Source organism: Acanthopagrus latus, chromosome 2 (genome assembly GCF_904848185.1).
Source record: "Acanthopagrus latus isolate v.2019 chromosome 2, fAcaLat1.1, whole genome shotgun sequence".
Taxonomy (NCBI): domain Eukaryota; kingdom Metazoa; phylum Chordata; class Actinopteri; order Spariformes; family Sparidae; genus Acanthopagrus; species Acanthopagrus latus.
Window position 1 is genome coordinate 26,687,854 of NC_051040.1, and position 116,669 is coordinate 26,804,522.

Below are 116,669 nucleotides of genomic sequence, written 5' to 3' on the forward strand. Positions count from 1 at the left end.
CTAATCCTGCCCCGCTCGTAGCTTGTAGGACTTTTTTTTGCAGCTATCATGAACTATTTACTGTAAGAATGCTGTGATGATACTGTGAACACATTCCATTAAAGAGACAAAACATGGAATTGAGCTTACTAACATGTTTCTTCTCCAAAACCCAGCATGCCCACACATAGACTTCACTTTGGTGACCGCTCAGCTATATTTGGCGCAGATATATTTAGCAACATACCACTGATTGTGATGCAGCCTCTCCTATTTACAGTGAAACTCTCACCAAAATGCAACTGAGGCTTTTTTTTGTCAGTATGAGACAAACCTTCATTTAAAAGCATGATTACAAAGAAAGAGGCACTTTTATGATTTACTGTAGTTAGCGATAGCATCAAAATCACTATTTTTAAAACACTAAGAAGGCTCGACACAACATGAAACTTTGCTTGTAGTATCACCAGGGTCTCTACACATGAACATGAGCATTGAGAACATTGTTTGTGTACATAGTTTACCAAAAATAAAGTTTTGTTTTTTTTTTTTATTGTAAAAGTGCCCCAAGCACACCCACTGAAAATAAGTTTGACCTGAAAACAAAAATACGGTAAATCTTAAAAGTGCCTCTTTTGTCGTAATTATGCTTTTATACGAAGGTTTGACTCATATACATTCACAAAAAAAGCCTAGGTTGCATTTAGAGTTTCACTTTAATATAGGCCTCCTATGCTGTGCTTTGTAGTAATTCTTAAGTGTACCTGGCTGTTGATATGTCCTTCAGCGCATGTTTTTCATGTTTTGTTTATGTTTTTAAGCGGTTACATAATTAACGACAAGCTTGAAGCTTGAAGGCCGACTTTATAAAACATACTGCTATCTACTGGAAGCAGATAACGTTGCTGGTAGAGAGAAAAACAGAGAGGTGAGGCAAGCCGGTGTGCACATACTCAGGTGGACAGTTAAAGCAACAGCATGTAATGTAGGCAAACTCTTCAAATGGAAACATTGCAAAACATGTTTAAAACACAGCACTGCACCACTTTTCTGCACTGGGTAACATGTTGCTTCACTACCATGAACACAACCACCAGTTGTAATATAGAACATGTTTCTGTGAATTCTTAGTAGAGTACCGAATGTGTAATGATCTACAGCTATTCTACAAATAGTCTGTTACTGTTTGCATACCAAAATTACAAAAAGGTATGCACCCCACCTGCTACTACAACATCCCCTACAGCCCTCCACCTCAAAACGGATGTGATTCGAATTATTGCTGCTCAACATCTATCCTGACTGGCCATAGTGTTTCAGATCCAAATACCTGACAAGACATATTATTCTCTTATTTTATGCAGTTAAACTAGCAAAGTTGTCAGAATTTGTATGGAACGCTATTCAAATAACTGAGATTGTTTGCGTTGATCTGGGTTGATCTCATCTATGGTCCAGGGTACTGAGCTGTCACTCAAACAACTGTGGGGAGGATACACGCCTGAATAAAAAAACAGCAACATGAGAGGTTTGTGCCAGAATTGCAAACAAAAAGTCAAGAGTGCAAAGCAGAAATCTGGCAGCGCAACCACAACACTGCATAATGAGAGCACAAGTCTGATCATCGAGAAAGAGCAATAGTTAGGATATAACTTTTTTTAGTTCTGTGAGATTTGTTTTTTCTCAAATTGTTATTTTTATTTAATATAGAATACGTTTAATTTGATTCTTACTGGCACATCCAATTCCATATGTCAGCCGTCATCTCCACTTCCCTGACGGTCACCTCTCCTCCTAACTTTCATTTTCCCCCCCAAACTGCACTGGCTCACTCCTCTGACCTTGAAGACGCAGGCTGTCTTAGCGTTGAGCTGGTTCCTGTTGTCATTTACCATTAGCTTCACATTAGTCCTGGGAGATTTGTGGGCTGACCCCTCATCAAACCATTTACTGCAATGAATCAATTTACCCTGACACACGCAGTATATTAATCAGCTGGCTTGGCTGGCTTAATGGCTCAATCAGAGGTAGCGGAAGGAGGGAGAGATTCAGAGACTTATGGAGGGTCACGACGGGAAAAAGTACTATCCTTAAGTAACCTGCCGCCTGTGCAGATCGCACACTTCTACCACTCTTGAATGACAGCCTGATATGAGAGTGAGTCAGAGACGGCGGGGAACTTGCTCTCATTTCACCTTTCAGTATATGAAGTAGATCAGTACCTCTCTGCATATATGACAAGGTTTTGATAGTTTTGTGATGTTGTATGCAGTATGAGTTCAGAGGGAGCATCAGCACTTTACATTCTGTCTGTTACTGCACAGGTACTGATATTAACATCTATTTAAAGGGTAAGTTCACCTAAGTTACAATCTCTCTCCCTGTCTGTCTCTCTGTCTCTCTCTCTCTCTGTCTCTCTCTCTCTGTCTCTCTCTCTGTCTCTCTCTCTCTCTCTCTCTCTCTCTCTCTCACAAAGCATTCAATATTCAAAGTGTTTAATGCCATATGCACAGGAAGGAAACAGGTTTCACTGTGCAATTAAATTCTTCCTTTGCTGTCCACAGCATGCCAACAGTGTAAGAAAGAAATATATACAGCAAAACTACACAAAATAAAGCAATTTCACAAGGCAGCACATGATATAATAATAATAATCTGGAAATCTGTGCTGTGCAATCATGCATGTGCAAAGTCAGAGTCCTCGGATCTAAAGCTACAAAAACACATCATGCCTCCAGTCAAACTGATCTTCAAGTCATGTTGGTCGTCCTACAGCTTATCTCTGTGCTCTGTTGTTTTAGTTTCTCATCCCCCCCTCTGTCTTCTCATCAGTGTCCACTCCTCGACACAAACAAACATGGCTGAGTTGATTGCTGGCAGTGGCAACAAAGTCCTGTGTTAACACACTGCCTTGTGCACTGGCTCATCACAGGCTGTTAATTTGTTGACTGATGGCGTCGTTTAGCGCCGTCCATCCATCCACCAGCCATCCTTCATTTCCCCCTCCATCTGCTCCCACATTCCCTTCATCCTCGCTTTCTTCCCTTTGGTGTCCGTCTTCTGATATGGAGTGGAATCAGGGATCCGACTGTGGCGGCATTCAGTATTTGTCTCAACTGCAACCTCGAACCTCCTCCACTCACCCTGCTATTATTACTCCCGTCTTCATTCTCTTGGATTTCTTTATCCTCCTCTGCGCTCACAGTGGATCACTCTTTCTTTTTTCTGTTTTTTGCTACTCTTCCCTGCTGTTGGCATTTCCTAGACGTGTGGAAAGCCACTCTGTCTGGTGTCTGGCTGGGCTGCTGTCTTTGTGTACAACAAGCCTTCACCATGTTAATCTTTGGCTCGCACTCCATAGGGGCCTGTTAACAACACATGCCTGCTTGCATGCAACACCACTGTGAATAGAGGAGATTACACTCACATTAACACTGCGAGCTAAGACACTGGCTGGCTGGCTGTCAGCGCTTAGCCAACACAGCCAGCTTCTATCCCACAGCCACAATATTGAGAAATGCTTTGTCCCAAAAAGTGCTTACCGTAGGTGAGAAAAATGACAAGTGTTAAAAATGCTGAACATTGCCTTGTTGGCATTAATGTGTGAATAGGTTTGAGTGGTGTTTTTCAGTCTTTTTTTTCCTCACTGTTGAGGAACTGAATGGAATAAAGATGCTTGATCACTGCCGAGGAGGTTGTTTACTGTCTAGTATGTTTGTTTGCTGGTTACCAAGAGGTCTCAGAAGTGTTGTGGTAAAAGACTCCTGTCTCATCAAGTGCCAACACTTTGGGATTTTAAAGGTCCCATATTATACTGTTTTTCATAAATTTCACACGGCTGTCAGAGGTCCAATAACACTGTACAGAAAATGCATTGCCCCAAACCCATCCATGGTCCTGCATTTTAGCTATATATATATATATATATATATATATATATATATATCCGATATCCGCTTTGGTCCACTATGCAATGGCGTTTGAAGCGAGTTTAATGTTAATAATGTTACGAGGGAGCTTGGTTGTCACCATACTTGTAGGGAACTATAAATACTATCAAACCGCAGTGACACTTGCCTGTGGCTCTATAGGAGCCCCGTTTTACCAGTGGGTGGGCTGCAGAGACCATGCAGGAATCACTTGTTTTCCTCATTCTGGGAGTTGGCAGGCTCAGGGAGGACCAGCTTATATATGTAGAGACCAGAGAAAACATGTTTTTCATAATATGGGACCTTCAAGTTGGGTTGGCTGCCATCCCAAAGTGGGAAGGGGATGAGAATCAAAAATCACCTGTCTTACAGACTGGACTTTTGACCATAGCCCTGTCACATCATAAAACAGATGTTCAACAGTATTGGAAGACACAGACATACAAGTCACTCCCAAGATAGAGTCATCAGATTAGAAAATCCTGAAATGAGTCAGTTAAAGGGCAGTTGCAAAAAACATCTTAAGGGTTCAACTTGGAGAACTTGTTGTAGTCAGCATCTCTTTTTTCACTGTAGGAAAACAAAAATGGAGCTCGAAAAGGAATCACACAAAAAGATTCATTATTGAAGAGCAAATTACTAAACATTTCAAACTCCATAGCGACAGATCCCTGTGGTCTCTTCAGAGCCATGGTAACACAGCTGAGATACATCCCTTCATCCCATCTTTATCCTCCCTGGCACTTTTCATAATGGTTTAAATGTTTATGTTGTTCGGCGGAGGACAGCCTCACTAACTTTGTTACGGTTGGACCATCCATTATGGGCCAGAGCTGGGCGTGATTATTTATGCACACTTAAGCCAGAGTGCGTTAGTGTGTAATTCACTGTAAGCAGGCTTCATTGGAATTGCAAATCAATGCTCCAGCACGCTTTACCTCAACTCCCTTTGGAACTATCCCTCCGCCTCTGAACCACCGTCTCCCTCCCTTTTTTTTTTTTTTCCTTTACCCGCTTCCCCTCCTGCAGTGCATCCACCACTCTGTCTCTATCTGCTCCCAGCCTGTATTGGGTAGTTTGTCTTCCAACTGGACTGCAAAGCCAGACAGCACTAGTTCCTGGGCACTGGGCCAAGGCCAGTCTGGACAGGATGAGGAGGAAGGGTAGCAGAAGAGGGGTGAGGAGGGGGGCTAGAGCAGACGTAAGGGGAGAGCAGGGGGGCCACCACCCTAGGAGCTGATTCTGATCTTTGGGTTCGTTTCTGCAACAGGTAGCTGCCTCCCTGATCTCTGCAGATGATGCCTGTTAGCGTCAGTGCTCGTGACAGGAGAGGGTGGTGTGATATGACAACTGGAGGTTCCTTTAAGTGCTCTACTGGCATGTGATTCCCTTGTGGTTTTGAATTGATGCAACATGGTTTACCGTTAAAATGTCTGGACCTGAGTCACTCTTTCTCCTCTCTTTGATCATCCTGTTTTATTGAAAAGACATTTTGCTTTCAAGGTCTCTTTTTTCCCCCCCATTTCAGTAAGTGCGCAGACTGCAGCAGCAAAGCAACACGCCCCAAAATACGGAGAAAGGGGAGTGGGGAAGGATTTGTGGAAAGGGGGAATATGCTAAAAAAAAAGAGGGGGAAAGAAAAGAGAAATAGAAAGGGAAGATTTGGCATGTCTCAAACAAGAGAGGGGTAGGAGGAGATGTGAAAAAGGGGACCGGAGGAAAACTGTCTTCCATCACTTTTTCAACTCTGGATCCCTGTCACCCGACTCCCTTCCTCTCATCCTCTCTCCCTTCTCCTAACAGAGTGTATCCTTCAGGCTTCTTCGCTTCGATCTCTCCTCACCACCCGCCGTATTAGTGGAACCTTTTACTGCTGCCTCGGCTGAATCAGTCACACCCGCTTCCCTCGCTGTCTGCTTCTCACACGCGTTTTCTTCCTTCCGTCTCTCTCTCTCTCTCTCTCTCTCTCTCTCTCTCTCACACACATACACACACTCGCCCGCAGATTCTCCTCAGTCTTCCTCTCTTTTCTCAAACGTTTTCTTCAAACCCATTCTCCACTTCCCATCTCTTTCTTCACACCGCATTCTCTCCGATCTTTTCCACATCATTCCTTTCCCCTCCTCTTCTCTGTGAAATGCCACACTTTCTGTCTACCTCGCGATGTCCCACATCTCTCTGTCTTTCCGTCCTCAGAACAAGCCGCTATCATTCACGTTATCCCTCCTTAACCTCTATTTACTCTTTCAATCCATCCTGGCCTGAAGATATATCCCCAGCAGTCCCTCTCTTGTTATCACTTTCTTGCCTCCTCGCTTTGTCTCTTCCACCTTCATACCTTCCTCCTGTACCCTCCTCCCCCCCGCGATTTCTTCTGCAATTTCCTGCCATTTCCTCCCTTTCGTTCTCTCTCTCCTCGCTGGCTGAGCCCCACCATATCCCTGACACTCTCTTACTGCGTTTTCGTTTCCATGTTCACCTCCACCGTCTCGTCTCTCTCCCCTCCTCTCTGCTGTTATTCACTTTTTTTTTTTTTTCCTATCAGTGAGTCAGGCCTCAGGTCCCGGAGCCAAATGAGATTTGGAGGCCAAGGCCTGCGCGCTCTTCCCCCTCTTCAGATTGAAGTCAGTTACTGTAGGCTGCATGCAGGTATAAACCATTTACGCTTCCCAACACCTCTTAACCAGGCAGCCACACACTGAAAGGAGGGAGGGAGGACTGACTCTGTGTCATACTTTTTACCACTCAGGTTTTTTCATCTCGCACTCTTTCTTTTTTTTTGCATCTGCTTCGTGATGTCTGCATTTTGCTTCCAAAGACAAGATGTGTGGGGTGTTTGACTCACAAATATTGACAAAAATCTATTAAAATGTCCATTTTGAGTCAACATCTCAGGACACGATGTATCCGGACATTCCCAATTGAAGGTCGTTTTGCCTCAGCAAATGTTTCTTCTGAATTCCTCAACCAAATACGAGATGTTGGCAGTGATTCTGTTCCATCAACTACAGGTTAAAGTGAAACTCTAGCCAAAAAACAACCTAGGCTTTTTTTTTTTGTATGAATAATTTTTTGTATAATTACGACGAAAATGGCACTTTTAAGATTTACCATAGTTTTGTTTTCGGGGCAAGCTAATTTTTAATGGAGTGCTCTTATGCCAACATCAAAATCTCTATTTTTAAAACACTAAGAAGGCTCGACACAACATGAAACTTTGCTCGTAGTATCACCAGGGTCTCTACAAAAAAGAAGGTTGGAAAAGAAGGCTATCCACTCTTACTCACCTTCCTGTTAGGTCACAGATAGAGCTGCTAACTTGAGTTGTTCAAAAACCTTCTTTTTAGTACACAAACAATACTCGCACTACTCGTGTTCATGTGCAGAGAAAACGAAACTATGGTAAATCTTAAAAGTGACTCTTTTGACTTAATTATGCTTTTACTCGAAGGTTTGACTCATAAAGCCTCTGTTGCTTTTTGATGAGATTTTCACTTTAAATGTTTGTCAATTTAAAAGACTTTTTTTTTTTTACTTGAGGAAGTCGCAGTTTGTCTTTTGTGAGTGCAGTGCTTTTTTCCAGTGCTGCCACAATTGAGTGTGAATGCAGAAAAATAGTCGAATTTACTAGAACAGCAACTGTAAACATATAGGGAAAGGAGAACGGGTTTTCTTACTGCCAACTCGTTGTAAAGGGATACATCCCAGCCGAAGCTGAGATATTAATTTCACGAACAACAGTCTCAGTGGACCAGAATTCAAAGCAGCCACAGCTTGCATCTTAGTGTCATAATGATAGCGAAATTACATGGTTATTGTGTTCTGACATCAAAGCACATGATGCCGTTTTCTTGAATGGAAATGACAAATTTAACACAGTACCAATTTCTTCGCTAATACTGAAGTAGCATCAGTGGAGTGAAATGAGTCCACACACTATGATGAATTTAATCTCTGGTCCTTTGTCAGTGCTACTCAGATGAGAACCAGCTCTGCTGCTATAGCTACATAACAATGATATTTTGTATCACAGACAATGCTGATGATCTGATGTTTGGTCATGCCAGCCTTTGTTTGGTGACCTTGGTGAACAGTTTATAAAATGTTCAGTGCCCTACAATCTCGGTGTGGTGGAGAAGAATATCATTGTTGGCAGAGAGGGGTTACAACTCTTGTTAATGCTTTTGTACAGTGTGAGAGCTGTACAAAACCCAGGGAGAGTGCCGGTTCGCAGAGCCAGGTTTTTTCGAGCCCATGCATCTGTAAAAGAAAAGGTATTTAAGCAACCTGAGAACATTTAAACACAACAAAATCTATGTAAAATGCTGTTCAGTCTGAGGTACAGATTGAATTGTATTATTAAACTAATGATCTCCATCTTTATCAGCCGGTTTGTTTGTGTGTGTGAGTGTGTGTATGTGTTTGTGTGTTTTGGTTGTAAGGGTTGCTCCATGAATTTCTCCGTAACCGTTGCCTTAGATCAGTGTTGGTGGCGCCAGTTGAATGGTAGCTCTGGGTTGAGTGGACACTAAATTGCGGAGGGGAAATGGCAGTTAGCTCCCGCCTAGCTCCATCCAGCAGGATCCTGCCTTGAGTCAATCGAGGGCTAACTGTGCGTGACAGGCCATGGCAGAGGGGTGTTCGATGGAGAAAAATGGAGTGGGTATCCATATTGGCCTATTTAGGTCAGAAGGAATTCTGGGACAAGAAAGGCTTTTTGCTCCACTGGATATTTATCCCCATGTTAAAAAAAAACAAAAAAAAAAAAAACAAGACTTGCTGTGTGCACCTGCACTGGTAACAGCAAGAGGTGCATCAACAGCTATTTTTTGTGGCAAAACAACATACAAGCAGGAATGTGTACATATGGACAGTGAGTTATGTATTTAAATAGTTCTTTGGAAGATTAAAGACTAATATAAAGGTCCACTATGTGGGATTTAGTGGCATCTAGTGCTGAGGTTGCAGATTCCAACCAACAAAACACGCTGCTAAAGTGTGACACAACCTCTCTACAGTCAGTGTTTGGTTTGTCCCTTCTAGGCTATGGTAGAAACAAGGCGGTGCAACATGCTGGAAAAGGACCTGCTTCCTCTGCAGATGTGAGAGGCTCATTCTAAGCTAGCAAAGACATGGTGATTTTTAGTTTAAAGTAATTATGGCACGCCTCGTCCTATCCGCTGTTTGCCTCTTTGCACTGCATGTGTGTATGTGTGTCTGTACCTCAGCCCCATCTTCAGTCAAATTGACACACATACCTTCAGCTCTTTATGACTGCTAGGGAGCAGAGGAGAGCTATTGGGAAAGTTATGTAATCTGGTTGTCACATTAGTATGGAATCCTGAGCCCACACCCTGTATGCTGTTATCGGCCCAGAACCATCCGCAACACAGTAAAATAAGAAAATACAAACCGGGGCCACAGTTTCAGTAACATGTTTGTGAGTCATTCTTCCTTCAGGAAATTCCGTATTGTAAACTTGACTAGGACTCGACAAGGTGGTTAAGGTTAGGGATGACTTCATGGCAGTCTATGCTATCACCACAACCTAAAAACTGTTACTTTTCACATCAATATTTATAGGGCACAGGATTTATATCATGAACTTGATTTATGGGCATAATTTGCGCTGACATGTCATGTCTTCCAAATATTGCTTTATAAAAAATGAGCAAGACCATTTTTAACACTAACATTTGCATCAAGTAATAAACCAAACATTTTGGGGGGACAATGTTTAACTTAATAGAATATATTCTGTTCAATTTTAACTGTTTTACATATTATTTTAAACCACTTGATTAATCCACGTTTTAGCTTCCATTTAAACATCAGGGGATTAAGCTGTCCACATCTGACAAAATCTACTGATTTCTTTGTGAGCTCACAGACCACAAAAGTGTATAAATAATGCCATATGTGAGCAAGTCGAGTGCTTAATTATTAGGTAATGGCATGTGAAACTTTGTTTTGACTTTTCCCTGCATGAAGAGGTAAAGGGTTGACAGCTGACAGATCCCCATTGTCCATTATAATGAATGTATTTTTCAGGTCAGGAAGTGTTTTGTTTTAAATCAGTCAGCTGGAACCCTAAAAAGACGAGATGAGAAAAGAAAGCACTGCCCTGGAAAAAGAAAACAAGCAGTAATTTTAGTTGCCGTAACTTGCTGCCAGAAGGTGTTGTTGCTGATATCATTTGGTGGACTATTTTATACATTCCCCGTGGATGGAAGGTGTGACAGCACCCAGTATTTTCATGGGTGCTCTCAGTCCCTGTGTGGCCCGAGCAACCAAAATATGGACAAGAATGTATCTCGCCGACAGGGAAGCAACAATATAAACTAGGTATTAAAGTTAAAAATATGACCTTTCCCCAAGAGTCACTGGAGTTGTGACTGCCATGTCAACCTGTCAGAGCCCAGTACAGGGTGTATTAGTGCGGTAAACTCTTAAATGCAATCAGATGTTCTTTTTGTGCCACCAATGATGTGAACACATTTTCTTTTTGTGAACCTGCACTCTCTTCCCTCTTACTTTTTATTCTATGTGGCGTTACTCTTCCTGTCTTCAAAGAGTAGAGAGTAATCTGTAACACAAGACCAGGGTCTAGTGATTTATCACGTGGGTCAAACTGCAAAATCTTGTCAGTTAGATTTCATATTCAGTACAGCAGGTTAAGGCCTACTGATGATAACAGATATTAGGTGAAGGATATATATCTCAGTATACATTCTCCCAGTAGCTCTTTCTCTATCCGTTCGTCTCTCTGTAGCCCGCTGTCTCCACCTCCCCTGACTTGGCCTCATGCTGTCTCCATTTCCCACATCTCTGTTGCTCCAGAGGGGGCTGATGCACTGAGCCGGACGCAGCAGGATGCCAGCTTCACCTATTGCCAACATAACTCGTGGCACAGCAGGCCGGCCCTGTGCCACCTCATGCCAAGAGAGCAGATTAGAGCCACTTCACCTCATCCTGCTGGTACGCCAGCTTTACTCCACCTCAGTCCTCTGCCTGCGGGTGACGAGGTGCCAATCCAGCTGTGCCCAGCCCGCTTAAACACTTGGCTGGCCTGTGTGCGTGTGTGTGTGTGTGTGTGTGTGTGTGTGTGTGCAAGCCTGACATACAGACCAAGGGTTAAGACCCACAGATTCTTCAGATTCTTAATCTCTTTTAAGAAAGTTCATATTAGACTCCAGTTTTGTTTTTTGTTTGTTTTGTTTTTTTTGTTCATTCTATGCTGATGTTTACTATTATACAGTAAGTAATATTTAAAATTAAATTGCTCAAAACTACAGAGACTTTCCAGGATCAGCCATAAAGGTCCGTGTATCATCCATGCATTCAATTATTCAGTTTCAGTCTGCCAAACAAAATATGAAAATAAGTGAGAATTTATTTTATTCGTTAATCTTTTCTGTAACTACCAAAAAACAACAAAATAATAAGTCAAAATTACATTGTTCTTTACTTTTATTTATTGGCTCTACACAGAGCCGACGCTGTAACCCACACAAGTGGCATATACTGTAGTGAGCATTTGTGCGCTGGTGCTGGTGTGTCTGCATGACTGGCGGCATGAGCAGATTGCAAGGCAAGGCAAGCTTATTTGTATAGCACAATTAGACACAAAGCAACTCAAAGTGGTTTACAGGTGCATGCAAATAATATTAATAGACATTAAATATTGCATATAAAAACATTTAAAAACAAATAAGAATACATCAAGAAATAAAACATTAAAACAATTTAAAGCAAAACTGTTGCCAAAATGCAACCTAGGCTCTGTTTGTGAATGTACCCGAGTCAACCCTTCGTTTAAAAACATAATTACGACAAAAGGGGCATTTTTAAGATGGACCGTATTTTTGTTTTCGGGTCAAACTCATTTTCAATGGGAGTGCTTGCGGCACTTTTAGGATAGCATCAATACGAAATTTTTAAAACCCTAAGAGGACTCGACACAACATGAAACTTTGCTCGTAGTATCACCAGGGTCTCTACAGATGAACACGATCATTGAGAACATTGTTTGTGTACACAGTTTACTAAAAAGAAGGTTTTTGAATAACTCACGTTAGCTTAGTCACAAAAAAAGCCTAGGTTGTATTTTGGAAAGAGTGTCTGCAGAGAGGCGGCCCCCCCTTCAAACACTATGCCTGTCCGCTCTCTCACCCAGAGACACTGCTGTTAGCCGGAGGGGGTCGTGTGTTTAAAGGGGTAGTACTGCTGGCAATCCACTCACCAGTGCCAGCAACGCAGACACGCACAGGTATACATGCTCATTATGGCGTCAGCTCTGCATAGAGCCAACAACATTAAATAAAGAACATTAGAACCTAATTTGATTGATTATTTTGTTTTTTGGATTTCCCTTTCAAGTGGAAGATGGGAAACAAACATCTTTTTTCCATCTTTGGTGGATACAGAAACATTAATATCGCCAGATTTAACTGAATAATTGAATGAACAGATGATACATGGACCCATTTACCACACATGCATGCATTTTTTTATGACAACTCACCCAGCTTTCAGTGCAAAATTATTATAATTCCTCAGCTTTTTGAACATCAGTGCAAAATGAATCACTGTCAAACCTGAAATATCTACACTGGTTCAACCCTCTTCTCACTTTTTGTGGAAAATGTGAGAGTGGATAATTACAACATGGAAAAACAGGCACTTGAGCGACCACTTCTCCTAGATGTTATTTTTAGCACATGTCATATAATACTTTTAGAGAGAGAGAAAAATATTTTACTTTAAATTACTAATTTTATTCAGAAGCTTTTTGGGCAACTCACTTCAAAACCAATTTATTGCTATTTATAGAGCAATCACATCATTATTTAGAGTTAGCTTAACTTTAAATTATTACTAAGCAGGTAAGAACATACAACATGTAAATGAGTGGATTTTGAACTTGGAGTTCTATTTCTCTCCTTTGCTGGAGGGGAGAGCCTCCCCACACCTCCAGCCCCTGCCACAAGCTAATATGTCCGAGATTAGTCCTCACACAAACTGAAATCAACCCTTAGTCAAACCTCCATAAAGACAGCAAACAAATCAATCTCAATTCACAGTAACACAACAGTAACAGAATTCCAAATTGTAATTCTGAAAATTTACGGTTCTTATAATTAGCACATTACTGAAGTAGTTTAATTTATGGAATAATTGTTTTGACACATCTCTTTTGAGTATCCAGTATTCATCGCCTGCAAGCTTGAAAGGTGGCCTTGTAAAGTTTCTGGCTTGCTTCTCTGCTGAGGGAGGCAGCTGTTCTCAGATGATTGAGTCTGCAATGACAAAGGATTTCAATGGCGACAAAAAACTCTCAGAACATGCCGAAATGTATCAAAATACCCACAAAAACTCCAACCAATCCAAAAGTGAATTTACTTTTTGTCATTGATCTATTTTTCGTGAGTTCCAAACTCTCTTTCTCTACAAACACACTACGTCTCAGTGTTGCTTTCTGAATTTCCCTGATGTATAGGTGAATTACTGATTATTTGGAGCATACTCAACACACAAATCAACATCAGAGATTTATTATGCAGCAGCAGTTTAAAAAGTTTCCGTTACAACTTTCACACTGGACAAAAACCAGCCAACACCCACTCACATCTGGCTTTTGTTGTGTGCAATCTACATTCATTCCTGTCACATCATTTGAAAAAATAAATAAATTCAGACTAAACTTGACTGACTCCAACATGCATTATTGTTGGCTTTTCTTTTTTTTTTAATTTTAGAAACTCTGTGTCTGCTGTTCTATGCATGTAGACTGTCTAACAGAAAGGTCATGAATAAAGAGAATCAACCCCTGGATCAAGCTGGAATTTGTACATTTGTACACTATTCTGAGAAAAAAAACAGTCCCCTTTAATTTATCCACCTGTATCTATGAATGGATTTTGCCATGTCATGCTATTCAACATATTATATAAGTTATTTTTTCATAATCACACCACCAGGGATTTTGGGCCCCATAAAAAAAAACAATGTATTGGGCCCCATGACCACAGGCCAAGCAAACTCTGTGAAACTGCCATAACCACATCTCCAGGACCACACCGACCGATTCTAAGCTTTACATAACTCAACCTTTGCAACTGTCTTGTCTGCTGTAGTCCTATTCTAAAATTAAGTGCATGCACAGTGGAAAGAATGAATGAACAGCACTGAAGCCTACAAAATATTGACCCAATCTCACTGCAGTTCTGTATCACCACCGCTAGATTTGATATTCTATTGTATTCATCAAGTTTATTTACTTTTTAAGATTTTGATTCATTTTTTCCTCGTTGAGCGGTCTTTGGGTACGCAAATTCACAGCTCAATCACAATACTCTCCAGCTAAAAATGGTCTCTCCAACTCACTGAATACAGACAGTCCAGAAATCCACAGCCACATGTTCACGTTCACAAAGAAATATCGGCAACCATCTTCAAGAAGAGAAGAGTGAGGTCTGCCCAAAGTGATGCTCAATTTGTCACCAAGCTCTATTTTGAAAAAACAAACTGCTCTCATTGAGCACACAGTTGTTGTTCTTCCTGGAGAAACTGGTGAAAGGTTCGGTTCCTGGAGGGAAGCTGTGAAACAATAGGAAATTTAATGCTTAGCATTTTCCCATCCACTGGCATATTACTTAATCACACTGGGACATTGGCTGGCCAGACGAACAACATTATTAACAGTCGCCACACACCCTTAGTTTATTAGGTTATCCCCTTCTGAATACATTTCTGTCTCTTTATTTAGTTTCCCCCCTCTACCTTTGTATTTTATGAGCTGTAGAGAGCAATAAAAGCGATGGACAGAGGGAGATGGCGGCAGTGTGAGGAGGGGGACGGAGATAGCACAAGTGAATAGAGGTGAGGAGGTAAACAAATGGGGGGATTCATCGAGAAAGACAGATGCAGGGAGGAACAAGCAAAGGCGACAGCAAAGCGGGGATGGTGAGGATAAAAAGTGGAGATGGGCAGACAAAGAGAGACTTACCCAGACTTTTGCCTTCTGTTCATTGTGCCGCTGCCATCCGACTGGAAAGAGCGGCAATGTAAAAACTAGAGGAGAAAATGAGAAAACAAAAAGAGAGCAAGTGAAAGCTCAGATTCAGAAACGAAAGACACTGGCTGACAGAATACCAGAAAAAGAGGAGACACCAGGTGAGGAGTGAATGAGTGGTCGGATGCAGAGGTGGTAGTTGAGGAAGGAGAGAGTGATAAAGGAGCTGAGAGGTGTGAGGTTTATCAGAGCAGAGGGGAGGAAATAGTCTTCACTAACGAGCAACAAGAGTTTCAAAAAAGGCTGGAGAGGGTACGGAGGGTCACGTCTACAAGATCATGATTTATAGAGACAAAGGGGGATTTTAAAATTTGAGCCCCCTTGACCTTTAGATTGGCACAAAATTAAGTAGAGTTTCAAGTAGATCCTCTGTTTGGGGCACATGATTCTTTTTGTCCTTGTGCAGGTTTGAATCTTTAACTCGGGTACGGCATTTGGCCAAACCGACGCCTTTAGAACAGCAGAAGTATGCAAACCATTTATGAAGCGAAAAAGGTTTATGTCCCCTAATGAGACACCTCTGTGTATCAAATGCTCAGTTCTACACATGTTCTCAGGCTGAGTCCTTCACAAAGAAATATCAGTCCAGCAGCATTAAACTAGAGAGAGAGAGAGAGAGAGAGAGAGAGAGAGAGAGAGAGAGAGAGAGAGAGAAGGTGTAATATTTCACATCACATTGAAATCTGTTCATGTATGGGCACTAAAAAAGGGAATAGTACATATTAATTGCTAACTCTCGTTATATAGTTTGAAGCTTCAACTATGATGCTTAACTACTCCCCAAGCACCATCTTTGCATTTGAAGGGCTCCATAGTCAAATTGGCAATGATATGTCATGCAACAATAAAAATGACATGTAAACTGTTTATTACCAAGCTTTATGACATATTATGACTTTTGGTCTGTTATTAATGTTGTCAAACAGTTTGATTAATTTCAGGTGCAATTACGTAGTTAAGTTTACGTAACGTAAGTGATGTAAGTACGTCCTAAGTAATGGAAGTGTAGTCATTTAGAAATGTTTCTTATGTCACGTAACTTCAAAACAAATCACTGTTGATGCTGGTCACAAATGGGATGCAAACGTCCAGGGTGTTAAATATTTGAGTTAACTTAATCAGGGTTGGGTGGTTTGTTAAAAATCTTCTTTTAAGTTTTCTTTTTGTCTTGGAGCACAATTTATAGTTAATTTAAGAATACATGTTCAACAAAATTTAGACATTAATTTAAGTTGAATCCACAATCCACAACTGTTGACTGACGATCATTACAAATAAATGTGACATCTTTTTACATTTGAGGAGTCAGTTCTTCATTTCACACAGAGTGTAGCAGCAGTAGCTCATTTTGAAGTTGACTGTCACAGGATCAGCATCACATTACAACTTGCAGCAGTTTGATCAGAAATGTAAAGGTTTGATGAGCTAAAGACTGAATTCAGTAATAATTTCTATCATGGTTAAAAAAATGTTTTGTTATTGTTAAAATAAGCAGCCATGTTTTCATCCATGACTTCTCTTAACACACAGCAAGTTTCCATAGCAGATTCTTCAAACTCAGCTTTTCCTCTCAAGTCTGCCAGCATACTGATCATGTCTCTTTAGAAACCTATTTCTATTGGTTGAATGAACTCTGTACATTACATTCATCCAACCCCTCATTTAAAGTTAAAATAATTCTTGTTTATAAGTTTGGAAGTGAATCTTAAAATAAAAACTATAAACTCTGAGTTTGATCAATTTGAAACAAATAAAACTGCATATTTCCGTTAAATTAATTACAAAACATAAGTTGATTCCCCTTCATTCTGAAATTCTTAATGACTCTTTACAGTGTAGATGTGTAGGCCCACTGACCAGGCTGCTGTATTTGAAGCATTTGGAGTGAGTACGGATTGCCATTTTATGTAACCTGAGAGAAAAATCATAATCATACACTATTTTCAGTCACTGCTCTTTATGCTTTTTATTACCTGACAGCTATTGGATGAACTGTCATTAAATTTGGTACAAACATGGTCCCCAAAGGATGCATACTATAACTTGATGAACCCCTAATCTTTCATCTAGCACCATCATCAGAACCACCATTTTGCTTTTATGACCAAATGCCTGCAAACAACTGACATTCCATCATCCTCATGTGCACTTTTGGTTTATTGATGATTAGCAGATTTTAGCATGCTAAACTAGGATGGTGAAGATCATACCTGATAAACATCAGTCTGTCAGCTTTGTCACTGTGAACAAGGAAGAATGGTGGCTTTATCATTTCACTCAAAGCAGCACCGTGCCAAAGTACAGCCTCAAAGCTGCTGGCATGGCCGTAGACTCTTGTTTGAAATTTACTGCTGTGGGGCGCTGATGTTTGGATAGATGTTGGAGAGGATAGTTGCAGCCAAATTGACAGAAAGGCAAAACATCTTCCTCCAGATTATTGATGATCTGCTGAGTGTTTTATGATCATTTTTCTTGCCAACAAATACATTTGACTTTTGTTTCACTCTCTTACTCTACAACTGACTGGCATATGCATCCAATATGTGTACATCCAAGGGGTCTCAGGAGAGTTTTACCTTTTTTTTTGTAAAGCTTAAGTTTATTTATTGATTTATTTATTCTTTTTTTATATGAAAACCTTCTGTCTCTGTGTGTGTGTGTGTGTGTGTGTGTGTGTGTGTGTGTGTGTGTGTGTGTGTGTGTGTGTGTGTGTGTGTGCGTGCGTGTGTGTCTGTTTGAGAGAGAGAGTCAGAGAGAACTGACAATGTAAATAGTTTGTTTGTGACTTTGAGATCTTAAGTCCACTTGCTTCAACATTCTCATTTCATATTCATTGAACATATTCATTTGGAAATGAACACTGATTACCCAAATTTCCCTGATATTGATTTTGCAGGTCTTTATTGTAAGAGAGGCTGATTTGGGCGCATATGTGCATATACACATTGACAATGTGTACAAAGTGGAAACTAGGAATATAGTTTTCTTGATACACAACTTGTCACTATGATGCATGTGACAAATGATGTTCACAAATTCATGTTTTATTGTTTGTGCAGACTACTACTACTACTACAACTATCATCAGCATTATCAGGAATGTGTTGTGGAATTCACTTTCGTGACAACTTGAAATGTCACTGCTGCCATCTTTTATCCAGTGTCCCTCAGCTCCAGTCTAATTTCATATATCATCTTAATGTTAAACATCAGAAGGCAACCAGTTAAGCTCAACTGTTGTTCTGAGAAATGAAAATGTGTTGTGTTGCAGTTGTCCTGATGGACTGTAGTGCTGCCACAGTTTCATTCATGGGCTCTCACTAACTTTGTCTTGGTAGCAGCTGAGTTGATATTACCGGTCCAGTCTTAGGCCTTGTACAAAACTGGTTTGAATATCCTTTTATATCGACCCAACCGTGTATCCACCAACAGAAGATGGTGAGGTATGAATATACTTATATGTCTGCTTTCACTGTGTTTGTGCACATCATCACTGTCTATGTATGTGCACACATTTCAGTGTTTTCACCCTGATCTGCTTCCAACAATACTGTGCGCTGATCCTGACACACCTGCAACAGTCAGGAGGATGAATGAATTCTCTGACACATCAGATTGTTTTTATTCAGTCTCTCTCAGTCTCTCAGTGTAATCTGTTCGCAGTCATGCGTGCATCCTCTCATTGTCTTTAAGCATACCGGGGGGCCAAATGACACCCCTGAAACTTCATGGCCAGTTGGCAGGGAGTCGATTCCCACTCCAGCAGCGAACACAGCAGAATGCTCCCTGTGTGTTTTCACTTTTTCTTTATCTCTCCCCCCTCTCTCCACCCTCGCTCCCCCCTCCCACTCCAATTCATCTCATTTCCACGCCACTCTCTCTCTTTGACTTCTCTGTGAACCGTGAGGAAAACACTCGCTTCCTCGTTTCACGCTGCTGCCGCTTTTTCCGTGCATTAGCAGGGACCCACTGCTGCTTTTACCAGGCCCGAGGTGTTGCGCAGCACGCGCACAACTTGCGCTTGCGCATATAGATTTGCACACACAGGCACACAAACATGAGCACATACAAATATTCGTGCACACGGATGTGGTTGAGTGCGCTCATTCAGACTCATTTGAATTGAAATCATTGAATCTTATTTGAATAAGTACACAATTTGCTCTTTTAAATGAATTTGTTTTCATATTTTGGAGAGACAGCATATGAAATGAATATCAAAGCATGTGCGCAGTCATGACACACGCCAGATCTGTTTTCTCCCCTAAGTCAGTCCTGTTTACGGAGAAACTGGTGTAATTATCGAGTTTTACGGCTGTGATTACTACAGGCAAGACCTTGAGGCAGTGATATTAGTACATCTATTCCCCTCCTCTCCTCTTTTCTCGCTCTACAGGCCTCCTCTATTGTCCTCTATCGATCTTGTTTTCGGCCACAGTGAGGACCGAGGCTGGCTGTGAAGCTATATCAACTAAATGACTGGCCGTTCTTACTTCTTACATTAGCCGTGGTATCACAGGCAGCTCCCCACTGTGTAAATGGGGTAGACACACATAGGCATCCTCACACACACACGCACACAAACACGAGTTTTAGAGAGCGGTCCAAACAGGACTTAACACTGTGGCAGTTACTATGCCGACCCACTGGGCGAGAGATGCTGGAGTTGAATGGGCATAACAGGGCACGCGCCATTCCCTCAACAGCTCTGTGTGTGTGAGTGTTTTCTGATGGGTGTCCATTCTGCACAAGTGTTTTGTTTTTGAAAGATTGTCAATTTGTGGGAATTTATATGGCCAATATGTGTCAGAGCTGTGGTGCACACACCTACACGACTCTGTGTTTGTCTATGGTCTCTGGCCAGTATGTGAGTGTGTGTGTGTGTGTGTGTGTGTGTGTGACAGGTGGGGTGCAGCGAGTGCCATTTTAATTTTAATGATGAAGTCAGTGGAGTAGAGATAGTTCTAATTTGCTGTGGCTTCCCCAGTGGCCCGGCATAATGGACTGAAAATGGGCTGCAAATTAAAGTTAGGGCCTACGAAACATAGCCAGGTGGACTGGTCTGTCAGAGCCTCACACAACACACACAGTCACACAAACACCACACACACCACACTCTAACCTGAACAAATCTGCTGAATCACACTGCAAGCAGGGATAGATGAGATACAGTTTTTGATACTGTGTATTAGTTATGGTTATAATCTTAGACCAGAAGTTAAAACTATCTGGAGATTTAGCACAGGTATGAATTAGTAAAGTCTGTAAATCAGCATCATTAATTTTATTGCTATTTATTATACATATCATATATGTAAAAGTATTGGATTTTTAGCGATACCATAGAACCTGAACACTGTTTTTGTGTATGTTGTAGTGCCATTTTTAGAGTTGAGGTGATTATTGGGATAATTCCCTGAATATCATGTCACTATTACTTTGGCCAGATATTCAGGATATCCAGCATCTCTTAAAAAAAAAAGGTACCACAACATACACAAGAAACAACTATTGCCTTTTGCTAGACAGACAAACAAAGCATTTAGCAAACAGAGCTGGATGGTAGTCACAGAGAGGGGAGTGCAAACTGATGGTGCTGGTCCTCTGGTAGATTCTGTAGGTCACCTTCTCTAGTTTGTATTCCATGTTATTTCCACTCAAATATTATTTTCCTTGTCATAACTGTGTACAGTGTTATTCCATGGTTAAGGGAAATCAATTCAAGTAAAGTACTTGTAACGAGACAAGGCAGTTGTAAAAGCTGGTTATTTAAAGTCTTTGAATAATGCCAAGAATATATGAAAAATATGGAATATTTCAGGTTGTTGAAAAAGCTGGTGGCTTCAAAATATTGGAAGTTGCATCCCTCATTCTGAATCGGTCCCTGACTCATAATAACTAAGTAACCTCATCCCATCAGACTGCCAGCCAGAAACTGTGGACTGTTTTAGACCCTATCGTGTTTTCTTGGTTGCCCCATGTCTTTCTAGTAAGGGACACTGTGTTCATTCTTGAACTCCTTGAAACCAAAGACCCATTCACACCAACATTTGATTTCACTGGGGCTTCAGCACATTTCAGCTTGATTATTCCCTGAAGAGACATTTTTTGATCATCCGTGAAGAGGCATTTGTACCTGACACTGGGCATACTCTCTAGATTAACGTGTTTTGTTTCTATTTTTATGCAGGTTGGAGCTGGCTTGTAAAGCATTTTACTGCCAGTACCGTCACACTTTAAGCTGTGAGCGAAACTGCTATGCTGACTTGAATTTGTGTCGAGAAGCAGCTGATGGAGTATGAAGAGAATGAGTCAAATATTATGAATTTGACTGAAAGATTAAATAAATCTCAATGTATCAGTGCTTCGGAGCATTTAAATGCTGGAAAAAGTGGTTAAAGTATATACTGTTTATACTGTGTGTATGTTTGTACTTATGTGTGCATGTCTTATGTTTATGCATGTGTATCCATCTGCACTCATTGGCGGATCTGTCTCAGCATCCCAGCTGGAAAAGGATGCCATGGTGATGGTGACGAGGTTGGTAGTAGCACAGGATTTGTGAAAAAGTAAACATGCATTTTAGGGGTTTTTTAATGCTAATGGGTGATGAAGCGTTCAAAACCAAAAATAATGAGCCCACCCACGTATCTCTCCATTGCCTCGAAGAGGCTGTGTGCTGCATAATGTACTGCAATTCATGGCCCGAACTTCCTGCGCAGTGCTGCGGACGTGACGTCAGACGACGATGAATGCGTGTCCTTGGCGGCTTTTGACTCAGATACGGAAAGAAGACAAGTGTGGTGGACCTTTGGGTACTAATTTATTCTGCTATGGCCAGAAAACAGACCACCACCACACAAAGTCCACTAAAAAGTCAGAAAACGAAGGTTTTATCAGCAGCATGTCGTGAGTCAAAATGAAATTACCACCCAAATAAACATCAGATACGCGTTCAACTCATAGAGGCAGCTTCAACTTGAACTGGGACAGAAAACAGATGCTGACATGGCTCCTGACATTTCCTACTAACCAGGTTAGAAAACATTACAGGTCATAAGAGCTTGATTTGAAAATCTCATGAGTGGAGCAGTTGAGAAAAGTGAATGTGTTTGCCCGGTTTTTTCCCTCTCATGGTTGCAACCAGCAAACATTTCCCGACAACTTCTTTCAAACTTTGAATGGAGTTTCTCTGTGTAAGTATGAAGGACTGGGAGGAGCTTGTAAATAAGTGGTTTTGAAAGGATTTCTAATTGACCTCCATTATAATTAAGCAACAAAAACATTTTGAAAAGTTTTAATGGAATTTGAAAGATAGTCAATACCTTTTTTAATGTAGTCACGAAGTGGAATATTCAAATTTGAGTTTGAATGAACAGTTAAGATTATATAATGGTTGAAAAAAATGTTAAGTACTCAAGAACAGCATCTTTTGAAAACCGGAACAAAGGCGTTAAGGGCTAAGCGTTCTCACAGTGGTGCAGATATCCAACTGCTGAGCTTGTTGTAATTAGTGTGCATGTACACAGCATCTAATACACCGAAGCTTTGAAATGTTACTTTCACTTCAGGATTTGAATATATTTCTGCATCACAAACAACAAATTCACCTTTCTCAATGAGAAGCGAGGAAGGTGTAGATTCTCCCAACTCCCCTGCGCTACTGGCGTTTGGGTGGTAAACAGCAGGATTTTTCTTTTGTTCCTCTCATCGTGGTGTGTTTGTTTGCATAATTTGGCCACATTTGCAGGTTCAAACCCAAAATCACTGCAGACATGATAGATATTTAGTGTGAGTGTATACTTGTGTGTAACAGCTCTCCCTGATTCTTCTGTCGCTCACCTGCTCGCTCACAACACTCACACTCAGTCACGTATCTGTATTTTGCTCATTTTGCTGGGGATATTTCCCAGAGCAGTTCATTTACTCAAGGATGTGTGATCTCATACTTCAGAGGTCAGATCTTGACCAAACCTGAGTCAATCCTAGTTCTGGCTTTTGAGATTAGCAAAATTAGATTTACGAGTTTAAATGAGGGACAGGTTACAGTTACTTACAGGTTGTAGCAACAAATTTGCACCTGATTGGCCCAGAGAGGGATTATATCATTAGGAGAGATGGAATTAGTTTATAACAGGGCCCGTGACCTAATTGACTGCATTTAGAGGACAAGAACATGAGTCTGAACTAATAGTTTCGGTCTATTTGGTCCAACATGCCCACATTTTTTGCCAGGAAATCTAGTTTGAATCCTTAAAATAGCAGCGTTTCACCACACTTTAAAGTTTCATGAATTGACTCAACCGATATCCTCCAGCTTTTTGTTTGCTTCACCACACGCTGAAAAACATCTAAAAAGGCCCTGCATCTGAAGGCAAATAAGCTTCATCTCAATCCCAGTTAAGAGAGAGAAAAAGAGGCGGCAAACACACTAGCCCCTTTTACACAGCAACATTATCGCTGCAGAGGCGCCAACTCTCCGCCGTTGGTTGTTCATACAGAGCCGAGCAGCTCTGGCATAAAAGACGAACCAGAGTGTCAGTCACACAGAAAGCCAGAGCTGCGGCTCCAAAAGAGGCGTGACCAGTGACGCTACGGGCATGACGTGTTACACAACCCGGCATCAACTTCCAAACAACAATGGCCATACTCAGTCTTGTGATATTGCTGGCTGTGCAACTTCTGCATACGCAAGCAAAGTTGCTCTTTTTTATACAACATGATGCAGGCAACGGACCTTAGACGCTGCAAACAAAGACGCTGGGTTCATCTGAATCGATTGAAAAGTTACATTTTCACCCCATTGCTTTCATAGATTGATATCATTAAGCAATGAAACATTTGGGTACAATGTCAGGTACTGAAAATCCTGACTATCATTACAGAGAGGCTGTAAGGCATGTGTGTCCAGACACATAGCATTTGTCCATAGAGCCTGTGTTCAAATTGAATGATTGTTCATGGTGAGCAGCTTGCTCATGTGTGTCCTCAGTACCTGGATAAATGTGCATTGTCATGTATAGTGCTCTGATGGATGTATTACACAATAAAAGAAACTGAATCAAGTGTGAGTGTTTAAAGTGACATGCAGATAATGTGGGGGGAGGGCAATAACAGCTCTATGTGCGGCATGTAAATAAAAACAAAAGTGCAACATGAGTGTCCATCTGCTGCTGTAGGAAGGACAAGGAAGTGTCCAGGTGAAAAGAGTCGTGTGGTGCTGGTATTGCAGTGTGGGGAACTGAAAGGTCTCTGGGGGGACGGAGGGGAGTGCACCTATGTTCCCCAGTCCTATGAACCCCTAACCCAAACCCTAACCCTCATTATACAGCAGATCCAGACCGCACAGATAATCTCACAAAAAACGAACGTGATGCACTCCAAGAATTACTAGACAATAAACACATCATTATAAAACTGGCTGATAAAGGCTCAAAAATAGTCATGATGGATAAACAACAATACGCCTTTGAAGCACACTGACAACTTAATAATATTCGTTATTATAGAAAAATCAATTCCACAATTCACACAAAAAAAAAATCTATGATATTATTCTACTCTTATATCTCAATAAATTCATCACCTCAAAACAACGAAATTTCCTATGTGACCCGGACGAACCACACCCCCAATTATTCTACTTTCTACCGAAAATCCATAAAGAAAGGGAAATGTGGACGCTTCCTGGGAGGATACCGCCCGGCCGACCAATCGTCTTGGATTGTGATAGCACCGCATACAATATTGCCAAATATAGTGATCATTTCCTGGGCCCACTCACCTCACTGCACCCGAGTTTCATAAAAGACACGTACCATTTCCTGGAAATCATCCGCCCCATCACTGTACCCTCTGCATCGCTTCTCTTTACAATCGCCATAGACAGCCTATACACCAGTATCAGTACTAACATGGGCCTCTGTGATGTCCGTGAGGTATTCATGCCCAACCCAGACCCTAAAAGACCCGACTCTGCCCTTTTGCAATTTCTGGAAATTTGCCTCACATATAACGATTTTACGTTTAACAGCCAGTGGTATCTGCAAACAGAAGGGATTGTAATGGGTCACTGTTATGCACCGTCGTATGCCAACATCTACATGAGCGAGTGGGAACGAGAGGCTCTGGCCAAATGCCCCTTTCAGCCCTCCCTCTACCTACACTTCTTGGATGACATCATCGGTGTCTGGCCCCACAGTGAGAATGATTTCAAAATATTCATTAAAATTCTTAATGATCATCACCCCTCTCTAAACATTAAACATACACTTGATCCTCACTTGATACATTTTCTGGACACCACTATTCAACTTATTCCCATCTCCATGTCTCAAAATAAACGTATAAACGTATAAACTATCATCCATGACGCACTTTCAAAGGCATCATCAATCACAAGTTCTGCATTTTCACCACATTTGCAGCCGTGAATCTGACCTCCAGGACGCCGTTTCAATTCTATTTCAAAGTCTTCGATCCAGAAACTACTCAGCCAGATTTCTCCGTCATATTAAACGGACGACCTTGGCCTTACTAGCTCCCACTCGCTCATCCACCACGTCCTCCCCCACCATACAGAAAACCCCGCAGCGGAGATATCACTGGGAAAATCTCCCACAACAGGAGTCCCCTCCTACTTATACTGCAACAGTCCAACTTGCTCCGCTCATCACTACGTTTTCTGTCGCACAGACACGCCTTCATGGACTATTTAAACAAAACTTTACCCAGGCAAAAGCAAACCATATACCGTTTCAAAACTACTCCGTCATCTCCGCTCTCAGAATAAACCCCAGTCTCAGGGGTCACTTTAGTCAAAGCCTCCTTTAGCCTGGAGAAAACGGTTCAAACAAAACACCAAGACAGACTATACTGTCAGAAATATATTTTAAACCCCCACAGCAAACGTGGCACCCCTATATATATATATATATATATATATATATATATATATATATATATATATATATATATATATATATATATATATATATATATATATATATATATATATATATATCCATCCATCCATTATCTGTACATTATCTGTACATTATATGTACGCCGCTTAATCCTCTGCAGGGTCGCAGCCATGGGGTCACAGGGTGTTGCTGCTGGAGCCAATCCCAGCCTTGTCTCAGGGCGAAGTCGCCAGCTCATCGCAGGGCCCTCACTGATGAGCAATGGGGGGTTGAGTATCTTGCTCAAAGACACTTCGACATGCAGCTCAGCCTTGCCGTGAGCCGGGATTTGAACTAGCGTCCTTTTGATCACTAGTCGATAAACATATATACATATACATATATACATATACATATATACATATATATATATATATATATATATATATATATATATATATATATATATATATATATATGAGTAAAAGATTCTAACAGTAACAGCTGAAATGAACAGTGAAATAAAGTTTGCTAAAATTTGTGAGACAGAACAAGGCATTGCAGTAATAGAATTATTCATATTTGAATAACACTGCCTAGTTTGACAGCTCAACTGAGTTTCATAAGCCAACGGACGTGCCAACTGGATGCTATTGGATTATGAAATAATAATGACTTTATTTATTACCACTATGAAAAAGTTACATTTACTCTGTTACATGTACTTGAGTATCTTTAAATCACTCTAACTGCTAATATTTCTAGATTTATTATAAGCACACAGTGAGGCAGGCTGCAGTTGCATGAAGTTGGTAGAAAAGTAGAAGGCTTATCGCTTATCACAGGCTAATGGTGTGTGAGCACCGGGTCATGCATGCATTTAACTGGTCATACTGGTGTTTCCTGAAGAAAATAGACTGAAAAGTAAAGACCAAATTATTTACAGAAATGTGGTCATCACAGGCACAGCACTATCTCTAGATTCACCTAAATAATTCATCTAACCACTTTTGTAGTCTTATTGTCTTCATGTTATTGGACCAATCTGGATTTGGGGCCCTCACACCTGATTGTAAGGGGAACATCTGTACTGGAATGGTTGGGCTTTAAGGACACTCTGACATGTGGACACTTTATGTTTGAGATACAGATTGGGAATATTGTCATGGTGGCAGATCCACTTCGAAAAGACCAAAGTGTGCCAGTTTTTTTCTTTTTCTTTTTTTTACTCACTACTCAAGTAACTACTTGAGTAACAATACAAAAAGTACTAATTAAAGCAGTTATTTTTGATTACTACGTCTACCTCTGCTCGTGCAACAGTTGAAAAATGAAAAGTAAGAGTACTTTTACTTGAGTACAGTTTTTGTTCCTTCATCCACCTCTGTATAGCACATTTAGTATTTAGTGACAGACAAAGCAAAAGCAGGTATCTCAGCGTGTCATGTGAATAAAATAAACAAGGGGAAAAAATGGTCAAAAGTGATAAATGAGGCAAAATCGTATAAGTGCAATACAAATCATACATCACAACATTCCGTAACAGGAATTTAACAGATTAAAAATGTCTCCAGGACCGTGAATGTGGGCCAAGGGCATGAATGGGGGTACAGTGTGGAGGAGTGCCCCTCTTCCCCAACCCACCTCGGTCAAACTACACCCATTTTCAAACTCTGCTTCCATTTTTCATCTCAACTACACACCTGTAAAGTTTCAGATCAGTTTATCCTGCATAAGTGTGCAAGAATCTGTCAACAGACAGACACTAGGGAGGGTGACGTGAGAATTATTCAGTTGGTTCCAATCTGCATTCTCACCACTAGAATCCACAAACTGCTACACACTTGTTCTTTCACTCACTCTTGCTCCCTTTTTAAGGGTTGGGGTAGCACAGAGTTTGCATGTTCTCCTGGGGCTGTCGCGAGTAGGTATGGTAGTACATTAGCAAGCTATCATTAGCTGATTTCGTTACTTATGCAAGAGTTAAACCAGGCAGTTAAAAGGAGTCAATTTTTAGTTACAACTTACCCCTACAGAAAAACAAGCTTTGGGGGTACAACCTATAAAAAAGATGTAGAAACCTACAGTAATGAAACACGATTTTGAATTTTGATGCAATTTTGATGAAATTACTAAAAGTTATGATTCCCTCAGTGACAATGGTGATGTGGTATAGTTGGTTTAGTTTGATGACTCTACCAGTTGTGTCTCTACCAGTTTCAAGTATTCTAGTTTTGATAATTTGTCCCAGCATTAAACTGTTTTTGTGGCCACAAAAATAATTGAATTTAGCTGGAAGAATAATTTGTTCCAACCTTTTTAACCCTAACTTCCCACGTCTCGCTGAGACAAACAAACACAATTTTCACGATTAATAAAATATATCCCTATACTGAATACTGGAATAATAATCATCTGGCTTCAGAACAAGGCTTTTTTAGCCTCTGTAGATGAAATGCTGGGTGAGTTGCCCAAAGCACTGTCCTCCATCACTAAACAGTTGTGTTTGTGTGTGAGCGAGGAGGAGCAGTTGTTGTGAGACTTCACTGTCTGGTCTCAGTTCCAAAACAGACTGTGTGCCAAGGCGCCTGTAAGCCAGAAATTTCAGCCTGTGGCCAAGTAATCATTGAGCCATTTGTATTGATCATCAGTCCTATCAGCCCCTGCTGATATGTCGACTTCCTGTTATGGATAGGAAAAAAAACTCTGGCTTGAAAGAAAGTGATGAAAGAATGATAACATTGCTAAGCCACACTTACTTCATCTTGGTTGTTTCTCCACTAACTCTAATTCAGGTTGTCAGTTTGACATTCAGGACAGGAAACACACAGATAGAGGTAGACGTGGACAGACAAACACACCACGATAGAAAGCATCATGGGGCGAGTGTAGCAACATGAAGACTTGTCCAAACTAATGCAACCCTACAGCCCTGCAACAAATACAATCTTTGTTAATGTTAAAGGGGAAGTCCAGTGATTTAGGACTGCATCTTTTTGTAAAAGATTTGTGAGAGACAGATTCCAAAAGTAATGTCCTAAATCAATACAAAACAGAAGTAGAGATATTCTGAATTGTATTCCCTAGTATAAATCACTAGATACAAGGGCTGGGATAATATGCTTATCTCCTGATTTAATACTACCGCTACAGTTCAGAACTGATGTGTTGCGATTTTAAAACAATGCGATTGGGTATTATAATGAATTGTGATTTTTACCTCCTTTTTTAAACTAGACCATGAGTAAAAGTTGAATCTTACAGTTCTAGAGACTTTATATGTCAATCAGTCCTTTTGACTATTTATTTAAACTGGCCTTAGACAGCTTTCGTGCTTCAAAATTTCAAATGTTGATTGCGCAATGCAATGGATATAGAATACTGAAACAACGCTACAGTTTTGTTCGAAACCACGCTACGGTACATCTGGGAAGACGCTGTCAACAGGAAGGTTATCTGGCGATCCATTTCTGTTAAAGTCTAATGACTGGATAAACTGTCCTGTGGGGAACAGTGATTGAACTAAATTCAAACACACAGACACAAACCCTCAGTGAGTGCTTTTTCTGGTTAGCTTATGGCAAACAGTAAAGTAATCTGGCTGTTTGTGCTAGAAAAAAAACACTCAGCACTCGGCACAAGCAAGTCAAGACAAATGATCATGTGGTCAAATGTGTTGGTAGTGAACACACCATTGAACAATCTGAGGTGACTCAGGCACAAATGCTCTTGGATGACGTAATGTTTTAAAGTTTTATTCATGTTCCTTCCTTTGCCAACTACCTCCCTCTCTCTCTTTCTGATGCAAAGTTACTTTTGGCCAACATGGTTTTCTCTGTGTTTGGACACTTGTTGAAATATTTTGGATAATGTAAGCACGCACCTTAAAATATATAACAAATGCCTTGCATTTTAAACATTTGAATTAATATTTCTTAGATACTGCATCTTTAACAAGCCGATCCAACCTGCCCAGCTAACCCCGAGCCTCAGAACCTGAGTGAAGTTGAGGGAAAATGGGCAGTCTAGTCGCTCAGAAGTGATACATACGGCATGTGAAAATGTTTCATTTGAGAACAGAAAAAAGATAGAACCAAAGGTCTGAGAGTACGCAATAAAGTCTTCAGCTCCTCTACAGTCTGTTTCACTCTGTTATGTGCTGGATCAGCACTTTTCAGTCTTCAGTCTGCCACTGTGTCCCAATAAAGTAGAGTGGCTGCCTCGCCTGCACTGATCTGACAACACATGGACAGAATCAATCAACACTACCAATCAAGCCTAATGGAAAACAGTGCTCAGTGTAAACACAACACAGGGGTGTGTGTGTGTGTGTGTGTGTGTGTGTGTGTGTGTGTGTGTGTGTGTGACAGAGACAGCATTTTATACTTGCCTTACTATGGACACACATCTGACTCTTCTACCAGAAGCAATGTGACACATCTAAATAAATGAGGTAAATTTCCACTGTATGGTTGGTATGGCGTGCAACTGTTTCTCTTAATGTATCTGCTATTTGGAGAAGCCAGAATCAAGAGGCACAGATTGAGTTGGTAAAACAAACAACTACAGCCGTACCAAAAGGAAACTTGTGGGCCTTGGCGGAGTAACAAGGCCTAACAGTCAGGGAATTCAAAGCTCTCAGCTCTGAAGCTAGAAATGTCAATAAAGCAAATATTGAATACAGTGCTGGCCTAATAGTAGACACTGAAGCCAACACAGCCAGTGACGAAGAAGCAAAGCTCGAACACAACAGGAGGCTCAAGAATACAATTGACTATCCTGCAACATAGGATGAAATCAGTAAAATAGTTCAAACCAAGCCATGTTTCAAGTGTGGGCATGAGGAGCTAAAAACTTCAATCCAGGAAGCAGTGTTGTGATGTTGCTTGAATACTTGTCTCTGTTGTGAATGGGGATGACTGTGAGATGCCGCTGACAGCCTGTTGCATAGAAGCTATGGATTCCAGAAACCCAAAAAGTCCATCTAAAAGAAAGAAACAGACAAACAAACAAACATTTCCATCAGGAAACTGTCAAACAATGCAGGTGATTGCCTTCCCAAATAATGTTCTGCTCTGTAAGAAAAGGTCATGAGATGGCCGATAACTCCAATGATATTTCATCACGAGCTTTATTTTCATGTAAGGAACCATTTTTGTCACCCACAGAAAGGTTCCAATTTTTACAAATAGTAGACATCTCTTTTTGAACAAAACTGTTCATGTTTTTAATATCACCAGTTTAAGGACTTGCAGTATATTTCAGATAATTTGGCAACACTATTTTTTGCATGTAGCTACTGCAGCTGCGTATTTTCACTGCAATAATTTTTCGCTGTTCTCTTTTTGTGTTCATATTGCATTGCAATAGCCTGTTTAAGTGATCATATCCCAGACATCTAATAATACTGTTTGCTAATGATAAAGCAGTGATGCTAACGCTGAGAATTACTACCTTCAGAGACTTAAGACTTGACTTGGACTTGTGACCAAAGGCTAGAGATTTGACTTGGACTCGCAAGAAATGACTTGTGACCATCTCTGGTTAGTTGTCCTGCTTCCTGTAGAGGAGCAAAATAACACTGGGACTACTGATGGTGAAGTTGATGGACAAACAGGAGAACAATCTACAACTCTAGATCCATCAGAAGAGGATTCATCTCAGCCCTTCAAACACCAGGACATGGACTGAGGTGGTGTGACTTCCTTGGGTTCAAGAACCAGGAGCTCAAGTAGGAGGTGGTGTTGAATTGAAACTTATTAACAAACGTCATGTTCAAACACCAAGTGTTATTCATATGTGTCCATGGTACCAAGCCACCTTAGGCTAAAGGTCGATGATGGACTTTGTGGACCTATCATCAGCCCCACGGCTGTATGTCTTGGACACTGAAAGAGGAGCAGAACTGTCAACTGATCACACAGTGGGGGGTGAGTTGGATCCGATTGAAAGGGAGGCTTTTGTACAGACCTGGGAGTATTTAAAGGCTAACTGGGAACACCTGGAGGCCCCAGTTTGTCAGGTCTTCAACTCCCACCTCTGGAAGAACTTCTCGCTCACCCCTGGGGAGGATAGGGACATGTAATCCTAATAGTCCTGGCTGAAAGCTTCCATTGTAGAGGTGGCTGCTAGGAGCTGTGGTCAGAAGGTCATTAGTGCCCGTCATGGCAGAAACCCAAGAATTCGCTGGTGGACACCAGTGGTGTTGAACTGAAGAAGGAGTTCCTTGGGGGAATGGTTGGCTCTAGGTTCTTCTGAAGCAGCAGACAGGTACCGAATGGCCAGAAGGGCTATATTTTAGACAACTTATTTCTATAACTATATTTCAGTGCCTGCACTGAAGCCTCCATTGTTTAGTGTTGATCCAACAACACAATGTAATTTATAATCTGACAGACACTATAGTTTAAGCTACCTTAAGTTAAGGTTTTGTCCTGTTAATAAATAGACTTCATAGGCTGCAGTGCTACAGTCAAGTAGTGATGACTGCTTACTTTCATTCAGACACTGTATAGACTTTGTTATTTTTATCTCTTTCCCCTGACCTTATTGATGCTAAACATTGTTAATCAAGTGACTCAAAGTTTTGACTTAACCAACACAAAGACCAGACACTGACATTTAACAGCGTCAGAAATAAATTCAGTACAACTCTGTGCAGTGAGGGTGTGCTGCCTGAATGGTGAAAAAGTCTGTCTCATCTCAGGTTACCTAATGAGTCCTGGCAAAAAAATAAAAATAAAAAAATGCAACAAGATTTTCTACAGGTGCCTCACCTGGCAACATAAAGAGTGGAAACACGTGTTTTGGAAACACCAAGCGTACGAGTGAATAGCAGACACATAGTTAGTCCAGACAGCGCTTTTCACCCTGTATGTGTTTGCCACAACTTCTACCCTCCTCAGTTACATACTTTACTGTATATTTTCAGTCAGACATCTGCACTGTGACCAAAACCAGCTCCAATAAACAAACAGCAGCTGTAAAACAATAACAGCAGATTATACCCCAAAATGCAATTATGTTGATTCCATAGCCCTGTTGGCTACAGATCACATATGTGTGCTGTGGAAATTAATTTAATTCTTGTTTCCTTTAATATTACTGCAGTGCTCAGTATTCATTCTCCACACGTAAAAGTTTAGATGCTGCCCCCCAAACTGCAATCGACTGAACCATTATACTAATGTTAAAGCTGCTGTAACCAATATTTTTCTTATCAAAATGCAGTAAGTCTCAAAGAGCTTTAAATTCAGTGACCCATATCTCTTCTCCTGCTGCTAAAGTGAAAGAGAAAATACATTTTCTGGTATCCCTGTCAACTTTATCCAATCAGAACAGAGAACTCGATATAGAGGCTGTACTGTCTGCTCGTGAATGTGAAAAAAGCAGGTTCCTCCTGTTTACCTTCAATAGAGTTGTGTAGCAATGACTTATTCTTTTAAGCTAACCCAGAAGTTAGCAGTGCCAGGCTTCCCTCAAAAAAATGAGATTTTTGAATTGGAGTTTGCAATATTGTCAAAATTTATGATAGTTGCACATTTTGTTCCGTAAGGTAATCTTCACAGATGAACACCGCTTTTGTGGTTTTCCAAGTGTAATTAAATGAAGTAAAAAAATATAGTTAGGCTGTAAACGCACTACATTGCTTTTGCATGATTTAAACCTCACCACCACTAGGCATCTTACTAAACAATTACTAAACACGTTCCCTGATAAATCTCCAAGTTGTAAAGAGTTGGAATATTTTGTAACTGAAGTCCACTTGTAACGATGGACTAGTGAGATAATGATGATTCTTGTTCGGTGTGATGATGTTTAATGTCACGTATGTGCTTGATAATAAAATTGTGGGAAATGTAATTATGCATTTTATGCCATAGAGTTGTATGTTTCCCATATGCGCCATGGTCTCATATTGATCCAGACATAAAGATCTTCAGCGCTCTCATGAGAGGTGAAAGCTAACGTTGTGTGACCTAAAGCATCTTTCACTCCCTTTCAGTTCACGTTCCTTCTGTCTCTCTCAAACGGTGCACACACTCTGGTCCAAGGCCCACGAAATTACACTGCCTCTCCATCTTATCAAAGTTGTGTCAACAACTTCGTTGAGGTGGAACTAGCTTTATCTTCTGGTCAGGGAAAGAAAGAAACATAATCAAGACTTACAGGAACAGCTGTCAGGTAAACTTGTGTTCTCCAACAATAATATTAGCTTGGTGTGCTAGCTTGTACTCAGTCTCTCTCCAGTCTGTTTGTCTGTCTTGTTAACCCGGCCGGGCAGTACATAGCCTCTCTCTTTTTTGTTTTTTCCAATCAACTCAGAACAATGTTCTGTAACTCTGTGCCAAGATCTAAACATGAGCGTCAAAGTTAGAATTACTTTTTCAACCAGCATTGTGCGTGGCTGAATTCAGTACTGTATATGAAGCCTCTCTTTTTCACCCTGAAGTCAGCCAGGTTCTCTGTATTAACGTCTCCACAAATCAACACCTTTCCCTGGGCATAGAAGTACTTTGTCTTCAGTCTGGCTTTTTTATGGATGAAATAATGTTTTCATGACAGCCTGAGGGACAGTGACTGACTGGATCTGATCCGTGGCAGGTTTTTTTTCTCTGAGAATGATTAAAGGAACTTTTTAATGAATTGTTGGATTTTATGAATTCTTACTTAAAGAAATAGAAGGATGTGTTAATAATGCTGCTGGAGGTTTGATGAATTGTAAGCACTAAACAACTTGGGGGGGAAAGCTCTCTTCATATATTTTCCTCCAGTATCAGTATCACACTAATTGCCTCTTTTTCTTTCTACATCTCTTTTGGTCTTTGGTTCTTTGTCACCCTCTCGCTCACGGTGATGCTGCTGAAACAGACAATGTAGGCGTTCTCTGCAGTTGTTTGGTTCAGGTCTGCGTTATTTGTCAGAGCGTGAGCTATCTTTACCGTTAGTCTCAAAGATACAACCGGCTGCTATGTTTGCTCAGGTTTCGACGATGATGTCACGCTCTGGCCACGGTTCCAGCAAGGTAACTCTGCCAGGACTGTAAAGATGTCTGGGAAGGACGTGTCTGTGCATCCTCTGCCAGAGGAGACGTCAAGAAGTTTCTTTTCCCTCCTCCACTCTTTGGAGAGCTTACAGCACAGTGACACCGACATTAATATCCTGATCGCAGGAAAGGGGGAGTGGATTCTGCAGTTTTGGTGTCCACGCTAGCTCCAATGGTCCAAGTTAATGTCAAGATATACTAAAGGCCAAGTAAGACTGCGGAGGAGCAAGCTGAGGAAAAATCTTTTCTCAATCTCTGAAAGGATATTAAACTTATTTAATATTTATTACCTATACCTGCCTATGAAGCACATACTGTATGATATTACACAGTGTGGTACTTGGTAATCCAGTCTGCTGTTCTTACTGTGTCACATGTTTTATAGCCTTTATTTATTTGTTTTATTTTTCTATTGTATTGTGTTGTATTGTATTTTTGTGCTTCTTGATGCAGGTCAGTCTTCCCTCAGGGACAGTAAAGCCTTGAATCTAGAAAACCTGTTTTGATGCTGTGTTAGCAGGGCGCCGAGGCAGCAACTCATGCCTCATATTAGCTAAGACACTGTGCTCCCATGTCCTCTTAAAAAAATAGCTCTAATTTTGTCCAGATCTGCAAAGGTGATATCCATCCATCCATCCATCATCTGTACACATTATATGTACGCCGCTTAATCCTCTGCAGGGTCGCGGGGGGGCTGGAGCCTATCCCAGCTGACTTAGGGCGAAGGCAGGGGACACCCTGGACAGGTCGCCAGTCTATCGCAGGGCTACACATAGAGACAAACAACCACACTCTCATTCACACCTACGGACAATTTAGAATGATCAATTAACCTCAGTATGTTTTTGGACTGTGGGAGGAAGCCGGAGTACCCGGTGAAAACCCACGCTTGCACAGGGAGAACATACAAACTCCACACAGAAAGATCCCAGGCGTCCCAACCGGGACGCGAACCGGCGATCTTCTAGCTGTGAGGCAGCAGTGCTAGCCACTGGGCCACTGTGCAGCCCAAAGGTGATATCATAAGTGGTAAATCATTTACAGACATCGCATGCAAAGAACAAGAAGAGCATCACAGCTAACACAAACATGCTACAGGCATCAACTGAATGTGCCCAACAAAGGTTCCACAATCAAAAAGCTGGTTTCAGTTTAATGTTAGAAATATGCAGTGATGGAAAGTAAAGTGAGTATGTTTACTCAAACACTATACTCAGATACAAACATAACATTCCTATAAAATACAAGGCATAGTTGGACCAGGAGATGCTAACTCATATGCATCTGAAATGTTGATGCTTTTTACATAAAGTCATCAAGACAAAATGTGAGCAGTTAACGTTTTCTAAGAATTTAACCTAATGAAATGTAAAGTTGGAACATGAAAAATTGAAGAAAAAAATTACAAGAAAAGGGAGGATTCTTTTTGTTTTAATGTTTTTGTTATTAAAAGAAAAGGTACGATTTATATATATGGTCTGCAGAAACAAAAAATGCCAACATTTATTCTGGTGATTGGGTTCATCACTTCCATCAAAGAAACCATTAGAAGTCTGAAATGGCAAAAGTATCCAATAGAAAACAGAAGAAATGTCAAGAAGAGGAATCAACATTTGCGACACAGAACATGCAGTTGTTTGTCTGCTTTCCTTCCATTCAACTATCTTGTGATCTTATTTTGGGATCCTAATGGCTAGACCATGTGACCAGGAGACAGAGGATAAAGTACAGGCCTCTATATGAAGTACTTAAAAGTAGCTCCATTACCACAACTGTAAAATGCTGCTTAACATGTGCACATTAATATTAGTTTAATGATGTAATGGATGACATACTCATTGCTTTCATACTTTAAGTATATTTTGATGAGAATATCTTTGTACTTTTAATGTACTTAGTTACAATCCTTAAGATTTTCATGAAATCAAAGTGCTTTATTATTATTTATTATCAGCTGCTATTCGCAATAGGTATTCAATATAATTACCATATCGAGATTAAGTCTTTATTTATTAGAGCGGAGTCCGCCATCCCTACACAGAATTTACATGAACAATGGATTTACAGGAAAGAACAGGACAGAAGTTGTATGGATTATAACTTGATACAGGACTTTGAATTATAACAGGCTGTTTATTTATCGTGCCACATCTTCTTTGAATTACAGATCTCATCTCATGCTGCATCAGCCGCACCAGAGTCGCAGCAGGGCAGAAAATATGAAAACATCTTCAAGACAAACAGAAAAAGCCATATTTTCCTCAGCTCTTTTTATTTCAAGGAGGGTTTTCCCCCGATGAATTGGGCTGAGCTGTTCACACTCATCCAAAAGGTGAATCGGGGAAAGTTACAGCACAGTTCCTGGATTAGTTGTGCTGTGTTTTTCGTTTTTTTTTTTTAGAAACACAAATTCAAAGGTAAAATATTTGAAACATCTATAGGTGAAAACCAGTGGGAAATGACACAAACATGAGTGCACAACATGTAAAACACTTATCCTTCCTGCATCGTTTCTCATTCCAGCATCTCACAGCGATGAGATGCACAGCGAGAGTAAATACCCCCACACACATGCAACATTCATTTTACCCTCAGATGGAAACACACACATAGAGTTGGCAGCAACAGATTCACATGTATACACACTCAAGCGTCATTTTACTCTCAAATGTAAGCCCCCGCATGCCACCAGGAGTGCTCGGCATTGAAAAATCAATGCATAGTCAAACACGCACACCAGCACGTACGTTTACTCTGGGCAGCTGTTGAGTCTGTGGGTTCGCTGGTCCGTGTAAATAACAGTAGGTCTGATGGCTAGGCAACTGAATGTTTAGTGGCAAGAGCAGAGGGCTATCCCAGCATGGCCTCTGCTGCCAGCAGCCCTCCACACACACACACACACACACCCACACACACACACACACACACACACACACACACGATCTGCCACCCTTTCAGCCAACCGCCCCAGTCCTCCACTCCTCCCAGTCTGCAGCGACAGGGACATGATTGTCCATTCCAATCATGGAGGGGGAGAAGGGGGGGAGGATACGATCAGGGGAGACAACAGCTTGGTATTCCCCCAGATGGATCTGAGATGGATGAATGTGAGAGAATTGAAGACATTGCTGGGAGAAAAATATGATCCAGTATGAGCCTTTGTTCATCCATCTGAAATTAAATGTCTACTCAGGAAATTCATTCAGAGTTCACAAACTATAGAGCAGAGGTTCTCAACGTTTTGATGACTTAGTGCCAGTTTAGATAGTGAGCATATGATTGATCTCATGAGTTTGTTGTATGATTCATGATTGGTCTCATAAAGGTGCTCAAAATGTTATTCCTTGACCACCAAATTCACAAAAGAGCAACTCTGTGGTCTGGTGGTGCAGCTGCACATGCTAGCAGGATCAACAGACTGAAGCTTTTTTTATGTTATTATTATTATTATTATTATCCTTTGGGCTTAGTGTAGCCATCTCACTTCACCGATGTTCTGTAAATGAGTGCCAGCGGTGTTCTGGACAGTTTGAATCATCCGCTGTAGATGCTTAGGATGCTTACTATCACTGCTCTGTAAAAGCTAAGAAGACCTTAACACAGGAAGTTAGCCTTTTTACATCAACAGCTATACCTAAAGTAAATCCCTCCCTAAACCTAACCAAGTCCTTTTTGGGCTTCAGCCTAACTAAAGGTTAACCAAACTGTTTAACCTGAACTGGCAAATCACATTTCATTCTAAGGGGCAGTTACAAACATAATGATCTTTCGTTTTTATTTAGAGGTTTTTACACCTGACACAGCAGCACATTTGACCTCCTCTCACGGCTTGTTCAAGCAGACAATTGGCCTATTTTGCCAAACACTTCAATAACTATACCCACATCTGTTAGAAAGTAACAGTACTATGTGACAACAGTAATCAGATGGGCAGAAACGTAACATGCTGGCACGTGGTATGGATCAGTGCTGGCTCAATGATGCCCTGACAAGTCCACATCAAATGCATTGTGATGAATGGTTAAATGAATAAGCAGAAAAGTTACAAATGTTAAACACAACGCTAGCCTAGTTTGCATTCATCCCGTTGCAGCTGGGTGTTAGGGATTTGAATAAATGAATAACTTCTTCTTCTTCTTCACTGTCAGAAAACTGATAGAAAATGAACTCGAGCCCAGATGGAGAAGGACGCTCTCAACAGACAAATTATATCACTTGTTGTTTGTTCGAAACTATCAAAGAGTTAGCGAGGAGAAGTCAGTGTCAACGGTGACAGTTGTTAGTCTATCACTCCTACCAACTTTGTGGGCCTTTTTTAGCCATAAAGGCAACATTCCTTAACCTAAGACAAGCAAGTCTAATTTCATATTTTTAGCAGACCTTAATGAAGAGATGAATGACTTGTTTTGTCATTTAAGTAGGAGGACTTGTTGGATTACCCAATCTGTGTGTGTGTGTATATATATATATATATATATATATATATATATATATATATATATATATATATATATATATATATATATATATATATATGTATATATATATATATATATACAGTGAGTCAATTCCTGACAGTGCTGATCAGCCATGCAGCTTCGCAAAAAAACTTAATCTTGTGCTCAAACTTTAATTGTTAAAAGACAGTTATTGTTATTGCTAAAATGGGACAGATAGCTATCCATAAATTCCCTGGAGAAGTTAGTCGCGTGATGGTTGCGGTGCTTCATCAAACTAGTGTGGGCTTAGCGATGATAATGACATTGGTAGTATTCACTTGATGAGGTCGCTGATCTAGCTCTGCATACAAAAGTTTTAAGAAAGAGGATTAAAAACAGGAAGTAACACTGACTAGAGTGGGGAGCCTTTTACAGACATTTTGTTTGTTTGATACTTTTCTTAAAATATTTTTTTCGTAAAATGTTCCTCTACTTCTTAATAGCATGACCCTCACTTGAGTAGCATATTTCAATACCGCAGATTTGCAGGGTTGTGTTTTCTCACATGTATTTATAAATACATAACACAGCTTGTATGAGTAGCCTTTTTTCTGGCCTGAGCCTGAAGATGGAATTGATGAAAATGTTTTACCGTCACATGTACCTGATTCAAAAGGTCAGCCAGGTCATTACATAAACCAGTGCAGTCAAGTCAAATCAATCGAGTGTTTATCCAGAGAGCTTCAGACTAATAAAGGCTGAATGGAGCAGTGAGCAGACTGTGGAAAGCCAGGGCAGTGTGGATTAGGCATTAAGTCCAAAAGATGAAAACGCAGAAGAAGAGAGACGGGAATGTGGAATGTTTTCTCCTGTCGAAATTGAGGGTAACCGTGTGTTCTGGTGCATGTGTGCCGATGTGCCGACATGAGCGTGTGTTGCATGTGTGTGTGCACGGAGGCGGGCGAGTAATGAATCACCATGCAACATCAACTGCATCCTTCAGACGAAAGCTGTATTGACAGGTGTCGTCAGCAGGGGGCCTAATCTTGTTTGGAGTTTTGCCAGTGGCATTTGTACTTCGTATATGTGTCGCCGTGTTTGTGTGTGTGTGTTTGTTGTTGAAGGGTGGACATCTGAGTTTATGGCTGAATTTGTGTACATTTTTCTCATCTGTGGCTGTGCAGATGTTTGCGTGACTATGTGTGTGTGTGTGTGTGTGTGTGTGTGTGTGTGTGTGTGTGTTAGCGAGTGTGTGATGCCTGTGGCGTTTCTTGCTGGCTGTGATGGCCCACAGAGAGCTGTATCTGGATGTGTTTGCATGCAGCAGCAGAGCACTGGACTTCAGATAACTCTCTGTCTCGCCTCCAAAATAACAGGCTGGCGTCAACGGCAAAAAACACTCTTTTCAACATTTCTTTTCAACTTTTACCCATCCTAAAAATTTTCCAGCCAATTACTCACCAGGCACAAACAATACCTGATCTGAATAATTGATCATATGACAAATAAAAGCCCACAGGGGAGCAATGATATCAATTATTGGTATTTTGGCATTAATTAGCCTTTGAGGGAGATTTTGATCATTAGCTCTGACAGTTTAGTGCTGCAAATTCCCACCTACTGATGCCTGGTATGAAGTCACAGAGGATTGACTACAGCTGCCCACAGCTTTGATCGCTTCATTTCCTTTGATCGCTCTGAACTGATCTGATAAAAATGACAGACACAGAAGAGTTTGGAACAGAGGAAAACACTGTGATTGATGCAACACACATTTTAATTAGATGGGAATTTGCATAGTTACAGTATAATTGGTTTGTATTAGGTTGAGGAACTTAACACCAACTACATCCACTTCATCAGGATTTGAGAAATTTAGGGGTTCGGCCATTGGAAACTAGGACTGGCTACCAAATCATTTGTGTGGCTGCAGTAACTGCAGCTCTGTCTGGTGTACTAATGTGCGATGCTTAAAACAAAGTGCTTGTCAGATAGTTAAAAATAGTCATCTGTTCCCACAGTTTTATAAACTTTTGCATGCCAACATCATGAAATAACCAACCAGGTTGTGGACGTGACGCAGGGTTTGACCTTCTTTCTCAAGTTGTCATTCTTGATAATTGCATTTTGCCCTCATGTTCAAGTATGGCCATTTTAACAGACACAAACTTACTCGCTTCATAGAGAGGGTCAGACTTTCATGAGCATTAGCTCAAGAAATTGTACATAAATCAATACTCAATGTAATCTCCTTTTATAATAAATAAATGAGACATATTGTGCTCTTTTTCAAGTTCATCATTTTGTTTTGGGTTTTTCCTAGAATATGCGTACATGCTTTAATGCTCAAAAAAACACATCAGTTTTTCATACAGTGCAGCGCAGCAGGACTGTATTTCCTCTCAGTCTGAAACCCTTTTTTTTTAAGGCCCCCCTTTGGCTGTTCTAATTGGTCTAAGCCAGTGCCCCTTAACAACAGGGCAGCTGTGCCCTCATTCATTTCCATGTCCCAGATGCCACCAAGCAGCTAGATGCAAATCATGCAAATATGTGACATGGTGACGAAATGAAAGGCAGGACTATCATTGTAGTATTTCAGGCGCTTCAGATGCAGTGTTTTCTGTGGGAGAGACATTTACCTTTTTTAACTTAAGACATTTAACATGCACAAAAACCTTTATATCAGAGTTTAAAAAAGGACAAAAAATGTAGAAGCATAATACTAATTTAATGTCCTTCAAAAAGTACTCTGTGGATTTAGCTTGTCACTCTTATTTAACATTGCAGGACTAATGACAGGCAGTTTAAATAAAAGAAAACGATCAAAACTGATGTTGCAGACTCAAATTAAATATTTTTTGTGATAAATTAAGACTTCACTAACAGTATCAACATCCCTACAGGAATTTAAAGTACTCGTGTGAGTGATTTACAGCCATGTGTAGTGAGTGTGTGAATGGGACTAATGAAATACCCCTCGTCTCACTCTGCAGTGGCTGATAAAGTCTAGACATGCAAAAAAAAAAAACAATTTCATGAGCCAGTCTTTAGTTTGCCCATATTTGGGCAACTGTGGAAATATAGCGATGCAACATGGAAAACTACTTGGAAGAGGAACCACACTGGCCCTTTCAGGAAATTAAGGGTAGACAGTGCGCTGTATACACACAGTAGCCAGCCCAGTATGTCACACCTTCAGATTTGCATTTTGAACACAGTAGTGTGCTCATTGTGTGGCAAAGTATCCTAACCTTTAACAAATACTAATTCATAGCAAATTTACCTGTATTAGTCACTTTTTAATGACCATTCTTCATAACATGAAGAATGAGACCTCCTCCGTCTCTCTCAGTTGGCTGTACAAGCCTTTGGACGATTAGTTTAAGTCGTTGCAATGCTGCTTGACATTGTCGTGAACTGACTGTGAAAGGATCTGGTCAGATTTTCAGCACCAGTCCAAAGGATGTGACTTCACACATGTTCTGGAGTGCCTCGTTTCAGTGCTTCGCTCCCTAACTGGAGAGCAAGAGTAGCTAACGTTAGTTTAGAAGTGGAGTCCACAAACTATATCTAACACTTGTCTTCCAGCATAACACAGAAGTTCCACAGAGCATCTTTAACTCTAACAATACCTCGAACAAGAAGGTTAAAAACATTGAAATTGGGATAAGCTTTTCATAGATACCCATCCATCACTTCCCCTCGCTTAAATGTCTTATTGATAAAATCTTTTTGAAAAAATATTACATCCACAGAGCCGTGCAAAGGTGCAAAATGAATCAATTAACTTACTGTATCCCTTGATTGTATTAATAATGTTGCTTCATTCTTGAAACACTTCCACAAAAAGTAACATAAATCTATTGCTAATGAACAGTACATGAATTAATTATTCTAGCATGAAAGATTCATCAGTTGACCTAACTGGGTCTGATTGTTGTTCCACTCGACAGTGAAATATGCAGATAACTTGGTGCTACAAACTGGCAACCTTTCGAAGGGGCAGATGATTCAAACAGTCACGCTGTTGGCAACATGAATGCGGTGAAAAGGAGGGAGATGGAACGCCACATTTTGTGGTTGGATGTTATCAATGACACCTTTAATTTTCACCATTTCTGTGTCAGGTTGCTGCTCTTCGGTCACACTCTTCAGTATATACATTTCATGTTGTCTTCATAGAACCAAAGAATAACCAGAATGGGCTATCATTTGAGATTGCCTCTGCATGTGTACATTGAGTGCATTCATGCATGCTCTTGAAAGTAAATACATGGTGCTGGAGTCCCTGTCCCAACTCTGTCATGCTGGCAGGGGGAGGTGTTACGGCAGGTGATGGGGAATTAGAGAAGCGAGAAAATTGAATTTCGAGGTGGCTCCCCATTATCGAAAAGGCAATTCCAATCCAACATAATTAAGGCACAACAATGCAATAACTGTCAGCTCATTACGGAGAATAATAAAACTCACATCACAGTGTCACTCTCACAAATGCCAACTTCAGGCGCCAACTGCGATCAAGCAGCCAATCCTTTCCTCTTTAACGGAGAAATTACTGGGAGCTTTGGGTGGAGGCCCATCTGCTTTTATTTCTCATCTCCCAGTCCTGTCTGTCCCAGTGTGAGGATTGGGTTAAATCAGAGGATGAAGGGATCCTGACTGTGTCCAAAGCATCAAAATAAATATGAATACAGGTGAAACACTGATATGTAAACACAGAATGTGTTTGTCTCCTATCTTCATGAGACTTTAGTGTTATGCTGAATTTATTTTTTTCTTCTCATAATGTTTTTAATCAAGCTCTCTATTTCAGGGGAAATGGGGACAATTAAAACATATAGTTTTTTTCTTTTTTCCCAATTCACTCAGTCAAAAGGCTAGATTGGATTAAAGAATCAAGAAGAAAGATCAATTCAATTATATTCAAAGTACTTTATTTGTCCCCAGTGGCTAGACAAGGCATGTGGTGTAGTTGTAAACAGAGACAAGTCAGCACGTAAAGTACACGTGTCAGCATGTTAGTTACAAAGACACAAAACAAGTCAGATAACTTGTAAAAAATAGACTAAACTAAATAAGATATTTGCAGTATTTACACGAGATGCAGCATTGAGGTAGGTTGCATTGGGCACAAAGGGACAGCAGCAGCTTAGCACAAATGTAAGGATTAATGCAGAGCTAGCGGGGAATGTTCCCACAACACTGGCTAACATTCCCCAGAGGTTCTGATCATGTTTTAACAGAAACGTTTTCATCTAATGTGCAAAGAACTTTTGAAGGATGTTTTTCAAATAATGTCTCTAAAACATTAAACGTTAACAAAGATAGAATGTTTTCTGAAGATGAATGAATTCTGAAGATGTTTCGGTGATGTTTTTGAGGTAACGGATTAGAGAATGTCCTTCTGTAAAACATTCCCACAATGTTACATGATAACAAAGGAAGAACATTCTAGGTAACATTCTCAGAGTGTGTTTAAAACAAAAAATTGCTCACTGGGTGGATGTGTTTGAAGCTTCATATGCCTTATTCCTCTGTCACAGCGCTCCATCGTTGGCCAGAAACTACTGAAACTAAAAACACATGAGGTTCCCTCATTATCATGAAAACACACAGAGTGGGAAGGATTTTTCCTTGTTCTAAAAGTACTCACAAGAGCATTAACTGTGCTAATAACCCTCTTTTATCTCTAATGTGAATGTGTTTTTGTTATTTTTTCCACCTCTGATCAGCTCTGATGTAAACACAATAACTGGGTTGACACAGTAATTCAGTTAATGCTGTGATGTGTGTTCTGTCAAGGCTGCTGGCTTGTTACTACTCTCTCATCCGGGCAATACGAGCAACACTGAGACGAGTTTGATGGACAGAAAGAAGTAACAGATATTTAAAAAGTAAGCACCGCTGCCTTCATCACTGGCACCATGTCACTACACAAACCTTACCAGCTGCCTCAGCGGTACCCCACCGCTCAGCAGAGATGAGAGAAGTCAGACGTCTCACTCCTTAGCAACTTCCATCATCAGCAAAAAAAACATTGCCTTTAATCCAAAATGTTACTGATTAAGACTTTTTCAATTGTAATGTCTTCTGATTGTAGTCTGATCTGCTGCTTTCTACAGTGTCCTGTTCATCTGGAATGATGAGGGAAAAAAAGAATGGGAATGGGAAAGCAGACAATAAAAAACCTGCGTTCACTGTTCACACTAATTTTGGTGTAATAGCTGGAATAGAGTAGAATGGAATAGAATAGAACAGATGTAGCATTTGGAACCTGCTTTTTAAGACTGACATCTTCAGCAGGAATAAGTTGTCTGAAAGCTGAGAGCCACAGCTGGAGCAGGGAAGTCGAGTGAGAAGGGAAGTGTTGGGAGACAGACAAACACATTATTAGCTCTGATAGGAACATAATATAATTGCCATTCTATTCTTTGATTTTATTGATTTCGAAAACGTCCTCCCTCTCACACCTCCAAAAGAAGCTCCCCTCGCAGTGAGCACAGCACAACAGAAAGTGAGTCCCACAGAGTGATTAGAGAATCAATAAATGGTTAATGAGTATTAAGAAATTGATTGTTTATTCTACGGAACTGCATTTTTGTGTTGTGGATTTTCTGTCTCACTGTTCTTTATTTCCCCTTTTTTTCAATTAAAACAGAAATAATGAGCTAAGTACTGTTTGAGTGTCATACTGTATTATTGTAGCACCACTAGACGCTACAGTATCGTTCAGATGATCCTGTGGGGCAAAAATGAAGCCGAAATCTGTGCAACACGACCATTTTCTACTGACCGTAAAAGAGAGAGAGAGAGACAGAATGAGGGCCACGGGAGGGGGAGAACGAGACATGATCTCTGGGAGCACATACAATTTAATTATAGCTGCAATCAATCTGATTTACAGGCACACACACACACACACACACATACACAGAGTGAAACCAAGTCTCTCTTGTCTTTAGCTCACGAATAGCCTTACTTTGTCTCTTTAATTTCTATACACACAACAAGACAAAGAGTGTTTTCCTGTGGTTTCACATCATAAAAGACAGAAGATTCCCACACACACAACACTCACACACGCACACACACCCACACACACGTCTCTCACAAGGGAGCAAAAGAAAATAATAAAATTTGATGGATTGATTGACACACACACACACACATAAGTATTGTTCTCAGCAGTAATGTAATCTCGCCTCAGATGCTGGCTTCATCAGACTGATGTAATAGGAAACTGGTATTTATGTTTTTCAGAGAGGATGGATTGAGTCCAATGAGAGAGGATGTTATAGCCCTGAACTTACTCCTCTCAGCCGTTCAGGCCTGAGGAGGGAGGAGGGGGATGACAGAAAGAGAGAGAGAGGGACAGGAGGGGGAGACTGGATCAGAAGTGGACGTTGAATAAAGAGATTGCATGAGTGAAAGTGGACGATGAAAAAGAGATTGGTGGAGGTGTAGATTACACAGATAAGGGAGCAAAGGATTGTTTTTTTTTTCTTTCCATTTAATGTTGGTTTTACTTGGTGTGTGTGTGTGTGGGTGGGTGGGGGGGGGGGGGGGGGGGGGGGTGTGTGGGTGTGTGTGTGTAGCATCGCAGTGTAGTGTGATACAGAGCGAGGCTATTACATGCAGGAAATCCCCCCTGGATGGAATTGTAATGTGGAAAAGGATATGTAATACTAAGTCAATAGGAGGGACTGTTTGTGTAACACAGACCTAATAATGATAATTAATGCACTCTGCCATAATCGGCGGGCTGTGTGCTTCCATATGTGTGTTTGAGTCAGCTCATGCTTGTCAGGGGGGTCCTTTGCTTTAGGTAGCTGGCCAGTGTACAGAAGATCTCGTTAATTTGTCCAAATAGAATAAACTGGCAAAGCATGATAATCAAATGAGTGTGGTTCTTCAGAATGAATTTTATCACTGCTGCTTCGAACAACATGATCCTGCACTAAATGGCAATTATAACGATGTAAAACAACCCAAGGGTTCTTCATTGCATTACAGGATAGGCTTGGATTACGTCTATCTTAATACACAGAGGCGGGTAGTAGGGGTTATACTTACTCTGTTGCATGTACTTTAGTAATTGTTTTGGGTAAATTGTACTTTTTGAGCAGTTATAATGCTGCATACTTTTGCTCTTACGTGAGTAGATTTTTTTTTTTGAACAGTGGCACTACTAATGGTACTACTTTTATTTGTTATTTGTTACTTAATAATTTTATTAAGAGGCACGTGGTCAGCTGGTCCCAGGTCTGTTGGTCCTCTGTTACTGATCCTACCACAGCCATGGCGCCGCATGACTCTGTACAGCGCAGCATGAGGATGGCTTTCAAATCACGCTAACTGTTAAAATTTACGGATAAATTAACAGTGCACAGTGCAGCGGGCTACAGTTGTATGAAGTTTTCTGCCCTCTGCCCTAATGTGAATATCAAAGCTAATGGCGTGAGAGCGCCAGTTATCACGCATTTAACTAGTCACGCTTATTGGTGTAACCTGATGAAAAGTACAAACAGAAAAACATAAAGACCAAATTTGGCAACCATGATAGAATGATTTCACCACAGGTGGTCTTCTTCATGTCTAAGTAAAGACGTATTTCCTTTTTGACATAACAAACATGGTGTATCATACACAAGATGTGTTGATTTGTTTTAACAAATTATGATGTAAAATAAGAGATAACAACCAAGAACATAACAAGAAACTTCATTTATAACAGTTTATATTGTGATCATACTTGAGATACAGACTGGGAATACCATCCTGGTGTAAATGTGGCAGATTATCTAATCAGGACATGATGATTTGTTACTGTGATAAATACAGATGTCTGTTCACTTCTTTACCCGATGAAGGCCATCTGTGATTGAAATAAAATGAGATCCACTTCAAATGAAACTTGGGGAAAACACAAGTGTTTTTTAAGTTGCTCACTACTCAAGTTTCTTCTCAGTAAGTAACTCAGAGACATCTGTACCTTTACTGCTGGAGCAGTGTGTGTTATTTGTTCGCCTGTTGCCTTTAAAGCCCTGTAGAGCGTCTTTGAGTGAGGATTGAAGTCAGAGAGTGTGTAAACATAACATGAGTTAACATTTCAAACAGTACACTGTCCAAGAACATTTGTGCCCGAGTCATGTGAGACAGGTTTTCATCATTAGTGGTGGTGGTTTATGGTTTGTTCACCACAACCTTCCATCAAAGCTCTCAATCGTTCATTGTAACTGCCTTTCGATGATCTCTGTGCAAAAAGAAAATGTGTCTTTTGCTGGACTGGATGAAATCAACATCCGAGTGACTGTTCCTTTTCCTTTTTCTGCACTTGGCACAACACGTTAGTTCAATATAATGTAACTTCAAGGACACATGGTGGAGTGGAGGATGAGAAATATCAAACTTTTCTTTCAAACAGGTTCTGCTGTGCTGTCACTCAGGTCACACGATCTTCTTCCCAATGGCATCCACATTCATTCAGTTTCCTTTTCTTCAGTGCCCCCCCCCCTTAAATGAATCAAAGTAATGCTGAGCGGAGGCAGTTGGGATAATTTGCTCTTCTTTCTCATCGTTGCCTTCTGAACAGCTGGGCTCCAGGGCCATTTCTGCTTTAAATAGTTGTATCTTTGTTCAACACAGTCAGCATTTTCTCCTTTCATGCTCTTATCTTTAGAGTGGCGTCGCCCCTGGCCTTCTTTCATATAGTCTGTTCATTACACCATGTACTGCTATCGACTGGCTTCCTAACACGCCACTGGCAGGAGGAAACCCATTCAGCAAAGCGTGGCAGCAAAAGCCAGGTAGGTTGCCATGGACACTGCAACATCCACAGTTAGCTGCACTTGTGCTAAACCAGTGACAGCAATATTTCCAGCCACTTTTTAGTTGGGGGGGGGGGGGGGCAATCTGTTTTTTGAGATAAAGAGTCTTTTGGGTTTTTACAAACGCATTATCTCCTTTTCACCATTTGTTGTTTGACCAGCTTCACTCACTCTCCCACATTTCTCTCTCCGCTACAGTCACGGGACACAAAAATGACATGTTGAATCCATGATTTACAACACTGAGGGCTTGAAATGCTTTAGTGTGCCTATAAAGTATATTTTGTACTGATGTTTCGATTGAAAACACACAAAACTGCAATGTGGTGTATGGCTATGTTGAAGCAGGTTTCAAATAAATGATGCAGCCATGTTAACACAGTAAAAACTTTATGCGGTAAAAGACAGAACCTCAGGAGAAACTAAGTGTGTTTCCATCCTGTACTTAATACAGAAATAGAAATAGGATAGAATGGAAACTAGATAGAAAGTAAGAAAAAAGGGAAATATTATTTTTCTTTTGTCATGGGGTCACAGAGATTGCATACAGTAAATCATTCTCACAGAAAGCATTTCTCTTGTCAGGAGGAGAAGGAGGGGTACCTAATAACATTTGTGATTCCATTTCATCATTGCAGTGAGCCAGGAATGCGCGCGAAAGGAACCCTAAGTCACATATTTCTGATGTTATTACTTACACCTGCGTTTAACAAGCCAAACTGTCTGCAGTGTGAAAGGTGAAAAACATTAAAAGGCTGAGGGAAATAACTGCCACAGTGTGACGTGACCAAAATTAAAAGCAAAAATGCCATATTAGGTGGGAGGCAGCAACAAAATGCTGTGACACTCTTTTTAATCTTGCAATCTTGTCACACAATCATAAGAATCATTGCTTAAGAGTATTTGTGAGTGTGTTAATGAAAAGTGCAACAGAAAAGTCATCCAAGTTGCAAACCCGGCACCTGATCCAGCCTGACTTCCCCGACATAAACACACAAGAAATCACAGCAGCACTGCAGCACACGCAGCGAGCAATTATTTCTAACCTCTTTATCACTTTTTACTTCATGTAGTGTTTGTTTTGAGAATCATGCAGTAAATAAAACTCAGGCAACTACAGTCTTTGAGAGTTTGCTTTTTTGCAGTTTGTTTTCTGCCTTTTTTTTCATTCGCACACTTGCCAAACAAACGCCAGCTTCAGCAGGCGTCCATGTTTTTCTAAACAGATCCACCGGGACCCTCTTAGATTATAAGTCAGAAAATACCAACTTCACTAACAAGACCACGCCAAGTTCAACTGTTTGAAAAGTGTATTTAAATGTTGGGAAGGTTTGGAGAGGATAGAAAAAGGGGGGGGTCGAGACTCAGGGTGGGGGTATGTCTCGATGGGCGCACGTCCTGACGGGTGTGGCTTCATCTTCCCCCAAAAGGTGCTACTGAGTTATGCGAACGTGGGCTTGACAGATATCGCTGAGGTGGCTGTGGATGTAGTTGTTGTAGGCCTGGGAGAACCAGCGGCCAAGGATTTTGACGGTGTGTTCGGTAATTCATTGTCGTGAGGCGGTGGTTGCGGCTCCTATGTGTAAGGAGTGGCCAAGGTAAGAGTTTAGTCAGAAGGAGAAGATGAGATGGGATGGGAGATGCCAAACTGATCGGTCTTGCTTCATTTGAGGTTGAACCGGAGGGTGTTGTGGAAATGGAAGGAGATATCTGAGAGGGTTGCGTGTCGAGAGGAGTCGTGGGTAGAAGTGGTGGAGGTGAATTCTGAGCATCTTAGGAAGCCAAAAAATTCCAGGAGGAACATCGACTCAAGGGTTGAGATGGTGGATGGTGGATGTTGTCGATAGAAGGAAAAGGGAGGTTGTGGAATGACTTGAAGCTACACCAACCACTGTAGTATGATGAAAGGGTGTTCGGTGACAGGCTGTTCAAGATGGCATGCTGGGATGAGGCGATGAGGTGGAGGAGATGGGGGTTTACGGGTAGATGGTTGCTGAAAATAGTGGGACTGGTGTTGGATGGGTGTTCCAAGCCTGGGGCTAAGGCCTTGAATTTCTGAAAAGAGAACCGGGATAAGGAATCAGCAACGCAGTTCAGATGGCCGAGAATGTGAGCTGTGCAGATGATGAAGTGATGCTGAACCGAGATTAAGGTGAGGCGTCAGATGAATTTCATGATGTCTAGTTAGTGCGTTTGTTGTTACCTTTGTTGATGATGTCGACGGCTGTGAGGTTGTCTGAGTGTATGAGGATTACTTTTCTTGACCATTCGTGCCCCCAAAGAAGTGCTGCAATTATGACCAGGTAGAGTTTGGACAGTGCAGAGGAAGGGGAGAGTGAAGAAAGCTCTGGGTGCCAAGCAGAGGCGAACCATCTGCTGCCATAATAGCCTCCAAAGCTCCAAAACCAAAACTGATGGTGCAGTGTCGATGTAGAGCTAGATGTCTTCCGGTTGGGTGATGTGGTCGTCGTAGAAGAAAGAAATGCCATTCCAGGACAAAAGAAAATCTCGCCACATCCTCAACTCCATTTTGCAATTTCTGGATGGATTGGCAGGACTTTGAAGGCGCCGGTGATGTCTGCCTTTGCCAGCCAGGAGCCTCGGCCAGCAAGACGGATGAGGTTTATGGCATGGGTGATAGTGGAGTAGTTCATGGAGAAATCTGGGCTGGGAATGAGGCTGTTGATGCTTGGGGTGGTGGTGCCGTGGGGTGAAGAGAGGTCAATCATGAGCCTCTTCTTGCTGGAATATTTTCTCATGGTGATTCCGATGGGGCTGATTCGATAGATGGGGAAGGGGGGGCTGGAAAATGGTCTGATCATGAAGCCATCCTTGAGCTCTTTTCAGAGTATTGTGTCCACTGTGTCGGGTTCGGTGAGTGCAGATTATAAGTTGTGGCAGGTAAATGAGCAATCGGTGGCGGTGATGAAGCCTGGATGAAAGGGGGGCGTGTGGTCGGGGCAAGAGGACGTGCCCTAGTTGAACTGGTGGAGGTGGCCTGCGGCTTGGGAGGAGAACAGGACGTGATAGGCGTAGAACCCTGTGCCGCCAAACCGCAGGGCCAAGTCCAGGATGGTGGATAGGTAGTCGTCCTTTTCAGCACTGCGGTCGGGGAAGGCTGAACAGAGTGTGTCTCGGTAGAGGGAGAAAGCGAAAGCGAACTCAACTTGGGTGAGGGATAGAAAAGGAGGATGTTCGGACAGGCCTGCGGTGGGCACGCCTCAATGAGCGGTCGCAGCATTTGCAAAGGCATTGTGTGCGGTGGTTCTCTGGGCTGGGTTGCTGGATGTGGCTGCTGGAGTGAGGTTGGTGAGGTTGAAGGAAGGGAAGAAGGGATGTTGGGATGGAGGGATGCATGTGCGTGGGACGATTGCGCAGTCTGTGGGTGCATAGAAGACAAAAAAAGAGGAAAAGTGTTGGGTTAGGTGAGATGTGGAGGGAAGAGGTGCAGGGGGTGATACAACCTGGCCTTCTGCTGGGGCTGGAAGAGGTGGCTGGTCTGCTGCGGCAGGCTGCGTTGTGAGGTCATTGGTGTGCCGGGAGTGTGCGACAGCAGGAGCCAAAGTTGCGGTGGTCAGCAGCACCAGAGTGGAAGCTGCCATGGATGGGGGAGTCTCGGAGATGACGGATCCATCAGTGAAGAGGTCATCGTCCAAGAAATAGCTCTTGCTCCATTGTGATGGTGGTAAGAAGTACGTTTTAAGTTTAAGTTGTTTTCGATTTTTCTTAAAACATTTTGGTTTTGTTTAACTAGTTTGATGGTGTCAGAGAGATGGTTTGGCTTACCTCATGTAGGCTTCATGGGTGATGAGATCGGGTGGTGGAGGTGGTTGAGTTGATTGGGTGCAGGCGGTTAGATTGATGAGATGCAGGTGGTTAGGTTGATGATGTGGGTGGTTTGATTGGCTGGACCTGGGTGGCAGGTCAGCGAGGGGATTGGCATGGTCCTGTTCCTGAACCTTAGTTATTATAACTCCATTTCAAGAGTACAGCATAAGCGAGCACTAGTTATTTTTCCACATCTGAAATTTGCAAACTCAGCCTCAACCAAAGGGGAATACAAATGTTAGTAAACAAAGGTCAGACTAGAAAAGTTTATTTTTTAGGTTAACTGAATGTTGTATCAAAACTTTAAACTAGTTCTCAGGTTTTGCTGACAAGGCCCATATTGTCGAACAGAAACAAAATACTTGCCCCACATTTGGTTTGTTGGGATCTGATCACCCTACTGCACTGCAATGAGTGAAGTATCCATCCCTTTTTTTAAGGGTTAGGGTTAGCAACAAAGCTATCAAGATATTCAAGAGGTTGCCATCTCAAGTCTAAATCCTGCATATATAATATAATATGATACATATATAATACAAAGCTTGGCCAACTGTTTCTTTAGCCCAGTGAATCTGTCACTGTCACTCATTGTATTGCTGAACAAGTCAAAGAGGTGGATGGCTCCAGCTGCCCCCAGAGGAACCAAAAAAACAAATTAGGGCACCTTTAAAGTTTGGGATTAAAGTAAGGGATTGCTCTCCGCATTGTGTTCTAGATCAAGTTTTATTCACAGTTGTGCTGACTGCGCGCTGTATGTTAACTTCTTATGAACACAACTTTTGCCAGTTATGGCCACTTTCTGTTCTATTTGTAACTGTGGTGCACAGTGGAGTTGGTGTTGTGGGGAGCAGTTCAGGTTAAGCCCTCGCTCTGGTTTCCTCTACTTGTCCCACCAGACTCTTTAAGAAGCTCAGGGCTTACACAGCCACAAGTCACAGTCAGAGAGGGAAACACACACACACACACACACATACACACACACTCACACTCTCACACACGTACACACACACACACTCATGGCGGTGATAAGGAGCTACTTAAGGGTACTTGAGCTTTTCCACTTAACCACTTGTTTATAAGCTATAAGCACACCTAGTCCTGCAGCCGAGCTCTCAGTGTGTTCTTCACAGCAAACAGCACAGGAGGAAACAGAGACGTGTGAACAAATACACACTGCTGGCTCTTATACACACATATGCTAACACAGGTTTTCAGAGATAGAGAAATTCCGTCCCTGGCAGCGGTTTTACCTCTTCCTTGTCTTGGTCCCCTAATGAGGCTGTGAGTAGCGATCTGGTTGGGCTTTTGTCAGCGGGTGGCTGGAGCTCCACAGACAAATTAAAACCCAATTATGTTTTCATTTCACGCTCTTTTATTGGGCCTGATAATAAAAAATTTGGAATAGCAACTCAGGAGGGATGAGGGAAAGACGAGGAGGGAGGACAGATAGAGGAGGCTGAAGGGAGAAGAATACAGAGGGGACTGTAACTGTTAACTCCTCCCTTATGATTTTCTTCCATATTAAACTCTCTCTTTCTATTTCTATATTGTGTGTGTGTGTGTGTGTGTGTGTGTGTGTGTGTGTATGATGCGGGTCATTCTCAGCAGAAAAATAGCCATAAAGCCTGTAAGATCATTAAAGTGAAATATTGAGCCCATACCGATCTATACGCCTATAATGAAAACGAATGTACAGTTGTTCTTTTACAGAGCCTCCATTGAATTCCATCATTTATATACTGTATACTGTGTCCATGCTCCACAACATTTCCTGTCCAAAATACCTTCACAGCCCAGTGTAATTAACTCAAGCATGTTCACCAGCATCGTTTATTAAAATGTGTTCATTTGCAATGATTTTAAGCTGACTGATGTTGATTATCAAAAATGGATTTTGGTCCTGTATGTTTTATGCAATTAATATATCAGTTTTTTGTCAGTCTAGTTAAGTTTCCATTCATACTACTATGTCTTTCAACTGCTTTTAAAGGAGACATATTATGCTCGCTTCCAGGTTCATCATTTTATGGGGATGGGGGGTTACTACCAGAATAGCTTTACATAATTCTATACTCAAAAAACATATCAGTTTTCTCATACTGTCCATACTGCAGCACTGTGTTCCTCCTCTGTCTAAAATGCTCTGTTTCATCGCATGTCTCTTTAAGACCCTCCCTCCCGAATACCCAGTTTGCTCTAATTGTTCAGCTTCCATACGCCTCAGCCAGCAACGATCATGTCAAAAGAACAGATGTGCCAAATGAATTGCTGTGTCCCAAACTAGCCGCTAGCAAATATGTGACATAATGACACAGTGTTACGTCACAAAGGCACAGACTTAAAGGCGGGACCGCAGACGAGGAGGAGCAGTGTGCTCAGTGGGAAGGAGGAGCCTCTGCTGGTGCAGACTCTGACCTTTTTTAACTTTCAAGATCGTTGACATTCACAAGAACCTACAACTGACATGAGGCAACTGGAGCCAATCCCAGCCTTGTCTCAGGGCGAGGGCAGGGTACTCCCTGGATGGGTCGCCAGCTCATCACAGGGCCCTCACTAGTGAGCAATGTGGGGTTCAGTGTCTCGCTCAAGGACACTTCGACATGCAGCTCAGCCCTGCCCGGAGCTGGGACCTTCTGATCACTAGTCGACCTGCTCTACCCGCTGAGCTACAGCCGCCCCATGGCATAATAGGTGTCCTTTGATAATTTATCCTGTAAAATTATGTGTCCTACCTATCCCACCACACTGAAACCACTGACACCGGGGAAAAAAACCCTAACACCCAATCACATCTGGCTTTTGTCTTCATGGTAAAGGGCTCAATCAGCATTGAGTCCTGCATCAAATGACTCAGCAGTAATCATGGATATTTACTGACTCCAGCTCCAGTTGGTGGTGATGGTGGACACACTTATGTTCACCCCCTTTTCGAACAGTTGCTATGATGCAGGTTAAATTTTATCGTCAATTCCACCCATGTCCATTCAAGAAGCACTAAAACATTGTTCGCAGTAAAAGGGAAAAATAAAACAGTGTAAAAAGTATTCACTGTAACATTGGCACAGGCCTCCGTGCAAGCCTACAGGGAGTGCATCTGGTTTTAACGCAAATTTGACATAGTGATTATCTTTTATCTGACAACTTCTCCTTGTAGTTTGAAAGCAGACAGGGCCAACACATTACCAAAGCGATTGGCAATCACATCACATTCAAATCTGTTTTCATCAGCTCACGTGACAGTACTGTATATGTTCACTGTTTGTTGCTTAATACACTGTACGCTGTACTAACTATCTCAGGTTGAAGTCAGTTGAAACAAAGTGGAACAAACTGTAACTGTACCATTGTAAGCTGGAAATAAATGAAAAGAAACACACGTTCATGCATTTGGGATTTTTTTGTTGTTTGTTTTCTGTTCATGGCCCTAAAAGCCAGGTACATGCCAAACTGTGATTTCTACTTACTGTTACACCCCTAAAAGCTTGTGTTGTTAGAGAAACATCTGAAAACCTGTGTGAACATGCTCCTGCTGACCTGCACTACACTATCTGTAGTAACTGATTGATTGTACAAGAGAACACAACAGACACAATTAGTTCACCCCGGTCATCTCATTAGTAATTCCCTGGGGACCCTGTTGATAGGTTAGACTCCCCCTCATTCACACCAGCCACATGCACACACACACAAACACACACACACAATTTATTTCCTCTACCATCCCCCGTTTTTACTCTTTCTCCACACGCCGCTTTCCAATCAAAATCAAGGCTCTGACTTTTGCCCTTTCCCCTTGCTTTTCGTCACATATCTCCTCAGCCCCCGCTGCCCCCTTGCCCCACGCCACCTTCGCCCCCTTTCCATCAGTCAATCACCCCACAGCTCATCACCCAACACCTACCAATCCTTACCTCCCTCCCACTTCTGTTGCTGTATCACTTTTAATTACGGCAAGTTAAAAATTACGAGCCCGGAACACCGAGTCACTGGCAGGTTGGCTTTAACTGCCTTGTGTTGTAATTCCCGACAGGGGAAGGAGGGGACGGGGGGGGTTGGGGGTGAGAGAGAGAGATTGACTTTCACATGACCTCCTTAATCAATCGACAGCCAATAGTGAAGCGGAGCACAGCGACTGTTTCCTCCCTCTCATTCAGTCCACCCCACTAATATTCCCCAGCACACAAACCGGATATTGGCATTGCAATACAGGCCGCGTAGTGGATTTTTTTCTCCCGCTGATGTAGATGACTGTCGAAGATTTCCCAAAGTAAGCCCCTCTGTTTTGTTGCCTCGCAGCTTGAAGCTGGTGTTATTATTAAAAAATCTTCTCAGTGTATGATTACTAGCTCCTCTCTTGGTGGTCCGCTCGGTAATTAAAATGAAATCTTGATGGCGGTCGCCGATGGCCACCTCCGCTTCTTGATTCAAAACACAGAGAAGCAGCACGCACTCCCCAGCCTCTACTCCCAACCAGGAATTCATAATGATTTGAGATGATTTATGGCTCCACCCTCCCTCACGTGGACACACTCCACTGGAACCACTCTGATATATTAAAATGGAAGGCGCCACTGCACCACGGCCCTAAGTGGCATGGTTAGCCAACCTAAATAAACCATAAGGCTCTTCTAGCTTCAGTAGATCCCAGACCATCTGCAGCTGGATGACCACTCGACTCTGCCCTGTCCTCCATTGACTCCACCCATCAAATGATACAGATATATTTGTGTCCTGTGCGGTAAATGTGCATTAAGATGTAGGTCACAGCAGGGCTAAGTGAATGTGTGTGCGCAGAATGGGACAGTGACAGAGATGTAAGCTGTGGTGGCATCTGACCAAAGGATCCATATAGGGGTGACATCATCTTCAGAAAAAAAAAAGAGGAGGAGGAGAAGAAGGAGGGGTTTTTAGCTAACTATGAGCTCAGAATATCAATGTGGGAAGAAGACAGCTCTAAGCACTCCTGGCACTGAAGCTCCAACCCTCTCCTCCCTCCCCCCTTCCACCCCTCAGTGCCTATAACTCCTCTGTTCCCGGCCTTTTTATCATGGGGCCCTGACACCTGTCCTTTTCCCACCCCACCTCATGTTCACGCATATTTCTCTCAGAAACTCAGGTTGCTGGCTGCTGCTCTGGTCCGTGCCTGTCCCTGTCACAGTGGTGCCACTCTCCCCTCTGCACCGCTCCTTGTTTTCCTGTTTTGTTTGTTGCCTTAATTATGTCCTTTAGGCTAACAGAGAGGACACCTGGTCTATTTGAGACACCTAGTCCAAACTACCCAACAGTGTTGACCTTGTTACACAAGTTCATTAGTTAATTCAAATATACCACTTTTACTCACTCCTGCCATGGTGAAGTAACATAGACCTGTCCTATGCTCAGAACCCAGTAACCTCACCAATGATGTAAGGATGATGTAAGTCAAATTGAATGTGTACCCCCAATGTTCTTGTCACCTTGTGTTCAGTGAAATCAAAGTAGGAAAAAAGCTTCCATGAAGATAAACTTCACTTTTTGATCGTGTGACTTTTCCCATCTTATGCTGGTTCAGCATGAGAGGACGATGAATAAGAGCAGTTTGAAGTTGTTAGCTGTGCTGGTAGCATGGCTGGGTGGAAAAGATTTCCCCTTTGTCCAGCACCTTGGAGTGATGAAGCTTTAATCTGGGTGTCAACACTTGCAGCGTGTAGCACAGACCTCTTCCACCGTGAGTGAAAGTGGACTGACTCTGATAAAGGAGTCGATCTACCGAAGCAGGAAAGTGTATTTCCAAACTTAATAGCAGTTGGAATGAGAATACGAATATGTTTGTAGATGTGGTATCACAGATATAAACCTTTTAACTTTCTACAAAGGAAATATATCAGACTTATCAATTATTAACTTATCATATAATAATGAAGAATAAAGGACTCTGATGTTTCCATGTTTCCTTTTGGGCAGCTGTTTAACACTTGTTCACTTCTCATTATCTAATTGATTATTGCAGACTGCACTGATGCCATACTCTCACATCTACGCTCATGTGACTGGCTGAGATGGAATCAGACGAGCGGTATTGAGCTGCTTTGGTAGAGAGGGAGCTGAGCCGAACGCTTTCTATGTACCAATCGATCTACTATCCAACCTTTACCTGTGGTCGTGAGCTTTGGGTAGTGACGGAAAGAATGAGATTGCAGATACGATTATCCAAAATGACTTTCTTCCGCTGCGCTCCTTTACACCAAAAAGAGCCAGTTGAGGTGGCTCGGGCATTTGATTAGGATGTCTCTCGGAGACACTTTTCTTAGGTTTGCCAGGCACGTCCAACCAGTAGGAGACCCAGAACTCCCTTGAGGGATTACATATCTAATCTTGCTGAGGAATGCCTCTGGAAGATATGCTGCAAAGAGGGAATACCCTTTTTCAGCCTGCTGCCACCGTGACCCGGCCCCGGGTGGCTGGATGGATGGATGGACTTGTAACCTCCTTTTTTGTGGGTTTTTATAGAACATGACTTATCTGTTGTGCAGTGGAAAACATTTCTGTGGAGTCATGTTTATATAAATCACAAAACACATCTGTGAATCTGTCCGCATGCATTGATTCAAATCGAGACCTCACTGATTCAGTGTCTTCTGGGAGGAGGAGACAACACACACCTGAGTGACATCATTCTTAACCTTGGAAATAGCAGTTTGAAAAATATTCACTCAAGCTCCATTTACATTTTAATTTCATTAAAGGAATGTTTTTGCTGTCGGTTTGTTCCATTATCGTTCGCTGCTCTTCCAGCTACTCCTGCTCTCTGTCTTAAATTAAGCCCTTCTGCTTTCCTGGCCAGTTTTTTTTTTTTTTCTTTTTTTTGAAGATGGCATGCTTTTAAAAACAATTAAAATATCATTATCAAATGTATTATGATACCTTTGTATAATTACTAGTAAACAAATTAGACCGTGATGGGGAGCTTCTATTACTTTAAACATTACAGGGCGACAGCACAGAAGAGTGAAAGATGGCGCCTTCTTTTTTTTTGTATAAAGCCGCCAAGCAATCAGTGGCGTTGACTGTGGAAGTGTAGAGACTGGTGCAGGCTGCCAATCATCTGAAAATGGTCTCATTTGTTTATAGTAATTACAGCAACGTCTCCGTTTTTAATGTGCTGCTGATTTACCGCGGTGACGGTGCTACATGTGCACCTTAAAGTCACTTTCTTCACAGTTTGTTGTGTGGCTTATTTGTTCATGCCGCATCCTCCGCGCTCTCATCCACCGCTTCATCTCTCCTTCACTCCGCCATCTCTCTCTGAAGCCTCTTTCCATCCATTTCCTTCCTTCCAAGCATATCTCGCCCCTTCCATGCCTCCCCCCCTTCCTGTCTGTTTGAAGGAGAGCTCTTTGAGGGTCCACTGACTTAATTACTGTAATGGGGTCTCTGACACTTGAGACTAAAGAACTAAAAAAAAAACTGGAGGAGAGGGACTGGGGAGGGAGCAAACGAAGGGACATTATTATTAGTTTTATATAAAGGCCTTGGTCTGTACTCCAAGCTCCACAGAGAGACGTTCTTTTGCAGCACTTTGTTGCGCTTTTCATCAGTCCTTCATTATTGTGAAAGTTTAATTGCACATTCGTGCATGTGCTCGCGATTGTGTATGTGTGTGTGTGTGTGTGCGTGCGTGCGTGAAAAGAATGCACAGCTGTGTGTGTGTGGCTTTATTTATTTATTTTGCGCATTTGCATAGCAGTGCACCACGTTCAGAAGTGTTCAGAAGAGTCTCTCAGAAAACTTGTTAATTACGCAATTATTGAACATTGCAGCTGTGACTCGTGGGAGACGTTCCGCAGTGTTATTTGAGGTTCTTGTTTTTTGCAGGTTGTTTTATGGCAGCAGTTCTTAAACCACAGTTCAAGGATTTCCAGAGATCCTTGAGAGGACCAACTGGGATTTTCGGCAGTGAGTTTTTAACTAATTTAGTTACTTTGACAAAAGTTAGTTTGAAATTTTAAGGGTTATCTGAGGGGAAACGCGCTCAGACACCCACCGCTTGGTTAAAGATTTAGCTTGTGTCCTTTGCGTACAGAAGTGTGAGACACCTCTTCTTGATTGAATTAATTAAAGACACCAACATCCCCCCCAAAATCCAGTTTCCTGTATTTGAAAGGAAAATAGAAGTGACCTATGTTGTCACCAGCTACACAAGCTGAAGCCTGGGCTCAAATGAGGAGGAGAAAAGGAAGATGAGGAGAAAGAAAAGGATTTGCACAAGTAAAAAAAAAGAGGATGGGAAGAAGAAAGCTGGTGTGGAGGAGCAGGAGGAGGAGGAGGAGGAAATGAGAGCCAAGTTCTTGTCCATCGTCATTATGGTTCATTTCAATTTTTATCAGTCACAGAGAGATCTCAGACGTCTGGCTGGATATATTGGCACGCACACAAATATGGACGTGCACGTGGATATTTAGATGTGGTTCAGTTCACTTTCAATTCAATTACATCACTAAGTGGATTTCACTCAGGGTTTTGAAGATGTCCAAAAATGTTTTTTAGCCCAAAAAGCTCATTGTAATCTAAAATTACAGAAATAAGAATGAAACTGCTGCCAGTATTAGTGAATGACAAACTCTTTCGAACTGTCCTAGAAATTGTTTGTACATTAAAATTCAGTTATACTGTTTATGAATATGCAGATACATAAGCACTTTAAAATGTATTCCCTGCTTTTTAAAATCATCTTGGGAGCACGAAAGCAGAGCTCATGGTAATTTGCCTAATGGTATGTTGTGTGAAAAAAGTTGACATTTGTATAAATCATTAACGTTGAGTCTTTAGGGGAACATAAATATAATCAGTAATTTAATGGCAGTCTGGCTGTAGGGTTTCCTTGTCTATTTGTGTTGATTTAGTCTCCAGAGGAACCAGAAGAGATGAATCCTCATTAAAATCCAACCATATGTTTTTAAGATATATCATGGAGCAAAGCAAGGACACTTTTTTTTTACAGTGGCCCTATATGAAGATAATGCTGTCTTTAGAAATTCTCTAGAGGGCATAGATCGTCACATTTTCAGACCTAAAAGGCCGAATATGTCAATTGCCAGTGACTCCCAAAACAACATGTTGCAGTATACAAGTGACAGCGAGGGCGGGGGCTAAAATAACTACATTACTAATGAAACTTCAGTTACATAATTCACATGACATAGTTTAACTACGTCAGTGAATTAAAATAACCTTTGACTTTGAAATTCACACTGGACACAGCAGGCTCATGGACTAACATCCTGTGCGTGTTGGGTCCATCTGTCTGACTTCCTCCATCACCTAACAGGAAACACGAATATGAGTCATATCATGCTACGTTCACAGTCAACCTATATGGTCATTTTTCTAGTGGCCTGTATCATACTCTGGACCAACACATCAAGTGAACATATTAATAGTGAGCTGTGCAGCACTGTCATTCAGTATAGATATTTTTATCAATTAAACTTTTTTTTTTTATTTTTGTTTTGTTTGTTTTGCGCTGAGCACAACCGCAGAAGACAAGGAACTCAACCTTAAAAGAAAAAGTGTATTTGCAATATAAATGTCCCTTCTGAACGCTTAACGTGAAGGGTCTGGGTTATCAATCATTTAACAGACTATTCCCACGTGTGCTCCTTCCCTCGCTCGTTTAAACAACCTATCATATCCATAGGTGCACCATCACCATGTGACTGACAACAGTAGACCATGGATGAAGTAGTATTTAGGAACCCACGTCAGTTCTAACAAGACCAGTCTTTGCAGAGACTGTTCACCCACACAGTAGCTCTGGTGAGAGTGAGTCACTCTTTGCTGTTGTAGTGTCTCCAGGCATGTCAGCTCGTGTGGAAAGATCCACTGTACCTACGAGCCCAAAGACACTGCAGTTGCAACAGCCAGGGTGGTCGTTTTTTACTGGGGCAACCACGGCTCACAATCTGTGGTGCTGGCCCCCCAGCTGGCTGGTTGTTCAACGAACCAACAGCGAGAAGAACACGAGCACAACCCATTCAGACAGAGTGAGAGAATGGAGAAAGAATATTGTGAATTAAAAAAGGACATGTGGTTGCAAATGTTATCGATAACATGAAGCAGAAGCTATATTTATGATAACTGTACTAATTACAGAAAATGACTCAATGTTAAATGATGCATTGATGGAATAACAACATACATAAGGTCCTTCCCTGAATGAAGACAAACCTGGTTCTCATTAGAACTGAGGTACAACAAAACACACACACAACCACACACACACATACACACACACCTATTTGATATGTGTGTGGGGGGACTATCAGACAGCTGAGGTAGGGTGCCAGTGGGGGGGCAAGGAATATAAATGGTGCTCCAGGTTCCCCATTACTCTGTCTGAGTGGAAGATGGAAGGGGGTGGATGCATGGGGTGGGGTCGGGCTCAGATGCTGAGCAGGCAGGACAAAAAACATCCCTTCGACCTCCTCCCCTCTGCTCTTATCTAAGTTGTTGCACCTTTCAGACAAGCCCCCACCATCCATCTTCAGTTGGGCTACACCTGAGTGCTACCTGGAGGCCACCTCTGTAATTCCATTAAACCCATCATCAAGGAATCTGCTGCGTGCCCTGGTCTCACTGGCTAATATGTTCTAGTGAAATCAGCACACCTTCCGTTGTCTGTCACTGAAGTGTTACCATCTGTGTCTCTGACTGAACTTCCTTTGTGAGATGTCTGCTTCTTTGGGGACCTTGATGAATCAAGTGAACCAGGACAAAAAGGATATTTTTAGACGCTCTGAAATAGACTCTGCAGCTCATATAGACTTTTCGATTATTGTCAAGAGGAAGTGTTGGGGGGAGTTAGCGCGGATGTGCGAGTTTGCAGTGTTATTGTTTGCATCTGTGTGTGCATGGGAGCCAGACAAAGATGGAGAGGGAGCTTCCTCGCCTGTCCCCATGGCAGCAGGTGTGTAAATAACACCCTAATAAAAATGAGGATAAATCAAAGTGCTGAGGGAGCAGAACGCCACTCACCCAAACCATCCCTCCCCCTGTCTTTGTCACACCCTGACATTGATCCCAGCCTGTCTGCTCATCATCAGCATCCCCCCGGCTGCTCGGCGCACTCTCCCTCCTCTCTGGTCTGCCGGGGCGCTCGTTAAAATTCTGGGTCTGTAGGCCGCAACTGTTCTGGCATAATTTCGCCAAGTGTCCTGTTTCTGTGCGGGCTGACAGCTGAACCCCAAATCCACTGCTTCACTGAGCCGGATTATAGACCAGTGTGCCTGGTTTGTCTCGTACGCCACGCTGTTGTTACCTGTTAGTAAAATGAGCCAGGGAACTGCCAGGGAAAGTGGGATAAAATGGCCCCGGAGCTAAAGGCAAATTAACTGAGGGAGTCACATCCACGGGAGGAAGAAAATGAAACAGTAGTAAGTCGTTTGTGGTGGAGGTAGATCAAATGGAGGGCAAACAGTCAGCGATCATCACGGAGTAATCTGTAATGTGGGAAGGCTGAAACAACTAACTTAGTTTGATCATAAATGTGTGTGATAGAACATACTGATGTGAATCTTCAAAACGTATCTGTAAATCAAGGGGGTAAACTGATTTCACTGTGTATTAAAGTCTTCCTTCCAATTGTGAATTGAACCAGGACTAAAAGAGTGCAATTTCTGTGTAACTCACCGGACTACGCAAGGTTAATCATTATAACCCATCCTGAGTTTGCGGCCTCTAATTAAATATGAATGTCCCACTAGACTGTCTGAATCACATAAAAATATCTGATAACCTCACAATAGTTTAAAGAGGCATTAAATTAGTGTTTAACTACTTTAGGGCAAAACAGCACTCTGTGAACTTATATAAAGGTTTGTCAGAGCTTTTAACTGGAAACAGCTGCCCGAGATAGATAAGAGCTGTGAGATTGAACCAACACCAAACCATACTGGTAAAGTTTCAGCCTGTAAACCCAAAACAATGAGCTGAAAGAGGCTAAAACCCTCAAGCAGAGCTGAGGGGAATTGTGTACTATGACTGACCATTGATGATCTTGGGTCCTGTAACTGCTTTGAAATGGCTCCAGGTGACTCTCCTGACTTGATCAAATCAATAATCAGTCTTTTAGATCAACGCTGAGCGCCTTACACTTTTCCACTGTAGTGTTTGTGGCTGAGTCTACTGGGTTTATCAAACAAGCCCTGTTAAAATGGGCCCCGAAAAGTTACAGCTGCTATCAATCAGAATCACTGATTTAAGACTGAAGATGCTAAGAGGCCATGCTACAAAGACGATGTAGTTCTTTTTATTTTATATTCCATTGAAGAACGTTCCATTCATGAATGTTTTTGGTGACAAAGTGGTGTGATTTCTACTCATTCCATCACAGAAAAATGAAAGCTGTAGAACTGTACCATGATAAACATTTTCTTACAAGTGTAAGTAAACTTTTTAGGCCAACTATATGTGCCTTTACCTTAATGCTTTTGATGCCTGAACCTAACACAGACTGGATGTAACCCTGTATTCTGGTGCGACACTCCTGGATTTTAGTCGCTCACCATCCATGCCAGGACTCCCCAAAAACATGGTGTTTTGCCTGGATGGGTGAGATCTTGCAGGACATAGCAGTGCTTCAGCAAGCTCCTTGACCATCTGTCTCCATTATACTGTGTCTTGTAAGACTGTTAAGATGGTTTTATGACAGGTTTTCTCATGGGAAACCTTTTGGAAACCTTTTTAGGTGATATAGTATGAAGATGGTCAATTAGTGGTGTATTAGTATGATGAGCCGGCTGAGTGGATGGTGCAAATGAATTTTGTGTGGAAAATCAGAGATTGCATCGTACGTGAAATTTTATATTATTTTTTCTTTTTGTTTTTGTTTTTTACCATTTTGACATTTACAATAGTATGTCCTCTCTTCTGTCACAGTTCGGTTAGGTTTAGGTAGAACTACGAGATTTAATTCATTTCATAAGTATACTCGGTTGAGTTTTAGAAAAGGTCACGGTTTAGATTCAGATCAATAGGCCTGCATTCACTTTGGGTGTCACACAAGCAGGTGCAGTGATGTGATTACCAAAAATAATCATCCACGTTTTGGCGTAACAAGTAATGAGACGCTCAGTGAAAGCCAATTAGAATGCACGTTAGACACACAACACCCCTGCGTGACACAGGACACAAGGACAGCCACCTCTCAGCCGCTGCAGCCTCCATTCAGTCAAAAACACATTGTCACGGCACAAAAAACAGTCGTGCTAACACTTACAAAGAAAATTGAAGATCTGTGTCAGTGTACATGAATCCTCTACATTATACTTTATTTCATGAGAGTTTCATAAACCGCAGTGACATGTTGCCCTCTACCTGCTCGTTACTGGACCTTTCCTGACCTCTTCCTTCTACACCTGTTCATCTGCTCCCATCTTTGTTTCCTACCTTTGGCAATGCTGATCTTCCTGTTCCTGTACACTGGTCCCTCATTACCCATGAGCCCCCACAATATGTTGAAGGCAATTACATCCTATTTTTAGTCTCAGCTCCGTGGACGTGCCTGTTGCCTCCTGCCCGTGTTTCCCGACCTGCTGCCTGTCTGTTACCTGCCTGGCTGCCTGAGCCTGCTGGATTTGCGAAACCTGTTTGGACTCACTTTTGTGTCGCCGCCCGTAAGCCTGTTCATTTAACACCAATTTCCACAAAGTGCCTCAAAACCGAGTTACAAAAAAACTGCTCAGCTCCGGTGTCTGCATTTGGGTCCTCTTTCTCGCACACTGTTCCTGAACCATATCACAAGTCAATTTTGAAAACTGGCACCTTCCGTTGAGCAATTACTTTTCTTCTTTTGATACAAAAGGTAAAAAAAAAAAAAAAAAAGAGAGAGAGAGAGAGAGATCGTACCTGTTGTTTACTCTCTCTGAACACTCAGGGTAATGACATAGCCGGTTAGTTACTCGGGCTGATCTGCATAATAATATTAGTCAACCTTGGTTTGATTAGTTTGGTTGGAGTGATTTTCAGGCCACACAGAGATTAATGTTTCCATAGCAAGCATTCTGCGGTTGTTTAGGCCAGGCGATTTATTAAAATTGACTCTGTGATTTGGTTGTAGGCCTGCCATTAAAGGTTGCAGCCCAATAATATCAATCAGTGGAATAGACTCATTTATTTACGAGTGGGTTGATGTTCTCTCTCTGAGCTGGTGGGATTGTATATATTCAAATCCTGATTAATACCATGGTATATACTGTGTTTTTGTTTTGGTTTGGTTTTGTTTTTTTTTCATTTAGAGGTTTATGGTAATATTTGTCTGCTTTTCATGTGAATGGAAATGTCTGATGAGTGTGCAGGAGTTAGCGGTGGCATCTGTTCTCATGAGCCCAGGATGTTCTGACGCCGGATTGAGCACCAGCGGTCTCAATTGCATCCCAGTCTTCTGCCATAAATAATAAAGACTAACAACAATAACCCGAATTATTAAGAAATAAATATATAATGTGTATTTGGCTTCACAATCACTCACACAAATCAATTATTTAAAAGCGCAGCCAAAGAGAGACACATAAAAAAAAAAGCCCAGCCAGTGGACACAAGGATTAACGTCTTTCTGCGTGTGTGTGCGCGCGTGCGTGCATGCGGGTGTGTGAGTGCGCGCGCGCGTGTGTGTTACCTTGTTAATGAAGGACCACTCCTCTCGCTCCCTCTCTCTCTCTCTCTCTCCCCTCTCCCTCCATACATCGGAGGCTGTGCGGCTGCAGCGGCGGCAGAGCGCGGTGCGGAGCCTCTGGAGGGGGACCAGATAATCCAGGCGGACTGTCAGCGGAGTGGATCTGCCTCTGTCAGCGCACTCAGAGCAGTTCCCTCCGGCAGCTTTGATTGAGACACCACAGGTAAGGTGTTTCTGGCACAAGTTTTCCTTCGCTCCGGGGCAGTCCACACGCACTGACGCTAGTCCTCCAACCAGGCAGCCTATGATCAGAGTGACGGCAGGATAAGGGCTCTTTTAAATTCACATATTATCATGTTGCTGTTTTTTGTTTATATATAATTATGGAGAGGAAGTGTGAAGGAAAAGTACCACAGCTTAACTTGGAAGTCACGTCTCGGCAGTCGACACGTTAATGAGAGGTGCCCACTCATTTTTACGCGCGTTATCTCCGCTGTTAGTCTTTTCTTCACGGTGTCAATGAGCGGGCGGACAAGTTTTTGATGGTCAGTGAACCTCGAGGATCCGGTCGGTTAGTTGACAAAAGACTAGAAACATTATCCAAGTGTATGTGAGGATGCTGAGTCGGTCTGCCTAACACTTTTGCTGACTGACTGACTGCATTTGTATGGAGAGGTGCACATCTGTACTAACTGTGCAGATGTGTGTTATTTGTGTTATAACACTTCTGTACTAACTGTTCATCATATCATGAGTTTATTTCTATTCTACTCTCTTTTTTTATTTTCTTTTTTACCCTTTCCATGCAGTTTGTTTGCGTCTTTGGCGATGGTTCTCCAGGTAAAACTTAATAAATGCCATTAGACTTCATCATAAGCGGAAGCTGAATGGGCTTTAAACATGACTAAAAGTAGGAGTGACTGATACCTCCGCTCACTCACGGGTCTCCTTTTCTTTTTTGCGCACCAGCAGCAGCCTGCTCTGCGTATTTACGCACCGCGAGTTTTTGCACTGGTCCCAAAAGTTTGCAATCATAATAGTCGCTTTCTGTGTCAACCGCTATATTCACCGCTGAGCTACTCACTCAAGTGAATTCATGCGCTGCTCAAAGCTACAGACGCATTTCTCCTATGTACAGAATCCCGTTCAGAATCGGTGCGACTGAATTCTTCTTCGCTTTGTTGTGAAACTAATAGAAGATACATTAAGCCCAGACGCACATGTATACAGTTATGTTTTATTCGGCATATAGCAGCCCACAAAGGATAAGATAGTGCCGCGCCCAGATATGAAGACAGGTACAGTGTAAAAAAAAAAAGAAAAAGAAAAACCTTGTTCAATCTTTTTTGTGGAGTCATTAAGGTGGAGTTACAGCTTGTGAGCAATTCCTTCTTGCTAGTTGCTCTTTGTGTGTGTGTGTGTGTGTGTGTGTGTGTGTGTGTGTGTGTGTGTGTGTGTGTGTGTGTGTGTGTGTGTGTGTGTGTGTGTGTAACCTTGTTAATGAAGGACCACTCCTCTCTCTCCCTCCCTCTGTGTGTGAGAGAGGAGGGAGGACTTCTTCAAGGGTTCTTCACTTCAAGTGTTTCATAGAATGACTGTCTTAATCACAGGGTACAAATAAAGCTCCCAATGTGCTTTTTTTTTTTTTTTTTTAAAGTATTTTTATGTTGCTCACGTGGGATTTCATACATACACACAACACTTGAACGGTTATAAGTAGCAGCACAAAGGAGGTTCTGCTCTGGTACAAGCTGAAGTAGCGTCTCCTGGTTCTATATGGGACCGCTGAGCTGTGTGTCCAAATCTGTAGTCCATACAAACACGCAACAGCGCTCTACTGCAGCCTCTGGCGACCGGTGATAAGGCTCGAGGGGGCTGACTCCCATGCTGAACCCACTGAGTGCCATGAAGCTTTCGGGGCAGGCTCTGTGACCACTTTGATTAGGGGATAATAAACCCATTTATAGAGGGCTTTCAGGTGACGTAACTCGTCTGAGAGGAGATAAAGGCAGAGAGTTTCCCGCTAAGCCCTTATTTCTGGCGAACCAAATATCATCACAAACTGCAGAGGAGAAGAGTTTCCTCTCAGTGAATTTATGGCGATGGTTAAGTTGTAAGTTTGCCTGTGTAGAAAGTGATGCTGACATTCAGAGCGTAGTATGCATTGTTGTGAGTAGTTTTAAGGAAGAGATGAGCGGCTAAAGGCAAATAAATTTAAGTTTGTGTGTAGTTAAACTGCAGAAGATGCATGGTGATGGTTTAGCAGGTTACAGATAGGAAGGTGGAGGAGGTTTTTTTTTAGTATTGATTCCACAGTAATTTATACCAACAGAGTTAGTATAACGGCCATATTTTATGGTCTTCTTAATGTGCCCTCCAGCATTGTTGGCAACTATGCAACTAGACGGTGTTGACCCGGGCAACAAATCTGACTCCTCCCTCAGACCACGGGGAACAATTTGAAGGTGCCGATGCGTTAGCTCCTAAAGCAATGAAAGTCTATGGCGACACATCGTTTTCACTTGTAATGAGGATTTCATGTAACTTTTAGGGGATTTTTTTTTTCCTTTCCTCGAAAAAGGCTTTCACTCAAATGTTACCGAATCGATCAGCTCACACCATTACTACCTCCGTGTCTGAAGCGCAGTTATATATTGAGCCATTTGCGCACAGATCATTTTCCACTGGACCTTCTACATTTGCGCTTCGAGAAGTGTGATCCATTCGCAGTCTCCGTAACAGCTCCATGATCCTGCCCCATCCCCAGAGACCTATACCGATTGATCATCATTCATCTTTCCCGAAGATGTATTATAAGTGGGCAGAGAAGCAAGAGGTTGCATTTAAAATTCCTCAAGCATACATTAAATGTTAAAACTTCAACCTGTAACAATATGATGTATGGGGAGTTAGGAAGACACCCATTGTATATTAGTATCAAAGAGAGTTAATGGTTGCAGGGCGAAGGAAACAAAACTCAGCGAGGCAATGTATACATGTTTATGTCACTTGTATATCACAGGAGCACCAGTGGTGATGTCACATATGGGTGTTGGGCATATATAACTTAAATGTGTTATTTTTTTCATACATTTGGTTGAATCAGAAATGTTTGATGGTTGAAGCGTGCAGTTGAGCCCTAGTCCTGCCTGCTGTGTGCTCCTCTCCCGCCCATTTCCCGCGATGTGTGTGTCCACTCCCGCCTGCATACATCCATAACACACACTCCCGCACAATACAGTTCGATTGATTTTGTGCCATCGCTCATCCTGCAAGGAAAACACAGTGCTTGTCATAAATAAAGAAATGCATACCTCTCACAAATAACAAAGCGACACTTAGCTGTTTGTCAGTGCGTTGGCACACTTTTCTCAACAAGGTCCAGTTCTTTTTCATTGGATTTGTTGTCAAAGGAAAAAAAAAACAGCTATTCTGCAAAATTTCAGATTTGAACTCAATGCTGATACATAACCTGAGAACGTTAATGAGGAAAAGGGCGTCGGCCACCTTTCTAAGGTGTGCAGCCTGTCACCTGCAGCTCTTCATCTAACAACTTCTTCTTGTTCAATCACTCTCACAGACTGAGTAAAACCATTCCCTGACTATTTTTAACTGATTTCCTGTCAAAGATGCAGAAAATGACTGTTGTTTTGCCCTGTGTCATTAATGATGAAGGGGTGCTACACTAACCTGATAATGTATTTCCTCTCACTTGCAAACTTCAAAATAAAAGTGAACTGCATTTCGCCAGGAAAATGCTTTTCATGTGAAGCTGCAGCAGTAGGTTTGTACTAGCAGTAAATGAACGCAGTGGCCTACAGATGAGGAGTGTGTTCTCTTGTAATAAGCTAAGTGATGGGCAATCTTCGACAGCGCAGCAACCCTAGTTAGCTTGCAATCACAGGATCCCATCTTTACCTTTGTCGGCCCACTCTCACCTCCAGCAAAGTTGAAACCACCCACTCCCATGAGATTTGCACTGGGTCCAACCGGACCTACAGGATCCCTTTCACAATGCAAGGCTCTGCTCCAGAGTATGTCATTATGTGATCTATATAGTCAATTTAAGGGGGACTTAGGTTCAAAAAGTATCTCATTTGTAAAACAGGAGGTTTTTTTCTACTAACATAATCCCAAAGTAACATAAAGATAAAGAAAGGTGAAGGAATTAAAAGAAAAATTCTGTTTAAACTTGTACTTTATGTTAGTATGTATTTTTGGTAAATTTATGAGTACCGTTCTGCACTTTCTTTAAAAAACTTAGCTTGTGCTGAGGACCTGTGCTGGTCGTTTACCACAGTACTATCAGACTGTTTTTTGTTTTTACCCCAGTCCACGATGAGTGTGGTCTATTTGAATTTAAATCAGAGAAAGTTCCACCCAGATTTCAAAGTGAGCAAATAAACACCTTACTTGAACTTGAATGTGGCCCCTCAAAAATTCAGAACAACCTATTATACTATGATATTCTAACTCCTTACAGTGCTGTCAGACCGGAAGCAACTAAATCAAAAAAATCAGATGGTGCGGCACAACACTGCAGGTTTTTATGTGGGTGTGTGGGAGTGTCACTCCATGGTCTGTGTGTGTGACATGTTGGGACCCACACTGATCAGTTTGCCAAAAGGCAAAGCTGTTATGTTGTTGTGCTACTAGCCTACAGTGTGTTTTAAAGCAGGGCACAAGACCAAGCTGCGTGATCACAAGTGGAAGAGCACACTACAAAGAAAGATGTCTGCCAAATAACATGCCCAGCTACTGACCTGTTCTACCCTGCCTCTCCGGTCATGCATCTGCCACAGAGGGTTGAACATGCCAGTTGATGAGTGATCATCAACATCCACAGATGAAAAGAAAAATGTTTTAAACTGCTGCACAGTGCCAAACTGAGTGAATACACATGACACTCCACTGTGACTCTACAGCAACATGATGCCAGGTTGTGACCTTTTTTTTTTTTTTTTCAGAACCCCCTGCAGCCCCACGGCTGCAGCCAAAACTTACTTAGTTACTAACTAACTAACTAACTAACTAACTAACTAAATAACTAGATAACTGAATAAAATGAATGGGAAGACCGGATTTGATCTAACCCTAATCCTAGCCTTAATGTGGACCAGGGTAACCTCTCTCACAGATATTTTGGGATCTAGCAGACAGAATTATTAGACTGTCTTTGGAAAAAAGAAAATGACCTCGAATGAACCAGTTATGAACAATGCAAAGGAGTGACTGTACATGTAACTTCCTTTAACTTTATCGTTTACTCAAAAAAAGTAGATTTAGTGTCAAGTTACTTTCGTAGATATTGTGGTTTACTTGAATGAGTGATTTTCTGGTGCTGGAAAGATGAATGGGAAATGCTTTACAACTGACACAGCACTATGTATCACCAGGTGTCCATGCATGTGCTCTTAGTGTCTGTGTGTGTGCGTGTGTGTGTGTGCAGCAGTATTAGTATAACTCTCAGATATTAGGCCCTGTCATGTTCAGTAAATAGCCATTCATCACACATGCCTTTCTCTGTGATGGTGCCCACAAGATCCAATCCATTAGCCATACACTGTGTCCACTCAGAATGTGTGTGTGTGTGTGTGTGTGTGTGTGTGTGTGTGTGTGTGTGTGTGTGTGTGTGTGTGTGTGTGTGTGTGTGTGTGTGTGTTTGTGCGTGTATCATAATTTATTATGATGCTTAAGGAGTTGTGACATGTGATCAAATGCATGTGCGTTTGAAAGACAAGAGGGAGTCTTCACATTTTGGGCAGCAATTCATAATATTTACATCATTATATCACATGTATATATCATCATCATATTCATATAAGACAAGATGAGAAAAGATACGACTTTTTTAATGCCTCAGTGGAGAAATTCAGCTTAAGAGTCATAAGCAGAGAGAAAACAATAAAAATAGAATAATATAAAGATGCTGTGAAACAAAAAGTAATGGTTATAATAATACTAAGACTATATGCATTATATCCGTTTTACTTACAGATACGACCAAGGAGGGCAGAATAATTGCTCCCATAGCTGTAATACACACATGGTTTGTAGCCATGTACTTTAGAAAAGTATATGAAAATACATAAACATTGCCTGGAGACAATCTGATTGCATAGGTTACAAGCATAGATATATGGAAGCAATTGATATGTGCTCATGCTTGAAGAGCATGAGGTGCTCAGAGTGACTCTTTCATAGAATCAGAATGTCTGTAATGTGTGTGTGTGTGTGTGTGTGTGTGTGTGTGTGTGTGTGCGTGCATGCGATTGTGTGTGTGTAACAAGGCAGGGGATTGATGGATGATATGTTGAATTGACCGTGACACCGCACAGAGACACATGATTCACTTTGGAAAGCCCAGTCCTCTCTGCAATGCACTTGTCATCACTGCAACTGTTAGCATGGGGAGAATGTAAGCAGACATGTGCTACATGTCGTCACCAGTCCCTTTCATAGATAATGTGTCATGATTCCCAAACAGTGATTGAAACTTCATTGGCAAAAAGGTGCCGTGAGACCTAAGTTGCTCTGCTGAGCAACTGAGCACGATTAGGAAAGTACAAGTTGGTAATTGGTTACAAAATGTCCAACACTCAGCCTTTTTTGGCTTCGCACTTTGGCTACGATTACAAATATCTATTCAGTCCGGTCAACTTACAGAACTGCCTCATCATGTTCAAGATGTTCGATTATTGCAAAATAATTGTTGCAATGTTTCCTAATTCTTTATTCCATACAAGGAGTTACTATTCTGCTGGATTTGAAAGCTTCATCATTCCAGTGACACTCTTTACCCCAAACTTAAGACACTATGATTGCATTCTAACTGGGTTCTCTTAATTAGAACAACCTTTACCCAAAAACATATATCTGTGTCAATGCTATGAAGTGTGCAGCTGCCAGCACATTTTAAAGATTGCATTTGAACCTACCTATGATCCAACAGGAGCCAGACAACATCCAGATGTGGGGTAGTCGGGGTCTTACAGGGCACACTGACTGCATAAGCAGCGTGTGTGTGCTTGGAGGGATATCTTGCTTTTTTTGCTTTTTCCATGTTATTTTTTATTTATTTATTTATGTATTTATTTATTGGCCTTCATGGCTTTATTGATAGTACAGCTCGAAGACAGTGACAGTGAGCTCAAAATTCCACGTCTCACCCATTCGTGCACGTTTTCTGGCAAAAACGCACCTAATAAAATGACATTAAAAAGGAAAACGCGTTCAATATCATAAAAGCTCCTTTTGCCTGGGGCAGCTGGACGGGTGTCGTTGTGTGTGTGCTTGATTGACAGCAGTTGGCAGGCTGAGCTCCAGCAGGGGAAGGAGAGAAGAAGACGTCAAACTTGCTCTGCAGCCTACACGTGTTGTTAGTAGTAATGAAAAGCAAGGCTCATATAAGCATCTAAAACGACTCAAGTGACATTTGCAGGAACCTTTACATGCTGTTTAATGTGCTGCATCTGAGCAGCTAATTAGCTATCTTGCCTCCAGTTCGCACGCTGGACACCAGAATTGCCTCCCGTAACCTCTCTCTTGAACCTGCAAGAGTTTTTATTGCCCAAACAATGTTTGCATTCAGTGTATGATTATGATGTGGGAACAAATTAATGTATCTTTCCCAGATACAGATCCTCTTTATACCATGTGTGAATGTGGTTAAGGGAGACAAGGAGTTGGATCACACAAACATTGCTTGAATCCCAGAACTCTGCAGTGGTAGACAAAGATTTAATCTCGTACCACCAATAGACCCTTTAGTCTGCATTCTTTCTGTCATGCCTTAACCCACTCACCGCTCATCAAACAGTCCCTCGTGATCTGTATAACAATCTCGCACAGTCCGAGATTTCTACTACACATCTCTGTGTTTACCTGTAAACACTACATGTATTATTTCTGTCTTTAGTTTTTCTTTTTCTCTTCCCTTCTTCTTTTTTTTCTTATTCCTCTATTCTTATCTACATGAAGCACTCCCATAAGGCAAGGGAAAGCTTATTAAAGACATCAGTGCTGAAGTTCGCTATTCTCAGTGGAGATAACAGAGATCAATTTTCACAGATCGCCTTCACAGCTTTCAGCAAGTTCACTGCGCCTAGCCACTGAAAACACACACACACACACATGCACACACACACACACACACACACACACACACACACAAGCAAGGGCTTGCATACTCACACTGGGACAGGATCCAAAAACACAATTTATTACTCAGGCTCTCCGTCTAAAGGCCTGTGATATCGCCTACAGGTTACATGTAGTCAGCAGAAGTAAAGGAGAATGCAAACAGCTAAAATATGTTGTGTGTGTCTCTGTCAGTGTTTTTGCCTTATGGCAGGAACTCCTGTGTATGCTGTGAGTCCACATTGTTGAACATGTACAAATAATGATATACCTTCACGAAATATACATCAAAAATACCACATATGTATGAAATAAGTATAGAAGTATAAGTGTAAAAGAAAAGACCTTGGGATTTATTATTTATATTTGGCAGCTGCTGGTAATGTGATAGCGTGTTATTCCTTTAAAATTGCAGAGAGGATCAGCTGATCCCCTCTGTGCTGTAAGTGTGTGTGTGTGTGTGTGTGTGTGTGTGTGTGTGTGTTTCCTCAGTTTGACGAGACAGAGGACATAAATTCTGTCCGTCCCTCTGTAATAGTATAAAGTTATACATCCATTTGGACTGACACAAGCTAAGTTATGGTGATTGCCACACCTCTCCATGCCCAACTGATGCTCAGCTCTCTGCTCCTGTCTGCATTGAGCCATCCAAAGCCATGAGTCACCCGGGGACATCGTCTCCCCCGAGGGATGACTACCACCAATCAATCCTACAACTTTAGCCGACAAACAACTCAAGACATAGTGGGGGGAAATGTGCCCAGAGAGACCCCATTTCGTCTTTCTCTGCTGTTGTAATCGCGGATTCAATTTCCTATCTCTCTCTGACTTACAGCCCTCCCCTATCTTATTTCTATTTTTATCGACAGGTGACCTGTAACTGGTTGGAGAGAGGGAGGAGAGGAGAACAAATGGAAAGGGAGCAGAGAGGAAGACGATGAGAGAGAGAGCAGTACCCAGGAGATCCCTCGTGCACAATGGGAGGCCCTCCCTCTGCCGGCTTTTGATTTAAAAAGAATAAAGGGTACTCGGCCTAAAGAGGGCTAACAGGAATTTAACATCACTGCAGTGTTTTGCCCTGTAGTGGCACTTCACCCTTTTGTCTCAGAAGAAGTAGTCATGACTTTACATTAAACCTATAAATAACTCCTCTTTTATCCCACTCGCTACATCCTACTGCTACTTCATACCAAGTGACAGACCATTGCCATGGAGAAGACGTATTCACTTACTGCCCACTATGATGAATTCCAGGAAGTAAAATATGGCGGACGCTACAGCAGTGATATCCTTAGCAATGGTATGACTCTTCACCTAGGGGGCAGTCTGGACCGTCACATGGGGCGCACAAGGGGAGGGACCTGGTCCAATGGTCGAAACCGAGATCTAAGTAGCACCAGCAGCAGTGGAGGGCTTCCTCGATGGAGCCGGAGGGAGATCTGCCTCCTGTCAGCGCTGGTCTTCGCGGCAGGTATGTGTGTCATCTTGGGCAGCATGCTGGCACTCAAGTACATTTCCCTGGATGCCCAGCAGGACCCGCAGTGCCGACAGGACTGCCAACGAAAGCGCTCCCTGTTGCGGGCGGCGCGCTTCGTCCAGGCCAACATTGACCCAACCATCCAGCCCTGCCAGGACTTTTACTCCTTTGCTTGTGGCGGATGGCTAAGGCGCCACGGCATCCCCGAGGACAAGCTCAGCTACGGCATCATCACGGCCATAGGGGAGCACAATGAGGAGAAACTGCAGCGCCTCCTGCTGGAGCCCATAAGAAGGCGCGGGCCCAACTCAGCAGAGCGCAAGGTCAAGGAGTTCTATCGATCCTGCGTCAATATCCAGGAGATCGACAAGCTGGGTTCTGACCCCATGACGGAGGTGATAGACAGCTGTGGCGGGTGGGACCTAGTGGGTGCTCCTCCCGCTGCTGCCGGGTGGGAGAGAGAGGATGCACCGCAGAGGCCGGACTTCAATGAGCTATTGTATAGGACCCAGGGGGTGTACAGCACTGCAGTCTTCTTCTCTCTCACTGTCAATGTGGATGACAAAAACTCCTCCAGGAACGCAATCAGGGTGAGTAAAAGGATGTTGGGGATTTGAGTGTGTGTTTGTGAAAGCATCGCTTGTGTTCTGTTTCCTCCGAAACAGCGCAGTCACAGGACACTGGCACACTAAAGTTACTAAGGTGCCTTATCAAATCTGGGTGAATGAACTTGAACATGGAGATTCATTCTTAACCGTGAGAACACACTGGTGACCAAAGATTCTGAATTCAAGCTCCTAGAGCTGCAGGTAGTGATAGATGATAAATCAATTAGTCAATTCAAATAAAATTTAAAGGCGTAATTTGAAGATTCAAGTCACTTCGGGCTTGAATTGACATTTGTTGCAATTTTTTCCACTGCATCTCACAAACCTTCTTCAGCAGTTGGATTTTTTTCCTCCACATGTACAACCACCTGAATCATCACGATTGAAATTCTGTATGTATGTGATGACCGCTGAACAAAGTCAACTTGCTTGACAAATGGATGAGGGATACGGATGAAAGCTCCAGAAAAACCTAATAAGTCAAGCTTGAAGTTCACCAGAATGGTTTAACACAGAGGAAAAGTTTTGTTCAATTTTTATAGACTGGGGTTTGTCACATCTGGTCCGATGCAAAGTTCTGACAAAATAAATAATTAAAACATACCAACTACCTCTTAACTTCCAATAATGTCGCTGCCCCTTGAAAACATGTTTCTCTAAGTTGTCTTTTCAAGCTTTTCGACTTGTAGGAGAAAGAGCCCTGTGTTCAGCTTCAGACAATTCATTTTTTTCAGATAATCAAATGAGCTTTAAAGTGGTTTGTTAGGATTAAGAAGAAGAATTTTCTAAAAGCCATGAAGGAATACTTAATCCTTTAGTCTATATCTGAAGCTCAAAATCAACACGCTTGGAGATGCGTGGTTTGAATTGAACAGCAGCAATATTAAGGTTGAGTAATATTTGTTGGCCCATATCTGAGATTTAGAATAGATTTAAAAAATCAGTAAGACGCAAATAATGACTCGATGTGTGGGCAATATTTGATGTTATTAATAATTCATTTGTGTAGCCTACAGTGTGTCGAGTGGCTTGTAAAGGTTGGCATTATTACAGATTATTGAAATATTAACCAGTCCTTTGATTATGCATCTGCTGAGGGCTTGGCAACGCATATGTGACTGCACACCAGTAAAAAATTAATTAGTACATGAGCTTTGACTCTGTGTGTGTGTGTTCGTGTGTGTGTGTGTGTGTGTGTGTGTGTGTGTGTGTGTGTGTGTGTGTGTGTGTGTGTGTGTGTGTGTGTGTGTGTGCGCAGGTTGATCAGGAGGGGCTCACGCTGCCTGAGAGAAGCCTCTACCTGGGACAGGACGAGGACAGTGTGAAGGTAAACACACTTCCTTGCCTCCTTCTCAACGCCGCACTCTCTGCCATCACCTGCCATCCTTTAATTCCTCTTCCCTTTTAGTCCACCCACTTTTTATAATACATCCCTTTCTCTTCCATCCTCCCGTCACTCATTTTCTTCCTGTATTCTTCTTCCCCCCTTTGCCCTTTTTGCCTCCATCCATTCTCATCCTCCCACCTTTTAGCCCTCCTACATCATCTTTACCTTTCCTTCACTTTTTCTGTAGTTAAGCTTCTTCTCATCTCTCCCTCCCACTGCCCTTCTTTCCTCCCTCCTTTCCCTCCTCCTCCTCCTCCTCCTCCTCCTCCTCCTCCTCCTCTGTCCTATTGACTCATCTCCTCATCAATCCACCTGTTTTCCTCTGTCACCCGCTGTGCTTTTGTTATCCTGTCCACTTTGCCACATGTCACACCCGTCACCGCCCATTACTGATGATGTCGCAGCACCTCCTGTCTATTAGTGGTGATGTCATTGTGCCTTCTCAGATCCTGGCGGCGTACAAGGCCCTGATGGAGCGCTTGCTGAGCATGCTGGGGGCTCACGACCCCACACAGAAGTCCAAGGAGATTATACAGCTGGAGACCCGTCTGGCCAATGTGAGCTGATCGCATGTACATGTGTATGCTCATGTGCATGCATGGGTGTGTGTGTGTGTGTGTGTGTGTGTGTGTGTGTGTGTGCAGTGTTGAGTAAAATCTCCTCTCTCTCCAGATCACAGTGTCAGAATATGATGACCAAAGAAAGGACATCAGCACCATGTATAACCGTATCACCCTCAGGCAGCTACAGCGCATTGCTCCAAGTGTGAGTGCTGCATATACACACACACACACACACACACACACACACACACACATACAGCACATAAAAATACACATCATTCAAAACCTGGTGTGTGTGCACATGCATCTTGGGTAGAAGCAGACGTGATGGATTAAGATTTGAACTCCAACTGAGCATTTTAAGTAGAGTGGTGAGCGCACAAGGGGAAGGTGCGTGTGTGTGTGAGGGAGGATGGAGGGTGTGGTGGAGTGACACACTCACACACACACACACACACACACACACACACACACACACACAGAGAGTGGCCTAAGTGACTCACAAAAGCTGTCCGCGCTGCAGGGGTAGAAGGGGAGGAAGAGGGATGGAACAAAAGAGGGGAAAATAAGAAAATGAGGAGACGCGAGGGAGTATTGGAAATGATGGAGGAAGGGGAGAGAGGAGAGGAGAGGGAAAGACGCTGGAGACACAAGCAGGGAGGAGAAGGTGGGGGCTCTCTTCTGAAGCAGCGGGAACACTGACAGAGAATCCTCAAGATGTTTCATGGTCGAGGGAGGGATGGATGGGGAAGGGAGGGAAGGAGGAGAAATGGAATCTGGGCTGTGTTCTGAGAGGCAGAGAGAGTTTGAGTCTGAGGTTCGTGGCCAAGAAAAACTACACACATGGAAACAGACAGCGTGAACGTGAGTGGGAATAAAAAGGGATGTGGGAGACCCTTGAAAGAAAAAAGCCAGGCCTGGTCTGGGGCAGATTAGAGGATAGTGATTGAAGCAGGAAAAATGAATGCTGCTAAATGACTTCATCGTCACGCTGCTGTTTATTAGCTGGAACTTGGATTTGGAGTCCAAATGCGGTAAAATATTTGAGCGCTGTCACTCAAAATTGAAAGTGGCAAGCACCAACACCACCAATAGTATACTATTTCCAAAAAGCAAAATGATTAAATTCACAATAGAATAGATCTCTGTTGAAGGTTTAAGGCAGCTGGTCCCGACATATTCATCTTTTCTTACTTAAAGTAAAATTAAACTTTTGTTTCATGCTGTAAGCCTGGGCAGGTAAAACTACAGTAAGAAACATCGGCCCATCCATGCAAATGTTGACATTTAAACTCACAATTGACACGCAAGTTGAAATTGGAAATTGAACCTAAAGAAACATCAAGATGCAATTTAAGAAATGTATTTTAACACATTCAATTTTTAGATTTTCAGAAGGGAAACCATGCATAAAAAAATGGAGCAAATGATTTTATAAAGATGAGATCTACACAGAGAATGCAACTGAAAGCGAACAGAGAGCTAAATTAATCTGCCCGGCATGGATACTGATGCTTTTTTATAGCAGCGACCATTGGTTCTACAGCCATACTACAAGAAGACACCACATCCTACATACTGACTCTTTAACCATCTTTTGAGCGTTAAGAAAGTTATCTTTGACAACAGGAACTGTGCCTTTGCTTGATTCTGTGTTTCAGTATTTCTTTTCCCTCTGCTGTTGTGCGCCTCTGCAAGCTCTGAGCCTGTTTCTGCATCAGCTCAAGGTCTACTAACAGAACAGGTCTACAAGTACAAAATGAACTGATGGAGGTCGGGCCACAGTAACCTCTGAACCCCTAAATTCTGTTCACCAGGTCACTTCTAGTGATGAACATTTGAAGGACTCAGTGTTCGATTGGGGATTAGATCCAGTAGCAGACGCAGCTCTAATTAGATTTGGAAATACTGGCCATAGGAATCCCATTTGTCATAGAAAATGCCACATAGTGGTTAAAACATTCCCGTATTTAATTATTCAGAATAGGTTGGAGGGTTGTGGTTGTTTTTTTGTTTGTTTGTTTGTTTTTGTTTTTTTTGGACGGAGGGGAAATGAATAACTCTTTACGACTCTCACACTGTGTCACTCCTCCGCTCACCACAGCTCCACTGGAAACGCCTGCTGGACAGAATCTTCCACGACAACTTCTCAGAGGATGAAGAGATCGTGGTGCTCGCCACTGATTACATACAGAAAGTCTCTGACATCATCAAGACCACTTCGAAGAGGTAAGGAAGGGAGAAAACGGGTGGCTGGGTGGGGGGTGGAGGGATTGTGGGAGGGTAGAGAGGGGAGAAGGACGAGGGCGCTGAGGTGTATGGAAAATCGATGAAATTAGACGCAGGAATTTTTTTTTTTGAGGCGGTACTTTTTGAGCATGAGTAAGCGCTTTTGTTTGAAGTTGTTGTGTGTGTGTGTGTGTGTGTGTGTGTGTGTGTGTGTGTGTGCGTGCGTGCGTGCGTGCGTGCGTGCGTGCGTGCGTGCGTGCGTGTGTGCGTGCGTGCGTGCGTGCGTGCGTGTGTGTGTGTGTGCCTGTGTGTGTGTGCATTGCCTCTGGATGAGGGATGTCAGTATAGTTTGGGCCACCACGCAGTGTCATGAGGTGTATAGATTGGTTTTTGAGTGGCGCTGCGCATGTATTTGTGTGTGTATTTGTGCATGTTTGTGTGTGCGGTGAGTCACTCCTTGGTGAACCCCCAGTTCTGCTGCAGCTGATTATTATTGATCTACACCTACACTTTTCTGCCACCTGCAGACTCAGACAGACGCACACGGACAGACACACAAACCCACACACACACACCCCTTCCTCTTCTTGACAGACTCCAGGGGAGGCCTTAGAGGGCTGCTGTACGTCAGGGTGTGTGTCACAGCAACTGACAGCTCGCCAATAGTCACTGTGCTCTACACACAAATACACAACAGCAGTCAGCCCTCATGCATGGCTGACTGGCCAGATGACTGGCTGGCGGGTGGATTACTTGCTTGTCAATTATGTCGGCGACTGGATATATGTCTGTCTGTCCGTCTGTCTAGCAGCGAAACCTATTCAGACATTTCATAACTCACCAGTTCACGACAGAGCTGAAGCCAAAACGTTTCTCCCAACAGCAAATCTCCTCTAGTTGTTTTAAGGTGGACAGAGGTGCCTGGACAGCCAGCTGTCCTTCAGTCCATCAGTGGGACCTTCCCGCTAGCACTCTTAGCCGTGCCCAGGAGATGAATGCCATGCTGCTTTGCGTTTCTGTTTCCCACTTTAATTTACGAACGCTGAATCCAGAATGGTGCCCAACCCACCTCCAAGCGTGCTCCCCTTCTCCTCAAACAAGTGTGTGTTGTGACGCTCAGCTCACATCTGTGCAGGGGACTAGAGAGGATGATGTTCCTAAAAGGTTTCTGAGTGTGTAGATCAGACTGCTTTTGTAGCTTCTAACTGAACGGCTGAGCTGTAAGTCACCTAAGTAACATACGTTAAAGCAGCAGGAGCAACGTCTGATACTAAGTACTTTTCTAGCCCAAACCTTTTGAGAAATGGAGCTTCAAACCTCTGCCATGCATGGGCTGACACGCTAAGTCGAATCAAGTCATGTCAAGCCAGCACACGTGTGTGAAAAAGCCCCATAGGTTGACCAGTCAGTGCCCCGGAGCTTAGGACAGAGTCAGAGAGACTGTCATATCCAGCAGTTAAAACCAAACTCTTCATAGAAGAGTGTTGCATACAGCTGTCTGAAGGAAGGTGTCCTGCCTACAACAAAGAACAGGATTAGAGCAAATCTGTGCTTGGATGTGGGTTTACCAGCGATCTGTCCTGCACAACAAACAACCGGTGTGACACTTACACACTGTATAACAACATCTACAGTATTGTCCTTTATCTAAATGTCCACTGGGATCATGCAGAAAGACTTTTTGCCCCCCCGGCTTTGCCTCAATGTATGGCCTTATTTTTTGCCCTTTTTTTCTTCCTGCATTTACATTTTTTTAAGGAAACAAATAAATGTTATTCTTCACTTGAAATGTAGTGTTTTCCACTGCTTGCTACAACAAAAGATAGGATCTTTCTTGTAGCAGTGATTTAGCTCAGCTCACATCAGTGTAAACATCTCCCCCCATATCAAATTTTCTACTCTCTGTTTCGGGTTTTTTTGTGCTCCCATTTTCCCTTATCTCTTTCATCTGCTCTCCTGCTGCTCACCCCTCTTTGTGAAATGTACTTTTTTTTTAATCACAACACTCCGACATGCATACTCATTGAGCTGGGGTCGCATCATTAAGGGATTCATAATCCTCTTTGTAATAGTGCAGCTACCCTCGCCACAGTCGCATCCATTAGCCCGGGTCCACCTCTCCTCAGGTCGCACGCTCTGTCTCTTCCCTTGTTGTTTACCAATCTTCCCTTTGAGTCGTCCATCCATCCATCCCCCCTGATGGCTTCGGTAATAGATTTTACACTAAGTTTCAATCATCCTCGCTCCCTGTCTTTTGTTCCCCCTCCACCTGTGTCTATCAGACATCCTGTCTTCGCTCCATTTGATCACACGTTCACTCAGTCTCAACATATCTTTTTCAACTTTAAGGTTAAAAAACAGTTTCAAGATTCGGAGGGCACCTGGCATCCGTTCAGAGCTCTGACTGGACATGAATTTGTCATTGCGATGCTCTTTTCGCTCTGAGCGGAGCATGAGAGAGTGGAGCAGAGCGTGAGTAAGCAGGTAGCGTGGGAGCGGGAGGGTTTTGGATGGAGCACAGAGCGTCTCTTTTTGAGAACCTGGAGAGTCACCAGAGACGCTACCCCTCACAGGAAAACAGTACACAGGTCCTTATTTTCCACATTATTTTGGCTCTTTCTGAGCTATTTTCCAGCTCTCTCTTGTTTTTCTTGTAAGTGCTGGCCCACTTTAAGTACTGCTTGTACTAAAGGTGAAGAAGAAATTTAAGAAATGAAAAAAGGTTCAATGTTATTCACATATGACCGATACTCCGAAGATTGTGGGTCAAAAATGGATCCAAGTATTCCCATAATATTCCCCCCTAAACTCTCCCTGCCTGCCACACATGCTTCATATTATGTCAGAATTGTCTTTGCCTTTAAGAAAACATCATTTTGATTCGGTATCATAGTTTTCTAACTTTAACTCCTGGAGGGAATGAGTTTCCATACAGTGACAGTGGGAGGCAGCACTTTTTTACATTTAAATTTTTTACCTTTTTTTTTTTTTTAATAACCGTGTCAGTGTCTTTCCTTCATTTCCTTCCTCTCTTCACCAAACTCTTCTTTCGTCAGTCCCCTGCTCCCCAGCTCTCCATCTGTCTGCCTCTCCACCCTCGCAACATCTTTCCTTCACTATGCATAACCCTCGTCCCCCATTTCTGCCTCAACCCCCGAGCACCACTCTCCCCTCTCTCCATCTGCATCTCCTCTGTTGTCTTCTATCCATCTCTTCGTCTGCTACCTCTCTACCTCCTTTCATCCTCCTCCACACCTGTTCCATTCTCTCACTCTTTTCTCCCGTCACTTTTTTTTTAATCTCTTTTTCTTCCTGGCTTTCTCATTCTCATCTCCCTCCCACCTCCAGTCCGTCTCCAGGTTCTGTCTCCCAGGAAGTTCTTTATCGGGGGTTTTAAACAAAGGTTGGCATTGCGAGTTCACACACACAAACACACACACACACACACACACACACACACACACACACACAGTTATACTGGGGGTGTCGCTCATTAGCAAAGCTATAAGGACTGTGTTAAAAATGCCCTGGTTCCTCACATCAAGCGGTCTTTCCACCGCTGCCTGTTATTTGTGAGTTGCACAGCGTGCTGCAACACCCATACACACAAACACACAAACACCATGACACTGAAGTTTGCACTCACATTGGTGTACGGGGAATGTGAACCTGACTGAGAAAAATCCTGCAGAAAAAAAAGAAAATCCTTCTTTTACGCCTCTTTTTTTTTGGGGGGGGGGGGGTAAAATATATATATGCTTACTCTTCCTAGTAATTCATATCCTAATGAAATTCCTTTTTAGTATCAGTAACACTACCCAAAATAAATAGCATTGTTTCTATTTGGAAGACTAAGAATCTATAGCGATGTTCGAGGCTGTGTACATGCTCTGATTGGGTAGTGATAAAGGAACAGTCCGACTCATATTCCAATGCTACTGTTGTATGTCAAGCTGGGCCCATAATAACGTGTAAGCAAAGGCATAAAGTGCCATGTCTTAACAAATCAGCAGAATTTGCAGCATGTCAGGCCTACAATATATTGTTCTGAAACTTCGATATTAAGACTGATAACTGGCCAATTCAATAAAAACCTAGCTGGCTAACTAGTTTGCCATTACAGATAGATGCCATTAGATTTTTTCGATCACATGATTGCATGAAAGCTCATGGGTAGACTGTTGTCAGTGTTGTGCAGATAAAATGTTGGGGGTTTTTTTCCATTGTTGTTTTTCTTTTGGCCTTTTCCACGGCTTGATTAGATAACAGGGTAACAGGAAATGTGATGATGGAGAGAGGGGAGATCACATGTAGCACAGGGCCACAGGTCGCCCTGCAGTGAGGACACCACAGCCTCCGCACACGGGGTGCTCGCCTTACTAACTGAGCTACTGAGGCAGGCCACTCTTCTCTCTTGTTTTTTTTTTTTGTTGCAAATTCATCACAGCTTCTACTATTTTGACTCATACTGATATGTCTTTTCAGACATATCCATCCCAGACACATTTAAACTTTTGAAAAAGAAAAATCGAATCTTAATCCCGAATGTTATCAAACATCACTATCGGTGTTATTCTTAGTTGTTGTTCTTAGTCCTAGGTTACATGTCTCTGTCTGTTTTATTAATACGTAATATTATTTTTTATGTATATGTGTTGTATGATGTGTTTTATACCTCAGACGTCTACCCAGAGACAAGGACTGTGACTTAGCCATGGCTAGAATTCCCATATGCATTGCACTGGTTGCATTTCAATTAAGATGTAACAACGCCTACATGTATTGTCCCTGTCAAATAAATTGAAAATATATAAATAAACAATAAATTGGCCACACAAAGTGGACTGGAGTCATCCGGACACACCAGCTGGGGACCATGAGAGTCTGTTCAAATTGTAATCTCTAGCACTATGATGCTAGCATGTCAAAAACATAAAATGATGCACAGAAATACCAACTATGTAACATGAAGGCAACCAAAGGACATGAACTCTTCCAATTTCCTTAAATCCATCATCCGTCTGCTCCGTAAGCACAGCTTGAACTTTTGCCCGGTGTCTTTTCTTGATGTGGGATATGAAGAGTTGCTATTTCTCATAGAATCAGGGCATGAGCTCGATAAACAATGCATGGCTAACAAAGCCACATGATAGCCCGGTCACTTACCCAGCTGAGCAAAGAGCAAAGCATGTGACCATCATGGAATGTGCAAAAAAAAAAATGCATCTCTGTGTTCATATAAATCTCCTGCACATCTGACCACACAGAGAGTATGAGCCCTGCTGTCATCACACACACACACACACACACACACACACACACACACACACACACACACACACACACACAAAGATAGAGCCATTGTTTGGCTTGGTGCAGAGTGAGTCAGGGGTTGTGGCAGAGGTGTTTGCCCGTATCATTGTCCAGCAGAGCAGATGGTGAGGTTTGTTTCCTCTCAAGGCCACTAATGGACCACAGAAACTCTTTCATACTCTTTCATACTCTGCAGGACTCTGACACTCACTCAAACACAAACACACACACGAAGATATAACACAGCTGAAGAGGCTGCAACAAACTGACACTTGTATCAATGCAAAAAAAAAAAAAAAAAACCAGGAGGAGGAAAACCTGGATTCTTGTTAAAATGGAGCAGCGGTGAGAAGTTTTGCTCTGAGAGGTGAAAAGGTGACAGACAAGAGAACAGCAGAGCTGCTTCGCTTCATCCGTCTGTGTTTCAGGATGACAGTGCGCATGATTAAAAATGAATGCACCATCCCTCCTTCTACTGTCCTGCTTTCCTTCTCTTGACTTCCTTCATTTTTTGTCTCCTGTCGTCTCTCGTCTTCCTCACACCTTCCCTTTCGTACTTTCTCCCACCCCGTGTTCCCTTTGTTGCAACGGTCCTCCACCAGTTTTTTTTAACCTCCCTTCCTGTTAAGATCCCAGGTCTTCATCCGTCCTCCTCCTTTCCTGTTGCTACCCGTCATTTTCCTTGTAAGGATCATTTCTTTTCTTCCCCCTCTCTTCTTCATTCTCAGTGATTTCAGGTTAGCTATTGACAACTCCTGCTATCAATCTAAATCCCTCCATCCACTTCTCAGTCCCTTCATCTGTGAGAATAAACACTCTCCATCGTTATAGGCATCTATTGACCAAGTCCTTCTTTCCATTGTTCCGTCTCTCCACCCATCCAGTGTTCGCACAGTGATGGCTTTCCCTTCAGACAAGTCGACTGACAAGAACAGTGACTCTTCATCTGCTTATCCTCCATCCATCTTCCTTTTATTCTTTCTCCCTCCTTACTCTAGTTTGTGTGTGTGTGTGTGTGTGTGTGTGTGTGTGTGTGTGTGTGTGTGTGTGTGTGTGTGTGTGTGTGTGTGTGCGTGCGTGCAGTCCCCACACACTGCAATGACTGCAGCCAATCCCATTAGCCAGATGAGCAGGCCTCAATGAAGGGGAAAGCATAATGACAAAACCAGCGTCTCTCTCAAACACTCCCCCCTCTGCCGCCACTCTCTTTATTTTTCCCTCTATCCCTCAGTCGTGTGCGATTTTTACTGAGTGTTTGGGCCGCGCAGTTTGAAGGCTAGCAGGAGAGTCCGTCATTTCATGCCTGTTTATTCAGGTGTGTTTCAGCGTAAAATGTGTGTTCGCGAGTAATCCACAGAAGCGAAACATTCGCAGTTGGGGATTCTCTTTCCTGCCGGAGCCGCTGCTTTTCAATATGTGCACTCAGGTAGTTGTAAAGCATTTTCACATGAAGCCGGTCGCCAAATGGCGGATTTCATGGCGCTGTAGCTTGCAGCAGCGCAGGGTTTGATTCCCAGCGGGGTCTTCTGAGCTGGAAATATATGCAGTCATGCTACAGTAAGGTGCTTTGGATAAAAGTCTTCCCCAAAAAATGTGACATTCGGTTTGTAGTTTGCAGTTTGAGAGCTTGTACGTGTAGTTTGACTGTGTCATTGTCCCATTATTCCACCTTCGATTTATCATTTGACAGACAAAATTGTTAAACTCCAGTTTCCAGGTTATTGCAAGTTTGTAGTAAGAGGAGTCCCTCCCTCCTTCATTACCTGCAGGGTCATTACCTGTGGTAATGTGTTGATGAAGTGCACGGGGACGCTGTCTTTTCATCTCCGTAACTAGCGTCATTAAAATCCATTCAGCTAATGATCCTTCACTCAGTCCTTCGGTGATTAAGACCCACTGCTTGATCTGTACAGCACTCTCACCGTCGGTCCCTCTGATTTCATTTAGCACCGCTGTGATTCCATCGTGGCACTAAGCACACACTGGCATCATGTAGGGGAGAGTGTGGGGAGGGGGGGGGGGCTGTAGGGGGATTTAATTCAAAGAAACAGACAACCCAATCATTTGTTCCATGTTTTTAGAGTCCATGTTAGTCACCGTGTGATGCAGAGTTTGGGTCCCACGTCAAAACAGCCAAGCTATGCTTCTGTAACATGTAACATTACTACAACAACAAATACATCCCAACAGGGGAGCCCGAACCCTGTCAAGCACATAGTCTGATCATATATCTGACATGAGAGACCGTAGCAACACAACACAGTTTACATTCACATCACCAGAAACGAGCAGGTGAGATATCCTCATTCATCTCAAATGGAGTACAGATTGTATCCAATACGCCTCCCTTTAGAGAAAGACTCTCACCACCTCATGTTCACTGCAGTATATCGACATGTATTCCATGGTTGACGAACAACCGAATCCCCAGACTAAATGTATATTTCTGCCAATAAGGGTTGTTGTTCAAACTATGTCAATACTAGACATTTATTTATCTTACAAATGTCTGATGATTTAGACAAAAACTAATCAACTCAAACTCATTCATTTTGAGTCAGAAGAGGATGTGTTGGCTTACCTGGTTCTGTCGCCATCAGCTGGAAATCGTCTGGATGTCTGGTATGGAAAATATTCAATTATTTTGCCGCTAACATGGCTGGAAGAACATCTACTGGTTTCATGCTTACAAATTTTACAATGACCGCTCGAACAGTGGTCTCTCGCTTGGCAGCCGGCTCAGAAGTATCTCTTTTTGTTGCCATTAGTACAGCAGAAAAGGACGTGTTGTTAGAAATACTCTGGTTTTGCTCTTATATGTTGATATTCTCTCTCTAACAGTGGTCCTCTCCTTAAGTGTCAAGTTGTTTCACACTTACAAATGCTGAAATGTAGTCTAGAACATTATTAAACTTTAGTCTCGGCTTACATGTTATCATTGTCACTCATTGTGGGGTGCTCTTTTTTTTTTTATCTGGACTTCAGGCTGTACATCCAATGTGTAGCTACAGTGGCCGAGTGTGTTTTCTCTAAAGCAGGCTACACCACAGAGACGTGCACATAGACATGACACATTGGGGGGTTACCGTGCGGGGACTGCAGGAGAAGTGATTTATGTGTTTTCTTCTATAAGTCTAATGTGACAGAGGAGACTGGTGACAACAAAGACGACATTATAGAAGTTGAAGGTTCAGTAAACATCTCTTCAGAACACACATCGATGAAGCCATGTCCACGGCAAAAAATTCGGCTCTCTGCCACAGTGAATGTATGAACGCTGATTACAGTGTGGGGGTTAAATTTGTCTGGGGCTCAGCTCTGGCTCTGTAATGACTTCATGGTGCATTTAGGTGCATTTAACTGCAAACACCGTTGCTGTGTGAAATTTAATTAAGAAAGTACACATCTGTCTCACACTGCCATGGTGCCGTCAACGGCAGAAATCTGAAAACTGTAAATCGGGCTCTCCCGTTAACCCCTTGCATCAAGTGTGATTCCAGCTTTACTCTGAGAGATTACTGTCATTACTTTCTACTCAAAGATGCCTTCAGTAAAATGGCTCTCTCTCTCCCACACAGTGGAGAGATGAAGCAGTTTTACCATTATCATATAGATGACTTTCATACTTGTAGCTGAACTTCTGTGCACAAACTGTCGCGCACATTTGCATGTTTGAGGCCGCGCAAGTGTGAAGATTCAAACAATCGGGTGGGAAAGAAACCGGCTAATGAAGCAGAGCTGATTAGCTGATGGTATGGATGATCAAGGACACCACCTGAGTCTCTCATTCATTTATTTACCCCCCCCCCCCCACTTCCCCCGGCTCCTGCCTTCGTCGCCCCTTTCCCGTCAATTAAATTCACTTCACAAGTGCTTTGTTGGCAGGACCTCGGGGTGCTGTTACCAAGGCGCTTTTGATTTAATATCTGTCATGCATAGGGAAAAATTAAAAAAAAGAAAAGGAAAAAAAAAAAAAAGAGCAGGGGAAAACAACAACAACAACAACATGCCTTTAGGTTCACATGGAGCCTCGCAGTAGGAGAGCAGGGCATTTGTCCCTGCAGGGCAGATTAGATGTGTGCGCCCAGTGGGGGCACGAGGACACACCAGCACTCCATCGTCTGGGGGAGAAGACACAGCTTGAATACATAAATGAATGATCCATTTTCTCTCCCCCCCGCTAGCCATTTTCCTCACCCCTCTTGCTGCCTCTCCGCTGTGACTCACTCTGGATTGGAGGGAGCTGTTCTTTAACTGTTGGGCCCTCTTGACTCCTCGCCACTCGCTCTCAATCTCTGTCTCCCTCCTGTTTTCGCGCTAACTTTTCTGACTTGTAAGTGGCTCAGAGGGCAGATGGAGAAACAGAACTTTGAGCCAGATGGGACAACATTACAGTCAGACGCAGTCGTCATCGCTTTGCACAAAGGACAAAGGAGAGGGAGTGCACCACTGTCTTGCATTTGCAGAGTGATACAACGTAGATCATTTGAATTCATAAGAAATGAAACACAGCCACGTTCAGTTTGAAATGCTCGGGTATTTTGCTGCCACAGCCTTACGTGGTTCTGTATGACCAGTAGCTTTGGCCAGTTAGCTACAGTTTAAAAACAGTTTCATCAAATAAGGTTTAATTAATCATTGGGTAAAGATTTTCTGCAGGGGACTGCTAAATGATCACTGGAGGAGCCATTAGTTTCTTTGATCCGAAAACATCTGTGTCTAATGTGGGTTTTGCAGAGCTATTACAGCATGTTTAAAGATGAATTAAGGGTCGTCAACTCCGAGAACGATAACTGCAACTAGAAATAGGTTATTTTTACAATCTCGAGTGGACGGAGGAGTCTACATCAGAACTTTAATGAAGACGGTGGTAAATGATGTCATAGGGATCACTTTGGGTGAGTGATTGGATGAAAGATAGAAACACAGCCAGTTTGAATTTACTGGGTTTCACATTCACAACTTATCAAACCACTACTGATAGAATGCAAAAACCTACAATTTTACCTGAGACATAATGACAAACAGTCTTTGGGAATGTTGGGGTCTCGATGTCTGATTTTCTTCCTCTTTGACAATCGCCAGAGAAATTCATTTTGGGTCATGCGAAAGTAACTGCTGAATGCTTTAAACTCTCGTCTATGTAGAATCTCATGTAGAGTGTGGCTGCTTAGATCATTATGATTAGTTGTTATAGTTATCGTTTGTTGGTGTGGATGACCCATCCCTTTTGTTTCCTCCATTCTAGGGTTCTCCATAACTACATGCTGTGGCGCATCGTGGCGGCGTTAAGTGAGCACCTGGCCACCGCCTTCCGCAGCACCATCCACGAGTTCTCTCGTGAGATTGATGGAACGGAGCAGCAGCTAGAGCTTGGCAGGCTCTGCCTCACTCAGGCCAACAAACACTTTGGCATGGCCCTGGGAGCCCTGTTCGTCCAGCAACACTTCTCCTCACAGAGCAAAGCCAAGGTATGGGCTGGAATGGATGGGTGGGTGGGTGGGTGGGTGGATTGCCTTTATTTTGTCCTGCTTTTCAGAGGGATAAATATTCATTTATTCTAGATATTAGTCCAATTCCACCCAGCAATCATCTGCTGATGGCCTCGTTTGCTCATGTAGATCATATAGAGGCATCAGAATGACACTGAGACTGTTTCATAATCAGTTAAACACTCTTCGTGCAGTTAACAAACAGCTGATTAAGTCTTTTCCCTTGTTCTTACCGTCCTTTGCCATTTTTATTTATTGTCTTGAATCTGTTTATTGTCCTTTACTCCATTTACCACTCATAATCTTTGTATCTGTTCTTAATTCCTCTGATGTGATGACTTATAATCGTCCTTCATTGTTTTTATTGTTTAATTTATTTCTGTTTTCTCATTTTTTAAAATAATGCACTAATTTTTATTCATCTATTTTTCTTCTCTCTCCATTTTCTGTGATTTTGCCTGTTTCATCACTTTGATTCCTTTTACTTGTCGTGACTCATATTGACTTGTTGCGTTTTGACGTTTTCTGTTCTGCCCTCTTGTTTGAACTCATCCTTAGACTGGAATTCTTTGTGTTTGGCTTGACTGATGACTGTTTATTTTCTAATATTGTCTTCCCCGAGATTCCTGCTTTTGCTTGATTGCCAAAGCACTTTGCAAACTGTTTCTAGAGGTGTTGTATAAATGAAACTACTTATTGGTTACTATTGTCCCACGATGCGGTAGACAAAGGAAATAGAGGTGCTACTCACTTACTGCAAGAAATGAAACGAACAGCTACAAAAATTACAGGGAAACAAAAAAATAATGATGTGTTTAATATTTAATGATCATTCCAAAGTTCCTTTCTTTAAGGAAACATATTACGTTCATTATTAGGCTAATCATTTTATTTTGGGTTACTACTAGAAAAGAAGGAATTTTGGCACAGTCAGTGAGAGAACTGAGGAGTGGGAGAAGACTTTTGAAAGGTGTGTCTGTGTTTCTGGACATGCCGAGATGCTTTTGAGGGATTCCTGCACTGGGTTTTGAAAATACTATCCATGCCAATTTGAACCGTCTCCAGGCTCTACCTTTCACGCGCTGCCTTTTCTGTATCCGTTAGCTCTCGCCTATAGGTCGGTCACTACTAATCCCCCACCTCTGCCCTTTGGTCCCCTTCGCTTTCACCTTAATCCTCCCCCATATGTATTCTTATCTCAGTCTCATGTCCATTCTAGGACATGGGGATATGGTTCCCAATGGGATTTCTAACCCCTGTAACCCCGTGCTCTTTCTTTAAGCCCTTTATCATCTCTCTTTCATCTTCTTCTTATACTCTCATGGTCCAGCCCCATTCGCTTTATCTTACATTGAGCCGCCTTTCTTCTTCTCTTGCAAACTTTTAAATCTCTGTCAAAGTTCAAGACTATAAAGCACAAAGCAAGCCGGACGCAACTGGATAAGTTCTGGGCGTTAATTACTTTCTATGTACAGTACCTTAATTGAAATTTAGGTTCCCGAGCTCCTAATGTTCCATTTAAGATTCTAATAAGATACTTGGCGTAAATTTCAATGACGCTTCAAGCTAGTGGAGCCTTTCTGATTAATAAAAGAATAGAGAAGAGGGATTCTGAGGATCAGGCTTAGAGTGTTTGCCACATGAACTGGGTGATAATCCCACAAGCACCTCAGCATTATTCAAGCCCTGTATTTGCACACTATTTGTCCTCTATGTGCTGCAGAGGATCTGATGTGGGCAGGATAGAGCGCCTCCTGCATTTTTCGGCATTTTCCATGTTCACACTGATTATTTCACATTGCTTGTAGACGTCGGTCTGTACCATGTTGGCATGTCCACGCAGTTTGGAGACCTCATTATCAACATGAGAGCTACCAGCTCACGATGCCAATAGCGATATGTGAAGCCTTGACTGACTCGAGGATGCTGCTTACCTCAGCATGAACAGGAATTAATGAGTCTCAGGAGCTGAAGCTGAGAGACAGGAGACGGAGTGGGAGAGACGAGCTTTCTTGTTATCCTGAATCACCAGTGTAGGTGGAGCTGAAGGACACAACATGTCCCAGTGTCTTCAGGTGGAGCGGGCCTGTTTACAGCAGTTTGAGAAAGCTTTGACGGTGAATGATCCTCAACCCTGTGGCCAGAAAGGACGAGCTTTGGACGATTCTGTAAATACGTCCACTGTCGATGTTTGCAGATGTGCGTTATGGTTTAAGTTTGAGAAATGCTTCCCTCGCATTGTGCTTTGCTACATGAAAGGCACACTACTGCACAGTGCATTGACTCCGAGCAAAGGCGAATGGATTGGTATCAGCTAAAATGAATAATTTCTTCACTGAACTGTGTTTTGTCCACCAAAATCTCTTCAGCACTGCTCTCATTTATGACAGACACACTATTTACACATTTTGCTGAACTCAGACACTAACAGATCTCTCCTCCCTCTTTCTTAGAGCAACCTACGAAACATTTGATTGGCAGTGACTCCCAAAACTAGATATGATCTCACTGTTCCCTAAACGACATGACTGTTGCGGCAGCCTACCAGCAACAGTCGAACCTTCACCTTCATTGTTTGGTCACAGTTTGGTTAGGTTTGGGAGAACATCACGGTTTCAGATTAAAGCTGGGGTTGGTAAGACTGTTCAAACCAGCAGAGCTAATACAAGTTGAATCTTTAAGTATCCAACTGAAAAAAGAAAAACCCACATGAAGCCACTGCCTGCCTGCCTGCCCAATAGCTTGGCGGCTCTTTATACTACTGTACCTGACTTCCTCCTTTGCTGCTTAATAATTTCTGCAGCCACTAGGTCATCACTACACAATAAACGTTGCTTTCACAGTCAACCTATGAGGTTCTGATGTGAGGACAGGCTGCATTTCGAGCTGTTTCTGACTGTCCCTCTCACTGATGAAAATGACAAAGGTCATATCAGCTGAAGATATCAAACATTCATTTCATGAGTGCTGTCAGATTTGTTTGCTATCTGCAGCCGCAGTCTGTACCCAGTTATTTGGAAGTAATTCAACTCAAATGATCCGCGGTACAATTGTTTTTTTGTAGCAAAAGCAGAAAGATGTGTCTTCTCCTGTACAGCTCATCAGCTGGTTCTTGTGCTGATACTTTATACTTCGGCTTGTTTTGACATTTGCACATCCCTAGTTCTCTTTGTCTGACCAACACAAACAAGCATGCAGAAAGTGATTTTTTTTTTTTTTTTTTGATTCAAGTTTTTCATGACTGTACTGTATACGTACAAAGGTATGCATATTTGTTCTCCATTGTGTGTGTGATTGCTTTTTATTGATCTTATCATTTTTATTCAACCTCGGCTCAGGCAGCACACCAGAATGACTTGTGTATATACCTGAACAATGGCAGTTATTCTGTTCTATTCTATTCTGTTTCTCACTCTGTACTGATCCTGGTCCCATTCTCTCATGTGATTTACCTTCTTCCAGTGAAAGTCTATTAATTCATTCTTCAGGGCCAACAGTGCAGTGAGAGTTATTATAGCATTGAATATTTATTGTACATTTTTACTAACTTTTTTCCCACATTGAAAAATGGCGACATTTACATTAGCTACATTTTATGTTACATTGTTCAGGAGTTTTTAGAGCTCAGCGGGAGCTTGTCAGTCAGACAGTGGTCAGAATACATGCTGGAAACATTTGACACAGTAAATAGTGTTAAAATATGCTGTTATGTCTGAGGCCTCAGTACAATCTGATGTATGATTAATCACTGTGTACCTATGCTGTATTAAATGTAAGGTGTCTCTGGGTGCCATGACATAAAAACATTCCCCTTTTTCTTTTCCTTTTTTTTGTAGATGGTATCCTGCTGTGTCATGTTTTACTTTCCACATCCTGTCTTTGTCTGTGTGAGAACATCGTGGCATAGTTAATGATGAGCAGCATAAAGAAAGTCTTCCTGATTGAACTTACACTCAGCTTTCTACTGGTGCCGCTGTCATGCTTTCACTTTCGGCCAGTATAAAAGACGCTATCCAGGCACAGAAACATCAGGATATGGCTGAAGCACATAGCTGGAGATGCGCTGGAGTAACACTGGAGAAAAGCTCCTACAGAGTGAGGGGGGTGAGAGTGTCAGCTGTGGTGGGTTGCCGTACTGGCAAAGAGGACGGGTTGGTGTAAGCACCGGTTCATTATTAATGAAGAGGATTTGTTCAAACTGAAACAGGATGTTAAATTGCTTTTAAAGATTCAAAGGCAGAGCTGATCTGCTTCATCAGGACTGCGTGGATGGACTTTTGATCAGATTTGACTGAAAGTGACCAAATAACCCGACAACTGTCATCAGATTCAGATTCAAATGTTCACACAGAGGAAACAAAAAGCAGAATTCTCCCATGTGAAATACCCCAAATTGTTCATAATTGATGGTGAGAAAATGTGTTTCCAGGGCCTCTAAAACATCTTCCTGCGTGAATGTGATCTCCTTCCAGGTACAGGAGCTGGTAGAGGACATAAAGCACTCGCTGGACCTCCGGCTGCAAGACCTGGACTGGATGGATGAAGCTACCAAGGAGGCTGCCAGAGCAAAGGTTCACAACCTAACTCAGCTTGTGCATCACAAACACGACTCCCTGCCAGATCCGTTTAGTATTTGAAAAGAATTTAATCATTTCTTTGCAATTCCTTTCTTTCCGGGGGGTTTGATTGATTGCTTGGTTAGATAGAAGTGTGTGATAGAATACATCAAGGGCTTGACATTGAGAAGTAAGGATCGCCTAATCCGGATCTCTTTCTCTCTGTGGTGCTGATTTAGGGTCTGCACTGCAAGATATCCCTTCTAATACTTTTACAATCTGAAGTTATAATCCTTTTAGAGGGCCATGCTGAATATAAAGAGCTTGCCTGTAATCCTATTACATTGGGTTAGCTTGATTAGTTGATGTGTGTGTGTGAGACAGTGCTTGGCTTGATGGTGGTGTGTCCAAAAAAAAGTGTGTGTGTGTGTGTGTGTGTGTGTGTGTGTGTGTGTGTGTGTGTGTGTGTGTGTGTGTGTGTGTGCGTGTGTGCGTGTGTGATTATTTGTTGCTGTGAGTGGACGTAGGGTGATGTTGGACCAGCTGTTTCTCCTCCTCTTCACTCTCTCCTCTTCCTCCCTCCCAGCTAAAGCACATGATGGTGATGACAGGATACCCAGACTTCCTGCTCAAACCCGAGCTCATAGATGAGGAATACGGGGTGAGTCATGAGTCGCTCTATTACACTCGCCGTTGTCTCGTCACACTTACCGACACACAAGCACCCACACATCATGGGAACAAACTCTACTCTCCGGCATCCCATCCCTCTCCCTCTCTCCCTCTCTCTGTCTCAAAAAGGATTCCCTATCAGACATCACCATGCATCCTTAGACATGCCAATCTCTTTCATTCTACATAACAGGTCTGCAATTTCGACATCAAACATTCTAGTGCATTTTGTCACTCTAAAGTACTCAAAAAGCTGGTGACGCCTTGTGAATTTGATCAATTGTGCGGCAGTAATAACGAGAGGCAAGAGCGATATGCCAAGAAGCCCGCAGCCTGCCAGAAAACCTGAAGAAGAAAAGCTGGACCAGTCATAGCACTGGATTCGCTCTCCTTGCTTGTGATGGCGGGGATGATTGACTGAATGTGTAATGCAAATTCAAGAGACTCACGAGGATGTGCCAATCGACAGCAGCACTCTCGACCATGATTTGATCTGTCTTGTTCTCACTCCTCGCTCCTGATTTTCTCCTCCACTCCTTTGTAAGGATGAATGGACCGGGGCCTGTGTAAAAAGTAAAGTGGGTACGATGGCTACCAAAACTCATTATTCAGCGGGTCCCAGAGCTAATTATAATGTATAAACCAAGTTCATAAAAACCATGACATTACTCTCATGTAGCTACTTCTCAACTTTTACTGGGCGGTTGTCCGTGACGCAGACCCCTGACGCTCTCCCCATCCTGTGTGATAAAACCTTCACGACTAAAAATCCAGTACTTTCTCTATTCACCTGTTCAACATAACATAAACGTGAACATGCAAAAAAGCGATATTTTGCTCCGTGCCTTTTCGGTACATTGTTACAAACCAAGCCACAACATAAGCTGTCTGTATGTAGTGTGTGAAGTATAGTTTGCCACATATCATAAAAACGTTGCGACTTCTTGGAAACTGCCGCTGGCTGAAACAAAGAAGCCTGTCATCCCTCTACCAGCAGTAGGAGACCTGCGGGTAGTAAATCACCCGAGTGGAGGGAGGAGGACGGACTGATACTGACTGATGTTTTTGTTCCTCATTCACTCTGCATTATCATGACAGGAAAAGTATTTATTTTACCGACATTAAATCTGTTTCCAGTGAGATAGCATCATGTTTATACGGTGACTCGGCTGTTTCAAACATTACCATGGCTACTTTAGAAATAGAATTGTGTCATTTGAAATATGAATAAACTGTTTACATGCAAAATGATTTTGGGCAGCAGCTCTGTGGTGTTTCCAGCTTTCAGTTGGCCTCACTTCTGCCAAGCGTTAGGCATAAATTATACAAATGTGTGACATGGTGACCTTACGTGATGTCAAGAAGTTGTCGAATCTAACTCGGGACTACTGACGAGGCGCTTCAGGCGCCTCAGAAGCAGTGTTCTCTGTGGGAGAGAGAAGCTGCCATTGCCTCTGACTAGTCTGACTGAAAAAAAAAAAGTGCCTAATAGGTCTCCTTTAAGTATGTTGATAAAACCAGGAGGCGTGTGTGAAAGCAGTGGAAACGTCACCACAAGATGCCACTACATCCTTCACACTGGACCTTTAATGTTCAAACCTGTAAAAGCTCATTGTTCATTGTTTTCCCTCGAAGACGACTTGTGTCGGAACCGCTCATAACTTCAGACGCCCCCCCCGATATTCGGCCAGAGAAAATATGACAGACACTGAAACTACCACGAAAAAAGTCAACCTGTCTGAGTGGTCCAATTGAGTAACATGGGCCCCTGAAAGGAGATGGTCTGCAGGGTACCTTCTGATTAAGAACTGCAATACTTAATTGGCTTGGATGAGTGAAATTCATAACAAAATTGCGTCCCCAGCTGTTTCCAGTGATGTTACAGCTGAATTATATTTAAATTGGAGAGAAATTGGTAGCTTTTAATCACACCGTCACTGACAAGCAAAGAGTTGCTTTAGCTGTGTTACTGGTTCTTTGTCTTAAGTCAAAAGTTTGCAGACTCAAAGGTGGGAGGTGGCTGTGAAAGCTCTGTCGGAGACAAATGTCCTCCATCTGCTCCCACAATGTTAAGTAATGCTCCGCACAGATGTGCATTTTTGTCACAAACCGACGGAAGCAAATCTGGCCGTTAGAGACCGAACAGAAGCAAACAAGGAACATGATGTGTTTACTGTCAGTTTAAAGGATGGAGATGTTACAGAAGCACATTACAGTCAATTCTTTTCGGCAAGTAAACAAAACCAGTTTTCAATCGGTGCAAAGTAAACTACTGCAAGTGCATTTTAATGTTCAGCACTACCATCACAACAGGAGTATAGCTCGCACCCATACTGAATCACAAATAAATTGTGTCTCAGGCACCATCGATTACCACTATGTACAGAGTAACACCTAATTAGTAGCTGACTTAGTGGCTCTGTTCCACTGATCGCACTTCACACACATTTACAAACATTTAATTGATGGGACAGTTGGACATTTTTGGAAAATCCACTTATTTGCTTGCTTCAAGAGTTCCTTTAGTTGTTTCCATGTTCCATTACACTCTCATGTCTGTATGTTGAATGTGAAACTGTATCAATCGACTGGTTATATTAGATTAGCACAAAGACTAGAGACATGAGAAAACACACAAAATCCACCTCCCAGCACTGCTAAAGATCAGTAATTATCTCTTTAGCTACATCTCATTTGTTTAGTTTGTACAAGAACCAAATGTAGCCATTTAAATGCCAGAAGCAAAACAAGTCCTGCCCCCAAGACTGCTATTGTGCAAATCAGGATAGTGGTATGAAACTTCCCGTCAAAGTCCGTTGCAGAAGGTCCGTTCCTAAAAATGGCGAGCTATTCCTTTCAAACACTGCCTACAGTAAAGCTGTTCACACTCTTAATCACCTCAAATCTGTCGTTTTGCAGTTTGACGTGGACGAAAAGACCTATTTCAAGAACATCCTCAACAGCATCAAGTTCAACATCAAGCTGTCAGTCAAGAAGATCCACGAAGAGGTGGACAAGACGACGTGAGTGTTACATCTCCTCACATTACACAAGCCTCACCAGGCTCAGTTCACTGGCACACGGTGCAAAGCAATTAAGGACGGTTAATATATTTGCAATCCAGTCTGAGCTCCTGCAGCTGAGGCTCACACCAGAGCCTGCAGTTACATCACTGTGAGTGCATGTCTCCCTAATATGTTTGACATGCCTAACATGTGTCCCCGTGAATCCCTTTTCAGTTTGACATATTTGTTGACGCGCTTCTAAATTAAACCAACAGATACCAAATCGACATACACAGCTGGAGAAAATCCATTTGATTTACTTATCTATAGCAGCCAGGCAGCAGCAAAGTGCTGTGGGACACGGGCTTCATTTTTCTGAACTACAGCCGTGTACGCCTGGATTGAGTGATTCTCTGCTATGACAACACATTACAGTCACATTAGTATTCCGAGGTGCTCAAAACAACTGTATCATTAGCCCACACTCAATGCCCTGAGGAGTTAACGCACTTACTCCCCTTTTATCACCAAAAGTGAACCTCTCATCACTCACTGTTTTGTCACGAGGAAAAAAAAAGTAGAGAACGAAGCACTTCTCCTCCTCCCTGAGGTTGTCTGCCCTCCATCTCTCCACATCCTGTGCAGAGCCATCAGTCTCTCCCTCCTAGAACAAGGGCATCTCAGGATTTTGTGTCCATCGATTGGCCGGGCTCTAAGTGGATTACCATAAAGGAACTGTCCGCAGTTTCATATGCAGAGAGGAACTTTGGCCGTGGGACCACACACACTGAATATTTCTCACCAGCGGGGTTTAGAGAGAGCGATAGGCAGAGGTGTTTGGGATTCTGTTCAGGATCGGGTGTGTTTCGAGTAGGTAGATCGGTGATTTAAGTGGGTGTGTGTGTGGAGTGGAGGGGGGGTCCCATCTTTAAAACCCTGTTTGTCTGATACTGTTTGTCTCCTCAGGTGGCTTCTCCCCCCTCAGGCCCTTAATGCCTACTACCTCCCTAACAAGAACCAAATGGGTGAGTGCGTGACTATTCATTGTTCATACTGATATTTGTGTTCTCTCTGTCATATAAACACACACACACACACACACACACACACACACACACACACACACACACAGACACACACACAGTCCCCTCCCCATTTGCCATTCTGCACCACGACACGGACCGTGCATTAGCTACATGCAGTTACACCATGTTGTTGCCTATTTTTCAAGTCAAACATGGCGTCAGCTTCTAAAAAAAGCGTCCACCTCCTCATATAATATTCTTTCTCATCGCTCACTTTCTACTTCGATCTCCACCTCACATACTTAATACCCCCCTGGAGGAAAAACAAGCAGTAACACCTTTCCGAGTTTTAACAAATCTAGCCTTGTCACCCCCGTTACCCTCCCTCCCTGCCTCCCTCCCTCCCTCCTCTCCTCGTCTTCTCCCAGGATCGGTCCGCTGTCTGTGTCTGCCTGCCAGCTGGATTAAATCTCTCGCTGAAAAATCAATGGTGTGCTCGCAAGCTGATGCTAGAGGACAGGAGGAGTCAGACAAACAGTCATCAGAGCCCCCCGTGTCAATTTTTTTTAACCTACACACATTATTTCTATCACTTAACCCAGCCACTTCAGTTCTCTGCAGTTCTTATTTTCATTCTCTTCAGCTCATTGCCTTCTCTTATTCCGTGTTGAGTATCAGGTTCCGTTTGAAGATGAAGAGACAAGGACAAAGGTTTAATTAAAAGTAGCTTCTGAACACTGGTGATTTTTGTTCTCTTCCCTCTCAGCTTTATTGATACAGAGTTGGTTTTAATTGATAAAATTTTTGTTTTAAATTCATTTGATTGTCTCACAGTCAGCCAATGACTGATTTGACTGACACGGACAGTGTTCAACCCCAACTACCGCAAACAACATGCACGATGTAGCAACATTACGTAGAAAAAGCATTTTGTGCAATTTGTGAATGAAGGGAGAGAGAGTGTTGGTGAGAACGAAGCAGTGAATGAGAGAAATAAACACACCTACACATCCGCACAACCTGCTACTTCAGTTTTATAATGAATTCAGTTGAAGTGCAGGCTACATCCTGGCTTCCCTCTTTGCTCTGTGTGTGTGTGTGTGTGTGTGTGTGTGTGTGTGTGTGTGTGTGTGTGTGTGTGTGTGTGTGTGGCTCGCCCCGCCCTCAATCAAACGGACGCACAGTCCAGCAGCTGTTCTGACAGCCTGAGAGCAGAGGAGGCCATGTTATCTGGTCACTACATTTTTATATCTCACACCTTTTCCTGCTGTTATTTGCTCCACAGGCTGGCATGTAGAGATGTCCCCAACATTGCAAAATACTAAGAAAATAATAAAATACAGGCAGATGACTCTTCCAGTGGGTCATTAAGGATGGTTTAAAGGGATTATTTTTCTATGAGTCTATTCATAGTTTTTTTTTTAAAACCATTACATGATATACCTTTGTAATATACCATGTATTTTATATCTTTTGGTGGAGACAAATTATTGTTTTGCCTCAAATGAAATCTTTCTCAGTTGAAGGTTTTGAGGCACAGACAACATGCAGACATCTTGTGATATATTCTAATATGCCGCTAGGATCATTTAAAGCTGTAAAGGAATCTGATTTGTATTTGCTGAGATATTCCACATCAACATCTAGGCTAGTGCAGCGTTACAGCATCTGTGTTTTCCATTTCCTCCCAGCCTCCAACATTTTAACTGATATTGATATGAGATGTATATGGACATTTCCACTTCCCTCAACGTGTCTCTTTATCCATCTTCCAGTCTTTCCGGCCGGCATCCTTCAGCCCACTCTCTACAACCCCGAGTTTCCACAGTAAGTGTTCCTCCTTCTGTCCCTGCTGCATGCTCCGTAGGGAGGCAACAGCATCACCAGCAACTATAACAACAAGGGTCATTAAAGGCTATGTTAGTCTGGTAAGCCTCTGCTTTCCTGAAGCCCCAGCATACCTGATTAAACCAATTTAACTACCCACCAAGAGCTCAATTACTGAACAAGGTCCTGCTAATGGAACAGGTGTCATTGAGAGGTTGCCTCCCTAAATGTGAGTCCACTGAGTAATTTGATGGTGCATGAAAGTAGATAGCCTCCCTGTCTGTCTCTCCGTTCTACTTATCTCACTTGTTCTCGTTTCTGGCTCTCAAATAAGCTCTTTGTGATGAGAAATTCATGGGTTAGAGTCACAGCACTGTTGAACAAAGCTATTCATAACTTTAGATTAGTCACACAGTTAAATCAGAACACAAAGTACTTCTATTTCAGCCGTGCATTTTAGATAGAAGTTCTTATATGGGGGATTTCATGGCCAATAATATTTTTGGAATACAGCTGCTGATAGGAAGTAGAGCATTTTCTGACAATTTTTAGTAACTTTAACAATTTATCATCTTTGTGCCAAACAAGGACCAAGTATCTTCTGTAGTATTTCAAATTCTAAATGATAATACCATTAAGCAAAAATGTCCCAAGTACTACAGCTGGACTGAAATGTATTTATACTTATCCCGATACCTGATCAAAATCAGTACTTTGTATCTATTTTTTTTAGTTTTCTGGCGAGGTCACTGCAGGAACAATTACAATAGCTATGGAAGAATTATAATGATAGATGCCTTTCAAGGCTTTAGAAGCGTTAGCGTTGGCTAAGCAAAAATAACATTGTTGGTTACTCGATCAAGTCACTAACCTAAATCTTCATGAATTAATCACATGCTGGACCAAATGTTACAAAAAAAGAGGATTAGCACCCTGTTACCATGGAAAACACTGGTTCTGGCGACAGGAAGTGCTTGAAGTCACAGCACCAACTTGTTGAAGGTGTGATGGGAGCTTGGAATGAGGTGGACATAGTATAGACAACCAGTGTAATAGGGTTTAACAATATAATTGATGGCTCTTTTGTATTCAAGTGTTCCACTGGGTCATGAGGTTGAGCCAGCATGAGCAATACCAGGTCCCTTCAATTAAAGCAGCTTAACATCATTCAGCCACAATTAATTGTACTTTTCTTTTACAATATTCAATGCATTTCCTAATCAAATCTATCTATTTCTAGCCTTTTCCGCTCCTTGCTGAGTATAACTGACTTTAAATCAGTGATTAACAACTGTGATTCATTTATTTTACTTCCTTCAACCCTGCCTCTCCTTTCATTCATTCATGCATTCATTCATTCAGCACAGTGTGAAAATCTATTCAGCACTTGGGTGACAAAAACGAAAGGGTTATGAAAGGGAAAAATCAACACGAAACTAAATACATGCATGCATTACATGGACGTTTCAGTTCAGTTCAAATGAGTTTTGCTCACGAAAAAAATGATTGAAAGCTAACTCAAAGCGTCAGACAGGTATGTATATGTATAGGATTAAATGAAGTAAAACTGACCGTTCACAGTGGCGGATTACTTGTATGTTTCAATTTCTCTGGCCGACTGGAAGGTAGAAAATGACATGTCGAGTGAGAAACTAAACCAAGAAAACCTGCGGCACTGAGAATTGTGCAGGTAAAACAAAATATTCTATTCCACTCCACAGGTCTTTTGTTAACCAAAGCTATTCACTGAGGAGCAAACACACTGCCGCCAGTATTGAGCATTATTCTAAGCCGCTACCTACAGTACAGTCCAAATGGCTGCACCTCCTGCATTCATATAAACTCCCCTGAGTAAGAATTCACACACTCACACACACACACACACACACACACACTCAACTACACACACTCCTCAATTAGTACTTTGTGTACCCAACATTAGCTAACACTTCTGTGTCTTCATTATAGGTGATCTGCACTACTTTCACCACCTGCTGCCTTGCATGCTAATCAATATTAATTGATGATGTAATAAAATGTGCGTGTGTGTGTTGGTGCCTGTCCCCTTGAAGTTATTATTGCAGTAGCCCTAACCTCCCATAAACTCTCGTTCTCTGACTCCCACAAACACACATACACACACACACACACACACACACACACACACACACACACACACACACACACACCTCCCTGCTATCACGTTGAGTATAATGAAGCTTCAATCAGCCAGTTAGTTTAGCGGGGGAGTCGGGCTCAGTGTGAGGCAGCGTATCGACTAGCTGTCAGAAAGTCATTTTCAGACGTAGCCATGTGAATAGCCCCGAGTCTGCCCTCTCATCGCTCTATATATCTGCATGTGCTGCAGAGACAGTGCTCTAGCTCGGCCCAGGGTCAAGGAGAGGTGGGGCGACCCACTGCTATTTTGAATCGAGGGCCACATGGGTCGGGGCTATGCGAGATGTGAGCCAGTGAGCCCTGCACAAGGTTAGGGCGTGTTACAGTCTTGTATGTTTTATTTTGTTTTATACAACGTGGGGAATTAGGATTTATGTTCACACTGCTGCTCAAGGGTCGCAGCGCTGATTTTTCCCACACATGTGGAACTGATATTTGATGTTCCCCAATCAGTGTGAAGAGAAAATGTGGCACTGGGCTGGGACAAAAGACAGGAAAGAAGGTCATAGAGCCCACTGTAATGAAACTCAAAGTTTGAGACCCGCAGCTCTTTATATATCCATGGCAGACCAGGAGCAGAGTCATGAACTCATACCTTACATGCTACTATTGGCTCAGGGCTATAAACCACTGCCCAAAAGGTTGCTGCCCAGAAAAGCCCCCCAAAACAACAAGATACTTCTTTTTTTATGGAAATAGAGTACAGACAGAGGCCATGGTCTCTGCAGATACAGACACCACCACACACTTACAGTGGGCCACAAGTGATGATTGAGTCTAAGTCTAAGTCTTAGTCTAAGTCTAAGTCTTCATAAGTTATAAGTTTTGAGATTTTTTTCTTTTTTCCTGCACAGTATACCTTTAATTACATGTAAATATTGTTCCATTTTTTCCCTCCTGCCGCCAGGTCTCTGAACTATGGAGGAATAGGAGCTATCATTGGCCATGAGCTGACACATGGATATGATGACTGGGGTAAGAATGGCAACCTTTTCAGCCATAATATGCCCACAGGTTTTCACCATCTTAAGTTGCAATCCCACAATTGTACTGAACTTCTCTATTTCACAGAAAGACCAAGGCTTCCCTGATGATTTGTGTAATTTTATGAAATATGTAGGATGCCCACAACTGCACAGCAGAGGCTATTTTGAGCCACAATCTCTAACTTTCATTTCCAGTCTGGAGTGCTGCCCTTTAGGATACATCAAAAGAATTTAATGAGGGTGTAAAATCTCTGCCAGCCACCCACCAAATGCTGGAATAACTGTGAGTGTGACTAGGATTGTGCACTACCAGCTTCTTTGGCAGACAGTCAGCCATTATTACCATTCTATGAATTTAGTTGGCTACAAAAGCAGTTCAATTGGCTCTTGAACTGGATCCATCAGCCAAGGTCAACTCTGCGTTTAACTACAATTTGCCTCGTAATAGTTTGACTCCCACAGCTGCAAAAAGTGCAGCAGATGACATGCTGGGCAGCTCTTTGGACTGTGAAGGAAAGTTGCAGATCGTGTTGTCTCCACGCTAACACTGCCCCCCCCCTGCCCTTTTGCCCCTCATCTTAGTGATGCAATGGTTCATGTCCCTAGGGGGCCAGTACGACCGTCATGGCAACCTCAAACAGTGGTGGACAGAGGAGTCCTACAGGAAGTTCCAGAGAAAGGCTGAATGTATCGTCAAACTCTACGATAACTTCACCGTGTATAACCAGAGGGTGGGTCAGCACACACACGATGCACAGGTCAATACTCGCACATACAATGTTCACAATAGCATTACATAGACATTATGGATTCACTGATGTGTCAAGCTTGATTGATTAGTATTTCTGATTATATCAATACTGCTCTGGTTAACTGTGGAAGACTTTTTGCGATATTTGTTCTTATTACAAACAGATATGCGTGACATGTTATGATAACATGTCCGCTCATACAAAGGAGTGGTTTTACATGTAAAGATGAGTTTACTTGAGAGTACTACTCCCCCTGTAAGAGCAGCTGTCAAATGTCCTCAGTGGCCTTGAAGGAGCTGTGTCAAGTCTGAGGAAACATCTCTGTCTAGTTATCTCTGATTGTGCTTGAAGGTGACAAAGACAGACAGGCCTTGCAGTTCTAACAAAGGAAACTACTGAGTTGAATTTAGAGAAATGTTGAATAATCCATTGTTGTCAGATCACAACCTGGAACAAAAAGTCAGAAGATTCTACCTTCTTCTGCTGGATTATCGACAAATATGTTTCTCCCAAGTCTCCCAGTCTTAAAGAAACGCAATACTGAACTATTAAGAGTACAATTTCTAATTGAAATTGTTGATGTGGAGATTTTGCGGTGGTGCTTTGGCGACTTTACCATGTTTGTACAACACTGAATATTTATTCCCTATGTTTCCTGTGTTTCTGAGAGTAAGAAAATGGACGACACTCTCATGGTAAGAAAATAAAGCTAAAACTAGTAGACATTGAATAAGCTAACCTGGTCTGTCTTGATACTCCACTGGTCGCCTGGCAACCCACACTGTTGTCGGGACTTCAGGATGTCACTGTGATCAGACGAGAAAGAGCAAAGCCCCTGTTAAAATCACAACCTGTAATTTTGATATTTTGGGTTTTGCACAGACTAATCTCACTGGGAGATGAGGTCAGAGAGAAGCAACTTTACTGAAAAATATATTAACATTGGTATTTGATACTGCTCTTTTCATCACACACTAGGTCCTAGATTGAAGTACATCCTTGAAGTACTTGCACACACCAGCACAAAAGCACACAGGCACAGATGTGAAGACCTTTCAGTGTGTCCTGTCAGACATAACCTTTCTGTGTGTCCAGGTGAACGGTCGTCTGACCCTGGGGGAGAACATAGCGGACATGGGAGGGCTCAAGTTGTCATACTATGTAAGTAAAGTTCAATACCATCATTGCACAAACACTGTGGTCATGGGGCTGCAAAATAACACGAGAGTTCACTCTATCAGTATGTAGTGCCTCTGTCCATTTCCTGTCTCGAATCATTCTTTTTATTCTTCGTACAGCGCTGTGCTTCATTTGCATTAAAGTAAAGAGCAGAAGTGTCCCAGAATCAAGAGAAAAGATCAACATTTTTTATTCAATTCCATTTCCTTGCGTGTGTGTGTGTATGTATGTGTGTGTGTGAGTGCGTGTGTGTTTTCCTGGATAGCAGAGTATCTGGCATGCTAAATAATTCAATTTCATATGGAGTAGCGTATATTAAAGCAATGAGTGTGTTGTGCATGCAGAAACAAAAGTACAAAGGGAATTAGCAAATGCTTTGAAATGCACCATACTGGAATATCAAAAGGCAACAATGGTGCCATCATGACTGTTAGTTATTTTGATCAGGTTGATCAGTTCAACATAAGAAGAACGTTTCTATCATGTCTCAGGTATTGGACGAAGGTGGTTGCAGATCTTAGTTTAAGTGAGTGCGCTGCTTAAAACACAGGCACTGTTCACACTTGGTATCGACATCAGGCCTGAGTGATCTAATCACAGTTCAGGTGTGAATGCTCCCAAGTCACATTGAGGACGCATTGGTGATCTGATCACTTAGACCACAGTCAGAGGTGGTATGTGACCAGATACTTCCAGCAGTGTGTCCTGGACCACACTGAGGGATCGCCTATTCGACTGCGTAACACGATGAAGGAGCCACAGCAACAGGCTCAAAGGATCACACACTGTCTGATTTCCATGTAGCTACATGAAAATCAGACAGGGTGCACGTGCTCTTAACCTGCCAGTGTTAGCAGCTGAGTTTGTGAACCCCTCTTTCAATTATCCATTGAATTAGTAACCGCAACATCCCACACTACCTTAACAAACTGAGCAATCGTGAGGGTTGCTGAGTAGGAGGAATTTTTTAAAAAAGCTTTGTGAAACGGCTATGGCAAATAAAAACTGAAAAAACCTGTAAACCTCTAACATTACAAAGACAGTGATATGTGTATAGTTTACCTGTCACTCTTGGAAAAGAGTCCCCAGATTCCCTTAATGCTTGCCATTTCTTTTAAAGTTGTGCAGTTAAAAACAAATCCTGAATGTTGTGTGAAATGTTGTCCATGACTTTATTAGTTAGTCCCTCTTTTAAATTTCTTGTAGAAAAGTTCACAAAATAAATCTTTAAAATTTCCCTCTTTCTGTAAAGAAAATGAATTGTCTCTGTTTGTCCCAGTGGCGTTCATGACTATTCTGCACATAGAGCGAGGAAGTGAGATCTGATCGCACAACTAATTAAGAGCAGGATGATTATTTCCTTTGTAACGTATCTCCCTGACGTTAATTACTCGCTCCCTCCATGCACCTCTCTCGCTGCCCAGGCGTATCAGAAGTGGGTGAGGGAACACGGTCCGGAGAGGCCCCTGCCTGGCCTCCGATACACACACGAACAGCTGCTCTTCATCGCCTTTGCGCAGGTAAAGAGTCCTCCCGAAAGTTTCCCACAACTCTCTGTCATCACATTTACATGTTAAATCATTTTAGCCACCGCTCTCAGCTGGAGCGACTGATCACAGAGAGCAGGTAGGAGTTCTGTATTACTCCAACATTAGCGGATGGATGCATTAACCATTGGAAGGATGAGGAAAAAAGGCATTGTTCATGACGGCACAGTGGCTCTAAGCACCAGACCACCGCTGCTCCCTGTAACTATTATGACTATCATTGAATTTCAATGGTTTCATTGAAATTCACAGCTTAATGTAACAGTGGCAAAATCTAGACACAGTTTAATGCAATTTGCAGTGTTTTAGCATATTTTTAAAATCCTTGCCAGAGGGAAGTGATATAAAAATCATGTATATTTGTATGTGCCTTCTTTTATAATGTCACATGTGCATATTTTTTCCAGCTGTGAGCCACAGCAATCACCTTTGTGGTCACATATAATTAATGTGTTTCAGTCTTTTAATTCTGCAAAGCAGGCCAGCAGACATGCTTGACTTCTGAAATAACCAGCCACTGACAAATGCAGGGCTGCAACTAATGATTATACTACCTGCTGATTATTTGATGTACCCATTTGGTTAACAAATTAAAGAACTATAGATAAAATAGGACAATATTTGGTTTACTATTGGAGGAGAAAATGAGCAAATATTCACACTGGAGAAGAGAGGGAGTTGAACATTTTATTTGAAAATGATCATTAGACAATTTTTTGACTTCTTCACTTTCTGGAGGAAGACTTGTTGGTTAGTTGCCTGCTTGTTTCAGTTCCAATGAAATGGCCAAATATTCTACTCAAATCACACAGCATTTGTGCTTCAAAGATGTCTCCAGAGGGTGTGCTTTTGGCTGACCATATCAATTTGTGGCCATAACTGGTTGTGTGACCACTTTCAGCCAAGCATGGTGCAATCAATGGTGAAAAAACAAAGCAGATGCTTTACTAAAACTACACTTTTAACAACAAAATGTACCGAAAGTATCAAGTTAAAGCACTTGGAGAAAAATGGCCCTTGACTGACATATTATTATGTATTACGTTAAAAGATTGTTGATACTAAATATTCAACATTTAATTAGTATTTTACTGCTGTTGTTGCTCAAGGTGGAGCAGGTTTTATCTGACGGGTCTTGAGATAGTGTTGGAGTAAAAAATAGGAAATAAACAAGCTCTGCTGCAGTTCTATTTATTATGCATTTTTAGACTTTTTACCTAACCTGTGCTTTTTGTGAAATGTATAATAAGTTGACCTCTTTGGGCCTTGAACATATCACCCCCTGAGAAGGTTAGAGGGGAAATAGCTCTCTGATGGAACTGCTGAACAACTCACATCTGAATCGAGACAAGGGGCTGCAACTGCTTTGTTATAAGGGTTCACCAGAGAGGTCGAGAACCACTGGTTTGACCTCATAACATTACATTTATTAAGCTCATATATGTTTTCATGCAAATCTTATCTGGGAAGTAACTAATACGTTTGGCTCTTAAAACCAGTGCGGTGCAGGAAAACATACAATATTTCCCAGCAAACTGTTGTGGGGTAGCAGTCTGAAGTTTTAGACATGTAAATACTCTTTCCAGGTTGGGTAACTGGTTGTGTTCCTGTTGTCTTTTCAGAACTGGTGTATGAAGAGAAGATCTCAGTCCATCTACCTGCAGCTGCTGACTGACAAACACGCACCAGAGCACTACAGGTGCGTACACACTCACTTTAAAACCACTGAGAAAATCACCAGCATGTTAGATTTGTGAGCATCACATTTTCAGGGAGACTTTATTATGCTTTATAACTATTTTTCTTTTCCTCTAGTGTACCATGTCATGTGCACGTCGTGACATCACGCTACTTCACTATGTCTCATTTGCTTGAATCGTGCCTGTAGCGGCTAGTTTGGCACACCCATTGCTGGGTAATGCATTTGTGAGTAAACTGGGTATTTAGCAGGCTGGAACTACAACACAGCGTTTCAGACAGAGGGGGAATACAGTGCTGTAGTACTGGACAGTATGAGAAAAATATATGTGTTTTCTGAGCATTTAAGCATGTAAGCCTTTTCCAGTAGCAGCCCAAAATACAATTTAGAAACCTCAAAATTAGCATAATACATCTCCTTTAAGCAAGGTTATCTGTTGCTGAATATTCACCTATTATATTACATCTACAGCTAAGATGTCCAAAAAATGACAAATCTATTGAGAGTAAGAAGTGCACAGGACATGGCAGGAATGTGCTTATGGAATATATTCATTAACACTCAACTTGACACAAGGAATGCAATTACCAATTATTTCAATCACTGATTCATCTTCAGAATATTGTCACGATCGGTTTGTCTATAACATGTTTAAAAATGCTGATCACAGTATCCCAGAGCTCAAAGTCTCATGTTCAAATTGTTTCTTTTGTCCGACCAATTGTCCAGAACTCAAAGAACCCTCTCCATGTACTGTTATAAATGAGAAGGAAAAGCCGCTAATGCTTACATTTAAGCGGCAAGTGTTTGACATTTTACCTTATAAATGATTGAAACAATAGAATTTTTTAAAAGTTGGTGATACATGTTTTTTTTTCCCCGTCGACTAATCATTGCAGCCCCAGTGCACACATTACACAGGCATAAATGTTGCATGGTCTCCACAATTGCTAATGGTGTGTGCTCTCCCCCTGCAGAGTGATCGGCAGCGTGTCCCAGTTTGATGAGTTCGCCCGTGTTTTCCACTGTCCGAAGGGTTCCCCGATGAACCCCGGAGATAAATGCTCCGTGTGGTGACCTCTCTGTCCGCCTCTTGACCTCGGGATGAACTCCATCTCCGCAGCCCGCACCCAAACACACAGCCTGTCCCACATCACACACTCATCAGAGCCAACAGGACGATACAGAGCGCGCTGAAAGCCTTGTCCTTGCCTATGAAGGGACACGGGGAGGAAATATATCTTTTCAACATCATCACTACACATTAGGAAAGTTTATAGACATTGCTCATTGTGTGTCCTAACCAGTCTAAAGCATGATCGTGTACATTTATATCATTTGAATATATATATTTTTCTATGTTTGAAGTTATTTTCAAATCATCTATTTTTCTATTTTAGCAGATGAATCTCATGCATCATGCGTCGTACTCATGTTAGATTTTTAATTAAGCACCATGTTTCTTCAAGCGTTTCTCTTGTTTGTAGTATCAGCTAGACAAACACTTCAGCGTATCAGAGGCGCAACGATCGGCAACAGCAGCAGTGACTTCACTCCCTGATGTAAACCGGACAAGGACCTATTAAAAAATGAACAGAGATCAGTAGCAACCTCGTGCCTGCCAAAATGTTGTTTCTTTCCGTTTGGTGATGGAGTCCGATTTGTGTCGCAGCGCTGCGCTCTAGAGGCCGCAGAGAGTAATGGTCACCCTTCAGCCACCATGACTGTCGTATTGTCTGCCTGCATTGGTCCTCTTGTTACTGTGAGTGTTTGTACGGTTTCTAAGATTTGTCAACTTTTTCTAAAAAAAAAAAAAAAAAAGAGAGAAAACAGAAGGTGGACTCATGGTAGATGTTTTTCTCAGGATTTGTAGCACTGCGCAGCACCAAATGGAGGACACATTCAACCTCTTCAGCCTCCGGTACAATCACAAATGAGCCGGTGCGTTTATCAGAAAGAGCTGAGAAGAAGAGAGGTTTTTTTTTTTTCCTTACTAGAATTCGCAGCATGGCTAACAACCTAAACAGATTGGATGAGCGTATTTATGAGCCAATGGAGGAACCCCTGTGATTGGATTATTCACATTCGTGTTTCCTGATGAACTCCGAATGACTTCATACAAACCTAGCAAGAGGGGGAGTGCCGGGTCACATCATACAGTGTATTCACAGTTAAGTCACCCAGTGACAGAGGCCAAAACACTCTGTTCAGAAGAAAGTGCACCTAGATGGAGGATCATACATTTGTACACAGTGTTATTTTAAATAATTACTTTTGTATAAATCTGTTGGTAACAGAAGAATCTTTGTACAGTGGAGAACTATATCAGATGTTATGGTTGTACAGTCTGTCATGAGAGTGCATGTTTCCCTCCTGACCATCAATAACTTCTGATCGCTATATACGGAGGACGACACACACACACACACACACGCACACACACAAACACATACACACACACTCACACATGTCTGTCTCTTCAGCTGCTATTCCACTTGTGGCTGCTATCTCACCCTCCCTGTCAGTCACCGTTCAGTGTTTGAATAAATACAAAGGATCACTGTGTCATGCTGCTTTAGTGTTCAGGTGTGTGTGTGTGTGTGTGTGTGTGTGAGAGAGAGAGAGATGTTTCTGTTGGTTATAATCAGTGTGGCTGTGTTATCAGCTGTGTCCTCTCAGGCTTGGATCCTCGATCCAGTCATGTGAGCCAGCTCTCTCTCGGCCTCCGTGCGTTGGATGGTAAAAGTCCACCCCTCCCGCTCTGCCTCGCGTTTGTGTGAAACCTGCAAACAACCAAGCAACTTTTTACAATACATAATCATCCAGCTGTGCAAACCAGAAGGGTGTTTCATTACACAAGATTAGCAGTTAAACCAGTCACAATCTGCCTGACTGTGTTTTTACCAGCGTTGCTCCCTGAAGCTCCCTCTGTACTTCTGCACTGTGAATATGGTTCATTTTACAGCATGGGCTGCATCTCTGGTGTAAAGCATAACTAGTCAGGCAAATACGATGCATCTGAAACAAAGCTTATGCATTATTTTGACCCACAGCACTAGCATTTGTTATGTGTTCTGTCATGAAGCGTCACCTTTATACCAAGAATCAGACGCACAGAAATACATCTGTTAACAAGAGTAAGCTAGTATCTCTGTGAGGCTGACAGCAGCATGCTAACACACTCACACTGATATTACTAACATGTTGACGTAAGCAGTAACAGTGTTTTCAATATACCATCTTAATTGATAATGCATTATTATTTGACTTATGCAGTTACCAGGTCATTGAAGTGGTTATATGAACAGCATAATAATGTCTGCTTTATCGGATAAAAGCCATAACTGGATTACGAGAAATCCATTAAACACACCTAATTATTTTGCCCAGTATTCCATTTTATTGGGCAAATGAATTACATTAATTTTACATTTGCGCATGCGCAAAAATGTCAAAGAAACTGGATGTTGTTAAAACACGAGCAGATGTGGATTCATTTTCTGCTCATATACATAACCTCTCATAAGGACAGCCCTGACCTGCAGAGACACCATGATAAGCAGCTTCATGTTGACTGGATGTTTTTTGGGGGAAAAAAAACAGTTTTATATTATGTAACTGGAATGAAATCATGTAAACCCGTCTTTTCCATTATCACAGTGCATGTAAACCCTTCAAATCAAATTATTCCCCGTTCATGGAATGTTGTGGGAATGTAAAAGTGCTCAGTGCTATGTGTTGCAACCTGTATGTTGAAGTAAACATGTGTGTAACACTGTGATCCTACCCTCCCACTGAAGTTACACAGTGCAGACAGAAGTGACGGGGTGGCTGAGACAGAGACAACATTCAGCCTATTACAAGACACTTGTGCCATCTGAATGATTTTAAGCTGTTATTGTCAGGTAAATCAGTTACAGTTACAATGTACTGGAGGTGCAGACAGCCAGTGTGAAGCTATTTAAACTGTATTTCCACAGTATGGAGGCTTTAATGTCACTTGTAGAAATCAAACTGATGAGGATCACAGCTTCTGGAAAATGCTAATGATTTTTCTTGCTATAAAATACACAACAGGGCTTATGTCCTGTTCGACACTGCAAAGCTATGCTGCATCTCACGCATCTTGTACATTGATTTTCAGCACACACAACAAAACCTGCGGGGAAATGATTAGAGGTAGAGAGCTGGGCCAAATTGAGCTGATAGTGGAGTTCAAGGGGGCTGACTTTATGTCTACTCGTGTCAAGGCCTGAGTTAACAGATGGTCTCCCACCCCGAATTAATGTGATCTGCAAAAACAGCCCGTAAGCTCTGAGACAGTTTAATAAACTGAACACACCGGTTGTGTTTGTTATA

At 42.2% G+C, this 116,669-nt stretch overlaps 2 protein-coding genes across 4 annotated transcripts; one reads left to right on the forward strand and one right to left on the reverse strand.

Moving 5' to 3' along the window:
* Positions 1-51,458: 51,458 nt before the first annotated feature.
* On the reverse strand, positions 51,459-52,856 carry LOC119009388 (pectinesterase inhibitor 10-like). The gene is made up of 2 exons (XM_037080614.1): positions 52,663-52,856; positions 51,459-52,577 (listed from the first exon to the last, which is right to left on the reverse strand). The coding sequence occupies exons 1-2, from the start codon at positions 52,798-52,800 to the stop codon at positions 52,017-52,019; spliced, it is 699 nt and encodes a 232-aa protein (XP_036936509.1). The 5' UTR covers positions 52,801-52,856; the 3' UTR covers positions 51,459-52,016.
* Positions 52,857-67,754: 14,898 nt separating this feature from the next.
* On the forward strand, positions 67,755-114,883 carry LOC119013338 (endothelin-converting enzyme-like 1). Of its 3 annotated transcripts, XR_005072731.1 has the most exons (19): positions 67,755-67,899; positions 76,685-77,882; positions 79,159-79,227; positions 79,734-79,844; positions 79,960-80,052; positions 81,955-82,079; positions 92,641-92,863; positions 97,357-97,455; positions 98,027-98,101; positions 101,032-101,135; positions 102,084-102,142; positions 103,918-103,969; positions 107,055-107,122; positions 107,716-107,864; positions 108,981-109,046; positions 110,489-110,584; positions 112,234-112,310; positions 113,288-114,072; positions 114,175-114,883. XR_005072731.1 is itself a non-coding variant. In XM_037087770.1 (18 exons), exons 2-18 carry the CDS (start codon positions 77,025-77,027, stop codon positions 113,385-113,387), a joined length of 2,424 nt encoding a protein of 807 aa, XP_036943665.1. In that variant the 5' UTR covers positions 67,755-67,899; positions 76,685-77,024; the 3' UTR covers positions 113,388-114,883. The 3 variants fall into 3 exon arrangements, 2 of the variants coding, with proteins under 2 accessions (XP_036943665.1, XP_036943675.1); XM_037087770.1 differs by having other exon boundaries at positions 113,288-114,883; XM_037087780.1 differs by having other exon boundaries at positions 107,740-107,864; positions 113,288-114,883.
* Positions 114,884-116,669: the final 1,786 nt, after the last annotated feature.

Bases quoted from the DNA above. Each gene is read 5' to 3' on its own strand.
- LOC119009388 (XM_037080614.1), bottom strand. From the start codon at position 52,800: ATGGCAGCTTCCACTCTGGTGCTGCTGACCACCGCAACTTTGGCTCCT. The intron at 52,578-52,662 runs GTTGTATCACCC...ATGCACCCACAG, and splicing joins CAGCCCCAGCAGAAGGCCAG to ACTGCGCAATCGTCCCACGC.
- LOC119013338 (XM_037087770.1), top strand. From the start codon at position 77,025: ATGGAGAAGACGTATTCACTTACTGCCCACTATGATGAATTCCAGGAA. The intron at 79,845-79,959 runs GTGAGCTGATCG...CTCTCTCTCCAG, and splicing joins TGGAGACCCGTCTGGCCAAT to ATCACAGTGTCAGAATATGA. The intron at 102,143-103,917 runs GTGAGTGCGTGA...TCCATCTTCCAG, and splicing joins CCCTAACAAGAACCAAATGG to TCTTTCCGGCCGGCATCCTT.